At 41.1% G+C, this 144,179-nt stretch overlaps 4 protein-coding genes across 10 annotated transcripts in view; 2 read left to right on the top strand and 2 right to left on the bottom strand.

Annotated features, from left to right (window-relative positions):
• ADCK1 (aarF domain containing kinase 1) overlaps nt 1–57,628 on the bottom strand; it is a 136,557-nt gene extending 78,929 nt beyond the window's left edge. For 2 of the 5 annotated variants that reach the window (XR_004320871.1, XM_032482447.1), the window contains exons 1-4: nt 57,515–57,628; nt 51,322–51,466; nt 47,322–47,405; nt 19,367–19,570 (exon numbers count right to left, since the gene is read on the bottom strand). Coding sequence is in view for 4 of the 5 variants with exons in the window: in XM_032482447.1 (XP_032338338.1) it covers nt 19,367–19,570; nt 47,322–47,405; nt 51,322–51,456 (423 nt within the window). In the remaining variant the exon portion in view is untranslated. Of the gene's footprint in view, nt 1–19,366; nt 19,571–47,321; nt 47,406–51,321; nt 51,467–56,959; nt 57,350–57,514 lie in introns of those variants that run through there. The other 3 variants (XM_014559164.2, XM_006184433.3, XM_032482448.1) reach the window with 3 other exon arrangements.
• A 25,251-nt stretch (nt 57,629–82,879) lies between these two features.
• Nucleotides 82,880–113,818, top strand: SNW1 (SNW domain containing 1). The gene is made up of 14 exons (XM_006184434.3): nt 82,880–82,946; nt 87,283–87,436; nt 91,028–91,189; nt 99,381–99,476; nt 99,572–99,678; nt 100,608–100,712; nt 102,564–102,633; nt 103,377–103,442; nt 104,940–105,056; nt 105,963–106,104; nt 108,612–108,708; nt 111,329–111,446; nt 112,885–113,048; nt 113,129–113,818. The coding sequence occupies exons 1-14, from the start codon at nt 82,933–82,935 to the stop codon at nt 113,325–113,327; spliced, it is 1,611 nt and encodes a 536-aa protein (XP_006184496.1). The 5' UTR covers nt 82,880–82,932; the 3' UTR covers nt 113,328–113,818.
• SLIRP (SRA stem-loop interacting RNA binding protein) lies at nt 113,819–120,210 on the bottom strand. Its single transcript, XM_006184436.3, has 4 exons — nt 120,067–120,210; nt 117,200–117,258; nt 114,381–114,488; nt 113,819–113,931 (listed from the first exon to the last, which is right to left on the bottom strand). Exons 1-4 carry the CDS (start codon nt 120,161–120,163, stop codon nt 113,860–113,862), a joined length of 336 nt encoding a protein of 111 aa, XP_006184498.1. The 5' UTR covers nt 120,164–120,210; the 3' UTR covers nt 113,819–113,859.
• A 28-nt stretch (nt 120,211–120,238) lies between these two features.
• ALKBH1 (alkB homolog 1, histone H2A dioxygenase) lies at nt 120,239–142,546 on the top strand. Of its 3 annotated transcripts, none has more exons than XM_014559153.2 (7): nt 120,312–120,453; nt 120,546–120,691; nt 122,694–122,802; nt 124,559–124,721; nt 134,955–135,045; nt 137,888–138,081; nt 139,063–142,546. In XM_014559153.2, exons 2-7 carry the CDS (start codon nt 120,596–120,598, stop codon nt 139,487–139,489), a joined length of 1,080 nt encoding a protein of 359 aa, XP_014414639.1. In that variant the 5' UTR covers nt 120,312–120,453; nt 120,546–120,595; the 3' UTR covers nt 139,490–142,546. The 3 variants fall into 3 exon arrangements, with proteins under 3 accessions (XP_006184642.1, XP_014414639.1, XP_032338340.1); XM_032482449.1 differs by having other exon boundaries at nt 120,546–120,715; XM_006184580.3 differs by lacking the exon at nt 120,546–120,691 and having other exon boundaries at nt 120,239–120,453.
• Nucleotides 142,547–144,179: the final 1,633 nt, after the last annotated feature.

Below are 144,179 nucleotides of genomic sequence, written 5' to 3'. Positions count from 1 at the left end.
TATTGACTACAGGTCCATCACATGACAGAAACCATGCTAGGAACATGGGCCAACAAAACAGACAGTCCCTAGCCATGAGGAGACCTTGGTCCCTCAGAATGTCCTAACAGAAGAAGGCAACAGCCTCTGAAAAACACACTTGCATTTCAGCAGGACCTACTGGGGAGGGTGCCCCCTGCCCAGTGCCACAGGTAATAAGAGGGGGCCTCCAATTTTGTCATGTAGACCCTTCGGGGGTCAGGGCAGAGGGCAAGGCATCCAAGTGTCTCTTCCTCTCCCGACTCAGTACCTGCCCTGCCTCAAAGTGGGAGCACCCCACCTCCAGCCTCCCACTCAGAGCAATTTATTATAATAAAAATAATGACGGCAACAGCTCAAGGATGCACAGATCCTGTCTTCCATGAAATCTGTGTTCTTTCTGGGGTTCTAAGACCTCAAACTGCCGGTTCTACAGAGCCATTAGCTGTTGCTACTGCCAAGCTGGGAAGAAAGAACGAAGGGCCAGCAGCATAACAGGAGTCCCTTCTTGACAAGGGTCATCCCCAGAAATTACAAAACGGCACTCCTGTCTAAATTCCTGCAAAGTGGCTGGCACTGTGCTCAACTCTCACCAATTTGCTAAAGAGCCTCCAGGTACAGGATAATCAACCACCTAGCTCTGCCAAAGTCATCACAGGTCACACCAATCTTCTTTTCTCCCACAGGATGGTGACGAGTTGCTGACAGAGAAGCAAGAAGCCAGAAGCAGCCACTCCCTAGGACAGCCATGGGCATGCTCCTTGGGAATGCCCACCTGCTGGCCAGGACAGCCAGACCTGAGAGGCAGCAAGGCATAGTGATTCTGATTTAAGCTCTGAGTCACACTGCCCAGACTCAAACTCTGGCTCCAAGGTGCATCAGCTTGGGCAGTGACATAACCCCTCTGTATCTCAGTTTCCTCAACAGTAAAATGGGAATTTTTGTACCTATCTCATGGAGTTGTTGTATGAAACAACACACATAAAGGGTCTAGAATAGAGTCTAGAAAACCCCCAATTTGTGATTGCAGCAGGAGTGGTGGGTACCCCATCCGATGCCTCCACGAAGGGGACAGGGTGGTATAATGAAAAGAGCACTGCACAAGGAGTCAGCAATTCTAGGCTCTCAGTTCTGTTCTGTCGGTGAGTAAAAGACACCATCTTCTTTTGCCCAAAGACACGTAACTGGTCCATCCATTTGCATTCCTTCCTCTGCCAAGCCATCTTCCACATACAGCTAAGGTGAGTTTTCCAAACATAAGCTGATCGTGTCACTTCTCTCTGCTTAAACAACTTCACCAGCTCTCCAGGGCCAAACCCATAGCATGACCCACAGGGTCTGACCCTGCCTACCTCACCTGCTCCACCTTCTCTCTCTGCCCCTAGCTCCCTCTGCCCTGAACAGATGGCTTCTTTTGACCACCAGCATACTCCCTCCCTGCCCACTGCAGGGCCTTTGCACATGCCATCCCTTCTTCCCAGAAGGCTCCCTTCCTACTCCTCATCAAAAGAACTCCTAGTCATCCTTCAACTCACAGCTCAGCTGTCACATCCTCAGGGAGGCCTCCCTGTGTGCATTCTCAGAGTTCATTGCCCTCCTCAAGAGCAATTACACAGCTGCACCTTTGCCTCGATTTATATTTGCTTCATCTCCCTCTTTCCTTGTAGACAATAAACTTCTGTTTTTGCTCAGCATTGCATCCAAGGCACCTGGCACATAATTGGTGCTCAGTAAGTATTCCCTAATAAATGAATGGAGGTGAGGTTTGATTTTCCCCATCCTCTTCCAGCTGATTCAGGGCAGCTAAAACACCTTCCAAAAGTGGCTACAGTTCCTTCAAGGTGGCTGGGCACTTGGAGAGCCGTGGGTGGAGGGACTCTATGGAAATGTTGTGATAATAATGATTAATAAAAAGCAGATAAACACCCAGTGTGGCTGGCCTGCCTGGGAAGCCATCCATTAGATCTGTCACTCATTAGAGGTGGGGGAGGGTGGAGGCCAATCAGATCTCCTCAGTTTAAGCAAACCTTCTGTAAATTGTAGGCTGCAGGCGCTGACATTTGATAAATTATTCTTCATAATCCACTGTTGGCTGTCATAAATCTAATCTTTCAATGTTCCCCATCTTAATAACTTGTCCAGCCACACAGGGTGACAGGTCTATGTCTCTGCCTGTGAGAGATATCTCTGGGGTTGAAGAAACCAGAGATCCTAGGCAGTGCAGTGTGAAGTTGAGGACCCCCACAGCCAGGTCCCTGCCCAGGCCCTGGGATGGTCAGAATATAGAGGTGATGAACCATCTGTGATGCTGCAGAGTGCCTGGGGGTGGGGGCCAAGTGCTCACACCCCATCACAGGGCCCAGAGACAGATGGTGCCAGGAGCTCAGACCAAAGAATCAGACAGACTGAGCTCTCCACCCTACACTGAAAGCCTGCCCGTATGAGGACTCACCACCTCTTCCTTGAACTTGAGCTCGGGTTGGAATAAGGAATGTCAGGTATCTTTGTTCTGCAGGGACTGAATCCTCAACCATGGGTTTGCATAATATTTGTTGCTCTTATGCAACTCTCAACCCTCTCTTCAAGGTTAGGTAGAGGAGATATAATTGCCCCCATTGTACAGAGGAGAACATATTCCTTAAAGGTCATTTGTTTATTCATTCAACAAATGCTTACTGAGTGACAACTATATGCAGGGCACTATGCTAGTCACTGGGGACTCAATGGGGAGCGAGTCCAAACTGGGTACAGCCACCACCCTCTGGGTCACTACTGGAATGTGAAGTCCAGTGGGGAGATAGGAATTAATCAAGAAATCACAAAGAAAGGTAAATGTCCAGCCCTGACAGTGCATGAAGAGAGGCAGTTGGTACTATAAGAGCCTGTATTCAGAGGGCTACACCTGGGCAGGGAGAACTTCTTGGAGGAGGTGACAAAGAACTGAGCTTTGAAGGATGAGGAGCCAGTTAACTAGTTAACTAGCTGGAGAAAGGAAGGAGGAGCCTTCTAGGCAGAGGGGACAGCCTGTGTGAACCATAAATAAGGAACAAGTTATGGTGGCAAGAGAGAGCCAGAGAGAAGATGACCAGTAACTCCCAACCTGGAATCCAGGTCCACTCGGGCCCCCAGGGCTCCCCCTGGTAGGGATCGGGGATCCACATCCACAGCTCATGCTCACGGCAGAGAAAGCCTAGCCACAGTGACTCACATTCATAATTCTAAGACTAGATGGGCTCGCCCTCACAAAACCCCAAAGGCCTTTTCCCAAAGCCTTCAGATGTTCCTACACCCAAAAACATGGGACGGGAGAAACTAAAGCATTAGCATTCGTTGCTTATGGTGGTACCATTTGCTGTCAGGACAGACTTCCTTAGCCCCTGGGAGGTGGCAAAATGCCCAAATGAGCCCAAGCCTCAGAGCCCCAAACAAAAGGGTTCGGGTACCAATGCCTTTTCAATCTTTCTACAACACCAGAGGATGTTTCATCCAATAAGTTTCCCAGACTTAATCTGCATATGACAGCAGCAGTGCCCAGGGATTTCAAAGGGAGGTAAACCCAGACTTTCTGGATCTACAGGGAAGACAAAGCCCACATTTGGGGAAAACCACGCACACTCCTGGCTGAACCCAGAGAGCAGAGCATTGGTTAAGAACACCAGCTTTTGGGTCAGCAGCCCTATCTGCCGACGGCTAACCAAGTGGCCTTGGGCTAACTGCTAAACTTCACTAACATTCTGCAAACTGGGAGTGATAATAACAGTGCCCACTTGGTAGGGGAGTCCTAAACATTAAAGGACATATGCATCCAGAGCAAGGGGTAAGCAAACTGTCGCCAATTGGCCAGATCCTGTGCATTGCCTGCTTTTGTATGGCCCACAAGCGAAGAATGCTTTTTTCACATTATTAAGTGTTAGAGAAAAATCAAAAGAATAATATTTCATGATGTGAAAATTACATGAAATTTAATTTCTGTGTCCATGAACACAGCCCAGCCGGCACCTGAATTTTAGGACTTCTGACTCACAAGACAGTATGATAATAAAGGTGTATTGTTTTAAGCCATTAAATTTGTGGTAATTTGTTACAGCAGCAGTAGGAACCTAAAACAAGCCCTTTACAGAAAAAGTTTACTTACCCCAGAAATAGAGCTTTAGTGTAACACTCTCAGTACATCAGTTTTAATTCTTTTGCTGCATTTCCCAGCACAGAGGTAGGGCTGGAAAGCTGGAGAATGAGACAAGGGGCTGCACTGGCGGTGTGGGGAACAGAGGTCAAGTGCGAATGCTAACCCTGAGATGTGGAACTAGGAAGACATAACACAGCTTCCCGTTCTGCTGGGCCAGGTGGACCATCCTCTCCCCACCCCTTCCTCTGCCTCCCAGCTGCCTCCTACATGTTACTCTTTCCAAGCCCCCTGGTCAAACCCTGATACCTGCTCAGCTAAAAAAAACATCTTCCCCTCTTCCCAAGGAGCCCAGTTTCCTCTTAAACCTCATATAGAACTACCAGTCAACAGCTCACACCCCAAAAACGGGAAGGGCAGTGGGGGCCCATGACAGGCCCCTCACCACAATTTGCAGGAGCTCTTCTAGTTGTTGAAGTAACAGCCTCTCTCTCCTTCTATAAAACCCGTTACACACACACACAGAGCCCTGGAGCTCTCATCAGAGTGGGGTGCTGATATCTGGAAACCAGGAACCCAGCGCTGGATCCCAGCCTCTCAATGCTGAGCCCCAAATTACTCAGTCCCACGTGGACTGTCCGGTCTTCTCACCACCAACTCTAAACAAACTATATAGAGACTACACAAACCTCAGGCCTGTAGAAAAACCCTTCCTCAAATTGTTAGCAGGGTGACTTGTTAACACACTCCCCGCACCATCCCCCTCAGTGCTGTGGTCAGAACCCTAGGAGTCAATTGTGGTCCCTCCCTCTCCTGGACCCTCCCCATTTGATTCATCCTTGAGTCCTGTTAATTCAGCCTCCACCCCTTGTCCACGTCACCATCACCTCTTGCCTGGACAACCACCAGAGCCTTGTAACGGGTCTCCCAGTTCCTCCCCAACCCCCTGCTAGCCTGCAGGCTGTATTGTGCTGTTCTCTGCAGGTACTCGGTCAGTGCTGACCTCGGATCTCCTGAACGTGCTGAGCATCTCTGCAGCCTCACCTTTCAGAGCTTCTCTGCCCAGCCACTGCCACCCCTTTCCTGCCCCCAGACAGACCCATGCTCTTTCCCACCCTGAAGCCTCTGCCTTCTCTGTTCTCTGTCCTGTCCTCCCTTCCCCTAACGACCCTCTGATCTCAGCTTAATCCTCACTCCCTCAGAAAGGCCACCCAGGCCCCCACACTCAGGGCACTACTCTTTCATGTCACTGATCATGAGTGTCATTAGGTTTTTCTGATCGCTTGTGTAGCATCTGCCGTCCTCACAACTGGATCATAAGCACCATGTCGGCAGCTTGCTCATGCACATAACCCCTGGCGCCCGCACAACAGAGCTCAGTAAACATCTGCTGCGCCAATAAATGAACAAGTAAATGATTGATTGGTGAGGCCCCTGAAGGGAGGGAGGTGCGGAGGGGCCACACACAAGAGCCCCAGCCAGTGGGGCAGCCAAGCTGTCCAGGCCCAGCACCTGCCCCCACCGGGGTCCAGACTCAGGCTCAGATGCCTCCCTGAGGTCCTCAGCCCCGCCTCTGCCGTCAGCTCAGGTCACTCCACCTGCCCAGAGGCCCTCTCCAGGCCTTTCTGCTCACACTCCTTTCACAGCCCTGCCGTCCCAGTCAGGCTTCTCCTCCTTCAGAAAGTGTCCTAAATCACCCCTCTCTCCAACCCTATTTGTGGATTCCAAGGATTCCTGAAAGCTGTAGCCCAAACCTGAGAGAACTTTCTCTTACCTTGTCTCCACCTCTTATCAAGTTACATCTGTAGCTCGTTTGGTACCTAAAATACAAGCTCCTTGGAGATATCAGAGTTGTGTGGTGTCAACACCTCAAGGACAGCAGCCCCCTCAGTACTTTCCTCTGATTCTGCCCTACTCATCCAGCTGCGGAAAGTGTTCTGCCCTTCAAGTGAGGGGTTCTAATCCCACCTCTGCCACCAACCAGCGGTGTGACCTTAGGGAAGCTGCTTCACCTTTTTTGGGTCTTAATTCCTCACTTGTAAAAGGACGTGTCAGGGTACTTGAGCCTTACCTTCCATCCTACTCTCCCCTAACTGTGCCCCAGCCCATACATAACCAGCCACCCTCTACACATGCACACACACACACACACACACACACACACACACACACGGAGTCCCCTCCCAAGAGGCCTAGGTAAGACCCCTGAGGGTTCTCCTTAAAGCAGGGCCTCCTACAGCAGAAATCACCATGGGAGCCTGGCCTGGGACCTGGGCTTGTTCCTGAAGCTCCATGAATAAAGAAACAGGCACAGCTGGCCTATTCATAATCAGCATAAAAAATTGATTAGCCCTTTCCAGATTAAACATTATTGTTTCAACGATGAACATAAATCAAGCAGACGTGGAGGGCTTACCCCCTCCGCTGCCAAAGAGCAGCACCAGGTAGACGGTGAGCAGAGGCAGCAAAGGAGAGGAGGGCCCCTCCCTGGAGAAGTGCCAGAGGAGCAGCCCAACCCCTGGCACCAGCACCCCGCCTGCATGCACAAAGGGGTGGCACCTTGTCCACGGGTGAGCTGGAGGAGGAGAGCTGGCAACCTCACCGCAGGCTCCTTAGAGCACCTCCTCAGCCATCATCTGATTGGCTCTCGAGGCAACATAGGCCCAGGCCAGCCCGGGACTGAAGGCAAGGGGACGGACTGGGGTGATGTCAGAGGGAAGAGCATTGGCCTCGGAGGCAGACTGGGTCTCACAGGCCCAGCAGCTTGGCCTGGAACCCGCCCCCCACCTCCATGAAGCAGCCTGTATAACTGAAGCATGTGTGTCTCTGGAGTCAGACAACAAACACTAAGGTTCATTTCCCAGTTAAGCCACTGTCCTGCTGTGTGATCCTGAGTGAGTTACTTAGTGTCTCTGAATCTCAGTTTCCACATCTGGAAAAAGTAGGGAAAGGGATACCTACCTCCTGAGCTGTTGTGAGGACTAAATGAGACCTTGTGTTTGAAAACATCTGACATCTGCTAGGGAAGGAGAATACACTTAATAAACACTCAGCTCCTTGATCTGCCAGGGTTCCCCATCTGCCTGTCCTGCCTCCCACTCAGGAATGCTGGGAGAAGCCATCAACTACTAGGACATGAAACCTTGTGAAAAGCACAGGGCTCCTTACAGAGGACAAAGCAACGCAGGTCTCAGGAGCTCAGGTTCTGCAGTCAGCCCTGGCTTTTGCTCCTACCTCCACTGGTACTCTCTGTGTGACCTCAGGCATGTGACTCAACCTCTCTGGCCTTGCTTTGCTCCTCTGTAAAATGGGAATAGTAGTAGTACTTCCTCTCATAGACTAGCTGTGAGGATGATAGGAGATGTCACCTGCAAAGCTGCCCCACTCATTCCCTCTGATCTTTCCTCTTGCTCTCACCTGACGTGCACACACATGCACACACACACACACACATGCACACACTATTAGCTGATTTGACATTACTGACTTAACATTATTTCTAGGACTTGGGGGGCCTAGGGCCACTCCCAGAAGCCTGCACATCAAGGCCCAACACCTACGCCCACACTAATGCCCTCCAGGAACCAAACAGCCCCTCTTCAGGGCTAGCAGCTGGGCAGCAGGAGCGGTGGGGCCTTAGGCAACAGAGTTCAAAGCCTGGCTCTGCTTCTTTTAACTATGTGCCTGCAGCTGTTACTTAACCTCTCAGGGCCTCTGTTCCCTTACTCGAAAAACTGGAATGGTAAAATCTATCAACCCTGCAGAATTACCGTAAGGGTTAGAAACTGCATCTGTAAAACACCCCAATGTGTGCTACACAGCAAGCACCAAATAAACAGAAACTGTAACATTATCACCTGCTGAAATGAATACCTAGAGCATCTGTGGCTCTGTTGGCCTTACCCATCTGTATGCCTTTTTCTGCCTCGCTGCTTCCCACCCCACGCCAGCTCTAACCTTGTGGTTGAAATGAGGAGGGTGACATCTTACAGATCCCACCTCCTCTGACCACAGTGATTGGTCTGTACGGAATAGATATCTGTATTTTCTTCTTAGGGCCACCATAACAAATTACCACTAACTGGGTGTCTTTAAAACAACAGAAATGTACTGCCTCACAGTTCTGGGGACTAGAAGCCTGAAATCAAGGTGCTGGCAGGCCAGCATTCCCTCTGAAGAGTCCAGGGGAGAATACTTCCTTGCATCTTCATAATTTCCAGTGGCTGCCAGCAATCTTCGGGCTTCCTCGGTTTGTAGCCACATACCTCAAATCTCTGCTCCTATTGTCACCTGGCCTACTTATAAGGACACCAGCCACTGGATTTTGGGCCCACCCCAATTCAGTATAAAGTCACTTTAAGTTGCCTAATTACGTCTGCAAAAACCTAAGTTTACAGTCTCAGGTTCCAGATAGACATGAATTGGCGGTGGAGGGGGGAGCGAAGGGGGACACTTCATTTTATAAGATGAAACTAGAGCCTAGCAAGAAGTCCCTCCTGGGGCCAAAGCTGGGAAGAGGTGAGGCTGAACGCTGCAGGTTGCAGGTGGTCATGGAGGGAGCCAACCGTGAGTGCAGCTGCCCGGCATAAAGTTGAGAGACGTAAGAGTCCTGGAAGAGCTCCCCAAAGGCCCAGCTCCATCCCAACCCTTCCTAAACTGTGGTTACAGGAGAGAAGACATCTGCCCTCTTGCCTCTGCTCGTTCAAGTTGGGGTTCTTATCCTCACAACCACAAAAGACCCAAAGTACCCATCTGCTGTGGGTTGAATTGTGTCCTCCAAATATACGTGAATTTATTTGGAAACAGGGTCCTTGCAGATGTAACTAGTTAAGATGAGGTCATGATGACATAGGGTGGGCCCCAAACCAACAAGACTGCAACACAGAGAGAAAGCCAGTTGAGGGTGAAGGCAGGGATCGGGGTGATGACTCTACCAGCCAAGGACCCCAAGACCGCCTGCAAGCCACCAGAAGGGAGGGGAGAGGCGGGTAACACATTCTCCCCCAGACCTCTCAGATGAACCAACCCTGCCAACACCCGAATCTTGGACTTCCAGCCACCAGAAGATAGATTTCTGTTGTGTAAGTCACCCAATTCATGGTACTTTACTACACCAGCCCTAGAAGACTAATACAACCCCAGTACAGTTCCCTGCCACCCAGCCTCGCTCGTCTGCTCTTGGTACAAAATGAGCTGTGCTCAGCACCCGGCACAACGCTGTCCAGCCTCGTGTGCCCTCCGTGCATCTGACTCATCCTCCCAGGGCCCACCTCCTTCAAGAACCCCCTTCTGAACTTCCCCTGAACTTTTTCTACATCAGCCCTATAGCTGAGCGCTTAATTGTTCTCTAATTACTCCCTCTGGGTTTTGTTCTGTCTGCCTGGGTCTGCAGGGGGGCAGGGGGTGGGACGTGGCTTTGACATTTTCTGTACCCTCCACGGCCCTGGCAAGGAGGTAAGAACCTATCAGCTGCTCAACAAACCTGTATTTTCTGAACGAGCAAAGCAGCAAGTGGTCGCCCCCGATGAGTTGAGGCCCTTTCCTTCTTTGTGACACTGCAGCTGAGCAGAGGGCTTGGGCAGGGTCCTGCAGGTTAGATCCCAAAGAAGGGGAGCAGCTCCAGCGTGGCCTGGGGGCTTAAGAGGAGTTGGTGATAAACCGTCAGGAACCACAGGCAAGGGGGAGGGCGGACAGAAGGATACAAAGAACAGTATCCTATCCCCTCGAGCGAAGAACTTAGGAAAACACAGCTTCCTCCAAGTCCACAGGAAACTACAAGGTCCCAAGTAGGGTGGCAGCTACTTGAGGCCCTCTGGGTATCGTTGACAGCAAGATTGGCCTCATTCCCCGTGCCGGCCTTTCCTCACAGGCACTAAGCTTCCAGCCCTGAACGGAATAGTCCAGGAGGACGAGCGCTGGATCAGGAGTCAGGAGACCTCAGTTCTCATCCTGCTTCTGCTGCCAAGCAGCTGTGCCACTCTGGGCAAGTTCCTTTCCCTCTCTGAGCCTCAGTTTCCTCCCCTGCGAAACACAGGGGCTAGACAAGATGATTTCTAAACCCTTACCAACCATGAGTTAGTGATGCTTTTGGATAATTTGTGTCTAAAGGGCTTGCCCCCAGCCAATGAGGGCTGAACGAGAAGACCCAGGGTTTGTCAAACCCCGAGAAGATCGAGGCACCAGGTGAGGGGCTGTCTTACTGCTTCACTCTTCCCTCACAACCCTGTACATGACAACCCCAGCTAACAGCTCCTGGGATTCACTACACACCAGGCACCACACTTTAGATGGGCTTAATCGTTCAATTCTTGTTGCAGCCCTATTAATGTGAAGGTTCTGTTATCTTCCCTCTTTACAGATGAGGAGACTAAAGCTCAGAAAGAACTAATGATACAGTTACGATGTGGTAGTTTTTCGGATTCGCGCAAGGCCCTCTGAACCCAGAGCTTATTTTATGAACCTGTATGCCATGCTGTCTCAGAGATGAGCCTTTTGCTCCTTCTAGAAGCCAGCCCCTGTCCTAGCCTCAGCCTGTAGTTTAGATAGCCCCAAACACACACACCGCCCTCCACAATCTCATACAGGAATGTCCCAGGGAACAATGGGACCCAGACTGAGGCAGGGACAGAGCTGGCCACCCCGAGGACACCAGGCCACACAACCCCAGACCATGATGTCCTGCAGTGGGTGGACTGTCCCTATCTCAGTGCACATTACAATCCATTATTGAGCATCTGTGGGTGCCAGGCACTGAAAAAACCCCAAGATGAGTGGGAAGCGGCCTCCATTCCAAGAACATAGACCGACCTTTGAGATGATGAGATGACCAGGCTGGAGTGAGAGGACCGCCCTGTTCAAGGGGACAGAGGCATCGGAAGCAGTTCTGCAACTCAACCCAACCACATTGACTAACAGCTACTATGTATAGAGTCCACACTCGGCCCCACGGGGAATTCAAGATGTGGACGCAACCAACCTTAACACAACACAGAGCTACAACGGGGGGAACACAAAAGAGCCACTAATCCTGACTGGGGGATGGGTGAGGAGGCCCAAGGGAACCACTTCACCAGATGCTGTACCTCAGTTTCCCACCTGTAAAATAACTAACAATAGTAACCATCTCAGAGGGTTTGAGTGAGGAGTTGATTAACGTGAAACCTTTAAAGCAGTGCCTGACACCTGGCAGGCATTCAGAGAGAGAGAGTGTGTGTGCTGTTGCTAGATCTGGAGCTTAAAGGATGAGAAAGAGCCCAGGAGTGAAGAAAGAAACCGAGAGGACAGGTCTGGGGTCAAGTGCAGGTTGCTTAGTGACCCCTGTGCGGCCAGGGTGCAGCCCTGTGAAGCGCGAGGAAGGCGACAGGGCTGGAAAGAAAGTTGGGGGTGGGGGGCGGCTGAGTAGGTCTCTGGGGACCTCTATTCCAAGGCACGAGAGGGATGTGGCCCAAGATGTGTCAGGTTCACCCAGAATAATCAGACAGAAGGTACCCCAGAGACTGGACAGGAGCCCCTCCAGCGCCCACCCAGGAGGAGGCCTCGCAGGCCTGGGGAAGGGTGCAGGGCCTGGGGAGGAGGAGCCAGCACGGCTGCCTCGGTCTCTCCTGGTGACTAATGGTGCGCCATCCGTCCGGCTGACATTAATGCTTCCTGCCATCCATCTCCCACTCGTTAAATTACCATTTTATGGCCAAAATCTCTCTGTCTCATAATTGATAAAAATCTCCTTTTGATGTTTGGAATTATTGGGGGGAAAATGTTTTTCTATTCTTCATTATGTTTTTAATATAAATGTACTTTTTATTGAGAGCTGCTGGGAAGGCTGGATGAGCCCAAGTCGGAGGGAGGGTAATCTCTCCCCAGCCCCTCCCCGGTCCTCCTCGCACTCCAGCTCCTTCTGTTCCATTCCCAGAACACTCACACAGTAGCCCTGGGGGAGGCGGGGGGGCTGTCTGGGGAGACAAAGAAGCCAGACGCCAGAATGAACAAAGGTTGAGCTGAAGACCAAGAGAAGCAAATCTACAGACAGGTGAAGCCCTCCAGGTGGTTCTCAGCTCAGGGTCAGTAGAGCAGCTGAGGGGTGGGGTGGTCATGAAGGGAGAGCAGACCTTGGCTGGCCCTGCCAGTGTGTGTGGGAACAGGGCAGGTGTCCCAGAGGGCAGGGACCCCCCAGGAGCCGGCACAGTGCCCGGCACAGAGGAAAGCTCAGCAGATATATGTGAGTAAATAAGAGAAGGACAGGGAGAGGTTGCATGGCCATTAAAAGAAGGCACCAAGAAACATGAGAGCATGGAGGCATGTGTCATCAGGAGAGCAACGTTTCTGCCCCCTATCAGGAAGGGCTCTCTGCCCTCTGCCCTAATCCAACCCAGGGTGTATTCGTCCCTACACTCACCCCAGATCTGGCTCCTCCGGGACAAGGGAAGCTGCGTCTGGCTACCATTCTGCAAGTGAGGAGGGCTGGGTGGGTCCTGGACACAGCACAGCCAACAACTTGTGCCCCTGGGCCCCCGGGGCTCCACCTCCACCCACTCATCCGCAGAATCAGACCAAAAGCACACAGTAGGTGTCGCCTATGGGCCTCAGGAAACTGCCAGCGGCCCCCAAGGTAGAGGTCTGTTGGGGACAGTCAGTGGGGTAAGTGCTCCAGAAGCCCAGACGACAGGCTTGAAGGTAGCCTGTGGGGGATCTCTAACAGTGGGCAGGAAGGGGCTGGCCTAGACAGAACACACACTGGGCACTGATCAGGGAAGGGAAGAGATGGGAGGATGCTTCTACCGTACACCATATCAGAAAATCTGGTTCAAGACCCAACTCCACCCTTCAAAATCTTTCAGAACCATAGTTCCTCACACATAAAAGCATTCAGCTCAGCACAGAAATAACAGCTAATGTTTGTGGGCCATTTGCTCTGTGCCAGGCATGTTCCACATGCTCCTCATTCATGAATTCACCTAATTCTCACAGCAGGCCCGTGAGGCAGGCACTTTTATTACTCTTATTTTACAGATGAGGAAACTGAGGCACAGAGATGCTACGTAACACACCCAAGGTCACAAAGCCAACAAACCAACATGCAGTCTGGCTCCCGCCCACTTCAAAGGCTCAATAAGCTTGAACACCAGGTGAAAGCAGAACCCAGGGTACAAACGTGCAGGCCTGGCCGAGGGCCATGTGGGGAACCATGAGGGGTAATTTCATGTGTCAACCTGGCAGGGTCACAGTGCCCAGCTATCTGGTCAAACATCATTCTGATGTTTCTGTAAGGGTGTCTGGGGGTGAGATTTATATTTAAATCAGTGGAATTTGAGCAAAGTAGGTTGCCCTCCATAATGTAAGTAGGCCTCATCCAATCAGTTGAAAACCTGATTAGAACAAGACTGGCCTCCCCAAGCAAGAGGAATACTGCCAGCACGTGGCCTTCAGACTTGAACTAAAACATCAGCTCTTCTTGGGTCTCCAGCCCAAAGAGCCACCCTGGAGATTTTGGACTTGCCAACCTTCAAAATTGCATAAGCCAATTCCTTAAAATCAATCAATCAACCAATCACTAATTTATTTATTCTGTACACATATACCCTATTGGTTCTGTTTCTCTGGCAGACCCTCACTAATAGAAGAATGAAATCCAGCCCTGGTAGAGCTGCTGCCGCCTGGAGAAAAGGGTGCCCAGCTCGGATACCTTTTCCTAGTCCTCACAAAGTTCTCCACAGGCCAGCAGAGGTCCCATGTGCAGGCGTGCAGAAATGATGAGGGTCACCAAGAGTTGGCCATTTACTCTCCATGCCCACCACCCCCCAGCCCAGCCCCAAGGCCTCCACAAAAGCTTCTGCTCGAGTCTCTGCACTGTTCCCACCTGGTGCTTCCACCTCCAGGAACCCCTCCCACAGACCAGGTGAGCTCTCCTGCCTCACCTCCCTGCCTTCTGCTTTCACTCCTGCTGGTCCTCACGTCAACAGTGTCTTCTCTCTGCCACCCCCACCAAGCTTGACAAATGAATGATGTTCTTGGGAGAAGAGCTTCTTTATCTGTTTTTTGAACTTTTGCCTACACCTTAAACGTCACCCTCCACTTGTACCTAGAAGTTCAAAGGAAATACCGAGCGGTGCATTCTCCCCCCAAACCATGGCGGTTCTCATCTGCACTCTCAGAACCATGCCAGTCAGATGGTCTGTCAAGAATACTGAGCACTTGTCCCTGGGGGTGGGTGGAGTAACAGAACAAGATCAAGTCTAGATCCCCACCCCGTGGGCACTCAGGGGTTTCAGAGTACACAAGCCAAACCCCAATACCCCAACACCAGTACAAGCATTGCCCCTAACTAAGGAATTTCTATGCTCCACACCAGCCCCTGACCTCATTTTCTTTGGTTTTTCATAGAATTTCAGAGTTGGAAAGAACATTATCTGATACAACTATGTTCTAGGACAACAACAAAACTGGATCATTCACTGAAATATCTTGTAGAGAGATTGGCCTTGTCCGTACCTGTTGGGGAGGGGAATGGGGGATGGATACATGTGCATCTATGACCACAAATAACTGTACCACTGCAGCCGACAATTCTATCATCTCTGCCTAAGTCCCACTGTAATTCCTATCCCCTAGCTCTCCCCCACCTCAAACCTCCGGCCTCCACCTTCCCCATCTATAAAAGATGACCTCACTTCCCATGTTACTAAGAAAATCCAGCCCCACTCTATCCTTCTTTGCTCAGGCCCCTCTCCAAGTTCTCCTCTCCCCCAGGCTCATGTTACGAAAAAAACATTCAAAGGCCCTTCGTAACATAACCTCAGCCCCAGCTTTGCAGCCTCAGCTCCACTACTCACCAGCTTGGACCTCATATACTAGCCAACAAGACAATTCACCATGCACTCTCCAAGCTTTATGCTTTATTTGGCCCATCTCGTTCATCAGTAATCCCCACCTCCAACCTCCACCTGCACCTCCACCCATTTGTGAGAGCCTGGGTCATATGCCACCTGCTTAAGAAAGTGTCCATCCACCCAAATGTAATCTCTCTTTCTCTCCCTCTCAAACCCCGAAGGCACTCACATGGCCAGGTATTACAGTGATGAGTCTACCTCCTAATGACCCCAGACAACAGGGACCAAAATGAGGTCTTACTCATTTTGGCTGCAGCCACAGGCTTCCAGCTCTGTGCCTTTTTCACTAAATACCAGCTGCTTAGATGACAGAGAGAGAAGAAATGGGAAAATGAAGGAAAAGTGTTGAACCACAGAACTGCATGCTGTTAGAAGCTGCACGGGGCCTCAGAGGGCTCCTACCCCAAACAAGGAAGCTGTAAGGATGGGTTGGTGGTCAGCTTGAAGAACCCTGCCAGGTCCTCTAGTACAGAGCCGAGAGCTCCTGGGGCCCAAGTGGTCAACAGCCTCATGGCTTAGGCCTGGGTATGCCCCATTCAGGGTGAAGAGGTGTCAGCCTAGCCTTCCTCCACAGCACAGACCATGCCCAGGAGTAGAAAGAGCCTGAGTCTCATCCAGCTATCCCGGCTCCCCTAGGCAAGGAAGGGCCATGTCTTCAACACTTCCCTGACTCTCAAGCTCAGGCACCACCTGCTGGTCGAGATCAGCACTGCACCCGGACCCAGAGCCCCAAGGGCAGTCAGTGGACCGAGGCTGAGACTATCCCCAACCTACCCGAGACCAAAGTCTCTTTGGGGGCTACAGAAATGACCCCACCTCTTAGAGTTCTGACTTCTGACTGCTTCCCAGAATCTGTTCTTCAATACTTAAGCCTAACATTTAAAATAAAAGGAACAAGTAAGTTTCTCTCTACTAGAAGACTCTACTAAGGCACAGATACAGACACATAGAAAAGTGACTTCCCAAGGACTTATGCCAAACAGAAGCTCTATTACACAAGGGACAAAGCCCGAGCCAGAAGAAAAGAAGATCTGAGTCTCATCCTGTCCCTCACATGTCCCTCCCTTAGTTCCATGGTCCCCCCACCAGCAGCACACTCCACGGCCAATCCCTAGGCCAGGATGGTGCCCCTTGACTTGCCCTCACCTCTACACTGATGGCACTGGCTGCTGTCCAGGAATCTGGACTGACCCAGAACCACATGCAAATCTTGGGGTCCAGAAGAGCTGTAACCTCTCCCTCATCCCCCATGCTGGGGACACCCCTCAGAGCCAGCCCCATCTGCCTGGGACAGGGATAGGTCTGAGGACACTAGTGACCCTCCAAGGCCTGTGCTGATGGGAGGGGTCCCCAAGAGGCACAGATGGAACCAATCAGTTTAAGCTGGAACACACCGGCCTCAAGCACCTATCTGGCTGCCCTACCCCCAACCCCACCTCTCTTCAGTCTGAGATTTCAGGGCAGCAATGCAGTCTTTGTGCTCCAGGTGACCTCAGAGCCTACCCAAGGACTCAGACCTGGAAAAAAGTCGTGATGTGTCACAGGCTGGGCTTCCTTTAACCACATTCCTGAAACCAGGGGTGAAATGGAGGGTCCCAGGGCAGGCATAGAGCCCCAGATTCATGGGGCCGGCTCAAGTATCTTCCTGGGGATGGGGCTGCTCCCCGAGAAGTGTCATGGGAGGGACTGGAGGAGGAGGGAGGTGCACAGTGAGTGACTTTCCCCGCCCTCACACCCCCACACCCACCTACCCTGCTTCCCACGTCCCCTTTCCCCTCCCTCCACCCACAGGCAGAGAAAGTGTGTCACCAGGAACAAACACCATCTTCCCAGGAGGGAGGAGGGGGAAGGGATGAGGAAAGACTTGATTGTGTGCCTGTGGGGCCCACGGGGTAAGAAACCAGAGTTTTCTGAGCTTCCCAGCTGTGAGGGACACCCCCTCTGAGCCGTGACCTTGCCATTAGCCTCCTCTTCTCGGAGGGCTTGAAACAAGCTGTGCGGCAGGAGCCACAGGCCACCAGGCTCAGGACTACTTGGCCGGGGTCCTAGAGAAGATGCCCCGAAGGTGCAGGCAGCATCTTCCAGCCCGACATCCTTTGGCCAGCTAGGTGAGCCCACCATGAATGCTGACACCCCGAGCATCCCATCTCGCTCTGCCCTGGCTTGGAGGAAGTCAATGACCTGCTCCTGGCTCACCATCCAGCTCTCTACAGACATGTCGGTCTCCAGGGGTTAATCTGCTGCCTTCCCTCTCTTGCCTCCACCCCCACGGAGCTGCCACATGCCAGCAACGATGCACTTCACACTGTTATTACAGTGATTTATTTAGTTTTAATTTGGGGGTGCATCTCGTGCTGTAGGAAGCAGGAGGCCAATAGTCTTGGCAAGAAGTAAAGCCCCACACGGGCTGTGCCAGGCCAACCCCATCCCCTCTGCCTGCGGCTCCTCCATCCTAACCCTGCTCTTCCCAGCCTATGGGCTGCTCCTGACTCCGGCCCTAAATCAGGTTTACTCTTCACTCAATCTCCCCTGGTCCCTGGGAGGGGATGTTCCTCAGGAGGAGGGGAGTCCACAGAGGTTTCTGTGCTCACCTCCAGTGTGATCCAAGCCCCCTAGAGAGTCAGTTAATGAGGCCAGCTCAGGCCAGGCTCTCACTGAGGAGTGGGACATCTTTGGCTGGATGCTGGGCAAATGATACCAGCTCTACAGTAAAGGATTGACAGCCAGGGCCACCTCCATGCAGATCAGCAAAAATGGAATAACTGGTCTTTATGAAGCTCTGCCCCTACTCTCCGTCCAGCTCTTGGCAGCCTAAGGAATGTCACTCATCAGCCATTGATTCATTAAACAAACATTGCTGCCCACTATACACTGTGTCCTGTTCTGGAGCTATAGCCAGAAGTAAAAGGACCATCCTGGCCTTCATCCCCAAAGACCTTACAGCTTACAGTGAAACCAGTTAGACACAACTAAGCAAGCCACAAGAGTGCAAGCTGAGGGAGCGGAGGTGGGCAGAGGGTCAGAGAAGACTTCACGGGAGAGCTGGGATGTGGCCGAGGCACCCAGCATGTAGCGTAGTGCCCGGCATTTGGTAGTTGGATAGATAGATGGACAAATGGCCTAGAAACACAAGGAATCACTTGACAGGGGGAGAATGGGGTAGAGAGATTCCAGGCAGACAGAGACTGTGGCAAGTTGAAAGCAGACCGGGTGGACATTGAAAGTCCTGCTAAAGATTCTATTTGGAGAAATTGGGAGGCATCAACGGTAATAAAATAATCTTAGGAAAGGCATCAGCTGATCTAGGCTCAACTTTGAGACTTTTTTGCTCAGAAAAATTCTAGAAGTTCCAAAGGATTCTCTAAGAGGAGAATTTCAAATTCAGTAACAGGTGAAGGGAGGAAAGCAGTTTTTTTAGTAGCGCTCTCTGAGGTACCATGAAACTATAGCACATAATTTGGAAGATCAGCAACCTGCAGACAGCTGCTCCCACCCCACCCCATCCCCACAAGCAAGATGAGCAGAATAGGCCAGCAAGGATCCACGCCACGTGCCCAGTCTGAGCTCCACACATCCTGCAGGTCACTGGAATGAGTCCAAAGGAGTGCAAACAGGGCTGTGTACAGATGGGCCTTTAGCCCCTTTCTCTGGTTGCTCCAGGGGGTGAAATGAAGATCAGAAACATGAGGCAGGTTTTAGCACTTAGGAGGAAGAACTTATTACAATTGGAGATGACTGGCAATATATACAACAGACCACTTTGGGCAGCAGGTAAAACAGTAAGCTTCCTATCACTGGAGGTCATCAAGCAGAGGCCCAGAGAGGTTCTAGGAAAGCCACTGCATTGAAGATTTAGGACAGCTCATTGCTGGCATCACAGAGCAGGGCACTGGAACCACTTACTAACAGTACCCTTGGATGCTTTACCTGACTCTAAGCTTCCACATCTCATCCGCAAAATGGGGTTAATAACAGTGCCTACCCCATAGGTTTGCCATGAGTACTATGTGAGATAAGGTGTGGAAAAGAGCACAGCTGTCAGCATGAAGTAAACCCTCAATAACTGATAGATGTTATTAAGTTGAACCATATGAATCATATTAGCTCACAGGTCATAAATAGTCAAATACCAATTATTTCATATGGTCCCACTAATGTTTTTTACTGAAGGCCAGTCAGGTTCCTTCTAAGCTCTCTGATTTCACACCAAAAGTTTCTGTGGAGCGTGGTTCCTCCCACTGGTGGATCCCAGGGCCTGAGGTCAAACAGCAAGAATTCTGCAGGAGGCCTCTTCAGAAGCATACTGCCCCGGGGCCCATCCCTCCCTAGCAGAGGTGGGTACCTCCTTGCCCAGGTCCTCACGGATGACCTGGCGGACCTCCTGCATGCTGCTCTGTGGGGCCTGGCTGTGCAGCACCTTCAGTGTGCTGGTGTACTCCTCCGGCAGCAGGTAGTCCAGAGCCCCCAGGTGCTGGCCCACCTTGATGAACGTGCCCCGGTTGGCACAGCAGAGCTCACAGAGGCGCCTGGCAGAGCGGAGGTGCACCTGCAGGGAGAGAGGCAGGGCCAGAGAGATGTGAGTGCGTGCTGTCCGCTGGATGTCATTCTCCTTTCCTGCCCCCTCTGCTTGGAAACTCTGATTCACCGCCCAGTGTACACACACACACACACACACTCTCTTATTCCCCTTCAGTTTCCTAGTACCCAGAGCAGTCAATTCCAACCTCAAACCACAACCAGCCTTCTCAGATGGCCCAATGCTTCTGATCTCTGTTTTTCCTTCAAAACTTACCTGGTCCAAGTCCCACTCCCTCAGAAACAAGCGTTTGTTCAAGGCTTTCAATCAATTCTAACCCACTGACAATTCATTCAAGGATACATTGAGTTCACGTATTTGCCACCCACCCCTCAGCCATACTGAAGCTACTATCTGTTTGGAGATGAACAATTTATAAAACATAACATGGTCATATTCGTTATTTGTTCGAATCCTTACAGCAGCCCAGGGAGGCAAGTGTTGGTATCTTTAAGGATAAGAAACTCAGAATTTTTGCTTATAAAGAAACAGCTAAAAAAAATAGCTAATAAATGTCAAGGACGGTCTAGAAAACACTCTAAACTTAGGGCTCTTTAACTCAGCAAATTTTAGCATGGGTATCCTATTAACTGAAGGAAATCTTTTCTGGGGGGGCATCAGACACATGGAGTTGGCAGTTGGGCAGGCTGTCCAGGACAGGCCAGCCTTAACTTGCAGTCTGATGCCCACCTACCCTTACAGAGTGGGAGGTGGCCCCCATGGCCCCCAGGCTGGTCATCCCCAGTCACCACCCCAGCTCAACTGAAGGTCTTAGAATTTTGAGGGTCCTGCCTTGCTGGAGCTACAGTTCCTGAGGCAGGATGGGGCCATGGGCACACACAGAAGACAAGGCAGCCCAGTGCCCTGTGGGAACCTGGTACCCTCTTCCACCCGCAAAATCAACCAACAGAGTGAACATCTATGTTGGACTTATACTCTCTTAAGTGCTTTGAAGGATGCTGACGTAATTAAGTGCATGTTGGAGGCAATAAACCACATGAAGAGTTAAATAACAGTTGGCAACAAAGATGGAAGAAACTTTCAAAGATCCTACATAATTAGTTCCTGATTGAACCATATAGAAAACCATTACTTTAGAAATTAAGACGAGAATGCTGCAGCCCCAAACATCCTGGTCCCAGCAGCCAAGGAGCCCATCTACCCTTCTGGCCATAGCAGAGCGATACCCCAGACTCCAGGCACTCACAGGCTGTCCTGAGGCCCTCAAGGTCTCTGCTGGGCACTTCTGCCTCCCACCCCACCCAACTCCTGGACACACATGCACACATGACTGCATCCCCTTGGACAGAGTGCTCCAGCCTTGTTGTGGGTACCTGGTCCAAGCTGGGCCAAGGAGAGTTTTTCCCCCTGAAAGGAGGGCACAAGGAGAAGTGGTTGTTATTTTTAACCTTGCCCACTATCTCTGTAAAATAGCTCTTTAATATGTGTCTTTAAAGATGAAGAAATCATCACAGAGAGGTTCTGTGATATACCCAAGGTCCTAGAGTTAGTAAACAGTAAAAGGTAGATGTGTTCAACCATGTGCCAGGGAGCTGGCTTTTACTGAATTTCTCTACGTAAAAGCATTGTGGGATTGCAAGGAAGTATTACCGCAATCCTCACGGGCAAGGAGCTTACAGTGTAGACTGAGAGGTGGATACACACCCATGAAACTAGAATCACCAATGGCAGGCAGTCAAGGTAGCCGCCCAGTCACTCCCAGGTATGATAGGTGCTGGTGAGGTCAGCAGGCTGGGCACCAGGGTGGCCGTGGATGTCAAACCAAGTGTATACAGTTTAGAAGGCCAACACAAGCTGCAATTGGTCTTGATTAAAACAAGAAGGGGTCATAAAACCTAACGACTAATAGCAATGGCTTTAGAATCAAAAAGACCTGGGTTCAAATCCTACTTTGCTACTATCTTGTCATGGAACCTTGGGCAAGTTAATTAATGGTGGAGCCTCAGTTTCCTCATCAGTAAAGGGAGGAGAAACGTGATAACTGTCACTGTGGTGATCAAAAGAAGCAATGCATAAAAAAGAACTTAGCACAGGGCTCAGCACATAGTTCGTGCTCAATAAATGAAAGGAAAAAGACAGAGGGAGGGAAAATCAGTTTTCCTAGAAAACAAAAAACAAACAAACAAAAACACTCCGGGCCCATCCACTCCTTGTATTTTGTTCAGTCCAACAAGTCTGGACCACAATCTAATACACAGAAACAATAGCTAATTTCATGCTCTGTCATCTAAATTACAAAGCATCTGTGTATAAGCAACCAGCTATCGAGCATTATTCTAAATACACCGACTTACGGTTCTCCTCCCCAAAGACTTCCCTACTTCTGCTATGTGATGAGGAAAACAATTTTTGAGAAAAAAATAACTTTGTTTTTCTGAGTTGCTGCCTAGGCATTTTACAGTATGACAACCCTACTCACCCACAGGGTCTGGATATTTGGAGAAGGATCTGAGTCTAGGATTCCGCCATAAGTTCCCACTTTACTTTTCCCGGGGTACCCTTTAAAGTAACCAGTTAGAAAAGTTTGTGACTCGAAAAGTTTGTGACTTCTGCCCCAATCACCTTATAAGTTCAGTTGACCTTTGAACATCATGGAGGTTAACCCCCACGCAGTCAAAAATCCAAGTGTAATTTATAGTCAGCCCTCAGCAGCCAGGATTGGGCATTCACGGAGTCAATCAACCACAGGTCATGTAGTTCTGTAGTATTTAGTTAAAAAAAGAAAACCAGCATTTAAGTGGACCCACACAGTTCAAACTCATGTTGTTCAAGGGCCAACTGCAATAGGTGCTTGATACCCCCTAATTCCTGCTTGCTGGGGACCTGGGATGGAGGACTGCCCTTCCCCTGGCTCACTGAGCTCTCTCACTTCTGGGATCTGTACTTCTTCTGTGTGGGTGTATTTAAACCGGACTTTCCATCAAAAGACCCAGTGGGTTTCACTTCCCCAAAGTGAGAGTTTGGATGCTGAGGGAACTACCTGCTGACCCCATGTAGGTGGCTTATGCCCCTTATTCAGCAGGTAATAATCTACATATTCATAATTCAATATACCAGCACTGGCTTCTCAACACATGCTACTACCCTAACATGGACCACTCATTTGCTCCCCGGACCCGAGTCCTATCCTTACCCAACACCTGGTTTCACTAGCTGGTTGGGTGTGTGACATCACTGCAGCATGTCCTTACTGCAGAGCGTCCCCACTCCCCCTTCTATTCCTGCCAAAATATGGCAGGAACAGCTGGCACAGGCTCTCTGCCCCTCCTCCAACTTCATTTTCACTCCCAGCTCAATAACTTGACTTATGATTATCTCATTACCAATAACCCTGTTGTAATGAGTTTTAATCTGCCTCATATTAATTAAAAGCATTGTCATTAGCCAGCTTGGTTTGGGCTTTGGGAAGGGGACAGTGAATAGATAATAAGATCAACTTAGTGCTGATGAATTATTGATTGGGAGGGATGGAGCAAAGGCCCAAGGAGGGCTATCCTTTACTTATGCCTAAATCCCCAACAGTAGAGGCCTTGGCCCCCAAATTTGGCAGAAAGGTACCAAAGCCAGACTAAATCAGTGGTGCTCCCATCAGAACTGAGCAGTATCTCCAGTGGGGTTCAGGGGTGTGAGTGTGAGACAAAGACGAATGAGATAAACGCACATACGTACCCTACACAGGAAGAAAGAGGCAGTGAAAGAGAAGATCAAGACAGACCCCAAAACAGACAAGCCCTTGACGAATTCTTCCAGTCAAAAACTCAGGACCCAAATGACATGCACTGACATGTAGACAGTGTTATGTCTGGGCTGTGAGATTACAAGAGTATTCTTTATAGGTTTTCCTGTATTTTTCAAATTTCTTGAAACAAACATGTATTATATCAGTAACAAAGGAGAATTTTTAAAAATAATCCCCTCTTCAACATCTTCTAGAAACAGAAAACTCCAGCTGACAAGACTCTGTCATGCAGACTGGACCAGGCTGGTGCAGAATCCAGCAGCATCTCTTTCCCAGTTTTGCAGGGTACTATGATCTATGTGTAACACCATTTTCATCATGAAAATGGAATTGTAACTCCTCCTTCCTCCCTGAGAAATCAGGCCAGGATGGCCTCCAAGGGTTCTTTTCTGGATGTCACTCTGCTTTAAGTTGTCATTTAAGCAACAAAGTGAAATTAACATATCACGTCTTGGGGGGGAAAAACAAGTTGCAGTTTATGAAAGTTTTGAAGGAGCTTGACCACAAATGTAATTCCACCCCTTAGGAGTGTCCTCTGTCTCTCTTTGGACCACATGTTGGGTCAACCCTGGTTAAGAACACAGGGTCAGCATCACACGGCCACAGCCTATATCCTACTTTACCACTCAGGAGCTGGTGACCTTGGGCAAGTTATATAACTTCTGTTTACTTCTGTCTGCTCATCTATAAAAGAAAGATAATAATAGTACCTACCTCACAGGGCTGCTGTGAAGATTAAATGAGGTGAGACACTTCAGTTAGCCAGAGCCAGCATTTCTAGACTTGTTGTAAGGGTACCTAGAATTTGTCTTAAGGTATGGTAAGACACACAGACATGGAAATAAAGAAAGACTGTCATAAAGAAAGAAGTTTTTGCTAATAATTCCTTAAAAGCAGGAGAGTTGGCATGCCACGCAGGGCCACTCAGGGAAACACCAGGGCTGGTCAGGAGACAGAGGGAACAAGGGGAAACGTGGGCAGAGTTTTTATTGTGGATTCCATGGCAAAGAATGGGCAAGGCTTAGGAATGGCTAGTTTTAATTATTTCACTTGGCTTTGGGGCATAGGGGCTGTCCCTGGTTGATGGTACCTGGACCTGGGGAGACTAGGACAAGAGGATAGTGGCCTAGAGTGTAAGAGTCTAGTAACAGTGGTTGGCAGGTATAGACTCTGGGTTGATTGGTTTCCCTATGAAACACATGCTCACAGGTGAGTTGTTTGCTGTCTCTTAGAATTAGTTAAACTTGAGAGCACCCCCTCCCCAGTGTCAGCAAGGCCCTAAGATGTCAAAGCATCAGAAAATAAAAAACATGATCAATACAATACTCTGGCTATACTCCCGTGAGGAATTTCACCCAGTATCATGGTGGTAAATACTACCTACAGAGGGGAATACAGGCAGTGCCCAGAAGACTTTCTGCATTGAGGAAATAGAGCTGAGAGTCCAGGAAAACAAAAGCAGCTAGAGTTCACAGGACAGAGTACTAGAGAGGAGAGAGAGGTACAAAGAAAGAGCCCTGAAGATCTGCAGAGGGTCCATCTTACATATTCAACTTAGTACTAGTCAGTGCATGCACATGAGAGAACTACCTGAGTCCAGAGAAGTAACAACTCAGAAAGACTAAGGTTAGCTGTACCCAGCATTCACAGAGGGTCTATTTCCACCAGCCAGACCAGAAAATCTCATACTTCTTGAGGCATCTGTTATAATATCCAGAAGGGGCTTGACTCACTAATGGGGAATATCCCAAACTAAACACTGCTCCATTCCCATCTAACAGTATTAAAAGAAAGACTTGGAAAAAAAACCCAAACTGTTTCCAAGTAACTTAACTGTGTCCCAGAACAAAGCTCAAGAAACCAAAGAGGAAATCAAAAAATACTTAGAGACAAATGAAAATGAAAACACGATGACCCAACACCTATGGGACCCAGCAAAACAGTTCTAAGAGGGAAGTTTATAGCGATACAAGCTTACCTCAGGAAACAAACAAACTCTCAAATAAACAACCTAACTTACACCTAAACCAACTAGAGAAAGAAAAACAAACAAAACCAAAGTCATTGGAAGGAAAGAAATCATAAAGACCAGATTAGAAGTAAATGAAATAGAGACTAAAAAAGAAAAGAAAAGAAAACATCAATGAAACTTGGAAAAGATAAACAAAATTGATAAACCTTTATCCAGACTCATCAAGAAAAAAAAAAGGAGAGGGCCCGAATCAGTAAAATCAGAAATGAAAAAGGAGAAGTTTACAACCAATACCACAGAGATACAAAGGATCAAAAGAAACTACTTCATGCAACCATACACCAATAAAATGGGCAATCTAGAAGAAATGGACAAATTCTTACAAAGGTACAGTCTCCCAAGACTGAACTAGGAAGAAATAGAAAATATGAACAGACCAATCACTACTACTGAAATTGAATCAGTAATTTAAAAACTCTCGGCAAATGAAACTCCAGGACTGGATGGCTTCAGAGGTGAATTCTACCAAACATTTAGAGAAGAGTTAACAACTATCCTTCTGAAACTATTTTTTTTTTAAAAACTGCAGAGGAAGAAATACTTCTGAACTTATTGTATGAGGCCAGCATCAACCTGATACCAAAGCCAAACAAAGATACCACAAAAAAAGAACATTACAGGCCAATGTTACTGATGATCACAGATGCAAAAATCCTCAACAAAATAGTAGCAAACTGACTCCAACAATACATTAAAAGGATCATATGCTATGATTAAGTGGGATTTATTCCAGGAATGCAAGGATTTTTTAATATCCACAGATCAATTAATGTGATTAACAAATTGAAGAATAAAAACCATATGATCATCTCAATAAATACAGAAAAAGCTTTTGATAAAATTCAACATCCATTTATGCTAAAACCTCTCCAGAAAGTGGACACAGAGGGAACATACCTCAACATAATAAAGGCCATATTGACAAACCCACAGCTAACGCTGTACTCAGTGGTGAAAAGCTAAAAGCATTTTCTCTAAGATCAGAGCAAGACAATGCCCATTCTCACCACTTTTATTCAACATAGTTTTGGAAGTCCTAGCCACAGCAATCAGAGAAGAAAAAGAAATAAAAGGAATCCAAATTGGAAAAGAAGTAAAACTGTCACTGCTTGCAGATGACATGACACTATACATACAAAACCATAAAGACACTACCAGAAAACTACTAGAGCTCATCAATGAATTTAGTAAAGCTGCAGGATACAAAATTAATATAGAGATATCTGTGCATTTCTAAACACTAACAATGAACTATCAGAAAGAGAAATTAAGGAAACAATCCCATTTACCACTGCACCAAAAAAATAAAATACCTAGGGATAAACCCACCTAAGGAGGCAAAAGACCTGTACTCTGAAAACTGTAAGACACTGAAGAAAGAAATAGAAGATGACACAAACAGATGGAAAGATATATTATGTTCTTGGACTGAAAGAATCAATATTGTTAAAATGACCATACTATCCAAGGCAATTGACAGATTCAAAGCAATTCCTATCAAATCACCAAAGGCATTTTTCACAGAACTAGAACAAAAATTTTTAAGATTTTTATGGAAACACAAAATACCCTGAATAGCCAAAACAATCTTGAGAAGAAAAGAACAAACTGGAGGAATCACGTGCTCTGACTTCAGACTATACTACAAATATACAGTAATTAAAACAATATGGTACTGGCACAAAAACAGACACAGATCAAATGGAACAGGATTGAAAGCCCAGAAATAAACCCATGCACTTATGGTCAATTAATCTATGACAAAGGAGGCAAGAATATGCAATGGAGAAAAGACAGTCTCTTCAATAAGTGGTGCTGGGAAAACTACTCAGCTACATGTAAAAGAATGAAATTAGAATGTTCTCTAATACCATATACAGAAATAAACTCAAAATAGATTAAAGACCTAAATGCAAGACCAGATACTCTAAAACTCCTAGAGGAAAACATAGGCAGAACACTCTGACATAAATCACAGCAATATTTTTTTGTATCCATCTCCTACAGTAATGGAAATAAAAACAAAAATAAACAAATGGGGCCTAATTAAACTTGAAAGCTTTTGCACAGCCAAGGAAACCGTCAACAAAATAAAAAGACAACCTATAGACTGGGAGAAAATGTTTGCAAATGATGCTACCAATAATGGATTAATTTCCAAAATATATAAACAGCTCATACAGCTTAATCTTAAAAAAAAAAAAAAAAAACCAATCAAAGAATGAGAAGAAGACCTAAATAGACATTTCTCCAAAGAAGACATACAGATGGCCAACAGGCACATGAAAAGATGCTCAGTATCACCAATTATTAGAAAGATGCAAATCAAAACTACAATGAGGCATCCCCTCACACCAATCAGAATAAATGTCATCAAAAATTCTATAAATAATAAATGCTAGAGAGGATATACAGGAAAAGGAACCCTCCTACACTATTGGTGGGAATGTAAATTGGTGTAGCCACTACAGAGAACAGTATGGAGTTTCCTTAAAACTAAAAACAGAGTTACCATATGATCCTGCAATCCCTCTCCCAGACATATATCCACAGAAGACTCTAATTCGAAAAGATACATGCACCCCAATGTTCATAGCAGCACGATTTACAATAGCCAAGACATGGAAGCAAACTAAATATCCATCAACAGATGAACTGATAAAGAAGATGTGGAGTATGTGTGTGTATATATGCATATGTGTGTGTATAAAATAGAATATTACTCAGCCATAAAGAAGACTGAAATAATGCCATTTGTAGCAACATAGATGGACCTAGAGATGATCATAGTAAGTGAAGTAAATCAGACAATATCATGAAATCACCCATATGTGGAATCTTAAAAAATGATACAAATGAACTTACTTGAAAAACAGAAATAGACTCACAGACATAGAAAACAAATTTATGGTTACCAAATTGGGGGAGGAATAAATTAGGAGTTTGGGATTAATATATACACACTATTATATATAAAATAAACAACAAGAACCTACTGTATAGCACAGGGAACTATATTCAATATCTTATAATAACTTACATGGAAAAAGACTCTGAAAAAGAATAGATACACATCTAGGTTTAACTGAATCACTTTGCTGTACTCTCAAAAATAACACAATATTGTAATTTAACTCTACTTTAACAAAAAAAATGGTTAAAAATGGAAAAACATGTATCATGCCAACACCAATTAAAATAAAGCTGGAATGGCTATGTTTGTAATAGGCAAGGAAACTCTGACCCAAGGTGGTGTCACAGTTAAATTCTAGCAAACATTTAAGGAAGAAATATTGCCAATTCCACATAAACTCTTCCAGAAAACTGAAGACAGAATACCTCCCAACTCACTCTATGAGACCAGCATAATTCCAATATCAAACCCAGACAGAATACAAGGGGGGAAGAAGCTATCAACCAATATTCATAGTGAACATAGATGCAAGAATTCTATTTTAAAAAGTGTTATCTAAATAATAAAAATGTTTAAGTGTTAGCTAATTAGATCCAACAATTTATAAATAGGCTCTGTTCTTTTCATTAGAACCTACCAGGTGGTGCACAATTTTTATTTCTCCCCCTACAGACAATGTTAATTTTGATCACATCATTAAGATGGTTATCCACCTAAATTCCTCACTTAAAGTTACTTTTCTCTTTATAATTAAGCATTTTGTGGGGAAGTACTCCAAATTTTATAAATAACCAGCTCTTTATCAAACTTTCAATTAATTCATTTGTTTATTTATATCAGTTTGAACTCATGGATTTCTAATTTTTCAATGAATCATAATCCATTACTATTATTGTTTGTTTTAACAGCCTCATTGAGGTATTTTGACACAATAAACTACATATATTTCAAATGTACAACCTGATACTTTTTGACATATGTATATACCTATGAATGCATTACCATAATCAAGCTAGTAAACATATCCATTACTCCCCTCCAAAAGCTGTGATGTCCCTTTGTAATTCCAGCCCCATCTCTCCGCATACTTCCCATCTGCAGACAACCACTGGTCTAGTTCCTATCAGGATAGACTAGAAATTTCTAGAGTTTTATATAAATGGAATCATACAGCCCATATTCCCATATTCTTGTTTTGTCTAGTTTTTTCCACTCAGTTTTTCTGAGATATATCATATTGTTGCATGTAGCAATAGTTTATTCTTTTTTTCTTACTGAACAGTATTCCATTGCATAAATATACTATAATTTGTTTCTTTATTCATCCGCCAATGTACATGCGGGTTGTTTCCAGTTTTGGAGTACAAATAAAGCTCCTATAAACACTCATGTACAAATCTTTGTGTGAACATTGCTTTCATTTCTCATGGGTAAATACTTAGGAATGTAATGGTCAAATTATATATTAGGTATATGTTTAACTTTTTAAGAAAGTAAACTGTTTTCTAAAGTGGCTGTACCACATTACATTTCCACCAAGAGCGTTATGAGAGTTCCTCTACATCCTCCCAATGCTTGGTGTAAGTCTTTTTCATTTAGTCATTCTAATAGATGTGTAACAGTATTTCATTATGGTTTAAATTTGTGTTTCCCTAAGACGAATGATGTTGAAAATCCTTTCATGTGCTTATTTTTCATCTCTGTATCTTCTTAGATGAAATGTCAATCTTTTGTCCATTTTTAGTGGCTTGTTTGTTTTCTTATTCAGTTATAGGAATTTGTTATATATTCCATATACAAGCACTTTATCAGATATATGATTTGCAAATATCTTCTCCCAGTCTGTGGCTTGTCTTTCCTTTCTCTTAACAACATTTTTAAAGTCTTTTTTACTATAATGAAGTAAAATTTACCACGTTTTTCTTTATGGATCATGCTTTTGGTGTTGTATCTATGAAATCTTTGCCTAACTCAAATTAAAACTATTTTTTCCTATGTTTTCTTCTAGAAGTGTTCTAGTTTCAGGTTTTATATTTGGGTGTGTGATCTATTTGGAATCCATTTTTATATATGGTATGAAGTATGGATCAAAGTTCAATTTTGAGTAAAAATATCTGTTTCAACACTGTCTGTTGAAAAGACAAATCTTTCTATGAATTGCCTTCATACCACTGTGAAAAGTTCATTGTTCATATTACATGTGAGTCTATTTCTGGGCCCTCTAATCTGTTCCATAAATCAGTTTGTCTATCTTTACACCAGTACCACACTATCTTGATTACTATAATTTTATAGTAAGACTTGAAATCAGATAGTATTAGTCCTCAACTTTGTTCTCGTTTTTTTCAATGTTATTTTCTAGAGTTGACTTCAAAACCCTCTGTATTCTTATATAAATTTTAGAAACAGCTGATCAATTTCTACAAAAAAAAAGCCTGCTGGGATTTTGATTGGGATTGTTACGAATCTATAGATTTATTTGGGGAGAATAGACATCTTAACAATATTGAGTCTTCAAACCCATGAACATGATTTATCTCTCCATTTATTTGGTCTTCTTTAATTTCTCTCAGCAATGTTTTGATTCATGCATATCACTCTGGAAATTCGTCCTGAATAAATAATCTAGGACATAGGGGAAAACCCTGTGTACAGAGATGTTTAGTACAGTGCTAAGTGTAATAGGAAAACATATATGTAGATGTATCCTAAAAGTAGAAAAAGGGTTAAGAGTAAATTATGGAACAGTCACACAGTGCAGTATTAAGTAGCCATTTTAATTGAAAACTATGAAGATTATGTAACAACATGGAAAATGCTAAGGATAAGATGTTAAATGAGAAAACCAGTTCATTATATTCATAGAACACTATAGATATAACAGGAAAGGATTAGATGACAGCATATCAAAATCATAATGAGTTTGAATTGGTGAAATTATAGGTAATTTTTTCCTGAATCTCTAAATTTTTTATAATATAATTACTGCTTCAATAAATGAAGTTTTTCTATTTTTTAACTGAGATATAATTCACACACCATAAAATTCACCATTTTGAAGTATACAATTCAACAGTTTTTACGATATTCACTAAGTTGTGTAACTATCACCGGAACAGAGAAATTGTTTTATTTCTAAAAATCAATTATAATATTTTAATTACACTTTACATAAACATCCACTTTGAGTCTTTGAAATAAAAGATTCCTCTCTTCATTCAATTTATCAATACTCATTAACAGATGATAAAGGTTGTGAATGCCCAGTACGTATGAGTTTCCTGTCATCTTATGTTTCACTAACACTTAAGCTCAGTTAAAAATTTCATATTAAAATGAAGATCAAACTTAAGATGCCAAATGACTTGTCAGCACAATTCAAGCACAAATAGGTCCATGATTTATAATTTTCACATATTCTTCTCCATAATCATTAGCTTCTATTTGAATTATTGATTCACTATACTAGCATATGATATAAGTTCTCAGGAAACAAAATACTGTTCATCACATGCTCTGTAATAATGATCCTCCATAGCAAATACATAATCCTTCACAGTGCATTAAAACTGTCACACACATTATGTCACCGGACCCAGGTAAGAGCCCTTTGGGTGGGTACTATCATTCTCCCCATTGCACAGATGTGGAAATTGAGGCTCAAGCAAGTTAGGGGCCTTGCTGGGGTTACTCAGCCAGTAAGCAGTAGATCCAGGGTTTGAGTTATTGTATTCTGGCTCCAAAGCTCATCACTTTTCTTTTTTAGAGTCTGCTGCCCCTCCAAACACACTGTTAAACATTCTTCATGAATTAAAAGGGAAAAATCCAGGTGACCAGGACCTGTTATGGGACCCCAGTTTTGCCCTTCCCACATGCTCACAACCTCCTGACTCTCGCCCTCAGCTTAGCCCCAGCTATTTCCCAGGGCCAGGCCACATGGCTGTCACAGCACCTGGCTGAGTCTGGGCTCCCGGGAGCTGTTCCAGCAAGCCGGCTAACACGGAGATTAGGAACGAATTCATGAACATACAGGGGCCTGGAAAGCACCAGTCACACACACAAACTGCGATCGGGGAGCTATTCAGAGAAGGAAGCAAGGGAGGCCCAGGAGGCAATAAGGTGTCACTGTAGACATTGGACAAGACCACAGGACTGAGCAGCCCAGGGAGGCAGATCAGGAAGGGGCAGGACACTGACCACAGTGGAAAAGGAGAACAGTCTTCAGTGATAACCTTCCAAAAGTCCCCACCAAACTCCTACCAGGTCCATCATGATGCAATCCAGGTGCACTCTGATTTCATCTCTTACCCTCCCCACTCGCTCGCTATCCCCCCACCACCAAGTCCTGCACCATCAGTCCTCCACCATCCCCCGCCTGCCTTCCGCCTTTGCACAGCAGTTCCACAACCTCACCACCCCTCTCCCCTCACCTGTCAAAACCCTCTTCAGCCTGGACCCAGGCCTCACTCCCCCCACTTCTTCCTAGCCCCAGCCTGGTCCATTCTCCTCACCTCCACTGCCCCCTCTCACAGATGATGCAACTACCACCCACCATCCCAGAACTAACGGCAGAGCCAGACTTCCATCTCCAGTGTGCCTCTTGATCCTCCTTTTTTTTCAACCTCCCTTGGAAAAAACTGGGCTCCTGCCCATGCTGTAGCTCTGGACTATGACCATCTGCTCTGCTCTGCGCCCAGACAGCAAAAAGCAGGGAAGCCACCCCACACATGACCAGGTTGCAAACAAACTAGGCTATGACGCAAGGTGAGAGGCCCAGAGCGACAGAGCTTCCAAATGTTAGGGACAATGGCATGACCATCCTCCAATGAGGATGGCATCCTTCCCACAATCCCCACTCCCCCATTTCTCTGCAGGGGACAGAGAGGCAGGCAGACCCCAAGGAGGCCTCTACTTGAGGATCCAGAGAAGAGGTGTTTCCCCCACAATCAGTTAGGACTGGAATCATAGATGATTCACTCAACAGAAGCCACACACCCATCACAGCACCCAGAGAGCCCTCCCCACCACTGCCACTCCCTTCCCCTATGCACTCCCAGAGGAGCCACCAGGCACTGCTTCTATGAGGAAATGAGCACGCTAGAGCAGACCATTCATCCTGCAGGAGTCAGCTCAAAGTCCCACCACCCCAGGCCAGACATCCAGAACTACACGGACTCCTTCTGGTTCTCAAGGCCTCCCACTCAAGGTCACCCAAAGAGACCACTGACAAGGGCCTACATGGCCAGACTAAGACATGAAGAGGACCCCAGCACAGTTTTTTAAGCCCACGGGAGAGGTGGGTGTGAGGGGAGGGAGCAGGTACCAGCTGGGCATTGATGTCCAGTCTGCAAACTAGGCTGGGGGTGGGGGAGCACACACCAGCTCAGGGGAGCAGGGATGGTCTGGGGAGATGCTATAGCAGTATTCTGGCCAAGGAGAGAACAGGCAAAATGGTCACGGAGGCCCCATTTGGCAGCTAGTCCTTGGGGAACCCCACCAGGCCTCCAGGGCTTTGTCAATGCCCCAGAAAACAAACTTCTGTGGAGTGTGAAGTATGACGCCCCAAACCGTGGGCATTTACAGACCTAGCACCATCTCACACTTGGTCATTAGTACTGTGGGTCTTTTCAACACCAAATTACAAATTCTAGGAGCACATCAAACAGAAAATCCCAGAGTATTCAATAGGGAAGGAAGAGAAGCAGGTATCTGAAGGGTAACTCTGTGGGATACTGCAGAGAGGGTGACTGTGGGAAGATTTCTTGTCTGTATCCAACGATAATCTAGAAGGCCAATGCAATAAAATGTACCATTTTAAATAACACATATTAAGTACTTAATATGTTTAGGCCCTAATCCAAATACTTTATATGCATATTATCTCATTTAATTCCATAACCACTCTATAAGGTAGGCACAATTATCATCCCCTATTTCAAAGATGAGGAAGCAATGGTCCAGAAAGGTTAAACAACTTGGCTCAGGACACACAGTTAATAATGACCTGAACCCAGGCAGTCTGAAACCAAGACTGCCTGCTCTTTAACCACAGTGAAATGCTTCTTAAAATATCTAGATACTTCAAAAGAAAAGGTTTTTGAACCAGGATTCAAGGGGCCTGGATTCTGGGCCAATTCTACCCCTAATTTATTGCCCCTACTTATATAATCTTAACAAATCATCCCAGCTTTGGGGACCTCAACTGGCCCATCTGTACAATGAGAGATTGCAAAGAACCAGGATTACATGTGTGGCATACATGCCTCCCTCTCTATTACCATGGCACCCATCACACATGACTAATCAACTACAGCACCCACTCACAGAGCCCCGGTGAACACTCACTTATTCTCCACCTTGCACTCAGACAACCACCACGTATCAACCGGAGTTGACAAATGAAATGCATTTGCTTTCCCAGAGTTAGGTTGTTTCTAAGGTGTCTTCTAACTTTAAATCTACAAACTGTGTTACTGGGGTTCTAAAAACAAAATTTTAATTTTAGCCCCATTCCAACTAGATCTTGTTACACTTTGATCTTTCTTCTGCAAAATGGACATTATGTTATGTGCAGTCAGCTCTACTTTATCCCTGATCCACAATGAATGGCACTCCAAGCCAATACTTAATCTGAGTTACACGAACTGGATAACTGTCTCTATAAGGGAGCCCAATAAAAGGGAGATCTAAGGCCAAAGCCACTGACATAACAGGATGAAGGGGTACAGGTTCCTTTGTACTAAGCACTGTGTTTCCAGAAAGTTCCACTTAAAATATAAATACTCCCTAGAGATGATAACACAGAAAATTATTATCAGTCAGTGACACCTTGGCAGGAGTTTCTATCTGTTTTTCCAGCTTCAGCAACTAACTGAGAACAGAGTTCTATGGAATGGGATAGGTTCCAAACATAGGTTCTCTTTCAGAGAAGGCTATCCTAAAAAGAAAGTTGCAGGAGGGGGCATTTGGGGAAGGCAGACACTAGTGGCTAAGAAAACTTAACGAATAAAACATGTTACACAGCTGCCAAAGATACTTGCATTTTAATAGGAAGCAGTTTTGTTCCAAAGGAATTAATCTCTAAGGGTGGAATTACAAGCATCAGCAATGATTTAGGGAGGTATTAAGCATAGAAAGTTGTTCCAGCATCCCTGAAATCCCAACAAGTGAGCTGATGTGAGTGTGCAAACCCTCAGCAAACAGCAAATATGCTGCAAATTTAAGGGATTAATAATATTATTGCTGACAACTTGTGACTCTGCCTGCCAGTGAGCAAGCCTGCCACTACAGAGACAAACCCAGATGCCCACGGGAGCCCAGGACGTGCACTCTTTGTTCTGGAAAGCATCCATTTGGGAACCTAGTTGCCAGAAAAACTGAAGAGAACCCTTCCCTCCATCTGCCCCTTAATCACACACACAGAGAAGATCATAATTAATTTGTTCTCAACAGTTGCTCTGTGGCTAGAAGAGTGAGGGCATTTCTGGAATGGCAATTACAGGCAAAAAAAAAAAAAAAACCAGTTAAGCCACAAGCAGAATAACATCCAGCCAGCCTGCTTCCTTTCCCTTCCTCTTTATCCCTTTTCAGGTCATGGGCCTGGGTGTGAGACAGGAGTGGGAAGGAACAAAGAACAAAATCCTGAAAGATACAGGGAAGGAAGACTCACTCTAACCTCAGAAAGAGGAAATGGGTGCAAAGCTCAGGTGTGACATGAAGATCAACAGGCAAGGTATTTGGGGAACAACTGAACACACACAGGAATTCGATGAAGTGAAGGAATTCTTGTTAATTTCGTTCACTGTGACAATGACATGAATATTTAGAAAAATGTCAGTTGTTAGAGATGCACACTGAAATTACAGATGACATGCCAGGATTTCTATAATTTAAAATTCTTCAGCAAAAATAAATAAATACCTGAAAGAATTATGGCAACATATTTTAGATCTAGGAGCCAGGTATAGAGTTCACCATATTACTCTCTCTGCTTTAAATTACACTTGAAATTTTTCATATAGATATATTTTATTAAGATATAAGGCATATTCCTGCCAGCTGTTCCTAATCCTTCATCGTATTCTAAACCCAAGCCTCTCCTGCATCATTTTGTACCACACACCCCGCCATCGACTCCATCATGCCAGCCTCCTTTCAGGTCTTTGAACAAGCCATGCTCGTTCCTATCTCAAGACTTTACGGCTTGCAGCCTCCTCTTCCCAGGGCCAGCTTCATGGGCATGCGACCAGTGCAGTCACACTGCACCCCACACTCAGAAGGGCTCCACACTTGCGGTTTAATGTGGAAGACACAATAATGTGCCCCCAACAAAGATGTCCATGACCTAATCCCTGGAACCTGTGAAAACGTTACCTTACATGGCAGAGGGGAATTAAGGCTGCAGAAGAAATTGAGGTTGCTGATCAGCTGACCTTAAGACTATCTCAGATTATCCAGGTGGGTCCAGTGTAATCACAAGGGTTCTTTCAAGTGGAAGAGGGGGGCATAAGTAGAAAATCAGAGAGGTGGCAGCGTGAAAACCGGGCCAGACGTTGCTGCCTTTGAAGGTGGAGAAAGGGTGCTTTGAGACAAGGAGTGCAGGTGGCCAATAAAAGCTGGAAAAGACAAGGAAATGAATTCTCCCCTAGAGCCTCCAAAAGGAACACAGCCCTACTGACACGTTTATGTTAGTCTAGTGAGAACCATTTCTGACTTTTGACTCCAGAACTGTAAAAGAGTAAATTTATATTGTTTTAAGCCATTATGTTTATAGTAGTTTGTTATAGCAGCATTAGGAAACTGATACAGAGTAGCTGTCTTGAAATGCTGAACTTTATCTTTGAATTTGTGTTTTGCAAGTGAAGCCAAATGGGACATTGGAGCATCCATGGGGATTTCAGCTCATGCACAGTCCCACCTTCCCACTGGGTTCTCGGCTGCCCACTCCTCACCCCAACCCCAGTGCCCTGGCTCCATCAGCCTCCTTACCTCCGCCCCACAATCACAACTGCTCTCTACCCAGTGTGGCAACCAGGTCACGCTGGTGGGGGAGGCCTGCATTCTTCCATTGCCCTTCATCCCTGCTGGGGTCTGCAGGACAGGCATAGGAAGAACTGAGGTCATACACATGTCATGAAGATCCCTCCCTGTCCTAGACCAGCATCACCACGACAAGGTCAGCTCAGCAGGACTTCTCGCTCATGCCCCATCCACAGCCTGAAGCTGTCATCTCTTGGGAGCTTCCCATCCACTGTGGGTCGGGGCAGTGGGGCCATGGGAAGCAGAGATTGACTCCCCACCCAGCCAGAGCCCTGCATGGTCACTTTGCTCTGGGCTGTACATTAAATAGGCCACCTATTTAATGCCTCTAACAATATTCTCCCAGCTCTTCCCTTGATGGCTCTTGCATCACTTTTCAGTTTCAACTGAAAACCCTGTGTCAGAGAGCTTTTCCTCAGCCCAGCATCAGTCACTCTTTAACCCATGACCACGTTTTATCTCTTTTAGGGCATTCTTGTTAGCAAGAGCTGACATTATCTCGTTTACTTATCTCACTGAGTCATTACAAAGTATTCACTGAACCTGCAGTGTACCAAGCACTGCTCTAAGCACTGAGGGAACAGCAGAAAGAAAGACAGATCAAGTCCCTGCCCTCCTCAAATGGACATTCTTGTGAGTTCCATCAATTCTTAAAGATCTCTATCCCCTCAAGAATAGACCATTGTGTACCCAGCGCCTCACACAGTGCCTGGCACAAAGTAGATGCTCAATAAGTACTTGCTGCACAGTTGACTGTATGAATGGTGTGTGGCCCAGGTTCTCTGTGCTGTGACCAGGCACAGCACAGAGACATCCCTCTTCATCCTGTAGAGTGTGGGGCAGGAAGATCTCACCCCAAAGCAAGAAATGGGAGGGGAGGAGACACCTGCAGACAGACTGGGGGTGGGAGAGGGGGCAGTGCCCAAGCTCTCGAACCACATTGCCTTAAATCAGCCGCACATATGTCTGCCATTATCTGTCAACAGTGTATTTGTATATTTAAGTGAAGTTATTCTGCTAATTGGACATATGTCTCATGGTTCTACAAGGAAAAATCTATTAAAAAGTCTTGCTGTAACAGGCGAGAGCTTTGAGGGTACTTTTATAAGGAAGAGGAAGGGAGCTGAGAGGATTTTAATTTGGTAGAAAATCGCTGCTTGGGGCCAAGACAGTGAGAAGCAGGAAATCAAGAGCAGGCTATTAGATTATTAGCACTGTTAACAAGCGCCTGCACCGCCCTGACAGCCACAGAGTGCCTTCCATCAACTTTACTAGTTACATGATGGCCTTCCATCTAGCCCTGCTATCACGGCAATTCCCATTTTGGAGACGTGGCCACTGAGGCAAGAAAAATGCATCTCATCCAAGCCAGTATGAGTATGGCCTCATAGCCCTTGCAGCCTCACCTCCCGAGCACATCAAGGTGCAAGAATTTCAGAGTCTGAGGTGAACAGCCCAAAGGGTTTCAGGAGAAATGGCAGAGGGTTGAGGGGATGGGAGAGAGGTGGAGGAAAACACCGGTTTGTCAAACTCCCTGATACAACAAGGTAATCTGCGCCTTGACTGCTGGCCTAGAAGAAGCCTGGAAGCTCATCCAGGCCAGGAGAGAGAGTGGGGAAGCCAAGTGGTTACAGGCACAAGCTTAGGAGACCCACTATCTGGGATTCAATCCAAGACCCTGCAATGGGCTGAACGGTGGCACCCCAAAAGATATGCCCATGTCCTAACCCCCAGAACCTGTGATTGTGACCTTAATTGGAAAAAGGGGTCTCTGTAGATATAATTAAGAATCTTGAGATGAAATCATCCTGGACTGCCCAGGGAGGCCCTAAATTTAATGACAAGGGTCCTCAGAAGGAAAGAGACGAGAAGATGGAGGCAGAGACTAGAGTGAGGCAGCCACAAGGGACACCTGGAGGCACCAGAAGCCAGAAGCAGCAAGGAAGGATTCCTCCCTAGAGCCTCCAAAAGGAGCATGGCCCTGTTGGCACCTTATTTTCAACTTCTAGCCTCAAGAACTATCAGAGAACAAATTTCTGTTGTCATAGGCCATCTCATTTGTGGTCATTTGTCATGGCAATCACAGAAAACTAATATAGAAGTTTACTAGCTATGGGCTCTTGAACAAGTCACTTAATCTGTCTGTGCTTCAGTTTGTCCATCTGTAAAATAGGGATGGTAACAATAGTATCTACCTTGGGGTTGTTGTGAAGTTAAAGGAAATAATACAGAGAGAGCTCTGAGCACAATGCCTGGCCCATGGTTTTCTGTCAATGTAAACACTTGTTCTAAGCATCAGAAACCCACCTGAGGAAGCCTACTTTAAAAAATGGTTTTCCAGGCCTCACCCCACAATCATTAGAAACAAATTCTAGAGTATAGGGTCTAAGAATCTATACTTTCAAGGCTCCCAGGGAACTCTGGTCATCTGACAGGTTAGGAACCATCTGTGAGCTGTCACAATCCCACCTCCACAACAGACAGGCAGAATCTCTTATATTTCTGGAAAGCTGCCCTTCCAGATATAGATTTCACGACTGTCCTTGGTAACCCAGTACAGTACCAAACCACCTTAGCAGTAAGGAAGTCCTAGCTCTTAACTACGTCAAATCTACCATCATGTAGCTCCACCCCATTTCCTTGCACCACTCTCAGCAGAGGTAGAAACAGCTTGGTCATGGTGGACACCCTCAGTCCAGAGCAGGAAAGGAAACTGCAGGGAGGTTTTCAGTGGAAAAAGCAATCAGCAATGAGAAGCCCAGCCATGGTTAGTCTGGGATGGGGTCTGAGATGGGCAAAGACAGGCTGAAGCTGGGCTTTCTCCAGCTCCTGCCCCATGGGGTCATGAAGGGCAGGCTAAGCCATCAACACAGCACTATCTCTGGGCAGCAGGGCGCTCTGCCCTCCTCCAGCCACCCCACAGAACCAGGCAGCAGGGGCAGTTGGAGAGCAGCTCTGCAGCAGCAGGAAGCCAGCCCTGAGTGTCAAGGCAGCCCATGTAGGCAAGAGAGCTGCAGACACTGCAAATGAGGAATTGGCTAATGGTGATAATCGTGCTGAACAGGATGGAGAGACGCCCAGCATAGGCAATGGCCTCCCATCACTGGAAACCCAGGGGCATATTTTGTTTCATTTCAGCTGTGGCCTTTGGAAAGGGATCACTGCTTCTGAGCAGCAGGAGCAAATACCATCCCATCAGGCAGCTTCAAGCCCAAAGCAGCCCCAGGAGATAAACAGGGTGAGCTAGGAGACGAGAAGAGCTGGAAAAGAGTGGCCAAACCCAGCAGGGGAAAGACCGAAGCAATGGTAGATGCATGCCAGAGTTTGGTCCAGCGTCTGCTACAGATGGTGCAGCCTGTGTTTCTCCAAGTGTGACCCAGTACCAGTGATAGTGTGCTAAAAAGTGGTACAAGAGGCAATTTTGGGTGGTATTCAGAACACGTCTTATTTGCATATGCATTAGACTCCAAAAAAGAGAAAGCTAGTCTATCAAAACTGCAATTTCACAGATATGTTTGCTTAGAACAAAACCAAGTAAAGGAAAAAGAGTCAACAAAATGAAAAATATCATATCGATACATAAATAGTTGGGTATTAAGAAGTGCATGGGAATGATAACCAATAAATTCAAGATAGTGTTTGCTTCTGGTTATGCATGAGGGAGGCTGAAATCAGGGGAAAATTACCCTGGAAGCTATAATTATATGAGTAAGGTATTATTTCTGAAATTGGGCAGTGAGCGTAAGGGTGACCACTAAATTATTTCTTATACCTTTTCTTAGGTCTTATTTATTTCACATGTTTTTAAAAATACAGGAGGTATGCAGACATGGCAAAATGGGTACCATTATTGGCCACGGTCCATAGGTCACTGACAAGTCTAGAGCAATTAAGAACACAACTTGGCATTTGCGTGGTCTGCCGAGGAACTATAAAGAAGCCACAACATAGTGGGCCCAATCTCCAGGCGGATGCTTGACGCACGCCGCATTTTCCCTCAGGGTCCCCAGTGATGGGAGGAGACCCCACCAAGTCTCTCCCCAGCCCACACTAAGGCCCAACAGCCTACTGCTATGAACTCCCTGAATCAGAAAGGCTCTGGGGTCAGGGTCACTGCATAAAGTTGTGCAGGTTTGCAATGCAGCACTCAGAAAGTTTTAGGTCTGCAGAAAACTGAAAAGGAGGTACAGGATTCAGTAGCAGACTCTGGTTTCTCTACTCCACAGGCCTGGTCCTTAGATGACCCAACCAGAGCAAATTAAATGCAGCTCATGCTCCTGCAGAAATTATCACAAACACTGAGAAAGCCAGTCGCCAAGACAGCAAAGATCCAATTTCCCTCCTCCTCTGCGAAGAATACTCTCAGACAAATATTCCATGATGACAAAAGAAAGCAACAAAAGGGGAATCTGAGGGACAGAGTGCATGAAAACTCCCTGAAAAGTGTCCAAGCCAGGTTGACAGACACTGCACATGCAAAGGAACAGGGGCATGATTAGAAAAGGCTACTTCAGAGGAGGCCTTCCCGGCAGGTCCCCCTACCCCACAGGCTGGGTTGGCAGCCCCTCCAATGCAGGGCTCCTGCCCCCATTCCTCTGTGCTGGAAGTTAGCTGCTATCAGGGGCCAGAGCTGGAATGAAAACAAATCGATCTTCTGCAACTGGAGATTTCATGCCTGGTCCCCCAACTAGATTGTGAGCAACTGGAGGGCAGAGGTCGAGTTTTATTTCCCTTTATATCCTCTGAGCTGGAACCTCACGCAGAACCTGGCACAGAGCAGGCTAAGTTAATGTTGGTTACAGTAATGGGTGGATGGAAGAATGGTGAAGACACACCCTGGCTTGGGCATGTATTCCTAAAGAGCCAGACGCTGCTCCAGTTCCCCTTGCAGAGCAACAAGATTTTTTAAATGCTTATTGACTTATCATATCCTCACTAAGCTGGGAGTATGGTTATCCTTGATACTGCAGTTGTTCAACAGCTTAAGAGTTGAAACCCTTCCCCAAAGCAAAGAGCTAGCATCTACCAGTTCCTTTGGAGGGTCTACCCTCTCCTCCATTGGGAAATGCAAATGCCAAATATTTATTGAATTAACTCTTTTGTTGATAGATCAAATAAGTAAAGAAATCCCAGGGAGAAGGCTCTATTGCCCCTTTCTCTCCTCCTGTTTCCCAGATCCACCCCAGGCAGCACCACGGCCTCAGGGCTCATACCAGGAGGTGTGGACCAGGGGGAGAAGCTGCACAGGCATCTTTGGTTCCACTTTCTATCCAACTTGCTACATTCCCCCAGATTGCAAGTGGATAAAAAGGGAGACAACCAAGTATAAAGTGCAAAGAACACAAGACTGGGCAAGATCTGTATCTGGATGTCCAAGACCAAGTCCAGGATCTGCCACAAACCTGTGGGGAGAGGCCTGAAGAAATCACATCCTGCCTCTGGGCTTCCACTTCCACAGCTCTACATTAGAGGCCCGAGCCAAGTGATGCCAAAGATGTCTTTCTCAAGTTCAATGGAATGATTATAAATAAGAGTCACCACCCCACCTTATTCTAAGGGAGAAAGTTATAATGAACTCTGTGATATTAGATTGAAATTGGAGATATCAGTATGAATTAATTATTTTTAATAGATTTATATACGCATGAGGAAGTATACATAAATATATTTTCTAGCTCTGTCTCCTGGAAGAGCCTAGAAACAATTGCACCCAATAGCAATATGCACATCGAGGATCTACATCTTGGTTTCTAAATACCATTCTCCAATAAAAGGAACCAGGGTTCCTTGGAGAAGTGGCTGATTCCAAGGCTGAGGCAACGAAAACAAAAGATGAGCCTGGGGCATCTTGTGGTACCAGAAAGTTAAGACAGTGCTCAAAAACTGATGGAGCACATCAAAAGGACACAGCAGACAACCTGAAGGTGCTCCCAATGGCTAAAGTCAGAACAATTTGAGCAATAAAAATAAGTAATGATTGTTCTGGATTCTAACCCATAGAATGAAATAAATATTCATGAGTTCATACTGATTAAAAATAAACAAATGAGGGAGAAGGGAATTCTATAGGCTTTTTCTTAAAGAATAATTTCAATTAATACTTGTAAAAATAAAAAAAATAGAAAATCATTCAGTTGTTCATTAAAATGACAAGGAGCCATCAAGGGAAAATCTGTTCTTGTGGATCTCCTCTCTGGCTGGATTCCATTATCCATAGTATTTAATTAAATAAAGCTTCTCATCTCTGTTCTTACAAACTCAGCTGGGACGAAGGCCCACTTTACAGATAGGGATGTAGAGGTGCTGGGTGTCAGAACAGGAGCCTGAGGCCCTGGCTCTAGGTCCAAAGTGGCTCAAGTTCTACCGACCACCAATATCCTATCTCCTCACCCTCTGTGGGCCTTGGAATTTCTGAATTTCAGTTCTTCCCTTGAGTTACTGGTCCCCATATGACCTATCAAAACCCTAATTATGCTTCAAGATCCAGTATACTTCGCCGAGAGTGTATCAGGACACATTTGGTTGCAAATAATGGAAAAGTGAACTCAAATCATCTAAAGCAAAAAAAGAATTTCCTGACATACATAACTGAAAAGTCCAGTGGGAGTCTAGCTTCAGGTTCAGCTAGATCTAGGGACTCAAATGACACATCTCTCCATCCACAGATGGGCTTTCCCCTCATGCTGGCAAGATGGCTGACAGCAGCTCTAAGCCAACATCCTATACTCTCAGCTAACCCAGCAGAAAAGACAGTGTCCCAAGGGGGACACCCCAAAAGTCCTGAAGCTGACTGATGTTCACCGAACAGCATTGGCTCAAGTGCCCATAAGTCTCTGGATCAATCTCTAGGACAGAGGAAGGGACTCCACTCATAGCCAAAGTCACATGCCCACCCTTGGAGCTGAGGCGGGGGTGAGCCCCACTCAATCCTCATGGTGTGTACATGACATAGGGGTAGCTCCCCAAAGAAAAGTTTGGATGCTGCTCCCCAGAATGAGAACAGCTCTTGAGCTGCAAAATTAATATACGTCCACTATACCCCAAACCCTTAGCCAAAATCAACTCAGTCTTGCCTCCTCCAGCCTATTGTCTGGATGTCTGTACCAACAGTGACTTCTTTCTGCTCTATGCACAGGCCAGTTCACACCCATCACCTCTGTTTATGAGCATCCTGAGCACAAGTAGTCTGGTTCTCCAAAGCAACTGGGTCCCACTCCATGCCCTCACTGCCTAGCAAAGTGCCACTGTGCCCCTAGAAAACACTACTTCATGCTGGCTCCCACCCTCTCCTGATGCAGAGCTGAGTCACTGCGATCCCAGCCAGCTGAGCACCAACCTTGAAAGTGCTTCTCGAAGTCACTGCCTGCCGAGCTCATCTCCTGGCTCTGGCATACTCTGGGACCTAGAGACACTGGCTTGACAGGTGAGATAATTATGTTTTACCCTTCACTCACTTCTCTATCAGTCTCGCAGAACAGAACAGATAAGTGTTCCAATGGAAGAAAACACTCCTGCAGTATTTACTTGTGCCCTTTAGTACCAGCTGGCTCCCCTTTCCTAGGCATAACTCCCAGGAACCAGCCTACACCTTGTTATCTGGTGCCAGCCACCATGTGCTGCCCTCCTGTCAATGCCAGGCTGCATTTCCTTAGTGCATCTCCAAAGCTGTCAACTTCTCCAGAACCTGCAGCACCACAGCTTTCCAGATGACTGACAAGTGAAGGGCACTTGTCTTCACAACACCCATCCCCCTGCCTGCTCTGCAGATTCCCCAAGGCAGAGGGCTTACCCTCTGCCCTGGCCCAGACCTCTCTGCAGAATGTTGCTCTGGTGGGTTCCAAGGTTTATAGCACTGGTTAGATGGAGAAAAAGGGGGTAGGGAAAAGTAGGGAGCATTAAGTCTCTGAGACAAGGACTTTGAAATCTTCCGATACAAATTAACATTTCATTCATTCATTCATTCAACAAACCTTTATTTAGGACATACTGTGTCCTGGGTACTGCTGTAGGTGCTGCAGACATTGAGATACACAACACAGACCATCTCTGTCCTCATGGAACATACCTTCTAGTAGACATCTGACCTATTTCTGATAACTATGTTAAATTTACATTCACAATACACTGTCTCAGATACTATCCATATAATCCTCAGTAAGTGGTATAACCACTATAGTTCACAGAGAAGGAAAATGGCACTCCAAAAGGTCAAATGAACCTCCCAGAGCTGAGGCATAACCTCAGGTCCTCTGACTACAAACCTTACCCTCTTTGTGGGGCCTCTCCCAAGGCAAGAAGCTAGCAGGGTACAACCTGGCATTGAAACAGACATTAAATTCAACTCAGTCCCCGGCATCATTGCTGGAGGGAGAAGATAGAGAAAAGAAAGGCCCAATCCTTATCTAAAGGAATCTACAGTCTAAAGAGAGAGAAAGACATGTAATCAACTATCACCTGTGGCAGGAATAAAGAAGATAAAGTGATTAAATTCAAATAGGTAATTTCTCTGGAAGGATATATAGGAAATAATGATCACCTCCAGACAGGAAAATTGGGTACCTAAGAAACAGGGAAAGGAGGATCATCTTGTATGTTCAAATATTATATAGTTTGAATTATGTATCATTGAATTTATTTTCCATTAAATGACATTTTGAGGATGCAATCGGCCGAATCCTGAACGTGGGAAATTCCACAGGATAAATGATCTGGTTTCTTCAACAAGCAAATAGCTCAAGGGGGAAAAAAAAAAAAAGAGGGAGGGGAAATATTACAGATTTGAAAGGATTTAAGAGACATCAACCAAACGTAATACACACACTTTGTTTGGATCCAGATTTGAATCATTTAAAAAGAAATTTGAGGGAAAACAAGGGAGATTTGAATATGGACTAGCTGTCAGAGGTTATCAAGGAGCTAATGTCAACTTTGTTAGGTGTGATCATGGAATGGTATTCTTTTTAACATCCTTATCCATTAGAGATACATACTGAGGTATTTACAAATGAAATAATATGAAACCTGAGATTCACTTTTAAATGTTTCTGCAAAAAAAGAAACAAATCAATAAATAAAGAAGTAAATGAAGGAATGAATAAAGGAGAGAGTAGATAAAACAAGATTAGCAAAATGTTGATAATTTCTGAAGCTGGACGACAGTTCCACAGGGGTTCACACTGCTCTCTCTGCCCTTGTGGATGGTTGAAATTTCCATAATGAAAAGTTTAAACAAAAATTTAAAAATTAGTTATTCCATCCACCTAGGATGACTGAGGAAAGTGTCACAGAGGAGAGGTGTTTGAGCTGAGTCCTGAAGGATGACTAGGAATTTTCTAAGGGACAAAGGGCATTCCAGGCTGTGCAAAGACACACAGACCTATCACAAACCTCTCTCTAGAAGAACCAAAGGTATCTACACTTGACCCCAAATTCAGCTTCCATCCCACACAAGTGCCCCCTTGCTTGATCCTTCAACTCTCTGGGACATGGAGACAAAGATTCAAACTCAACGACCCTGTTCCAAGTGAGAATGGAGTGTGCGGGGTTGACAGCTCCACTCAGAGGCCTAAGACAGGCGCTAGTGTTGCCTTCAGAGGACAGGAAAGCAATTACCCTCTTTCAGCTGGGTTTTGCCTGACAAGGCAGTTTGGAAGTCAGCCGGGTGATCTTAGGGACAGAGCCTTCATCCCTCCTGAGTCATCCCAGACACCTGAGCTCTCAGAAACCCACAACAGCCTTCCGAACAGCCCCTTATAGACTTACAACCTCAGTACCAGGGGATCCAGCTTGACGACACCTGGTAGCCCAACCTATGGGCACTAAAACACCCCCCTCCTTCTTCCCAAGCCCCCAGCCTCAATCCCCACACTGTCCCCAGCCCACCTCCAGCTGCACACGGGATGCTCGCTGGCTCTGCAGGCACTTCAGGATTTCTCCAGGCCTGGCCTGGCTCAGATGGGTCCCACGGGTCCCTTACCTTGGATCGAAGCTGCAGGTATTCCTCTGAGCCATAGGGGACACTCCTCAGGGAGGTAAGGTAGTCGTAACTGATGACAGCTGTCTGTGAACCAAGGAAGAAAAAGCCTTAGCACCAGACATCAAATATTCCTCCTCTGCCCAAGGCTTACAGCTGCAGGCCCCTGATGCAGGCGGTATGTCTAGAGAAGTAGTCCCACCTTTAAGACACTCTATCCCCAGATCTTGGTCTGGCTGGCTTCTTCCTGTCATTCAAGGCTCTGCACAAATGCCACCTTTGCTGAAACCCTCAATCTGCAGTTACCCCCAACCACCAGGAACTCTCATTACTTATCACAATAAACCACCGTCCAAAATTACCTTGCTCACTGTTTCCTTGAATATGGACTGTCTCCACTTCACTAGAAATTAAGCTCTATAAGCTCAGGGGCATAACCTCTGTACCTTTTACAGTGCCAGACACACAGGTAAAGTACATAAATACTCAGTAAATACTAGTTGCATGAATGCTAATGGATAAACTTATCTCACCCCTCTATCACAAATAAACAACATTTCATATTTACATTTGCTCTAATAGCATAAATTTTAATTCTGGGTCCCTTAGCCAAAACTCCAAGGAGGTTCCCTTATATTTAGTGAATCAGAAAATTACAGGCAGCCAGGTATCTCAGGCACAGAGGAGCCTTGAGGGTTACTGAGCCCAAACATTCTCTTTTAGAATTGAGCCACTGAGGCCCCTAGGAGTTCAGGGGCTAATGAGGCTGGGGTTTTTTACATATTTACACATGTTTTTTATCAGTAAATTTAAGTGTTTTCCTATATACATAGTCTAAAACATAAGTGATTTGTATGTTCCCAATTGAGGTGAATAAACTACCAATTTTCAAAAATTTTAGCCATGATGAGACAAACTAATACATTTCTAGTGGTACAATCTTTTTCAAAAGCATGCTGACCATATGTTTAAAAAGATACAACCATATTCATTCTCATTGACTAAATAATTTCAGTTTTGAGAATATTTCCCTGGGAAATGATCAAAAACCAACCAAACAAAAACTGTACCACAACCAGTGTTCATTCTTCACAAAACAAAAAAAGTGGAAATAATTTAAATGTTCTGTTGCAGCAAAGTATGTTACAGCTCAGTATTACAGCTCAGTTGTGGCAACAACCTGGATCCTGATAAGAGACTAAGCAGCACTCTGAGGGTTGAAGAATTCAGGTTTATTATGCAGGCAAGCCCAGAAGAGTTAACACTCCAAGCTCTGGACCCCATCTGTAAGTTTACATAGGCTTTTATAGGCTGCCAGTCTAGACTTTGCAACATCATATGCAAATAAGGTATAACAAAGTTGACCAATCAGGAATGAGCTTTTTAGAAACGGACCAATCAGGAGTGAGCTTTATGCAAATGAGGTGTTACAAATGGACCAATCAGGAGTGAGCTCAGAGAACCAATAGAATCTTAGGGGTAAGTTCTGCTTTCCTAGAAGCAAGCCATTTTATAGAGGCAAAAAGCAAGATACTACCACCCAGCCAGGGAACCAGATGGCACTGGTAGGAAAGTAGCAGCCCTACCTGGGGGTCCTGCCAGTCTTTTCATGGGGCTTCCCACCTCAGTTCCACAATATATAACTGGTTTAGTAAATTAGAGTGTATAAAGTTGAGGAATGTTACATAACAAGGCTGATATTGAGAGGAGTCTGTTCCTTTGTCTAAATCCTTAAAGCTTTATTTCATTCCACACATACTTGTCGAATGCCAACCACCAGCAAGACCTGGTCTGAGTGGTGCACAAGGCTAATCGAGACCAGAGCCCTGCATTATGCTCAATGAAATGAGTCAGACAAAAACTGAATGATATCACTCATAAGTGAAATCCAAAAAGTACAACAAACTAGTGAGTATAACAAAACAGAGGCAGACTCACAGATACAGAGAACAAAACTAGTGGGTACCAATGGGGAGAGGGAAGCAGGCAGCAATATAGGGGTAGTGGATTAAAAGGTACAAACTACTAGACATAAAATAAGCTATAAGGATATATTGTACAACATGAGGAATATAGCCAGTATTTTATAATAACTATGAATAGGATATAACCTTTAAAAATTGTTAGTCACTACATTGTATACCTGTAACTTAAATAATATTGTACAACAACCACACTTCAATTAAAAAAAAAAAAACTTTTTTAAAACAAACAAAAAATCTAAATGCCCTCCCCACACACACACACCCCCAAAAAGACCAGAGCCCTGGCCTTTAAAGAATGCACAACCTAGTGGATAGTTTATAAAACACTGATTTATACCTTCCTCCCTCCTCTCCAACTATTCAAATCCCTAAGGTTCCATCCAAACCTGCTTCCCCTAGGGCACTCATCCTGATTCCCAGCCCATAGTGCTCACTCCTGTGTCCAAGGTCCTACAGAAGCGGTCACTTGAGTCAATACATGGCTTTAGGTTGTTTTTGGACCCGTTCATGTGGATACTCCTCAACCAGAAGCTCCTTCAAAGCTGCGTCTGGGTGGGACAGTTCACTTCTACCCCTAAAGCATATAAGACAACGCTGGGCCCAAAAAAAACCACTCAGCAAACACTTGGGAATCGTTTCATATTCCATGGTCTGTCTATCTTGAGTTTACAACTCAGTTTACCCCAAGTGGTGTTACCAAATCCAAACTCATTCTGCTCACCGCACGACAGGCCAATAAATTGGGAGACGAGGTGATGGGGCAAGGAATAGCGACTTTATTCGGAAAGCCAGCAGACTGAGAAGATGGCAGGCTAATGTCTTGGAGAACCATCTTACTCAAGTCAGAATTCCGGCTCCTTTTATACTAAAGAGGGGAGGGGGTGTGGTTGGTTGTTGCAAACTTCTTGGTATAGGAATTCTTTGTTCTTATAGATGTCTGCAGTGGGTCAGGTCATGGTGCCCCTATAAAACCTCTAAGAAAATAAGTGTTATTTTCTATTCTGCAACTTGTTATCTCTATATAAGTGCAAAAGTGTTAATATCCTTAAAGGTCAGAGCCTTGAGAATAGGCTGTCCTGTGTATTTCAGGCTAAAGACAACATTATTTTACAAAAGGTGTAGAGCTAGCAAGACTAAGCCTGGAAAACAGGGCACAAGGTTAAAACCAAAGAAACAGATCTAATATGGAGTCAGATTTGTTCTTTTCTGTTACAGAGGCAGGCACCACATCTGAATCAGGCTGGGGAAAAGACTTGACAGCACTGAGGATTCAGGAAATGCTTAGACAACAGCCCAAACAGACTGTGCAACAGAGTATGTCTACACCAAGAGGAGGAAAGGGTGGCTCATCCTGCATCAGACAAAGGAGGAAAGAAAAGCATGAAGCCTGTGGCAATCTACCTACCAAAGGAACAATGATACAGGCATGTCTGGGAGAGCCGCTTGTAACAGAGTTAAAAAGGATATGATCCCACCAGAACGATGTTCCTGACGCCCTGGAGAAAACCTCGAACAGTCAAATATTCAACTCAGATTCTCTTAGTTTGGGGATTGGAGGGGATCCCCAAAGTTCTTTGAGGCCTAGATACTCAGTATGAGCCCTGCACACAAACCACTCCCTCCAGCTCACTGGAGGCAGACCAAGTTTTCTGGTAAAATTTATTCAAAACTGCAAAGTCCTCTTTTCATGCACATTTGCTGAGAAGACCACCCACCCCGAGTCTATCACCAAAATACAATATAGAAGTTTCTGTAAAGATAAAGGTTTCAGAACAGAGACACCATGCAATCCCACTGTATCCTACTTCAGGATGGCAGAGGTTGTGTGTATAGGGATGTGGGTACATGAGGGTGCACATCCATGCCTGTGCAACTGTGTAGTGGGAGCTTCACACATGTAAGGGCACAGACATGTGACTCCACAGACATGTGACTGGCATGTCCATCTGCTGCACGTAAGAACACCTGCAAGTTAACACTGCAGTTCCTCTGTCCCTCCCTAAAGGAAGAGAACCTACCGTGGCAACTGCTCTGCCCACCCTGACAGCGCCAAAGTCACTGGGGTCCAAGTACTTGTTGCCATAGAGATAGAAGCCAGAGGCAGCAAGAGCCATGCTCGTCCACGAAGCAAGCTTGAGAGCCCTTCTGGCCATGTTCCCGACCCTGCAGAAGGAAGACAGAGAAAGGGGAGCAGTCAAGCATTTCACAGGGAGTCAAATTCAAATCCAGGCTCTGCTACTTAATCGAATGTATGACCTTGGGTCATTTTCTTAATCTCACTGCACCTGAGTTTCCTCATTTGTAAAACAGGATGATACCTACCTCAAAAGTTGTTGGGATAAAATGAGATCATGTATATAAAATGCTTAGCAAAATACTCAGCTAAGTTAGCTCTCAAAGTCATTCTTCCTTCCACAGCACCAGGCACTGTTCTAGGTACTGGGAAGACAGTGAACAAAACAAAGTTCTTACCCACGTGGCGCTTATGCTCTAGAGGGGATGGCAGATCGTAAGTAAAAAGACAGATACTAGAATAGAGGCATTATTAAGTGCTGAGAAGAAAATCAAAGTGGGTAAGAGGAAGGATGATGAATATGAGATAAAGGATGCTGTTTTAGATAAAACAAGCCAGAGCGTGTTAACCACCGTTACCTGAAACTATTGTTAAACCACTACGCACGCACAGGCATCATGAGCCCTGTATGTCCAGGTCAGAAGTGGCCACAACCAAAACGCAGCTGGTCAGAAGCAGCCAGGTAAGCTCTCCACGTCTGACTGATTTTGAAAATATTTATTTTGGTTAGAATAGACAACCCCTTGTCTAGACTATAAGTTCCGTGAGAGCAAACACCATGACTATTATTAGTTTGTCCACGCACAGTCCCACAGAGTGCTTTATGGTTAGGGGGTCAAGGTTCACCTGCTGCTTTGCCCTGTTTAACCAAACTCCCACTCCCACTCAGTGGGACCAAGTGGGCTGCCTGATACCTTTCCCCATCATACTTGCACCAGCTCAGTCTGCCAGGTGGCTGCACAGTCTTTGGGCCACTGCACCCAATGGCTGCTTCCCCTTCAGTTCCTGGGAACTCTGTATCAGACTAAAACCTTGACCACGGCTGTGGCTGCCAGTAGAGAAGTCTCACCCAGGAGAAGTGCCACCACCAAGCCACCTGGAGGTACAAGCCCTGCACAGACACAGCAGGAAAATTTAGGTCATCACCCTGTTTGCTTCTGCTCTGGACTCAGTCTGTGACCATGCCCTCCCTGCTCTGTGCCTGCTTCCCCTTCATATGGAAACAATTGCTCCAAACAGCTGTGTCTTCATTTTCTTTAAACTCTATTTTGACTCACACCTCATAATACGGCCACATATTTTTTAAAGTATCCACAGGGACATCTTTTTCCATTCTTTTACTTTCAACTTACATTTTATACTATTTCTCTAAATAGCATATACTTGATTTTCTTCTGTTTGCTTTTAATATAAACACTTATGTATGGATTTAATTTTACCATCTTCTTCTGTGCTTTCTATTTTCCTACCTGTTCTGTTTCTTTTTCTCTCCTTTCTTGACTTTTCTGGACTCATTTCTTTTTATAATCCTATTGTTTTTCACTCTGCAGTTTTCTTTTCCTAGCCAGCATTTCTAAAGTGTGATCAGAGGAACACTTGCAAAGGATATCAACCTGGGTGTCATTTCAAAAATGCAGATTTCTGAAGTCCGCTCCTTGGCCCACTGAATCATTAAAGCTGTGGGTAGGACTCAGGAATCAGCATTTTAATAGAAAACATAATGGGTTATTTTTATGCAAACTTGAGTTATCACACTTACCTCCCCACTACCTATCAAAAAGTCCAAATTCTCTTAGCAAGACATTCAAGGCCCACCCCATTCCCATCCAAACCCACCTTTCCAGCTTCATCTTCCAAAATATCCCCCACCACACTCAATCCCCATTATTCCTCTATTCAAGCCTTCTGTAAACCAATCAGAATTCCTTGTTCCTTCCTCTCTGGTCTTATTCCGCATTGCTTTTACCTCTAATAATCTGGTCCTATATCTGCCTCTTCCACTAGATGCAAAGGCCAGAATTCACTAATAAATAAACAAGCGAATAAAATAAGTCTGCTAATTTTAAAAAATGGCTGAATGAATGAGTGAGAGAGTGAATTTTTCCCCAGTCTACCTTTAACAAGGAAACTTAAGTCCACGTATGCATTCTTCTGTTCTCAACTCTCCAATGGCTGTCACCTCACTCAAAGAGCCAAGGCCTTGGCATAGCCTATGAGGCCCTTCATGATCTGACTCCCCAGTTCCCTCCAGAGTCTCAGGCTTTCTCACTTTCCCCCTTGCTCGCTCCACCCCAATGACACTGGCCTCCTTGCTCTTTCTTAAACACGCCAGGCACATTCCAGCCTCGGTGCTTTTGCACTGGCTGTTCTCTCTGCCTAGCACAGGGGTCAGCAAACTTTTTCTGTAAAAGGCCATAAAGTCACATTTTTGGCTTTCCAGGCTATAAAGTCTCTTACAACTACTCAACACCGCACTGCAGTGCAAGGTAAAAGGAAGCCATAGATAATATGGAAAGTAATGGGCATGGCCAGACGTGGCCTGCAGGCTGTAGTTTGCCAAACCCTGGCATAGCCCATAGTAATAGGTACTCCAAAAGTATTCACTGAACAAATGACTCAATAAGTGGAGAAACTATATCCCATGAGACCTGTACAGAGCCAGCAACAACAAAGTTCCTCAGTGAGAATCACGTACTCAGGGCTGACAATTCGACAGCCTTCCTCCTCCAGTCACCCCAGCACCACCTCCCAGCCTTGCCTCCCCAAACCCCACCCTCCTTTTGCACCATCCTCTAGGCCTGTGTCTCTAGGCAATGAGGCCACCCCTCACCTTGAGACCACCTCTGTGTAGGGGAGCAGCAGAGAAGCAGGTATGACTCCCAAGACCCAGTTTTCATGCAAATGTCCTCAGTAATAAAAGAGGTGGAAATTGAAAACCATAAAATAGATGATATAGGAGCCAAACTGTGTCTAAATAGACTGGAGCTGGAGTTTTCCATAGGGTGTCAGTGAGTCTTTAACATGTAAATGAGTTGCTTCCCTCCGGGTATTTTAAAAGACCCTGTCAGCCGTGAAATATGTCTGTCGATGAAAAACACCTTTCATTATTAAACATTTTGCTAATGAATCACCTGCCCTATTCTGTTTACTTGTCTTTTTGACTTTCATCTGAGTTGCTTCTCATAACAGCACACTCTTTTTGTGTGTGTGTGTGTGTGAAAGGGACCTTAGGCCACTGGACCCTAAAACTAACCATTAGAAAATAATATTGCAATAACTGACCTTTACATAGCCCTTTGCACTCATTATCTCACTAGATATTCCACACAACCTAGTGAGGTGAGATAAATATTACTACCAGACCCAGGTATAAATGAGGAAAACCAAGGAGCAGAGAGGGTGAGTGATTTGCTCCAGGTGGCTCAGCTAGTAAATGGCAGGATAGACCTTGGGCCCTTTCTCTTCACCACATGTGATCTCCCTGACAGGGACTCACAGACCTGGATCACCAACATTCTACCCTCCATACTCAAGTAACCACATCAGTCACTGTGGGCAGAGGCTATAACTTCTGACCCTCTACCACCCGCAGACAGTGCCAGGCACGGGGAAGACGCTGCTTTGCACCCTGGAAATCAACAGCACGTCACAAGACCAACCAAAACGCACCTCACTAGACAAAACCAATTGCAGGCTATGAGATGTTTAGGAGAGCTGTGTTATTGTCAAATCAAAGATGAGAATGGAATCCATCTCACTGGACCACAAGAATCATACCAGCAAGTCATGAGACGAGGCAAGAGGAGAGTCTGAGAAGTTCTACAAATGAAAAGTTGATGGTCAGATGAAATTCCATCCCCTGTACAGAACTAAATAGGAACCAAACACTTCCTGGTCACAGGACTAGGCCTTTTCAGCTGCCATCCATCTGCTGCCTCCTCCCCATGCCACGTTCCAGGACAAGAGCCTAGAATCTCCTCGCCCTATTTGGTGCACAGGTAAGAATGGCCAAAGAGGAAAAAATTCAGGGCTCTAATCCTATTAATCCCATAAAGTGACCACAGCTCCTCCTCCCATTTCCTAGAGAGACTGTTGGGCAAATGAGCAGTATTTCTTTTGGTGTGCTCCCAAGACTGAAAAAGAACAATAATATCCTTGGAGAGAGTGATCAGGTTTTCAGGGAAACCTGGTTAGTGATGTGGATAAAAAGCAGCCAAGGTAGATGATATCATCATGTCTCAAACCAATGCCAAGGGACCATCTAGTTGGCCTGAGCAGGTTTAGTCTGCCCTGCCCTGCAGATAGGAATGCAGTCCAAATGGAATCACTCCCTTTCCTAAATGTTTGATCCTAGAGGGTGATTCAATCAATATTGATTAAATGGAAGGACCCCTGACTGACGCCGAGGTCCCAGAGTAGACAGGGGAAATAAATCTCATCCAGGTGAGGAATAGAAATTCTCCATTCACTTCATCCAGAGATAGGGAGACTCAGGGAAAAGAGTGGAAAGCCAAGCACAAAGAGCGAGTAGCAGGTAAGAAGAGAAAAACGAGTGAGCTTCTAATGGGAGAGGTACAGGGCCAAGTGCTCTACATCTCATGTAACTCACACAACTACATTCTGCAGTGCATACTAGTAGAGCCTCATTCTACAGATGAGGAAGCTGAGTTTTAGAATTCGTAAGATATTTGGCCAGGAAGCTAGTAAGCGGTGCAGCCAGAACTTGAATACAGGTGTGTCTGCTCCAGCCAAGAGAGCATAAGGTGGACGAGACAGGGCTTACACAGCCCTGAGGTGAGTTGCTGGAGTGCCTCAGACATGAATAACTAAACCCAAATGGTTTATTCAGTAAGCTGGGGAGTTGAGGGGAAGAGGTGTGGATGCCTAAAGCAAGCACCATTCTTACAGGTCCCTTGTGTGACATGAAAATAAGTATATATGTGGGAAAAAAAGGTAAACACTCTCAGCAGAGGTCAAATTTTACATCCCTGAGGGCTGCTGAGATATAGCCAAACAAATAAAGACACAGTAAAATAGACTATGATATAACCCAGAAAAACTGACACGAGTGTAGGCTACATGAAAATCTGTATATAATGTGGGGGAAGTAACAGTGAAAAAAGTAATATGCACATGTTTACTATCACTACCAAAGTTAGACTGGCAAGCCAGGGCAGAAAGGCCCATGACCAGAAGTGAAGATTTGGTGCTTTAAGTTCACAGGATTTTTTCCTACAAAACAGTAATACTCAAAAGTATATCTTCAGAGCAGCAGTAGCCGCATGTCCTAGAAACATGTTAGAAATGCGAATGCTTGCTCCCCACCCCGGACCTACTGAATCAGAAGCTCTGAGGATGGGGTCAGCATCTTGTGTTGTAACAAGCCCTCCAGGTAATTCTGACGCACGATACAGTTTGAGAACTACTGCAATAAGAAAATGCTTCAAGAAAATGTACAAAGGGACAGATAAAGTCTAATGCACTTTCAGCTCGGCAAATAATTTCGTGAGCACCCAACAAGTGCGTAATCAATAAATAGTTGTTGAACTGAATGACTTCCTAGAAAGTAAATGCCACTTAACCTGAGGAGAGAGCTGTACTTGGCGTCTTCTAAAGGCTGCTCTCCGCACACCGCCTGTCATCAGCACACGTTTATTGTGCGATCTGGAAGCTCGGGGTCCTGCAAGTGCTACAGATGACGTGCGCTCTGGGGCGCGTGCCGGTGCAGGCGGAGGACAGGGATATCCGCGCGCCCCCTACTCGTGCCCAGACCTCGCCGCGACGCCTGCGCCTCAGAGCCCACAGACCACCTGGAGGGAGGACTTCTGGGTGAGCTACCTGCTCCGCCCTCCTCAAGGTAGGAAAACTACACCAAGACTGCGCCACGCTTCCGCCCACTGGTCAGCCAGGCTGGAGAGTCGCTGCAGAGGGGGCGGGGCACTGCCAGTCACCCGAGTCACGTGGCCGCGCGCCGGGCCCTGGGTGACAAGGTCACCCGCCCAGAGTTCACTCCGGGCTGGCGGCCGGAGCGGAGGCGGACGGCCGACGCGCCCACGCTGGCTCCTCCGCGCTCGCGTGCCCTGCGGCCCTGGCTGGTCCCGCTCCGCACCGGCCTCTGAGGGGCTGCCCCTACTCACCCTGAGGGAAACAGAGCCGCGGCGCCTGGTTTCCGGCCGCAGCCCGGTGGCGGGGTTTCACAGGGTACTTTGCTCGACGCTCCCACTGATTGCGCTTAGTTAAGCCGAGGCGCCGCGAGGCCTGCCGGGACTTGTAGTTCTTCATGGTTCCCTAAGCCGTGGGGACAAGGGTCAAAGAACCACCGCAGTCCCTCTGGACCGCTCCAAACGGGGAGGCAGAGGGGTCACAGACACTTTACCTGTCTTTGACTGGTCTGGGGACATGGAGTCTTCTTGAAAACTTACTTTCAAGAGGCTTTCCAAATTGCTCATAGATTTACGTTCAGTGGAGGATGGAGTTAATGGATTTGTGTATTTTAAATAATGTATTAGAACAGGCAAGGAAGAATTTAAGTGATAGTTGCTGAATGATAAGAAAGTACTAACCAATCTTAGCCATCTTTGTCCCTCGTTCATTCATGCATTGACTTCTATTTATTGAATAAGATGTACTTTGTTTAAAATACATACTTTGGAGACAATCATCAGAACTTCATCTCCTGAGCGACTTCGTCGGGGGATTGAGACAGGGCGGAAGATTCATCTACCAATCAATGCAATTCCAATAAAGTTTCGAACAGGATTTTTTTCTAGGCCTTCACAAGCTAGTCTAAAATTTATATGGAAAAACAAAGAGCAAAGCATAGCCGAAACATTCTTGAAGAAAAGTAATATGTTTCAAGGACTTGCCCTTCCATATAGCAACATTTATTATAAAACAGTAAAAATTAAGACCATAGGATAGGCAGCAGGGAAAAATCGAACAGCCTAGAGAGCCTAGAAACAGATCCAGGCATATGTGGAATCTTGATGTATGACAGAGCTGGCATTAAAAGTCAATAGGGAAAGATAGATTATTCAGTATATGAGCTGAAACAACTAGCTATCTGTTGGATCCCTAAATCACCCTCCACACAAAAACTAGTTCCAAGTAGGTAAAAGAATTTAAAGGGAAAAATGAAATAAGAATTTTTGAAAGAATATTGTGTAATAACATTTAATGAAAAAGAAAATGAAAACATGTATGTATGTACATGACTGGAACATACTGTACACCAGAAATTGACACATTGTAACCGACTATACATCAAATTTTTTTTAAAGAACTTTTGAAAAGAAAATAAAGGAAAACATCCTACGACCTCAGGGTAGGGTTTATTAAATGACATAAGCACGGTATAGAAAACTTTGATAAATTTGGATTACATTAAAGTTAATAAGTTTTCTCATAGAAATGCATAAAGAGAAAAGTCAAGCCATTAACTGGGACAACTGTAGTAAAAGCTAATAGTAGTATAGAGTCGCATAATGCAGCCCCCACCAGCTTGAGTTTGCAATGTATAGGTGTTAAAAAAATGAATAATTTTCACGTGGTGTGAGAAGTGTTAGAGATATGGACAAAGTGGTATAGGAACACAAAAAAGAGAGTATTAATTTTTCCCAGGACATTTTGAATGCTTTGTAAACTAAGATCTGACTTACAGGCTGAGAATCAAAAGTTGAATAGGGGTTCCTTGGGAGAAGGATGTTGGAGAGCAGCCCAGGGAAAGTCATATAAAAAAGCATAAAGATGTGGAATACAGTAAAAGACATAAAGATATTTAAGTTAAAAATGGAAAATTTAAAACCACAGAGAGAGAAAATATATTAAAAACTTAATATGTATGGTTACTCTAATTGAAACTTAACTTTATGAAATTGTTAGTAGCAGGCTAGCAACTAACCCTGAGGAATGGAAATGGGAAAGGGGGGCTATAGCGCTTTCAGTTTATACTCTACACTTTTGTAATACTTAAATTTTTTTTACAATGGATGTGTGTATAACTTTTATAATAAAAATCCAAAGGAAACAGGACAGGAGACAGCAGCAGATAGGATAAGTAAAATAATAACTGTGGGAAGCTCCAAGCAGTAGGCAAGTGAGGCACTTTTAAATAAGCCAGTGCCTGAGACCTCTCCCCCAAAATTCTGATTTTAGGGTCTAGTGTGTAGTCTGGGCCTCCAAAATTCTTAGAAAGTTTCCCTGGTGGTTTTAATGGACATCTTAGTGGAAAGGCTCTGTTGAGAAGGCAGTTCATGTAGTGAAAGGTGGGTAGATGGAGAGCAGTGGTTCTAGCCCTGTAGAATTACCTAGAAAGCTTTAACAATCCTCCTGGGCCACACCTTGAACCTTTTAAATCCATTTTCTGGGGATGAAACCCGAATGAAAGTTATAAAGCGCCCCAGAGGATTTTCATGCATAGCCAAGGTTAAACACCACTGATTTAGAGTCACAGAATCTTGTTTGCACTGTGTGACTTAAAGCAAGTTTTCTAATTTGCAGAGCTTTCGCTTTCTTTTTGGTAAAATGATAAAATGGTGATTCCCTTCTTGATAAAAGATATTAACTATCATCTGTCCTACCTACCTCAGAGATTGTTGTGCAGATCAAGTGAGATGATGTGTGTGCTTTGGAAACTGAATGTTGCTGTGCAGATGTGTCGAAATGTTGCAGAAAAAATGTGTTAGAGCTCAGTGTTATAGCTCAATGTTACAGCTCGGTTGTGACAGCAACCTGGATCTGGGCGAGAGACCAAGCAGCACTCAGAGAGTTGGAGAACTCAGGTTTATTACAGCAGCGGGCCCAGAGGAGTTAGTGCTCCAAGCTCTGGACCCCATCTGTAGGTTTACACAGGCTTTTATAGGCTGCCAGTTTACACTTTGTTACATTATATGAAAATAAGGTATAACAGAAGTTGACTAATTAGGAGCAAGCTTTGTAGAAATCACTAATCAGGAGGGAAAGAAATAACCAATTAGGAGTGCGGGAAATGGACCAATTAGGAATGAGAGAAATAACTAATCAGGAGTGAGCTTCATGCAAATGAAGTACTACAAATGGACCAATCAGAAGTTAGGGAAATGGACCAATCAGGAGTGAAGGAAATAACCAATCAGGAGTGCGCTCAGGGAACCAATAGAATTTTAGGGGTAAGTAAGCTGTTTCAGAGGCAAAAAAGTGAGATAGAGCCTCTGGGCCAGGGAACCCGATGGTGCTGGCAGGAGAGTAGTGGCCCTGCCTGGGGGGTCCTGCCAGTCTTTTTATGGGGCTTCCCACCTCACTATCACACTTAAAAGAAAACCCAAACTCTTTACCAACCTTCCCTTTGTCTCCAGCCTGTGTCTTACCCTTCTCCGCCCTGGCTCACACCACTCCAGCCACACCAGCTTCCTTTCTGTTCCTCAACCTGCCAAGCTCGCTACTGCCTTGAGGCCTGTACCCTTGCTGTTCCCCCCATAACTTCCCAGCCACCTGTTCCCTCTTCCAATGTCACCCCTCCAGAGAGGCCATCTCTGATCACCCTTATCTAACCACCACCACCCCTCCATGTTCTCTGAGACATACTCTATCTCCTTATACTGTTTTATTTATTATAGTACTCATTATTTGAAATAATCAATACTTAAAATTATATCATTCATTTGTTTAAGACAGCTTTTCTCTGTCTCCTTTACTAGAATGTAAGCTCCATGAGAGCAGGGATTTAGATCCACAGTGCCTAGAACAGTGTCTGGCACACAGTAGGTACTAGGTGCAGGGGATATGGTGGAACAAAACAGGCAAGGTTCTTGCCCTCGCAGAGTGTCATTTGGCTGAGATGGGGGAGAAGGAGATAAGACAACAGACAAGCAAGGAAATAACAGGATAGTTGAATAATGTAATAAACCCTGTGAAGGAAGGAAGCAGGGGAGTGTGGTAAACAGTAACTGGACAGAGGCCAGAGATTGCATCTTTGGATACAGTAGTCACTCAAGGCCTCTTTGAGGAAGCTGCAACCCAGTTGATGAGGAAGTCAGCCATGGAGAAGATGAGAAAGCATGTTCCAAGTAGAGGGAATAGCAAGTGCAAAGGTCCAGGGGTAGGAAAGAGCTTGGCATGTTTGAGGAACAGAAGGGAACACAGTGTGACTGAGCAGAGAGAACAATGTGGGAGGAGGTAGGAGAGGCAAGCAGGGGCTCGGCCACACAGGGCTTTGGAGGACTCATCAGTTTGGATTTCAGTCCAAGGGCACATACTAGGAAACCATTGAAGAGTTTTAAATTGAGATGAAGTATGACTAGAGAAACTAAATAGAAAATGCACTGAGCAACCAAAGCCATTAAGGGAAGCAACTAACTTATTCCAGAACCTGCCAGAGACCCAGCTGTATTGCTACAGCAAGGCCTGGGGTTGATAAATTGAATATTTAGAACACTGTCCAAGAGAGGTTTTCATTCAGGATGCTCAGTGGCTTGTCCCAGAGGTGGACCATCTGGGAGAAAGCATCACATAGCCAAACAGAGGGAAAGGAAGAAAAACAGAAGTGCAAGGTTCTTCCTTAAGGCAGCAAGACAAGAGCGCTGCAGAGGAAGTGATAAGGGAACTGTGTTCTGTGCAGATGGGGGAAAGGCTTAGGGCCCGTGGTGAAGGAAACAGGAACGCTGCATGGGCTCCCAGCAGCATCCCAAGGGAGAGCAGTGCCCCACAGGGGTCCAGCCACATCCACAGAAGCAGCAGCAGAAGGAAGCACGGGCTGGAGGACCGAAGCTTGTGTTAGCACCTGCCCAGGACAGAATGTTCCAGCAGGATAAAGGCATTCCCCTCAGACCCAGGGCCAGAAGGCAGGATCCAGCTGCCCCAGAGGGCAGTTTAGGATTTGCCAGAGAATCAGAGACCAATCCATATGCTATATATGTTTGTGTACTCAGGAGTAAGGGCAGAAGTCAGGGGTGAGTGAGGGAGAGCAAGACCAGCTGACACTTCTCAGTATCAATAACCATGACATAAAACCTGCTGGGCCTGCCCCATGAGGTGGTCAGACTGGCCTGGACTTGATGGAAGGCTAAAGGGATTTTTTTTAATACCTGGGAGGAAGTAAATCAAGGTGTGTAATCTGGAATTAATTTCCATCCCAGATCTGGAGTGATATGGAGAATGGGGATTTCTTATCTGCCTCTGACTGGCTGAGGACTCCCACAAAAGGCACATCACCCAGGCCCTACAGGATTTTTTTTTTTTCAGCTTTACTGAAATCCAACTGACATACCCTTCGGTTTTCTTATCTGTCAAAGGAGAGAGGAAGAATCCCTAGTGAAAAACAGCTAATATATATATCTTGGTAAGGGTAAAAACCATATAAATTCTTAACCAGAATTCCAAATAAATTTATTGGAATACATATCCCATACATTTATATATTCAAATAAATATTATATATACATACATGCTATCATTTATCCACAGCACTTATCATTGCCAGATGCTAGTCTAAGTGCTTTAAGTATGTACATTTTCTCATATAACCCTCATGATACATAAGATAGATATCATTATTAATCTCATTTCATAGTTGAGCAAACTAAGGCACAGAGTTAAGTAACTTGTCCAAGATCACACTGAAGGGCAGTGCCAGGATTCCACCCCATGAGTCTGACTCCAGAGTCCACACTCTGGAATGGCCAGCCCACTCTGATCACAGATGTATTTAGAGAGGGAATCATTTGAGGTAGAAGTCTGGGGCAAAGGAAACTACACCCTGAGGTCTTTGAACAGTTTTAACAGGAAATAGGCAAGCTGGCTCAGCAAGAATCCTTTACTACCAACCATTAATTGACCAGAGCTCTCAGGTTAGGAGGCAGGATGGACTGGGAGTTAGGGAGCTGGGTTCCAGTCCTACCTGTGCTACTGACTGGCTACTGACTGTGGACCTGTCATTTTCCCTCCCTGGAATTCAGGATCCTCTTTTGTAAAGTAAAGGGACTTTATGGGCAGAACTCTAAGGGCTCTTCCAATGTTTGAATTCTGTGATTCTTTGAGTCTGTAAGCAATGTCCTACTCCTAGAGACTGACATGGAGGGCCTGTTTCAGTGAGCCCTGTGCTGAATAGCTTCTGTATTCTCCCCGAGGTCCTTTCTCCACCCTTCTTTGCCTGCCCTGTGCCCACGAGGCTGACCAGCACAGGCTGTGAGCCTAGGGCTCCCCTGCCCTCTGTCTTCTTGCTGAGTTTGGCCAGTGGTAAGAGTGATAGGATGGGGGGTTGCCAAAGGAGAGAGAGGCGTGAAAGTCCGTGCACACATCTTCCAGTGTGTGCTTCTGCCCTTCCTGTCTGCCTTCTGACAGGAGCTGTGTCTTTTCCTGCCACAACTCCTGTCGGGCACTCTGCCCTAGCCCCAGCTCCCACTGGGCTGCAGGAACACCACTCCCACAGCACACCCCTTTAGACTTAGTGGTGGTGATGGCTTCCTGCTATAGTAGTGCCCAGCTGCTTCCCCACTGCTTCTTGGTTTCCTTAACTGCCCACGCCTCCTCTAAGCAGTCCATTTGTTCAGTGTTCTGGATTTAAACCCTTGAATGTACATCTGTTTCCCGTAGGACTGTGACTGCTGCAGCCCTCAGGGAGTGGGTGAGGTGGCTCTCCTCCTTGTCATTGCCACCATCTCTCCACGCATCATAAACCAGCATAGGACTCCCAGACCTCCTTTCAGAGTCCTGCAGGCATCCTCCTCACCAGAGGACCCAGAAATAGGCACTTTTCAGGGTGAAGGGGCAGGATTCCCCAATTCTCCTGTGGTGGTGGGAGCATCAGTACCAACATTCTGTTAGCCAAAGTCTATAAAATTCTCAGACTGTTTTAAGAGAGGCGACACGGAGTCAGACACACCTGGATTTGAATCCTGGCTCAGCTACTTACTGGCTGTGAGAACTTCCTGTGCCTTAGATTCCTCATCTGTAAACTGAGGAAGATAATATCTGCCCCGCAGCCTTGCTGATTGAATAAGACAACCTATGCAAGGGCTTTGTACAATGCCTGGCACATTCTAAATAGATGCTCAGTAACTGTGAATTCCCTTACTCTCTATTAGGCAACTGAGAGGAAGAGAGGGGAAGCCATGAGAGCTGTGAGATGGGTTAGAGTAGCTTCTCTCCAGAAGTACCATACCACCTCCTTCAGTTCTCCAGTGGAACAGCCAGGGGCTGATGTGGCAGTGGACCAAGGCAGGAAAAAAGAGAAAAGAACAACTCATTAGATACCAGGCTTTTGTTAAAAAAAAAAAAAGAAAAAAAAGAAAAAAGAAAACAGAAAAAAAAACCCCAACAATGTTCAAACCCAACTGCAGCAAGCAATTAAGGAACAATAGCTAAATACTTTCTATAATTAGAGACAGAAACCATGGCAAGTGATCAGAGTGCCTTTGTCTGCACTGACCCTCTTCGCCCAAAGAATATCTTGGCTCACATGAGATGGAGACTGGGGATCTTTGTGTCTTTTTTAGTTTTCCTGAGAAATTTAATCTCCCACCACCCTTCTGTTGCCAAGAAGGGAGGGCAGCGGAGGCAGCGAGGACCCTCTCATCAGAAAGAAAGGCAATTGCAAATGTGACTCATGTCTAGGACTATTTCAAGCCTGAAAGAGGAGAAGGTCTCACAGTTTTGCCTGAGAGTTATTGACACCCTGGCCCTACCCTGCTCGTGGGGCAGGTGGCTGGGTTGGCACTTCTGTAGGAAGAGGAGGCAGATGGTTTTGACATCCACCTATCCTGCCCTTTTTGCTAAAATCTGCAAGGGAGCAAATCCTTATTTTTTAACAATGGATATTTCAGACAAAAGTAAAGGAGGAATATTTCCACAAACATTTGTGCTAGAGAATCGCTCTCTTGGTCTCAACAGAAGGAGCAAGAATCTTCCTGACCCTGGTGAGTCTCTTTGCCTGCCCAGGCACTGCTCTTCTCCAGGCCCCTGGTTCTAACCCAAGTCATCCGCTTTCCTTCATTCTCCTCACCCCCTCACCACTCACTCAGCCTAGTGACACTTCCTTCCATAACCCTTCCCTTCTTTCTCTTCCTTGCCACTCCTATCCCCGCAAGCACTGTCAAGCTCCCCACACAGCCCACGTCTAGATTTTTCCACAGACTTCCATTCGGTCCCCCTTCCTCCAGACTCCTCCCCCTCAAAGACTTTCCAGAATGCACCATCTAACGCACTGCATTCACCATGCCATTTTCTACACCCAGACTTTCAAAACGATGTGCCCCTGCTGGCACAGTAGATAATCTTTAGGTGGTGTGGTGCACATGGTTAGTGTCCTGGCCAGGTCCCCTTGACCAGGCCAGTATGCCAGTCACTTAGCTGCTCTGAGTGTTGGTCTCTAACAGCTCACAGCTGCCTCATTCTGCTGAAAATTGATGGGCTGAAGGGAGCTGCCTTGCCAGGAAATGGCTGGAAGGTCACCCCCCCCACACATTCCTACATCATGTCTTCAAGATCTTGTTTCTTGAACACTAGAGTGCTACAGACTGTTTCTTTGGGAGAAAACCAGGTCAGCCTGGGAAAATCTAGGACACCTGCAATTCAGTTCTGTGAGGCTGTGGAGACCTAGTCGTCTCCTACTTCCTGCCTGGAAGAAACAATTATTGGGGGGTCTACCACGATCCAGGTACTGAGCCACTGTTAAGCGCCAGACCTCATTTTGAGGATACTGATGCAAATAAGACGATGTCCCTCCACCGCTGAGAAGTCAATAATTTGGTGTTAGACACAGATTTTTTTTTTAATTTTACAATCAGTTTAAAAAGTGCTATATAGACAAATGTGTAAAGTCATACTGTGGGGAGCAGGGAGCCCCTCTGTTCCTGCTACAATGGAGCGTAATGAAGTTCAGGATTCAGCAGCTGGGTTCCCATGTGGACTCTCCCTTACTTGCTGAGAGACCCCAGGCAAGTCACTGATGGTGTCTGCTGGCAAAAAAAAAGGAGCAATTGAAATGTCCTTTAGAAGTCTGGAGAGATATACAGCAACTTCATGGAAATTATCTCTGAATTATAGAATTGCAGGTGGTTTTTATTTTCTTCTGTTTGCTTTTCTATTTTTAAAACTTTCCACAGAGAATAAAATCCTTTTGAAATCAGAAAAAGAGAAACACTAAATTGTTTAAATGTGGTTTAATTCTCAGAAGTAAATTCCAGGGTGCAATCTTTTAAGGTATAACCCCTCCTCCCCACTCTTTATCTATCTGTCTATCTATCTATCTATCTACCTACCTACCTACCTACCTATCTGGCAGTGTTCCTCAGAGGGTATATTTTATGACTTATTTCAGATCTGGGGATGGAAATGTGTAAGATGATCCTGGAATATCTTGTCATACCAGAAAGCATGGAAGTTATCAGACACTACTGGGATTGGGTCAAAAGAATTCAGAAGTCAACATAGCCTCTCACTTGCTAAAGATGGGACAATTTGATTATCAGTTGACTAAAAACATCAATGAATTAAAACATATCAAATATGTTTAACTCCATAAAGTTTATGATACTCCAGAAAAAAATTGTCACCTCCGGAGAATGCTAGGAAACCACCTAATTATTTTTAAAACTGATCATTAAAGAGAAAGAATCGACATTCATTCTCTTTCTTTTGTAATCTGTTCCAAAGGGTAATCAAATAGCTGATGAAGGGAAAACTCTCTTTTAGAGCAGTATTCCAGCTAATACATGGAAAAGGAATAATAGAACGTCACCAATTTGCAATGACTAATGATTTATGAGTGTAGCAATGATCATAAACGGCTGCTAACATCACAAGAAAGACTACTAGACTTTGGATCTTCCTAACAAGTAAACACTGCTATCTGTGAAGTCCCTTTATCCCTCCCCCTACTCTATCACAAAAATAAAGCAAACAAAACCGAGTCTGATCAGGCCTTTAGATCTAATGAACAATTTACAAGAAACAGATAAGGGAGGCACAACATCACGAAGATACAAAATAGAAGCTATGAAAAACTACAAGGCAAGTGACCTGATTTCTCTAACAAAATATTGCATGAAAAAAAATAAAAGTGATGGAAGGGGAATGTATAAGTAAAAGAGATACCAACCAATCACAATGGATAAAACTTATTTGGATCTCAATTCAAGTAAGCAAAATATGTGTGTGTGTGTGTGTGTGTGTGTGTGTGTGTGTGTGTATAAGTCAAAATCAAGGACATATAAACATGTAAAACAATTTTAAGATAATCAAGGAAATTTGGACACTGGATGTTTGATGATATTAAGGAATTATTTTTTAAATTAAGGCATGATAATGGTACTATGGTTGTGGTTTTTAAACAGGAATCCTTATCTTTTAGAGAAACATGATGAAATTTTACAAATGAAGTACGATGTTTGAGATTTGCTTTAAAGGAATCTGCAGGAGGAAGTGGTAAAGGGTAGGATGGGCAAGATTGGCCCTGTGTTGAAAATTGTTACAGCCAGTAGTAAATTTTCCTGTTCTTGCTATTTTTGAATATCTTTGAAACTTTCATTAACAAAATATTATGGAAGTTCATGGCTGAAACTTGAAAATTTCAGAGAAGTAAAAGAAGAAAACTTAAATTATCTATAATCCCACCCTGCAGAGATAATCACTAGCATCATTTTACAGTATATCATTCTTGACTTTTAAATAATACATACAATAGAAATCCTGCTGTGAATATTGTTTCGCAATCTGCTTCTTTCACTTAAGATAGTATATTTTTGTCATTAAAAATTCGAAAACATTATTCTTAGTTGCAGTAGTACTTTAGTTCCCAGCATTTGTTTAATCAAAACTCTATTTTTGCTGCTAAAAATTTTGCTTCTGTAAACGTACTTGAAAATTTTTATTTGGGGGCACTACTTATTTTTCAAAAGTAGAATTAGTATTTAAAAGACTAAAAAACATTTTCAGGTATTTAATACATACTGTCAAACTACTCTCCAGAAAGTTTATTCATTTATGTTCCTACCAGTAGTGAGGTAGAATTCCCCTTTTTCCCAAACCTTACTCTTCTAGAAGCGTTTAATTGTTCTTATTTAAGAAATAATTCTAAGTTGAAAAAGCAATTGATAAGTGTTTTGGAGCCAGACAGGTCTACCTTTGAATCCTATTAGCTGTGTGACATTGAGAGAGTTGCTGAACATCTCTGGTCCTGGGAAAAGAGTAACACTGGGAGGTCATAGCCATTGAATAAGTTCATAAATGTAATGATATATTATCTGTTAATTTCCAAGCACCGTGCCTGGCTTGGCAGATGTTAGCGATAACTATCATCATTATCATCATCATTATTGTTGTTGTTACATATTACTGCAGTGCCAACTGATGCCTGCGGCCCGCAAACTTTCAGCCCTTAGGCACCTGCCTGCGCCTCTTCAGAAGATAAACTCCTGGCGGATGTTTGCCTTAGCAAAATTAACAGCCCTGGGAAATGACTAGCCTCACTGTAGGTCAGGATGACTTGTCTCAGCCCATGTCTCCTCCTTATCGGAATCATAAATTCCACTACCTTGCTCATGTCATCCCATGTCTCCATCTTACTGGAGTCATAAATCCACTATCCTCCCGTATACCAAAGCCCGTTACCTCACTTATAGCTGATCAAAAATCTGTTCCCCGTCCCTTTATGTTCATAGCCCTTACTCAATAACAGACCCTGCACTTCAGCGCCGGTGGACACACAGTCACCTCCTGTTTGTGTGGCCTGCTGTTGCCTGTAGCAGTGTACCTACTAAACTTTTCCTTTGTTCTTAAACTTCTCTTGGTTTCTGGTTAATTCTTTTTACCAACTTGCGTCAATGGCCCCTCACCAGGTGTCCCCCAACAATTACCTTCCTGTAGAATAAAATTTGTCTTTTTGTAACAGCTGTTTTCCTTTTCACAAAGAGGACTTTTTACTTGTGTCTACATTCAAGTCTGCATTTAAGATAGCTGTGGATAAGTTAGGAAGCCTTTAGTTGCATCCAAAAAAACCCACAAGTTAAGCTGATAAAGCCACAGCACCCAGAGATAAGAAGGATTCAGAAGACATGGCTGATTGTTCTCAGCACTTCCTTTGGCTCTGCTCTTCTCTGACTGCTGTTTTCAACCCCATACTGATGTTCCTAGTATAAGGCAGCTGTCAAATAAAAGAGACACAGCTAAATCTACACGCTTCTTTGTTCACTTCCAGCTGGAAAAAGAAAGTGCCCCTGCCCACTATCCTCCAGTTAGATCTTGAGATGTATACTGATTGAGAAAACTGTTTTTATTTTATTTATTTTTTAGTTTTTAGGGGGTTTGGGGGTTTTGGTTTTTGAAGGGGTTGTTTGTTTGTTTGTTTGTTTGTTTTTGGTGGAACTTAATCTGCTGACTCTCAAGGTAAAGGGCCAAGATGAAATGCACTAGTAAATAAGGAGAGCAAGGTGAGAGGACTTGCTGGAACAAGAATAGAATAAAGAGTCCCCAAGATGACCTACACATGTGGATACTTGCTACCTGGCAGGGGTGGCCTGCAGAGCAGTGAGGAAAGAACAGACTTTTAAATAAATGATGCTGATAAAATTGAGTATCCATGTAGAAAAAAATTGAAATTGCACTCGTATCTCACCTTCACACACAATAGTCAATTCCAGATGGAATTGACCTAAGCGTAGAAGGGGAAACTATAAGACTTTTACAAGATAACACAGGAAAGCATGTTCAAGACCTTGAGACAGGGAAGAATTTCTTAAACAAGACACGAAAAGCACTACCATAATAGAAAAGATTCATAAATTTTCTTACTTGAGAATTAAAATTTTCTATTCATCAAAAAATACCATTGTTGAAGCAAAAGGACAGGTAGAGCAATAGAAAATACTTGCAATAAACAAAGCACTAGTTTCCAAGCCACATGAAGAATTCTCACAAATCGACAAGAAAAAGATTTATCAACCAGGAAGAAATGGTCAAGAAACTTGAACAGGAACTTCACAAAAGAGGAAATCAAAGACGTTCCCCTCATCAGTAATCATGGAAATGCAAATTAAAATTGATGCTGTCGTTACATACCAGATGTAAAATTTTACATGATGAGTATATCAAGTGTTGGAGGTGGGAGTATAAACTGAATCACCCACTCTGGAAAACGGTTAGGCAATATCTGGAAATAGGAAGGTCCACATACCCTGTGACTAAACGTGTACCCTAGGGAAACTGATGTGCAAATATTCACAGCTGCATTATTCATTAGTAACTCAAAATTGGAAACAGCTCAAATGTTCATCGCAGAGCAGAGAAAGTCTTGCACAAGTTTGTCATTACCCTCTCTAATAAAAATGAATTAATCAATTAATAATAGCTAATCTTTTTTTTATGAGGTATGGTTGAATAATAGCTAGTCTTCCTAGGCATTTATCATGTGCTAATACTATTCTAGGGTTTTAATATATAAATAATCATTATAAATACTAACACAGAATTTACTATGTGCCAGGTACTGTTCTAAACAGGGTTCATATATTTAGTCATTTTATCTTCACACTTAATCTATGAAGAAGTTTGCAATTATTACCCTCATTTTTCAAACGAGGGAAATTGAGTTAAGAAGTTAACTAACTTGCTCAAGATCACACAACTAGTTAGTGATCAAGTTGGGAGTCTGCCTTCATGAAGCGTAACTAGAAAAGGGTCTAAAGCAGAACTTTAAGAAAAAAACCAGCGGAGTAAAGAGAGGCTTGGGAGTTTAAAAAAAACAAAAACAAAAACAAAAAAACAGGGCAAAAGTCCCTTGTGACTTCCAGTTATCTCACAGGGAATCTGAAGAAACTTGAAGCAGAGATTTTTTTTTCTTTAGTATCAGCTTTACTGAGATAAAATTCCACATACCATAAAATTCACCCTCTCAAAGTGTACAATTCATTGGTTTTTATTATATTCACAGAGTTGTATGACCATCACCACTATCTAATCTTAGGAACTTTTTTTCAGCACTCCAAAAAGAAAACTGTACCCAATAGCAGTCACTGTTCCTTCCCAGTCTCTCCTTCCTGTCCTCCCCACATCCACCTCCACCACCACCCCACCCTAGCCCCCAGCAGCCACTGATCTACATTCTGCATGCTTAGGCCTGTTCTGGGCATCTCATATGCATGGAATCATAAATATCTGGTCTTTTGTGACTGGTTTCTTTCACTTAGCATCATGTTTTCAAGGTTCCTATATATTGTATCACATATGGATATTTTGTCCCTCTTACTGCAGAAAAGTATTCTATTGTAAGAATGTGTCACATTTTGTTTACCCCTTCATCAGTTGATGGACATTTGGGTTATTCCCACACTTTGGTTATTATGAATAGTGCTGCTATGAACATTGTGTACAAGTTTCTAAATGAATGTATGTTTTCATTTCTCTCTTGGGTATACACCTAGGAGTAGAATTTCTGGGTCATATGGTAACTCTATGTTTAACACTTTGAGGAACTGCCAGACTATTTTCCAAAGTGACTGCACCAGTTGGGGGGGTATATAGCTCAAGTTCTAGAGTGCATGTTTAGCATGTATGAGGTCCTGGATTCAATCCCCAGTACCTCCCCCATAAATAAATAAACCCCATTACCTCCCCGCAAATAAACTTTTTTAAAACTTAAAATTAAAAAATTAAAAAATACAAAGTGACTGCACCATTTCACATTCCCACCAACAATATGTGAGAGTTCCAATTTCTCTACAACCTCTCTGGTACTTGTTACTGTCTGCCTTTTGGATTATAGCCATCCTAGTGGGTGTGGAGTGGTATCTTATTGTGGTTTGCAGCAAATTTCTTGACTGTAGGTTGAACTTGAATGGTTTCTTCCATCCTCAGCTTTCACCTAGCCTCTGCCAAGTCTCTCAGACCCCTAGTAAGAATAGGTTCCTAGTGCCCTGAAAAAAAAAAAAAAAGTTCTCAGAGTTTACCAGCTATGAAGAACATTATTTTACCTATGAGCTGAGCCTCACCCTCACCCTCACCCTGACCATTCAGACAGGCTTCCATTTTCATGTTAAGAGGAACTAGATACCTTCTTTCTCTACTTTTCCAGATTCTTTCCAGAAACATTCTCGCCTTACCTCTGGAAGCTTTCTTTGTTGCCCTGGGAGGAAGTTTCTTTGCTTTTGTCAGGAACAGACACTTAGGGATGGTTATTTTGTAGAGGGGTATAAATTCCACCTGCCACACAGACTTTGACTTCTGTTATTTAAACACTAAAATATTCTCAGCCCCTCATCCGAAGAAATTGCTGTGTGTTATTGTTGGTGTATAACTGGGTGATGGGTGTAAAGACTCATTCTGTTAGAAGACTGTGTTGCTGGACTTTTGTCAGGTGGTCCCCAAGGGTACCAGTATGTCCTGTGAGTTGAAGTTCTGGGGATATGAGTTCAGCTGGTATATGGAGCCAGGGGCTCAGCCGTCAGCTGGGTTCAATTTCTTTTCTCTGTCAGTGATGAGAGAGCCAGAGACACCATTTGCCCCGGGAAGGGGTCTCTGTAGAAAAGTGAAAGGCAGGTCAATAGATCAAAGAAGAGACAGAGGCTGTTGCTGCTTCCTCTGAGCCCTGTCCCATGCTGTTCCATTTGCTTAAACAGCTCCCCCACGCCACCCACCACGCAAACCTCTTTACACTGTCCTTCTGGCACATGATCTTGGCCAGGTGACCTTACGGGAAGCATCCTCTGAACCTCCAGCCCTGGCTAGGTACCTCTCCTTGGTCCTTCCAAAGCATCTTGGGCTTACGTACAGCACTTTGATGCTGCAGGTGATGAGGTTACCTCTTTATACACAGGGGCTTTAAACTCAAATGCCTACAGAGGCCAGGAAGATAACAAAAATAAACAAAGCAGGCCAGACATTATAATAATCCTGGCTTTTAAACAAAAACTTCATCCATTTTTCTTAAATCACACAGTTCCCTTGATCCACCTTTTGTTTTCTTTTGAGAGCATCATAAGTACATGAAGCATGTCACTTCTTTTGTTAATGAAAAATAGTGCAATTTCAACAGTGAATGGCCACTGACCCCCTTAGATGTAATAGACAGTGGTGGGGACTGTGGCCCACACTCCCACATTGGCAAACTGCGTTCTAGATGATTGCTGCCATATGAGCACGTAGGCCCAGTGTCTCCAGTTCTACTGGCTTTCAAAAGCTGGAAATCTAGATTTTTATTAAAAATCTCCCAATTTTTAAATGTCTGCAATGAAGTCAAAAGTATTAAAGCATGTGTGGACAAACAGAACACTTCTGAAGGCCAGATTCAGCCCACAAGCCCCAGATCCACCAGTCCCCTGGTCTTTAGGACTCAGGCTGTGCAGTATTTAACTCTGAGTCTCTGAGAATTAGCACAGGATCTGGTACAGAGAAAGTACTTGCTAAATTGTTGATATATTTTTTGAAGAAAATACCTGATATTCATTTAGTACTCACTGTGCCAAGTACTTTATTATCTCGTGTCATCCTCACTGCCCTATGAGGTAGGTAGACCTGCTGAAGGTTACAGAACTAAAAAGTGAGGCAGAACGCAAACTCAGATCTGTCTGACTCCAGATTTTTTAGAAAGATACACTTCCACTTGGGAACCAGTATGGAATAGTGGTTAAGACCATATTCTTTGAGTTTAAGTCACTTTCCAGATTTGTCACTTTCATTTGTCATCTTGAGCAACTTATATAACATCTTTAAGCCTCCATTTTCTAATCTGTAAAACGGGGACAGTGAGAGTTAACTACTCCTGGGGCTGTTTCAAGGGTTAAATGAGATAAATAGGTGCAGAGAGGCTCATCAACAAATAATAACTATTTTTATTGCCCCAGTATTTTCCCTGTTAGCGTTACTAAATCATAGACATCCACACCCACACTCAGCTCCTTAGTACACAAACAGGCATATTTTGTTGGAATATCTTGTTACACGAAAAGAGAAAAGACAAGGAAATAATGTTAGGAGTCACTTCAGATATCAGATGGCTGCCTTCTGAGCCAGCAGCACACTTGATAGGAATGAAAAACGATCAAAATAAATGACAGTGCTCAGGGCAAGGGGCAAATTGTTCCCCTGCCAGGCTGTTCAATAGAAAAAGGAATAGTTATCTTGGGTCTAAAGCTTCATCCCCGCTGGAGCCTTGTGTTTCAAATCCCTTTAAGGTTAGAGCCAACTTTCAAAAAGAATAATTAAATCTGGAAAGAAATGGGGTCAGAAGGTCTCACAGTGCTTTCAAACAGAAAGTCTCAGAGCTGGAGGAGGGAAGCAGCTGCTAGCAAAGCTGCTTCCCTGCACATCAACCCAAAGAACTGCTCAGTCCCAGGAAGAAGATACAGGAGCACGTCTCACCACATACAGGTTGACCCTAACTTTAAGTCATCTACAGTCAAAAATTGATTCTACTCATAAATTAACACATTTCAGAACATTTTTGACTTGCTTAATAAAAATTAGTTTTATTTAGTAATCATAAAAATAGAGAATTCATTCATGGAAACAAAGAAATGAAATACCCAAGAATCAATATTCTGAGAGATGTGTGTGTACAATCTATATAAAGAAAACTTCAAAATGTTATTGGAAGAGATGAAAGGCGATTTTAATAATAATAAGTCAAAACCTAAACAGTGTTCCTGAGACATAAAATTGTGAAGATATCAGTTCTCTAAGGCAATTTTTGGTCAACCCAGCAACAATCAATATTCCTGCAGGCTTTTTAAAAAGAACTCAACAAAATAATTCTCAATTTCATCTGGATAAAAAAATGGAGGGATACTATATCATACTTTTTATTCACTTATTTATTCCTCTTATTAGTTTTGCATTTTGACTTTGCTTTTACAGCTTTATTGAGATATATTTCACATTCCATAAAACTCACCTTTTCAGAGTGCACAGATCAGAGGTTTTTAGTATATTCATAGAGTTGTGTCAACACCAGCACTATATAATTTTTCAATACTCAAAAAAAAAAAAAAAGGCCCTGTACCCTTTAGCAGTCACTCGCCTTTCCCACCCCACCATCCCCACACAACCCAGCCACAGGGAAATATTATTCTACTTTTTGTCTCTATGCATTTGTCCATTCTGGAAATTTTATATAAATAGAATTATACAATATCTGGCCTTTTGTAACTGGTTTCTTTCACTTAGCGTAATGTTTTCAGTTTCTGTAGTAAAGGATTTAACCTTGCCCAAACGGAGGTCTGGCCTTTGTCCTCCGCTTTGGGAGGTAATGTCTAAGCCCTTGAAATGTCATGCCTAATAGGAGTGGCTTTGTTTTCCTGGTAGCCTTGAGTCACCGGATAGTCTAATAATATTAATTTAGAGGGGAAGCTGGCCACATCAAATAGTCTTAGAGTTGGGGCTGGCCAGAAAGACCAACAATGTGATTTAGCGTGGGGGCTTTAGATCACACAATATCAGTAACTGTCTGAAGGGGCTGGAAACTGACATCAGCCACACAGGCAATCAATCATTCCTACGGGATAAAAGCCCTGTAAAAACTCTGGACACCAAGGCTCAGGTGAGCTTCCCTGTTTGGCAATACTCCCTGCATGTTGTCACTCGGTGATGCCAGGAGAGAAATGCTGTTGGGCTACATAGGGAGAGGACAGCTGGATGTTCCATGCTTGGAACCCTCCTGGACTCTACCCTGCACCTTCCTCTGGCTGATTTTAATCTAGATCCTTCTCCTATAATGAACCATAGCCATGAGTATAACACCTTTCATTAAGGTCTCTGTGTCCTTCTAATGAATTATCAAAACTGAGAGTGGCTTTAGGAACCCCCAGATTTGCAGTTGGTGTTAGAAGTGAAAGTAGTCTCTGCTCCCTCTAACTTTGCAAGTTGGCTAAACTCACTCAATGTTCATTCATGCTTTAGCATGTATCAGTACTATATTCCTTTTTATTGCCAAATAATATTCCATTATATGGGTATGTCACATTTTGTTTATCCTTTCATCAATTTATGGACATTGGGGTTGTTTCTATTTTTTGGTTATTATAACTAATACTACTATGAACATTTGTGCACAAATTTTTGTATAGATATGTTTTCAATTCTCTTAGGTATATACCTAGGAGTAGAATTGCCCAGTCATATAGTAACTCTATATTTAACTGTTTGAGGAAATTCCAAATTGTTTTCCAAGGTGGCTGCACCATTTTACAATACCATCAACAATGTACGAGGGCTCCAATTTCTCCATTATCCTCATCAATACCTGTTATTGTCTGTCTTTTTCATTTCAGTCATCCTAGTGAGAATGAATTGGTATCTCATTGTAGTTTTGATTGACATTTCCCTGATTCCTAATGATGTTGAGCAAATTTTCATGTGATTCCTAAGATGTTGAGCAAATTTTCATGTGATTTCATGTGATTCACATATCTTCTTTGAAGAAATGTCTATTCAGACCCTTTGCCCATTCCCTTAATTGGATTATTTGTGTTTTTGTTGTTGGCCTGTGGGAGTTCTTTATATATTCTGGCTACAAGTTCCTTATCTGATATATGATTTGCAAATATTTCCTCCCATTCTGTAAGTCGTCTTTCACTTTCCTAACAGTGTCCTTTGAAGCACAAAAGTTTTTAATTTTCATGAAGTCCAATTTATCTATTTTTTCTTTTGTTGTTCTTGCTTTTGGTGTCATATCTAAGAATCCTTTACCAAATCCAAGATCATGATGCTTCACCCCATTTGTCCCTCTAAAAGAGCATAATTTTCACCCTTACGTTTAGATCTTTAATCTATTTTTAGTTAATTTTTATATTTGGTGTAGCGTAAGGATCCAAATTCATTCTTTTATATGTAGACGCTCAGGTTCCCAGCACCATTTGTTGAAAAAATTATTCTTTCACCATTGGATGATCTTGGCACCTGTCTTATTCCATTCGAGCTGCTACAACAAAATACTGTAAACTAGGTAACTTATAAACAACAGAAATTTATTTCTCATAGCTCTGGAGCCCAGGAAGTTCAAGTTCAAGGCACTGGCAGATTTGGCGGCCAGTGAGGGTCTGCTTTTTGGTTCATAGATGGTGCCTTTTTGTTATGCCCTCATATGGTGGAAGGGGCAAGAGAGCTCTCTAATATCTCTTTTATAAGAGCACCAATCCCATTCATAAAGGTTTCACCCTCATGACATAATCATCTCCCAAAGGCCCCTACCTCTAAATACCATCACACTGGAGATTCAGTTTCAACATATGAATTTGGTGGAGACAAATTCATAACATAGCAGCATCCCTGCAAAAATCCATTGACTACAGACATCTGCTTATTTCTGGGTTCTCACTTTTATTCCACTGATCTGTATGTCTATCCTTCTGCTAGTACTACACTGTCCTGACAACTGTGGATTTGTAGTAGGTTTTGAAATTGGGAAATGTGAGTTCTCTGACTTTGCTGTTCTTACCTAAATTTTTGTTATGAAAATTTGCATGCATATATAGAAAAGTTGAACAAGTTTAATAAACACCTATACAGCACTCCCATCTAGATGCAAAATATAACATTTTTATATTTGCTTTCTCTGTCTCCCCCTCCCCCCTCACTGCATATACACACACACATTGTTTGTTGTTGTTGAGCGGAACTGTTTGAAAGTAAGCTGCACACATTTTATTCCCAAACCCTTTGACATGCATCTCCTTGGAATAAGGACATTCTCCTCATAACTACATTGTCATTAATACTCCTAACAAAATTAGCAAAAATTCTATAATGTAGCCTACTATCAGTCCATATTCAAATTTGTCCAAATGTCCTAAGACTATCTTTTATAGTTTTCCTCAGTGACCATAATCCAACCAATTAAGGTTTTACTCATTGCATTTGATATGTCTCTTCAGGCTCTTTTCATCTATTCTATTACTTTTTTCCTTTTATGACATTGACATTTTGAAGGTTTTAGGCCAATTATCCTGTAGAATGTCTCACATTCTGGATTTTTCTGATTGTTTCCTCATACTGTTTAACTAGGTCCTCTATCTCCTGAATTTCTTGTGAACTAGAAGTTAGGTCTGGCTTGACCAGGTGTAATTTGGGAACATCCTGTCAGAAGCACCTAATATTAGATTGTCCCTCTATCCAGATTTCTCCACTATAAAGATACATTTTTTTCTTTCACAGTTACTAAGTAATCTATGAGTCTAGCTTTTTAAACTATACTTCAGTACAAACCAACACTTTGATTTAAAAAAAATTTTTTAAAGCTTGTGAAGGCATATGAAAGGCTTCTAATAAGGAAGAACAGTGACAGAGGGCACTGCTACTTTTCGCCAAGGAATGAATGTAAGTAAATAAAGCAGCAATAACTAAAGCATAATGGCATCAGAGCGTAAAATACTAGCATTGCAATCAATAAAAAACATGAATGATATAGGAGAATAAAATGTTGGTTGGAAGGTACCCTAGAAATAAAATTGAGTTTAATTACCTCACTTTACAAATGCAAAACCTGAAGCTCAAGAAGCTTAATAAATGCTATTAAGGCCAATTAAATTAAGTCCAGAAAAAATAATCATTGTTTTTTGAGTGCTTACTCTATCCTGGACATTGTTCTAAGCACTTTACATGATTAACTCATTTAATTATCCCAACAGCTTTATGAGAATGGGTTAGATTTACTTCCCCCCCCCCTTTTTTTTTTTATTTTGGTCAGCAAGAAACAGAGAGAAATTAAGTGACTTGCCCAGGAGGCACAGCTGATGAATTAGGGAGCTGGGATGGGAACCTAGGAAAGCTGACTCCAGAATCTGCATGTTTATGTGCCCCACCCTACCACCTCCCAAGTTGTGTCACTTGTGACTACGGAGCCACAGCTAGTGAGGAATCACATTAGGCACTAGGTTCTCTGAGGATGAATTCCTCCCTTTATCTAGAATACCAAGAGTAGAGTGAGTTGATTGTGCCTCCTAACCTGGAGCATCACCAGTTCTGGCCTGCACTGGGTTGTCTGTTATGAGCTGGCAGTTGCTAATCACCTGTGATAATGAGAGACGGATGCTGCATGGGAGATCCAGCACAGCTGAACACCCCCCACCCCAAGCTGAATAACGTACTTGGCCTTGGGGTATATTATATTACTTTTACAGTAGATTTGCCTTCTTAATTATGTTTTGCTAAGATTGCTATTAAAGTCAGTTGCTATTCTGTATACACCCCACGGACAGTGAGGGACCACAAATGGTAGAAATGCTTGACAGGGATATGCCTCTGTGAAAAATGAGAGTGGATTGTAAAAGCTCTGCTCCACTCCTTTCTTTCAATCCCACATCCCCAGATCTTACTGATTTCTCATGTTAATTATTTTAACCTTGTCCTCAGTGGCCTCCTTTGTCTCTCATCACCATAGAAACCCATTCCACCTTAAGAATTGTCTTTCTTGCCGGTTTCTTTGACCCAGGCCCTCTATTTAAGTCCTCTTTGGTTCCAAGTCACCTGCTGAATTAAATCTAAGCTCCTTGATCTTGGCTTCTGGGACCTTCTCTAATTCGCTCCTGTTTTATCCTCTTTTTAGAAATAATACATTCCTGGAGCAGAAGTTAAAGCACATCACTGTCAATCAAAATATTAACTGTAATAACTAATACATTTACATAGTACTTTATTTTCTTTTAATTTTCTTTTTTATGTTTATTTATTTAATGGAGGTATTGGGGATTCAACCCAGGACCTCATGCATGCTAGGCAGACACTCTACCACTGAGCTATACCCTCCCCCCCCAACATAGTACTTTACATCTGAGTAAACATATTCACCTCCATTACCTAAGTTACATCTCATAATCACTCTATGATACATACAGAAAGCAGGTAACATGATTAGCATTTTAAGTTTGATAAAATCTGGAGCCAAAGAAGTTAAGTGTCTTTACTGTGATAACACAGCTTACTGGCTAAGGTAATTATATATTCAGACTCCCAGATCATGTTGGGTACACTATGCAATATGATCAAGAATCCTGCATTTACCAAAATACTTTTTTTCTTTTGGCTTCTATCCTGTGTCAGACAGAATTCTAAGATCTCTCCCACGATTTCCTCCCACTCCACTCCCAAAGTATGTGTGCATGCCCTGCAATAGCCTTGGAGCTATGAATATGATGAGATATCAGTTCCCTGATTGTGTTATGTTACATGGCACTGTTGACTTTAAAATAAGATTATCTGGGTGGGCCTGACTTAATCTATGAACCCTTTAAAAGAAGAGAGTTTTCTCTGGTTGATAGCAGAGGAGAAAGTCAGAGAGATGTGCTCCAGCTGTCCTGGAAGAAAGCAAACAACCATGGTGTGAACTAAGCACAGGGATCATGTGAGAAGGACCTGAGAGTGGCCTGCAGGAGGTGAGGGTGGCTCTCTCCAATAGCATGCAACAAAAGAGGGACCTCAGTCCTACAAGTGCAACAAGAAGAATGAATTTGAAATGGATTTTTCTCCAGAGCCTCAGCCTGATAAAAATTCAGCCTGGCCAACACCGTGATTTCAGCTTTCTGATACCCTGGGAAGAGAACCCATTCATGCTGTGCTAGCCTTCTGACCTATGGAAATGTGAGCTCATAAATGGGTGTTGTTTCAAGCCACTGTGATAATTTGTTATATAGCAGTAGAAAATAATACATCTTCTAGTCCCTTACTCTTCTTAAAAATACATTTTATGAAACCACTTCTATGGCTCTAGGAACCCAAGATATGCTCTGAATCACAGCAAGTGTAGAGTAAATGTTGCTATTGCTGAATGAGGCTAAGGAGACCCTTCTAACAGTATGGTAGCAAGAACTCGACTGGTCATTTTTTAAAGTTTATTCTTTTTAATTGTCACACAGTAAAACTGACTTTTTTGGTGTACAGTTCTATGAATTTTAGTACATGTATAGTTGCATGTAATCACCATCACAAACAGGATACAGAACAATTCCATAACCCCAAAAATTTCCTTGTAGGGGTCACATCTTTCCCCTACATCTAACCCCTGGCAACCAGGGATCTGTTCTCTGTCACAGTTTTATCTTTTCAAAAATGTCATAAATGAAATCACATGGTATGTAATCTTTTGAGATTGGTTTCATTCACTCATCATGATGCCTTTGAGATTCATCTAAGTTGTTGCATGGGAAGGGAAGGTATAGCTCAAGTGGTAGAGTGTATGCACGCAGTTCTGAGTTCAATCCCCAGTACTGCCTCTAAAAATAAATTAAATAAATAAATTACCCCCCTCCAAAAAAAAAAAAAAGTTGTTGCATGTATCAATAATTCCTGGAATGGCATATTTTAAAACTCCTTTATCGAGAAATTTAAAACCTAGAGAAGAGTACCAAGAATCAAAGGATGTTGATACTAGAAGGGATCTTTGATATTATCTGGGCCCATTCTGTCTTTTTACAGATGAGGAATCTGAAATCCAGTGAGGGTTGAGGACATGCCCAAAATTATACAGGCACAGGTGAATGGTGAGAGAGATTCAATCTTTCTTGCAGTCACATAAACCATCAAAACCTAGAAAGTGTGATAACTGTTAAGATTAGGGGAAGAACAAGTATCATGGGAGCACAGAAAATAAACATTGTATAAATTCCTTTTCATTGTAAATGGTAATCAACTCACTTTAGTTTAATGCAACAAAGTAATCTATTGATCCTGGTTTGGGGGGGTTCTTCTACTGCTCAAACTACTGTGTTTAATTTGGGAAAATTCAAAGAACTGTATATTTAGGGTGCATATACCTTTCTGTATGTGTGCTGTACTGTTTGTTTCTATATAATGGAAAATGTCAAACATATACAAAAGTAGACAGAATAGTATAATGAACATCCATTTCCCCAATATCCAGCCTCAACAGTGATCAAAACTCATAGCTATTCTCATTTCATCTACAGTATATACCACCCACCCCCATCTCCCCAGTATTTTGAAACAGATTTCATTTATCCAATCACTTCATCAACGACTATGTTTAATCCATAATCTACGTGAAAGACAATCTAGCTAAAACACATACACACGTAATACATATAAGGAGTGTTCTAATGTAATTTACAAAGGATCACACAATACCTCCCCTGGCGAGTGTTTTGGGGGTGGAGTGTGGGAGAAGGGGACAGCGTGTAGAAAGTTTTGAGTATGAATGTTTTCAAAGCGTCCAACAACTCTCCATTCGCCAGCCTCACGATTTCCAAAGCCTTTTATTTAACTCTTCAACCCTTTTATTTAACGTTGCCGCCCCGGAAGGCTTTTGTATTTGGGACGCCCTCAAGGGGAATGAGACTGAGAGAAGAATAAAATAAATGGACTTAAAGGCATCTCAACTTCGATAGTATTTTGCCTAGGGAACACCCTATCATATCATAGTGTAAAAGTGATGCCACTTGCTTTTTCTTAACTGAAGCGCTTATCCTGAAAACGCTGGTTTAGAATAGAACCGAATTGTAGTCTTCTTCAAAGAACTACAAATCCCAGAAGGCCCTTCGGCTAGGGCGCCTGCGCATCGCATGCTCCTGCCTTTCCCCCAACTCTTCTAGGGGAAAGACCCGCCCCGCGGTGCTGTCGCTCGCGCTGGAAGAAGCGGAAGAAGATGGCGCTCACCAGGTGGGTTGTTGATTCGGGTCCTCGATACGGAAGGGTTTGGGAGTACCCACCTTTTTCGTTTCTCTGCCCACACTCTCCGGGCGATAACCTGGCCCGGGCCACAGAGCGACTTAGTCCAAAGCCACGGCTTGGCCCTCCTGCCGGCCGCCGGGGCGACTAGGCCTCACCAAAGCTGGGGTCTTTCCTGAGCGGCTTCCTGGGTTGAGTTCGCTCCCTCACTAGCCCCGAAAGCTGCTTGTGGCGAATGGTTCTCAGGCCTCAGATGCCGAGGAGTCGCACATGTTTTTCGCTTAAGCATCTTGAGGGTGTGGAGAGCGTTCTCTCGGGTCCGCGGCTCGGGTGGGCGCGATGGAGGTGTAGAAGGCAGTGGCTTATTTGTCTGGGCGGAGTGAAGCAGGCGGGAGGCGACTGCCTGTCTTACCGCCGTTTGTCTACCGAAGTCTCTCTCTCGTCTCTGTCCGAAACAAGGATTTTGGGGGAAAACGGGGCCCGGCATTGAACGGAGATTTTAAATCAGCCTTAGTAGTAGCCGCTGTCTACTAATTCGCGCCGCTGCTCCGCACTTTAACTTTGGACCTTAGAATTTCTTCTGTAGATAGAACCAATTAAGATTTTTTGCTGTTCCTGGTTGCCTTGGCAACCGCAAGTAAAGTGATCCCCGCCTTTCAGAAAAAGATGCTTAAGGGGGAGATTCCAAGGAGTTACGTAATTCTTACTAGTCCTCGACCTTGCTGCCCCACCTAAGTAGAAAAACTTCCGTAGGAACGAACGAACGGACGGACGGAACGGGAAAAGTTGAGTGTCAAAGAAGGTTGTAAAGAAAGTAAATCATGTTAAGACATCCGCTTTCGCTTTTAAAACACACTCCTGCATTTTCCTGACTGATGACAGTTATGAATTCTAAAAATATTTGAATTAGAAAATTCTTTTGAGAATTATTTTTGGGTGCCTTATTCTATCCTAGAACTTATGTGTATACAGAAGGAAATCTGACAGTCTTTGGCTGCGGGTAGGATGGGGTACATGGCATACGGATACGAAGCAATAACAATGCTTATTGTGTAGATATAAATATACATCTGTATATGTGTGTGTGTAACTGAATAACTTTGCTGAAACTAACACAACATTGTAAATCCACTATGCTTCAATTTTTAGAAAATGTTTTAAAAGACTTTATTGTGTAGTACTAACCTTAAGTGCAAAAAGAATTAGAATGGGAGAGCTGAATGGACTGGAGAGTTTTCTTTGGTAAATGTTGCAGGCAGCAAACATTTGTTTGAATGCCCTGCAAGTGGGAGGCAGTGTGAAAAAGACCAGTAGAGTTATGAGAAAAGTTTTGTGGGAAAGGTGGAGTTTTAAAAGGACACAAAGGAAGAATACCAGAGACACTGTGGGTATTGTGTGGGTATTTTAATGGCAGATCGCTGTCTTTAAATAGCTTGTCTTGGGGACTACATAGCTTTCTGATTTTGCTGAATTTTAGTTGGTTTGATTTTTAGAGATGGTCTCAAGTTCCCAGGTGAAATGTTATTATCTCTAGGGTCTACCAGGGATTCTTAACCGCAGGGACTTGACATACTGATGTGTTATAGTCTTGGTGTCACAAATGATTGTTACTAACTAAAGATTTAAAGTCATACTGATTTAACTTTTAAACTCAAGCGTATTTAAGGTTATATATCTTATATCGCTTTCATTTAAAAAGCTTAGTAAAGGGGGGAGGATGGACTAAGTTGTCCCCATGGTGACACTGTTGACATTTTAGACTGGATAATTCATTCTTGTATGGGGTTGTCCTGTGCATATTAAGATGTTTAGCAGCATCTTTGGCCTCTACCCACTAGATGCCAGGGGCACCCCTACCCCCTCCAACCTGTTACTTACCAAATTCTAACAACCAAAATGTCTTCAGACATTGTCAAATATCTACACTGTAGATATTTTGCCCCCAGTTGAGAAACACTGAGGTAGACTTCCTGCTGGAATATGCAGCGACTAAGTACCCACCCCCACCGTTGAAGTGTACCTCATTATGGGAATGTCATCCTTTACAAGGAACAACACAGTTAAGACCCTCTGGAAGGCTAAAGTGTGTTCTGACTATAATCCAGGCCAGGTTACCTGTTCACTGAATGTCCAAACTCTGCTTTGGTAGACTGCCTGCCTTTTGATCATTATAGTGCTAGTTCTTCCAACAGGAGGTAAAGAAAAGAAAGGAGAAATGAAACATAAGTAAATATTTTGGCTTCTTTGTTGCTGTCTTTGTATCCCTCCTATGTATTGGGTATACATGGTTTACTGAAAATAGCTGTGGTAGAAGCCCAAAATGTTTGACTCCATTTATCCATCCATTCATTCAGTTAAAAAATACGCATTTGTTGAAAGTCTGCCATGTGCCAGGCTAGTGTTGGTTTTACAGCATGGAATCAGTCAGGCAAACTCCTTATCCTCACAGAGCTTACTTTCTAGGAGAGACAGGCTGTAGGAGTAAACAAATCAATAATGCAATTTCAGGTAGTAAGTACTGGAAATAAAATACAGATAAAGGGATAGAGAGTGACTCAAATGTGAGGTGGAATGCTGTTTTGGACAAGATGGTCAGGTAACAGCTGTAGGGAGGTGTAAGGGACAAGGTGTAGCAAGGTTGAGCAGGGACATGAATGCCAAGAAGTAAGCACTAAAAAATCTGGGGAAGAGTTTTCTAAGTAAGTAAATAGACTGTTTTATGACAGAGGGAAAGCAAATGTAAAGATCATGAGATGGCTTGTTTAAGGAAAGGCAGCAAGGTTGTAGTGACATAAAGATGGTGAGTGCAAAGGGTAGAGTGAATTTATACCTCTTGCCAAAATTTAAGTAGGCCCTACTGTGAGCTAGATAGACCATGCTTGGAGAGTTAGGGATGAAAGAAGCAGAAGGGGTGATTCCTGCCCTCAAGTTGCCCACAGTGTAGTGAGAGAAAGAAAGGTAAATGAATAGATGCTTACAGTACAGTAAGGTAGACATTATAATAGTCATACACAAAGGGTCTTGTGAGAGCATGGGTAGGGGGTAGCTGACCCAAACTGGGGGAATTATGGAACAACTCCAAGTAATCAAATATTTATGGAACATGCATTGAATGGTATCTAGACACTGTACCAAATGGTTCGTGAATGTTCTCATTGAATACTTATAAAAGTACTATGAGGTAGGTAATCTTTTGGTCTATCACTACAGATGAGAAAACTGAAGTTCAGAGAAGTAACTAATCCAGGTTAGCGAGTGGCATATGTAGGATCTAAACTCTGAGCTCTTAGCCATCACATTCCCTGATCTGTCATACTGGTTTAGGTCCCTCTGACATATGCTGTCATAGCACTCTGTACTTTTTCTTATCACTTATTATAGTTTGTAATTATGGATCTGTGTGATTTTTTGGTTGTCTCTCTCCCCTGTAAGACTGTCACCTGTCTTTCTCAGTTTATAGTCTCATTGCCTACCTAGCACAGTGCCTGCACACAAGCAATCAATAAATATTTTTGAGTAAATAAGCTCTACTGCTTATTCAAATATGCTTACTAAGCAAGAATCACAAAGGAATCTTAACTTTTCCATTAAACATATTATTCATCTACTGGAATCCTTTTGTGGTACTTTGGGATATCTCTATAATAACATTTATTATACTTGAAAGTTGTTAAGAATGATTTAGTAGAAGACTGTGTTGATTAAAGAATACCAAATTGCATCTTTAGAATTTCTGCTTTGAATCTTTGACCTCTGAAGTTTCAAATTGCATTGTAAACTAGATAACCTTGAGAAAATGCACTTAGTCAGCTTGTGTTTTCTGTTTTATCCACCTCTTTGTTACATTGAGTGCTGATTCTTGGGGGTTTTTTTCCGTATTGGCGCTAAAATAGTTAAAAATAAGAAACATGCGAGTAAAGTAATTAAAAATAGAGTATAAAAGTAGTAAAGACACTAAGAAAACCATATGTTGGAGAGCTGTCCCCTGGGTAATGGAGAATGTTTACTTACTTTTTACAAGAAAAGAAATGCGGAAGCATAAAAACTCAACAGGTTATCTATTTTTGAACTATCTGTCAATTTTTTATTCTGGGCACCAATTGCCTGCATCCCAGTCAGATGTTTTTACTGTATGTCTCTGGGTACTTTCATTTCTTTCCAGGTATAATAAAATGACTGATATTTAATATTGCCATAAATCGTTGAAAAGTTTGCTCTTCTGCTCAAAGAAAAAAGTATTATATAAGAAAATAATATCTGATGGTGAAATTGTAATAATCAGATGTAAGAGTTTTAAAATTCTGACTTTTATTATCTTTGCTTATAGCTTTTTACCTGCACCTACTCAGCTGTCTCAGGACCAGCTTGAGGCTGAAGAAAAGGCAAGATCCCAGAGATCACGACAGACTTCACTGGTGTCCTCCAGAAGAGAACCTCCCCCATACGGGTACCGGAAAGGCTGGATACCTCGGTTATTAGAGGTAAATAATTGTGCTGAAATTTATTATAGCACCCTTATAAAATTTAAACCCTAGAGCCTCCGCATGTGAATGTCAATGTAATAGAAATTCTGGTTGTGAGCTCTCAAGATATGAACTTTGCTCAGAAGGTTAAGCTCTTTCTTCTTGCTTATTCTCACTGCTTTGTGATCACTGGAGAATTGTACCAATTTATGTCTTATGTCAAACCGTTAAACATGTACAGAAGAAACTAACACACCCTTTATAAATCTGAGAATTATAGTAAATGGAAAATAATGGGAAAGTAAGAGGTAAAAAAATGAAAGAATGATTTCATCTTTGGGTGCCTTTCCCTCCCTCTTCCCTACATGCACAATGCCACATCACCCTGAAGAAACAACTTTCCTCCAGGGAAAACTCCAGCAGCATTTCCTTTTTTGATTTCTTTCCTGTTAGGTGTAGTGGACAGAAAACTGACAAGGAATTTTTAAAAATTAATTAATTAAAATAACTTTCGTATTATAGCTGTGCTACTTACTATTTGTGTGACTGAGCAGATCCTAACCTCTCTTCATCTGTTTTCTTATCTTCAATTTGAGAATATTAACATATGCCTAATATGCAGATTAGATGAACTTTTGGGAAGGTTTAAGAGACAGAATTTGATGGTTGATTTGGAGGCAGTGAGGGAGAAGGAGGAATCTGGAATGATCTTTTTATATCTCTAGTTTGTTCCCAAAGAACAAACTTTTTTGGCAGCACCTATCCTCCTAATTACTCAGGATCTTGTACATCAGTTCAGTGCATATTCCTTTCCTTATTGCCAGGGCAGACTGCCCATGCTCTATCACCTTTTTTATCTAGGGAGAAAAGCAAACATTTGAGACTTTACTGTTTTGCCTCCCCAAGGCCTCTTGCTGTTTCATCAGAGCTTTTTCTTCATCTCCATTCGTCCTGACCCTGCAAAATTTCCTCTCCACTTCCCAAGGGATATACATGCTCTATTAAAAATCTCTGTGCCTATTCATTTTTGTGCCTAGTTATTTTTATTTTATTACTTTGTTATGTTCTATCTTTATTTGGTTGTGATTTTACTTTATAACGTGAAAGGCCATGTCCTTAGCTTTTTTTCATATAGCTCCAAGTGGTGATCATAGTGACCTAAGTATTCATTGGATTGAAACATGTTGCTTAGCACCTACAAGAAGGCAGCTGTATTCTCAGCCTCCCATGTTTGTCATTGCCCGTACCTACTAAACTCTTTGTAGAGCCTAGAAAACCAAACACGCAACTAGATAGATAGATCTCGTCTTCTAACATATTCCCTGGTAGTTTCTTTGTTCATATGTTTTTTGCTCAGCTATCCTCTGATCCTTATTAATTCAATGTGTGAAGGCCAGTCTTACTACAGTTATGAAGGGATTTTTGTTGGTGGTGGTTTTATTTTCACTGACAATGTAATTTATGAGAAAGAGAGCAAAATAAAAGACTATCAGGAATGGGGAAGGGTATAGCTCAGTGGTAAAGCACATACTTAGCATGAATGAGGTCCTGGGTTCAATCCCCAGTACCTCTGTTAAGAAAATAAATAAATAAACCTAACTACCTCCCCCCAGAAAAAATAATAAAAAATAAGTAAATTTATTAAAAATAAAGATCATCAAGGAGGCATCTTATCTGGGGCAAAAAGGTAGTACTTGGCATTATCTAATAGAAGATTAGATCCTCTTTTAGGGAAATACAAATATTCTATGTTTGGCCTCTCTATAGATTGCAGAGAGGGAATGGCACATATCATTTTATGTACAAGAGAAATGTCATCCTTGCATTTTATCATGAGGACATTCAGGTACCATGAGCTTTTAAAATCTTACCTGGCTATTAAAGATTTCATATATCCTGGTAGAGCAGAACAGCTTATTTGAAAATCAAACCAAAATGGCCAGCTAATAGAAATACTGTGAATGCTTCTTGAGCAGAGTGAATGTTCTGTGGAAGAAAGCATTTTGTTCTGGTTTTCAAAGTAACAGCTATGATTTTCTGGCAAGCTTAATGACCACATAATGCCACATCTACAGTCCTGAAGTGCTTATTATAGTTGAAGAACTCTAGCAAATCTGAGCACATGTCAGATTGATGGCTTGGGTATAGGTAGCACCCTTCTTAGAATGCTTTAACTATTTTCTGCCTAATTTATAAGAAAATGTCTCCTTCAGCTTTATTGTTTGTTATTTTAAAATGTCAAACCTTTCTTTAGCAAGCAAGAATTTGTACCTAGAAAATCATATATCCAGGATCTAATGGAATATTTCTTGAAGGAGGAGATCATATAACAGTGGCTATTTTCATAAATTTTTTCATCAAACCCCCTCTAAATGATTGATATTAATATGTTTTTCCTATCATCTCTTAGTAAAATGATTTACCTTTTTTTGAGCTTAAAGAAAGATATTTCAGTTTAGTAGAAAATGCGAAGATTTTTGGAATCAAAAGATCTGGGTTCAAGTCCTGCATATGCAATTCACGAGACCTTAGAAAAATCACTTTTAACTTTACTAAACTTGAATTTTTTCCATATGAGAATATGAGATGTTGAAGAATTAACAGTAATTAAATGAGATGATGTAAGTGTGGATTGTATTTTGTGAATTATAGTGAGTTACTAAGTGAATATATATATTACATTTAACAAAATTATTTAAATTATATTTAATATTCATATGTTAAGTTGATGATATATCTTATTTGGTAATACTGTACTTCACTGACAGACTTTACTTAGCTTGTTCTGCTTTAGAAGTCTTAATTCTCTCTTCTAAATAATTGTATATAATCATCATTAGAAATGTGGTAAACTCATTTCTGGGTCCTTTCTATTTATTTGCTTTTCATGGAGCACTAATACATAGTATCATGTTATTAAAGTCTGGAGAAGAAATATAATTCTTTACATTTCTGTTCTAACTACAGCTTATTGTGTTCTTCATTAAGAAAATTACGTATGCAGAAATGAAAAATCTTTTCTGTATGCTTAACATTTTGCTTAATTTCTTTCTGCCGTGTACATAAAATCCAGATCCTTGCCATGGTCTAAAAGCCGTTTCATAACCTGGTGTTTGCCTACTCATGCAGGCTTACTACCTATGTGTCTGCTCCTCTGCTGTCAGTAAGCTACAGCCCTATTGTACAGTTCATTTCCTAGAACATGACATGCCAAGCTCACTCTTGCTGCAGGGCCTTCACACTTGCTGTTTGATCTGTCTAGAAAGTGCTTCCCTCAGATCCTCCCATGACTGATTTCTCATTATTCAGGCTTTAGCTCACATTACCTCTTCACAAAGGCTATCCCAGCCACACTATCAAAAGCAGCCCCTCTTCCCAGCCCATTTATTGCTTTCAAGGCATTTATTACAAACCAAAAATTATACTTTTTATATCTTTGCCCACTAAAACGTACACTCCACAAGATTAGGGACCTCTGTTCTGTTTACTGCCATATCTCTAGAATCTAGCATAATAATGAGGACTCAATAATTATTTATTAGATGCGTGTATATATCTTGAATCTTAAATTACTACTAAGTTTTCTTTTGATTTCTTTTTAATATATAGGATTTTGGAGATGGAGGTGCTTTTCCAGAGATCCATGTGGCCCAGTATCCCCTGGATATGGGACGAAAGAAAAAAATGTCAAATGCACTGGCCATTCAGGTTGATGCTGAAGGAAAAATTAAGTATGATGCAATTGCTCGACAGGGACAGTCAAAAGACAAGGTAACTCTCTCACTGATTTTTTTTTCCCCATTTATAAATACTTCGTGAGTTTTTTTTTTTTTAATTGTGTGAAAATGATAAATCTCTGGCCATTTAGTTTTTGTTAAAAATAATAGTGAAATATACTTAGGCTAACACAAGATATCACTTCATAAAAATATGAACAATATATTATGACATCATAACAGCAATGACTTTTTCCTTTGAAATTCCCCAAATTGATGATAGCTTATATATACTTAGGGTGTTTATGTATTTGTTTTACATTTTAAAAACAATGCTTTTTTTCTTCCAGTTTTATTGAGATATAATTGACATACACACTGTATATTAAAAACAATTGTTTAATAGTACTAACGTTTTAAAATGCTAGCACATTTTAAAAAATCTACTATACTAGCACCCTAAAAAAATCAAAATTTAGTTTTGTCTGTAGCCTCTTTTATTTCTCTTTCATGTACTTATAAAGTACTTATATAGATACTTAATTATTTTAATAAATCATTTGACTATAATAAACCGCACAAACATCTTTCTCCCTTAAGTGCAAAACTGGCACTTACTAGTTTTAGGATGGCCCTGCTTACAAAGTAATCCAAAGAACAAAAATGAAGTTTATGTAAAATAATCTCATCACAGAGCAGCTATACTCAGAGCCAAAAAACTGTTTTTAAGACCTAGTTTTTTTCTTATAAATATATACTACAAATAGAGGTAAAAGATCTCTTTAAAATCAAAGATACTGGGGAAACTACTTGAGAATCTTCAATTCCTGACCTTTGCTGCTTCTCTCTCTCCCACGCACTTTCATTTTACCCTCTAACACAGCACTAATGATAACCCATTCTTTGCTCCTACATCATGGCTGCTGAGTTTTGGGGGGGGGAAGCAATTACACAGTCATGCAGATTTACATTTCAGGTTTCAACTGGGCACCCCTGGTGTTCCTCCAAGCTTTAACTCCTACTCTTCTCCATCCCCTCTCAGCTTAATAGGTGACTCCCCATCTATTTGCATATAAAGACTATTGGAAGAAATTTGTCATCTTTCTCTATCCTGCACTTGTCTTTTTGTCTTGACTATTCCTTTTGTCTCTGTAACAAATCTCTTCTATCTAAACCTAATCTTGCCAAGTATATTCTAGTGTATCCTGGGTCTCACTCTTGCCTTTTCCTTTGTAACCTTACCTTTTTATTCTTCTTCTTCTCAAGAATGTCTATCATCTCCCCTCTTTTACTGGCTCCTTCCTGTTAGCATTTGAATATACTTGCTTTACTCATCTTTGGAAAGAAAAGTTTTTCCTTGACTACTTTCAAGGCTCCCTCTAGCTACTACTGAATTTCCACCTAATTTTCTTCACTTTGGTTCAGGTTTCTTGCAGTTTTCTGCTCCCTCTACTTCTTCACCTTCCTTTCACTGTTCATTTCACTGTAATACGGCCTCTCCTCAACCAGTCTGCTGAGATAGCTCTCTTGTGAAGGTCTCTAAGACTTCTTTCTCACTGTACATTTTCTTTGACTATTTTATTCCTTTGACTAAAATTGCCAGTCATATGCTGACTCTCCTGAGCTTCAGGCCCTTTTATCTTATTGTCTAAAGGGCAGATCTATCTAGATTTCCCCAAAGTAGTACTCCATCAAATCCAAACCTAAATGCATAATTTTTCACTTAATCTACCTTCTCTATTCTCTAACTCAGTGATTGGCATTGATATCTTCCTAACTGACTGTGCTGAAAAGCCTGGGAGTCCTTCTTTTTCCCCTTATTTTATTGATTTTTTTTTTAAAAATTAAAATTGCACTAATAATTCTTATGGTAAAAGATACCAACTGTATATAAATAAGTATATACAGTTCTGCCTTCTTCTCCCACTTTATTTCCCAGAGGTAATTATTGTTACTGCAATGATAAATATCTTTCCAGACCTTTGCTATGGATTTAGATATTTATGTATATGTATCCCCACTTTATATACACACATACAAACATATCCTTTTATTTTAACATGAATGAGATTTTAATTCTTATAACTCCCATAGACTTGCTTTTGAGGAACTTCTTGCAGCTCCCTTATTATGACACGTTTCTTTCTTTCTTTCTTTGGGAACAGAAGTGCCCTCCTGTCCTGGGAAAAGCCCTCTCGCTATTCTCTTTCTGACTAAATTCTATTGCTTTCAATTCACGACTCACTCTTCACTATTCCAGGATACTCTCCCTCATCTTCCCTGGCTAGATCAGGTGTCTCTCTTCCCTGTTCCCTATGTTTACTGTATCATAGCTGTCATCACCTTTTGTTGTAATTATCCATTCACTAATAACATTCTATATTATTTGACTGTAAGCTCCTTGAGTGCAGAAATTACATCTTTATATTTTCCTCTTTAGGCACTTAACTTAGTGCCTGACAGCTTGACACACAGGCATCCAGATGTGTTTGTTGGAGGAATGATAGCAATTTTTATTGAATAACAGAAAACCACTTCTCCTGAAGCCAGTAAGGAAGCAGAGTCCACTCCTACAAAAGGAAAAATGGGTCCCTATACATGCAGGGCATATACTGGGAATTTACCCTGTGCCACGGAGGCCTTCACTTGCCTTTGTTTGGTGCATCTCTTTCTTTGGAATAATAGCTATTCTTTATTGGTATGTGCTACCTCTTCTCTCTCATTTATTAGGAAAAAGAAATATTTTAGGACAATAATTTAACTTTGGCAGGTTGTGTAATTTTGAATGTAATACAATTTTAGCCATTTTGCATGTATATTGGTGATTATTTTGTATTGAAAGTAGAGTAAAAATGTTAAAACTGAACTATTTGTTTTTAGATTTCAGAATTATGGCCAGATAAGGTCTTCAAAGTATTTTTCCTTATACAGTAAAATCCTTACATGTTTGTCTATAATGCAGCCATTAGAAATGAACCCAAGACTGTGGTTTATAGAGATACCACTGTCAGGTTCATAGTAACCCTAACTCTAATGGGGGAGTCTGTACATGTGTATGGGCAGGGGGTATATAGGAAATATCTCTACCTTCCTTTTAATTTTACTGTGAACCTAAACTGCTTTTAAAAAATAGTAATAAATAAGCACAATGAAGATAAAAAGAAAAAAGAGTAGAGCACTCAACGAAGTGAGAAGAAAGTTACTGAATAGAGTGACTACCTGTAGTATTCTAACATTTTTTATGATGGATGTATTTCCTTGCTGAACTTTATACCTTGGAATATACATTTGAATTCCTTACATAAATTTAATAAATATGTACTTTAATTTTTTAAAAAGTAAATGGATTAATGTATGAAGTTTTTGAATACTAAGTACCCACTATGCATTGGCACTTGGAGGAGCAAGACACTTCTTGATTGTGTGGGGCTGTCTTGAGCGTTGTATTAAGTTTAACATAATGGGCACTATCTATTAAATGCCAGTAGTGCCTCCCCCCATACCCTTGCCATTGTTTTAACTACAGACACCTCACATGTTTTTAAAGGTCGTGGGAGAGGAGTTGGAGTGTTAGCATTTCCCTGTGTTAAAACCACTGATTTTCCTGTTGTAGAAGTGGAAATTGGCTACTTAATGTACAAAATGAGATTTTAAAAATTCATTATCATTCAGGATGCTCACATGTAGGGTCCTTGACATAAGATGAAAATAATGTATCGGATTATTGAATTTGTACTATAGTGCAGTGATTTCTGATTTGTATCAGAGGGATCTGGTATTCTTCAGAAACTAGGGACTTCTCACTGAAATATTAATAGTTAGAGAACAAGAATGGAAAATGCTACCGGTAGGTATAAGAGGTGAACAAGGCAAGGTTCCAAGGGATAATATTCTAGGGCAAGTCTAAGTTCATTGATTTCTCTAAATGTAAATACTGTGAACAAGACTTAATAGTAATACAAAATTGGTAAATCTCAATAGAAATAGATGCTTTTTTTTTCAATTGTGACTTCAGTGATAAATCTTGAAATAAAAATCCTAGTGTTTACATTTTTTCCTTCTGAAATAGTTACATGGGAAATATTACATACATAATATTACCTAAATGAATGCCTTCAACCCCTCCCCCACCAAAAAGAAAACTGAACAACTTAACCCCAAGATAAATTGTATGTTATTACCTTGCTCATATAATTTTACAGACTATCTAAGCCTAAAGATAGTATGTTCTTTCTGCCTCTGAAATGGTAGCTATGTTGACAGGCTTATCCTTTTAGTCAGTCTAGTCCTTTGCCAGTTTTTAGTAATAAAAAATTCTGTTTCACAGATGAGTTAATTGCTTTATCTTGTTCACAAAGCTCATTTGTACTCCTGATACCTTCGAGAGTATATTGTATTTTTCAGATAACCCTCCCCAGCCTCTTTGCCTCCTGAGATATACTGAGTTTCTTCAGCACAGTTGGTTCTCAGGCAATAAAAATTTGGAGTTTTATAGTTAATTACCATGGAGGAATCTTGCTCTTCAGATGTCCTTCACTCAGCTTTGTGAGATGCTAGAATCTTATTGATGCTCATTTAAAGGATTATTAACTTTGGAATACCCAAATAAGAAGCAGCAAATGGCTCTTGTATGCTAAATTAGTATGGAGACTGTATGTTGATCATGTATGACTACCAGGGAGCCATTTCCTTAGAATCTCTTCCTGTAATGACTGCTGTATAAAAGTGGTTAACTCTTTATAGTCTTGGTATTATTTTCTAGAGATTGTTAACACAATTTTTAATTCTTGTAGTATAGATTTTTCCATCCTGAAAAGAAATAAGACTTTTGAAATCAGTTATTAGCTATGTGATCTTAACACACTGAGCCTTGCTTTTCTCACTAGTGTGAGCTTTAGAGTCCCTTTCAAAATGAACACTCTTTTTGAGAGGATGGTGACACTAGTAGCTCCCATATCAATAGACATGTTTCGTGATAAATTATCTACACTTTTTATGTGACCCCTTTTCTCATTCTCAAGAAAAACAAGCTAGAGATTTCTGTCTATACATGATACGGTTTTTTTTTCCAGGAAATCAACAGCTTATATAAAATGTTCTGCAGGACCTAAAATACACTTACTTCTAGCGTAGAATAGAACATATCTAAAAGTTATATGTTTGTTCATTTGTATAACAAATATTGACTGAGTGCCTCCTGTAGACCAGGAGTTATTATAAGCACTGGAGATACTTTAATGACTAAAAGATTCCTCATCAGTAATACAATTATTGTGCACACCTCATAGGGTTGATACAAAAGTTAATACATATAAAGTAATATAAAGCAAATGAACAGTGACACAAAATAAGTGCTTGATAAATGTTAGCTGTTACAATTATTATTGGTATTACTTTAATGGGGAAGACAAACATTTAAAATAGATAAATAATTTCATATTGTGAGAAGTGCTTTGAAGAGAATAAACAGAGTTCTGTGACACTGCATGACTGAGTGGAAAGGGGTTGTTCCTTTAGCGGGGTAGTCAGAGGAAGCCTCACCCTTGCATACATGACCTTTTAACCAAGACTCAGGTTGAGAACCCAATTGAAGAACTGAGAGCAACACTAAAAATGTCCAGAATTGGGGGGAAGCAGTTGTGTTCAAAAACTAAGAGCCTATGTGACGGAAGCACAATGAATGAGGGAGCGAGAGATCCAGGGGGAAATTGATGCTGTAGACAAAAGCAGGTCAAGTCGTATGGTCCATAAATTGTTTCCTGCTTTGTTGTTTGGAGTGAGAAATTAAGAATCGGATGCATTAAAATGAGCAGAAGACCTAAACAAGCAATTCTCCAAGGAAGACATACTACAAATGATCAGTAGACACATGAAAAAATGCTCAATATCACTAATTATCAGAGAAATGCAAATCAAAACTACAATGAGGTATCACCTCACACCAGTCAGAATGGCCATCATTCAAAAGTCCACAAATGACAAATGCTGGAGAGGCTGTGGAGAAAAGGGAACCCTCCTACACTGCTGGTGGGAATGCAGTTTCGTGCAGCCACTGTGGAAAACAGTATGGAGATTCCTCAAAAGACTAGGAATAGACTTACCGTATGACCCAGGAATCCCGCTCCTGGGCTTATATCCAGAAGGAACCCTACTTCAGGATGATACCTGCACCCCAATGTTCATAGCAGCATTATTTACAATAGCTAAGACATGGAAACAGCCTAAATGTCCATCAACAGATGACTGGATAAAGACGATGTGGTATATTTATACAATGGAATGCTACTCAGCCATAAAAACCGACAACGCCATTTGCAGCAACGTGGATGCTCCTGGAGAATGTCATTCTAAGTGAAGTAAGCCAGAAAGAGAAAGAAAAATACCATGTGAGATCGCTCATATGTGGAATCAAAAAACAAACAAACAAACAAACAAAGCATAAATACAGAACACAAATAGACTCATAGACATAGAATACAGACTTGTGGTTGCCAAAGAAGTGGGGAGTGGGAAGAGATAGACTGGGATTTCAAAATTGTAGAATAGATAAACAAGATTATACTGTATGGCACAGGGAAATATATACAAGATCTTATGGTAGCTCACAGAGAAAGGAATGTGACAATGAATATATATATGTTCATGTATAATTGAAAAATTGTGCTCTACGCTGGAATTTGACACAACATTGTGAAATGATTATAAATCAATAAAAAATGTTAAAAAAAATAAAATAGCCAAGAAATGGAAACAACCTCAATGTCCATCAGCAGATGACTAGATAAAGAAGATCTGGTGTATTTATACAATGAAATATTACTCAGCCATAAAAATGAATGAAATAATGCCATTTGCAGCAACGTGGATGGACCTAGAGATGATCATTTTGAGTGAATTAAGTCAGATAGAGAAAGACAAATATTATATGATATCACTCATATATGGAATCTAAAAAAAGTGATACAAGTTCTATTTACAGACCAAAAACAGACTCACAGACATAGAAAACAAACTATCGCTACCAAAGGGAAAAGGACAGGGAGGGATAAATTAAGGGTTGGGGATTAACAGACACATATTACTATATATAAAATAGATAAACAACAAGGACCTACTGTATAGCATAAGGAACTATATTCAATTTCTTATATTAACATGTAATGGAAAAGAATCTGAAAAGAAATACTTATGTGTATATATGTATAACTGAATCACTTTACTGTACACAGGAAACCAACATTGTGAATCAACTACATTTCAATAAAGAAAATTTTTTTTAAGAATTAAAAAAAAAAAGATGCATTGCCTTTCAGCTATTTTAAGGAATATCATGATAGAATGCAATTATTGATACAAGACTTTGACTTACAGTAATAAACATTTTCTTCTGCAGAAAATTTTTTAAGATCTCAAGTGCCCAGGAATTTGGTTTTCTTTCATATTTATAAGTTAATTCTTTCTCTAAATGTGTGTCAAAGAATTCCTGACTCAAGCAGCAAAATCTAGAATGCTGCTTATTTGTTAAATTTCCAATACGTCTATTTTTCTGTAAAATCTGCCTTGTAAGTTTTATGGAAGAATTTAAGAAGTATAGATGGACATAAAAGTCAGTAATCTTCTATTTGGCAGGGGCCTACCAATGAGATAACAGTCCTAAATTTGGATGTGTAGAATAAGGTGTGCATATAGAATTTTTCTTTTTTAATAAAAGAAAGTGTTCAAGACTTTTTGACCATGGCATATGTTCATTTTCTTAGTTTATGAATAGAGTTGCTGCCAGAAAAGACAAACATTTTAAGTAGGGTGAGGTCAATGAAATTTTTTAAGCCCACTGAATTTGGAAATTATTCAGTAACCTGACTTAAATTCCAATGAGCTTGTAATCCAAGATAATGGTGCTATAGGCAATTTATATCATCATTAATTTCAAGTCCTAGTGAGCCTCAAAAATAGGGATCACTGATGCATAAGATTTTGTTGGCACAATTTATTTGGCTACCGACTTGATTAGAAGATCTCAAATAATTTAAATGCATGAGGTCAGAGGAAAATTATTAACTTTTATAGCCAGGGCAGCAATTTGTGTATATATTTTAAGCTTCCTTGATTTTAAAATCTAAAAGACAAAATCTGTGTCCTAAATTTGTAAGTGTGCCGGGAGAACGTTGACTTCTGAAATGATTTAATGAGGTTGCTTCTTTTCATTTTCTGCTTTTCTTAAGCCTGCTTTTGTTTGAACATTTTAGGTCATTTATAGCAAGTACACTGACCTGGTTCCCAAGGAAGTCATGAATGCAGATGACCCAGACCTGCAAAGACCTGATGAAGAAGCCATTAAAGAGGTAACTAGGAATTGATATATATATAATTATTTTCAGTGACGTTTTTACATCTTTGTTAACTTCCAAACCACTCAATGTGATGTTTTTTATTTCAGATAACAGAAAAGACAAGGGTCGCCTTAGAAAAATCTGTGTCACAGAAGGTTGCTGCAGCCATGCCCGTCCGAGCAGCTGATAAACTGGCTCCTGCTCAGTATATCCGGTATAAATCATGCCTGGAAGCTTTAGTTCCATATCGGAATTGATTGGAGTTGGGGGTCCCTGTATTCTTTCACTATGCTTAGTCACAGTTGTATATCAATTTTTTGGATAATGACTTGAAGCCTACTGACTCTGTGCAGACAATTGAAAACAGTATTTTTTAGGATATTGACTTACAAGATATTTGCTATTATGCTGTTTTAAAAACATTTTTTTGTTTATAGAAATTAATGATTACATTGAGTATATGATCCAAACCACAATTATTTAGAGTTCCATTTTAATATAATACATAATATTTATATAATATGAATATGTTGATAATATTATGTGACACAATACTATTATAATTCTATAATAGTATACTATAAATAATATATTAATATCATTTATATACTAATAGCCATCCTTACAATACTTCTAAATTTTGATGGATTTCACTTAACTAAATCTTTATGTGGAAAGATGATTCATATATAGATATTAGGGGAAAATTCAGAGCTGGTAGGGCTGCTACCATTATTCTTTCTGTTTTATAACCTATGATTAGTCAAAAACTGCTAACTGTAAGTTGCCTGCTAAGAATATTATGGGGCATTTATTCCCTCAAATGCAGACTTACAAAATAGGTACTACTTTCTAGATCTCTTATCTGTGAAATGGAACACTGTCATCCATGGTTCAAAATGAACTGGGATGGATTATTTGCAAACTAATACGACTCTAGTTTACACTTTGTTTGTAACTCATAGTTGCTAGTCGTTCTCTTATCTCCATTGCTATCTGCTCTGCCTAAATGTTGTTGCAATTTTCCATTAGTACTTTGTGAAAAAAATTGACAATGTAGTCCAGCCTAGGATTGTAATAGAAGAAAAATGCCTATTGAAAGCTTGAACTCGTTACACCTTTAATTTCATCTCCATTATTCAGATACACACCATCTCAACAAGGAGTGGCTTTCAACTCTGGAGCTAAACAGAGAGTTATTCGGATGGTAGAAATGCAGAAAGATCCAATGGAGCCTCCAAGATTCAAGTAAGTAGGTGGCTTCATGAAAATGAATCACCATTCTTAAAAAAGATGAAAGAAGGAAAATGTCCATAAACACGCAAATGGATAAACAAATGTGGGACATCTGTACATGGAATACTATTGAGCAGTAAAAAGGAATAAACTTTAGTACATGCAGTAACGTGGGTTAATCTCAGAATAATTATGCTGAGTGAAAGAAGCCAGACAAAAACAAGTACATACTGTATCATTCCTTTTGTATAAAATTCTAGAAAATGCAAACTAATCTATAATGACACAGGAAGTAAATCAGTGGTTGCTTGTGGGGAAGTAGGGAGGACAGAGTGGCAATGAGAGGAAGAAGAGAGATAGGCAGATGGACATGCAGAAACTTTTGGAGGTGATGGGTATATTCATGTCTTGATCGTGATGATGGTTTCACAGGTATTTACTTGTGGCAAAAGTTAATCTGGGGAGTATATGGCTCAGTGGTAGAGCACATACTTAGCATGCACAGGGGCCTGGGTTCAAACCAGTAACTTCATTAAAACAAATGAGTAAATCTGATTACTTCCCCTCCAAAAACAAAAAGGAAGAAAGAAAGAAAGGAAGGAAAGAAAGGAAAGGAAGAATAGAAAAGAGAAAGAAGCAGCCACAATAATTTTAGAAATTAATTAAAAAGTTTATCAGATTGTGTACCTTAAATATGAATAGTTAATTGCAAGTTAGTTTTACCTAAATAAAGCTGTTTTTTAAGAAGGAAAAAATAATATTAACTCTGAAATGATAATGATACTGTGGAGGTGAAGTAGGTAGTGATGATGATGACAGAGTTGGCTGTGTTTTAACAGTTGTTGAAGCTGAGTCGTTGTGAAGAGAAAAACAACTTCTGAGGAAAACTTTTTTTTCCTGAGTTGCTGCCTCGTCATTTTACAGTATGATAACCTTACTTACACCTAGAGTCTGGACATTTTAGGACTTGAGTTTAGGATGCCCACCATAAGTTTACACTTTGCCTTTCCCAGGGCATCTTTTAAAATATAATCAGCCCTTTGTATTCACAGGTTCTGCATCTGCAGGTTCAACCAACTGTGGATTGAAAATATTCAAGAAAAAAAAATTCCAGAAAGTCTCCAAAAGCAAAACTTAATTTGCCAACCCCCCTACAATTATTTATATAGCATTTACATTGTATTAGGGATTACAAAAAATCTAGAAATGATTTAAAATATACAGGAGGATGTGTGTAGGTTATATGCAAATACTATGCCATTTTATGTAAGGGACTTGAGTACCCACAAATTTTGGTATCCTTGGGTGTCCTGAAACCAGGCCTCCTTGGAAGCCAAGGGATGACTATAACCACTTAAAGTTAAGCCCTGAAGTAAGTTAGTGTCCTCTGGCCCAGCCACCTTATAAGTAATAGGTGCTTGCTCCCCTGCTCTCTCTCCTGCTCATTTGTGGCCTAGGACTAGGACAAAGAATTGTCTTTGCTCCAGTTCTTTCCCCCCTCTTCACCCCCCCACTTCTGGGATCTGTAAGTAATAATAAATTTTGTGACTCTGCTGCCTTGTTTGGGTGTGTTAAAACTGCGCTTCAATCAAAATGACCAAGTAGGCTTCACTACCCCAAAGTAGTAGCTTGGATGCTGAGGGAGCTACCTGCTGACCCCACGAGGGTGGCTTGTTACACTCATTCAGCAGGTCATAATCTACATATTTGTAATTCAGTACACCAGCTCCAGCTTCTCAACACATTGCTGTATAATAGATGGACATTCATTATACACTCTCTGATTTTGTATCTGTTTGAAGCTTTGCATAATAAAAAATGAAGAGGGGAGATAGATAGTTTGTGCTTTGGTTTATCCTTCAGGATTAATAAGAAAATTCCACGCGGACCACCTTCTCCTCCTGCACCTGTCATGCATTCTCCTAGCCGAAAGGTAATCTTTGCTCTAGACTAAAATCTTTTTTTGTACTCATGATTACTAATTCTATAAATAACTTCCCGTAGAATAAAGTCTAGGTGCCTGTACAGTTACATTTCACCACACTTATTGTTTCTTTAGTTTGTTTTTCAAGATCAAATAGGGACCCACTCGACTATAACGTGTAGTTCCAGAATGCCTATGAGAATGTATGTAAAATGTTAGCTATTAGTTTTATTATTATTAACCCCTGCTTTTAATGGGATGAAAAGTCTGCTATTTGACAAGAAGGATGTTATCATAGCCATAAGAGGTAAGCATCTGGGATCATTAGCTCTGTCTGTGATTGATTGTCCAAGTGGCTTTTTTTAGATTTATTTTATTACCCAACTAATAGAACAGTTTTCATTTGTCCAAGTGGCTTTTTTTAGATTTATTTTATTACCCAACTAATAGAACAGTTTTCATTTGAAAGAAGTCACATCACTTTAAATATGTAAAAATACTAACCAGCATTTATTACTGTCAAAAATAATTTATAGATTATTTTCCATTTTTACATTAAAATTATTGCTAGGTTTCATGATGTGGGAACATAGCATATACAGTGCCACCAAACAAATGGAATCAAGGCCCTTGGCTAAATCCATCTGTATGTCAGTGTTTATTGAGCTGTATTTGAAAAGAAAAATTGCATTCAGGTTTTTAGCTAGACTATAAATTTATAAAAATGTCTCTTCTCAATTTTCTTAACTCAGATGACTGTGAAGGAACAACAAGAGTGGAAGATTCCTCCTTGTATTTCAAACTGGAAAAATGCAAAGGTAATTAACTTGTCATAAAATCAGTCTTTTAGTATTACAGCCTCCTGAAAAACACCCAGGAAGGACCTTCAGCCTGAGTAACTTTAGTTGAGACCTCAGCATTTCATTTAGCTTAAGATTTTTAAGAAGAAACAGCCAACTTATGTGACTTTTCTCTCTCTCTTTTTTAATGTAATAGGAATGTTACTGTGCCAGGCTTATGAATACTAAGTAGATTCTTCTAGTAAATTGTAGTTATCAGAAGCACATAGAGAAGGAATGGGTAGAATAAAGTAGCATATCAGTGAAAGATAGGATTGTTTAGAAAACTCAAATGTATATCTAAAATTCTTCCTAAAAGAAATTAGACCAATTTAAATAATTATATGATAAAATAGCGTGTATGTGTGGATATATTCAGTGCTTTAATTTTTAAACTCTTTGTTTATAGCAATGCATGTGTAAACTATTTAAATCCAGTGTATTTCTACTAATCACTAAAGCTTCCAGGAGTCATGAAGAATCTCTAAGATAATGCAGGATAAATTTCCTGTTCACTATTTCCTCTTTTCTCCCAAATCATATTTCATGACTCTGTTTTGCTCGGTGAAGAAGGCCACTTTATCCCATGGCTTAAATAAGAATTACTCCTTAAAGGAAGTTATATACTCATCCTGAAACATAAAGATTGTTGGGTTGTCTGATCTGGATTGATTAATATGTATGTAACTATGAGATCTCTTGAGCTGACTCTATTGCAATTCCTTGTATTAAGAATAAAGACTGTGGAGTCGAGGTCAGTATTGGAGTCTAGTCAGAAATCTGGAAAAATGAAGCTAAGCCTGAAAGTCACATGAATGTTCAAGCATGTTCCTTCAGTTGTTGAAATAGGATGCAAAATTTCAGAACACAGAATCTTAGTTGTCTAGCATATTTTATTCTTTTTCCTTTTATTGAAACGAACAGGATTTGAAGAATCTAAGTCATTTAAGTAGTACAGTAGATTAAGCTACCTGTAGACACTGATTTTAGTGCTTTCTTTTACCTTTGTATAACTGTTACATTTACTTGATGCACATCTATTTAGCTATTTGATAGTGATTTCCTTTTATTATAATCCACAATTTTAACATGGGAATCTATTTTCCCAGAGCTTAGACTCTGAAATCATACTGCCCAAGTTTAAATCCTAGCTCATCTGTTTATTAACTGTTTGACTTTGGGGACATTACCTAAGCTCTCTTCCTCAGTATCTTTATGTGTGAAATGGACATCATAATGTTACAAGCCTTATAGAATTGTTGTGAAGGTTAATTGAGGCCCTGGATATAAAGTGCTTAAATAATCCTCCACACAAAGAACTGTTAGCTGTTGCTATTGTTGCTTAATTGTGAAGAAAGAGATAAGGAAAAAGAACTTGAACTAAATGTTTGTCAAAATGGACATATTTAAATGTAATTTTAAAGAATCTGTTGTAGCTCTTTTGTGACCAGTGCTTTCTGCCTGCTTTCATGCTAGGGTTATACAATTCCATTGGATAAACGTCTGGCTGCTGATGGAAGAGGACTGCAGACAGTTCACATTAATGAAAATTTTGCAAAACTGGCTGAAGCTCTCTACATTGCTGATCGGAAGGTTGATCTGTTATAATTAAATTGTTTAATGCTCTTGATAATTTGTAAATCCATTCTCAGTTACCTAAGAGACTGTTATTTTAGCTACATTGCCAAGTACCTAGAGACTCTCTCACCTGTGAAATGTGTTCGAGAGAGGTGCTACTTGCAGCTTTGTACCCTGTCTCAGCCTTTGTAGACTCATATAGATAACCCACTACTGGGGCTTCACCATCTCATAGCATTTCCAGAATAATGGTTCACTAGGCTGATCCCATTTTGTGAAGACTGCCAGCTGCTCTTTTTAGGTTTCATACTTTTTCTGTATCTTAAATGTAGATGTCTCCTAAAAGGTCCGTTGCAGGGAAGGGCAAATAAACATTCTGACGAAATGAACGCTACAGAAAATGTCGTTCATAGTATTGGCTGTCCATTAATATTATGGTATTAATGTGTCTTTGAAGTGTGTATAGAACATAGAAGAGTATATCTTCTGTATCACAGTGAGCACCCTTATAAAAATTTTCTCTTGCACATCTAGACCAAGGCTTTATCTTGAGTTGATCTCTGATTTTGAAAATATGACCAGTTCTTACTATGTTATTGATATTGAAATTTGCTTTTTTGGAATCTTGTTTAATTTTTTAGATTGTTTCTGCGAAAGCATTAGTGAAATACTGACTTACAAGATTGATTGGGATCACTATAGTTTCAACTACTAAAACATTTCTCAGAGTGAAAAAGCTAAGTTTGCAGTATCTTAGGCAAGTTACTTTTAGTGGAGAAGAATCTTTGTTTTAATCAGCAGTAACAAATTTGAATTCTTTATAACTGTTCTTTAAAGCCAGAATTTAGTCAGGGAATTAGATGATAGCTATAATTCTTTATCCCTGGTAGTGTCTTATTTAACATCTGACTTTACTAACAGGCTCGTGAAGCTGTGGAAATGCGTGCTCAAGTAGAGAGAAAGATGGCTCAAAAAGAAAAGGAGAAACATGAAGAGAAACTTAGAGAAATGGCCCAGAAAGCCAGGGAGAGAAGAGCTGGGATCAAAACTCATGTGGAAAAAGGTATAACATACTCATTACCAAATTGAATTTACTTTATGAACAATATATGTCTCATTTTAGAAAATCTCTATTTTTTTACTGCATACAGAAGTAGACATAAAGAAAATGTAGATATTTCAGAAATAATGTAGAAATGAAAAAGTAATTTCTGCCCTGTTAAGCTGAGGCAGTAGAAAATAAAGAATGTACATTTAAATGTGGGCTTTTAATATGGGAGCATACCCTTGGAAGTTTTTAAACTTCTGAACAATATACTTTTAAAAATCACATAGTCCTCAAATGATATGCTTAATTTTCTCCTGTTTTAATTTTCTTGAAACTTAGAACTAGAAACAAGATCTCCAACTGAATAATTCAGCTCCCCCACATGGTTAACTAATCCAGTTTTTCTATCTTTTAGGCCTTTAATTATTAAATCTGCCAATATTTTCTGTCTAGCTTTTTATTTACTGGTCTACACTGGTATATTAATTCAGAGTGAAAAGGCTAATTCTAATTCAAGAAAATTATGAGGATGATTTTTCTTTCATTAGTAAATCCTAGACTGATATAATTATTCATTCAGTTAATATTGAGCACCTATTATGTGCAGGATTCTCTTCTAGACACAAAGGTTTTTGCTGACAGGTTCGGGTATAGCAGCAAACATTTCAGTGAATATAGAGAGACAAAAAAAGTTAATCATACAGTATATTAAAAGGTAATAATCACTATGGAGAAAAATAAAACAGAAGAGGTATAAAAGTGCCATAAGGTCAAAATAGGCCTCACTTCTGAGATGATAACATTAGCACAAACACTTGAAGGAAGTAAGGAAGTGAGCCATATGGATATCTGGGGGAATAGCAACCTAGATAGAAGGAACAGCAAGTGCAAAGGCCTGAGGAGGCTGTTTACCGGGCAGGAGGCCATTATGGCTGGATTAGAGTGAGAAAGCTAAGTAGCAGGATAAGAGGGTCAGACAAATTAGGGCAAAGTGGCCAGATCTCTGTGTGTGCCTTTTAGTCATTGTCAGAACATGGCTTTTACGTCAAGTATCAAGGGAAGCAATTTGAAGAGTTTTGAGCAGAGCGACTTAATCTTGCATATATCGGAAGGCTATGGAATGGTCATTTGGAGAAGCAGGGAAGCCATTTGGAAGGCTCTTGCAATAGTACAGGTGAGAGATGATAATAGGTAGTAAAACCATGGTCAGATACTAGATGTATTTTGGAAGTAGAGCTGACAAAATTTGCTTATGGGTTAGGTAGAAGGATGAGAGAAAAGGAGTCAAGGATGACTCCAGAACTTTGACCTAAGCAATTGAGAAGGGTTGAGCTGTCATTTATTAATATAGGGAAGACTGCAGGAGGAAGAGATTTGGGAGCTTAGTTGTGGACATGTTAAGTTTAAAATGGAGGTATCAAGCAGGCAATGGTTTATAGGAGTCTCAAGTTCAACTATAGGGAAGTAACCAGGGTTATAAGTAGTAATAAATCATACATAAATGACTTAATGAGGCAAGATGTAAAAACCAACCTGTTGTACACCTAGGCAGTGAAGGTCATTCGATGTAAAACCTCCCTATATGTAAGTTCTCTGAATTGATTTAAAAAAAAAAAAACTGAAAGAATGGTTCTTGAGAAATTAATTTAAATTTTTAACTCTCTTGCCAGATATTAATAAAAGACATTTATTGAGTGCTTATTATGGTAGGCACCACTCTGAGCACTTTGCATATACAACCTTATGAAATCCCTACAGCAGCTCTGTGCATTGGTTCTAATTGTCACTGTTTTACAGAGGAGGAGACAAAGGCTCAGAGGGGTTGAGTAATCTGCATAATTTCACATTGCTAATCTGTCCTAGAGACAGGATTTGAATCCAGAGAGGCTGGCTCCAAAGCTCATGCTCTATACGTATCCCTTTAGACTGGAGAGGGTAGAGAAAATGAAGATAGACAAAAACACAATTGATAGAAATCAAGATGCAGGCAGCCCCTGTGGACCACAAGCAAAAGGTTCTTTATTCAAAGTCAGTCTTTGAAAATATAAGGATAAACTTTGTATAATTCTTTTTTCCTGAAATTTTATTATGAAAATTTTAAAACACATAGAAAAATTTAAAGAATTATGTAGCGAACATCCATATCTCCACCATCTAGACTCTATGTTAACATTTTTTAAAAACAATTAGCATTGCTAAATTTGCTTTATCATATATCTACCCAGCTTTTTCTCCATCTATCAATCCACCTTACTACTTAGATGCATTTCAAAGTAAATTAAAAGGTATCAGTACACTTTGCACCTAAACACTTCAGCTGCATGCATGATTCTGGAATTCATATTCAAAAGTTAAATCAGTACTGGATTTAAATTAATTGCAAGTAAGGTTAAAAGGGCTTAATGTGACTAAAAGAAATTCGTGGATTTTTCTGACTACAGTTAAAGAATATTCTCTTGTTCAAAATATTAATGGATAATATATATTGATGAAGTAAGTAATGTTTAACTCTGTCTACACAGAGGATGGAGAGGCACGTGAGAGGGATGAAATCCGGCATGACAGGCGAAAAGAGAGACAGCATGACCGGAATCTTTCCAGAGCAGCTCCCGATAAGAGGTAGGTGCTAGTTGAGATAAATGCGAATTATGAAGAGTGGCCTTTGTGAACCTTTTAGAGAGGAGGTTTAGTCCACTAAGACCAGTTTTGCTTCTCTCCCTTTCCTCTTTAGTTTGAAAACTTAATAAATCAGCACTTAACAGTTTCACTTAAAATTCAGAAAGTGCTATCATATAAAATTGGGAAAATTGACAGAGCACTCTTAGTAAGTACAGACATGTATAGAACAAAGGACATACATGTATGGGGACTTGGAACAGAGTAGGGATTGATAAAGTTTGTGGTTCAACAAAGGGCAAGGACTGAAATGCTGAAAGGTTGAAGACATGCTATAACACAGAGGTGGAATTCTGAGTTGGGTAAAATGCAAGTATAAAACTCTTTCCAAATGCACAGTTCTCTGTGCTCTCATCAACCTACGAGCTGATACAATCTATTTTTTCAAGTCATATCTTAAACAGATTGCTTCTGGTGATGGTCTTTGTTGTTTAATGGCATATTTCATCTCTCAATAAGTGAAGTCATAGAGAAGCAGAAAATCTGAATTTAGAGTTGTGTTTAAACATATAGTATAAAAGAGAGAGGAATGAAGTATGAAAGTGCACAGTTAATGACACTCTTGGTCTGAAATTCCTAAGCTGTAAAAATCAAAATGGCTCTGTAGATAAATGGAGCCCTTAAAACCAATAAAGTGACTATGAGAATTGATAATATCGAAAAGCTGTAAACTTGTGATTGGATGAAGATTAGATTGTCTATAGAAATCATTTTAAGACCTGAGCTTTTTAGGGAAATAAATGATAACAGTTACCATGGTATCATTGCGATGTAGATTGCATACATACTGAAACAGCAGAGGAATTAAATTAATCTGAATGTCAAAAATTATACTGAGTAATCCAGTCATTGACATGTTTTCCTCAAAATTCTAATAGGATAAAATTACTAAATGTAGTTAGGGTAAAGAACTGATTCTAGCTTATCAAAAATGATTCATGTGATACATCTAATTTGCATCCAGTCCTCCCAGTCCTTTATAATAATAGCAGATATAGACCATAGCAGATTCATATTTCAGCATTCATTATAAGGTGATTGCTTGTATTAAGGACTTTCATATCAAGAATGATTCTTTAAAAAACAAAACAAAAGAATGACTCTTTTGAGAAAGGATGCTCTCTTTAATAAATGGTATTGGAAAAGTGGACAGCCACATGCAAAAGAATGAAACTAGACTACTCTTTTACACTGCATAAAAATTAATGCAAAATGGATTAAGAATTTGAATTTAAGACCTTAAACCATAAAATTCCTAGAAGAAAACATAGGCAGTAAGCTCTTTGACAGTGGTCTTAGCAGTGTTTTTTAATTTGACTCCAAAGGCAAAGGAAACAAGAAAAAATAGACAAATGGGACTGTATCAAACGAAAAACTTACGCAGTGAAGAAAACCATCATCAAAATAAAAAGGCAACCTACTGAATGGGAGACAATATTTGTAATTATATATCCAACAAGGGGTTAATATCCAAAGTATATAAAGAACTCATACAACTCAGCAGCAACAGCAACAGAAAAACCCAATTAAATGGGCGGGGGATCTGAATAGACCTTTCTCTGAAGAAGACATGCCAATGATGAACAGGCACATGAAAAGATATTAGCATCACTAATTATTAGGGAAATCAAGTCAAAACCACGAAATAGCACCTCACACCTGTTAGAGTGGGTATTATCAGAAAAACAGGAAATAGCAAGCATTGAAGAGGTAGAGAAAAGGGAACCCTCAAACACTGTTGGTGGGAATGTAAATTAGTGCTGTTAATATGGAAAACAGTATGGAGATTCCTCAAAAAATTAAGAATAGAACTACCATATGATCCAGCTATTCCACTTCTAGGTATTTATCTGAAGGGTACGAAAACACTAATTCAAAAAAATATATGCGTACCTATCTTCATTGCAGCATTATTTACAATAACCAAGATATGGATGGAAGCAACCTAAGTGCCCATCAACAGATAAATGGATAAAGAAGATGGGGTGGGGGATGTGTACCCAGTGGAATACAGCTCAGCTGTAAAGATGAAATCTTGCAATTTGTGACAACATGGATGAACCTTGAGGGTATTATGCTAAGTGAAGTAAGTCAGACAGAGAAAGAGAAATACAGTATGATTTCACTCATGTGGAATCTAGAAAAACAGAATGAACAAACTGAAAACAAACTCATAGGTAGAGAAAACAGATTGGTGGTTACCAGAGGGGAAGTGGGGTGAGGGATTGGTGAAAATGGGTGAAGGAGGTCAATTGTACGGTGTTAGACAGTAACTAGACTTTTGGTGGTGATCACTGTGTGTATACAGATGTTGAATTATAATGTCATACCTACTCCTGTCTATCAGGAAGGCCTAATTGTAAAACCGTGTCTCTTATAATCACGTATCTGAAATGCTGTAAGAGCTGTCATCCCAACTATGGCATTATCAGGGAATATATATGTTCACAAGATGTGAACAGGACATATTTGTTTCCTCTTCTTCTGAGATTTGTTGTATTTAAGTTGAAATTCAGCTTATCTGTGAAGAGTTTTCAGTTTGTGACATGGTATTTCAAAACAGGTCAAAACTGCAGAGAAATGAAAATCGAGATATCAGTGAAGTCATTGCTCTTGGTGTGCCCAATCCTCGGACTTCCAATGAAGTTCAGTATGACCAAAGGCTCTTCAACCAATCCAAGGTACAAAAAGCCTAGAAATAAATTTTAAGTGTTGATATGATATACCAATCCTCAGGGAAAAGAAAATTAACATCATAGTTTAGATCAGCCTAAGGTATGCTGGCATGATGACAGGAAAAAAATTGCAAGTTTCATGTTGTAACTTAAGAGACAAGATGAAAAAGTTGATTTTGACCTCTTAGAGTTGACTAAGATTTGAGACACTATTAGAAAATGAAAGAAATTCGGTGATAAAACTTGATTCTGGTATATCAGTCTTATTTCTAAAATAGAGCAAATGTCCTACAAAAGTGTCTCGGGTTATTTTTTGTTGATATTTGAAAATAAATTTTTTTTAATGCTAAAAAAACACAGACTTGGGATCTTTAAAAAAAATATAGCTGTAAAGCCAGATTAAAGTATTAGTCAGGAAATCTGATTTCTAGTACCAGGTGTCACTAGCTAGGACACATTAGGCCTGAGGAAGTACCTTTGTGTTTTAATTCACCCAACATTGATTATTTACTGTATATAACTCAGTGAGATCAAAGATAGATGTGCCTTTGCCCTCAAGGAACCCTCAAGTCCACTGGAAAAGAGATACATGTATATAAATAAAAACAAGGCAGACTGTGGTAAGAATACAGAACTGTAAAGTTCTACTGGGATAGAGAGAAGTTAGTTATCTAAGACTTGGAGATTTTAGGAAGATTTGAAGGTAGCATTTGAGTAAGCTTTTCTGGTTAGTAAGTTATTGGGTGCTTTTTATATTCCTGGCATTGTTCTAAGTCTTTTACTTATGTTATCTCACTTAATTCTTAGATACTATTAGTACCTCTGTCTATATATGAAGAAGTTGAAACACATAGAGGTTTAGCTCGTATCTGGTAGAACTAAGATTCTTAGGCATGAAAGTTCCACAGAAGTAAATATTTATGGCAGTTGCCTCTCACAAGCTTAAATCATTTAAAGATTGTGGTGAAAAATTTTCTTAAAAGACACATCCCTGTATTAATGAGCTGTCCAAATATACGAAACCAGCTTTTTGTTGACTTAATATTTTCATTGAGAACCCTATCATATCATGCTGTAATAGTGATGTTCTCAGGCAGTTAAGGGGTTTAACGTTACTATAGTGTCAGATAAACACTTCACAGTTCTTCTATCTTCTTGTTACTGTGTCTATACAAATTGAAATACCTGCTTATACTAGCATCTGCCAGTTTTGATGACAACTTTGCGAAAGTAGTTAATGAGTACCATATTTAATCTAAGGAGCCAAAGGTGAACAAGAGATAAGGGACTTTGTGACCGTTTTTTAGTGACCTTTTTAGTTTGCAGTTCAGATTGTTGAAAATGTGAGCTGTGAGTGAGCAAGGGTTTCCTCTTCATATGAAAGTAATCAAATTCAACTTTCATTAAATACATACATTTTTAACATCCTCTGTTTTTTCCACAGGGTATGGACAGTGGTTTTGCAGGTGGAGAAGATGAAATTTACAATGTTTATGATCAAGCCTGGAGAGGTGGTAAAGATATGGCCCAGAATATTTACAGGCCCAGTAAAAATCTGGACAAGGACATGTATGGTGACGACCTAGAAGCCAGAATAAAGACTAACAGGTACCCAGGCAGACAGCTTAGTCTCAACATCTGCACCAGTGAAAACAAAGTAGTTCATAGTCGTTTCTTTTTTTCCCTAGATTTGTTCCCGATAAGGAGTTTTCTGGTTCAGACCGTAGACAAAGAGGCCGAGAAGGACCAGTTCAGTTTGAGGAAGATCCTTTTGGTTTGGACAAATTTTTGGAAGAAGCCAAACAGCATGGTGGCTCTAAAAGACCCTCAGATAGCAGCCGCCCCAAGGAACATGAGCATGAAGGCAAGAAGAGGAGGAAGGAGTAGATACTTGCTCTCCAAAGTGAATGAACTATTATTCATAACCCTAACGATGCAAGTCGTTATGGGGGAACACTTTGTAAATGGCCAGGATAAAAACCAAATCTGGGTGTCAGAGCCCAGCACTACTTTTTATTACAGGAGAAAAGGGGGGGGGGTGGAAAAATTCTACTTTGAATTACTTAGTTTTTTTAAAGAGTGGGTTGTGTTTGTGCTTCTCCCACCTTTTGGCATTTATAGAACATACTGCCCCACACATGAAATTAAGGCCACTTCCTTTTGTGTGACATAAGTACTTTGGGGTTAATATTTTGTCTATGAATGACTGCTCACAAATCAAGTTACCCCAACCACAGTGAGTAGAAGGATGCTCACATATTGGAACTGTCCTGCCAAATGATGTTTGCCTCTATTGTGCTCTGTTTTAATTTGGAGTGGGGAAAGTAAGCTCTTGCTTGGTGCAACCATTTGTTTCAAATAAAAACATTTAGACAAAATTTTCAGTTTTGTTTACTTTATTTAATAGGCAGTGATAGTCTCAAAAATCTTTCTCTTCATCAGATGTTTGATCCCCTTGCAAAGCCTTGGGTCTCTGAGCTTGAACATGGAGCTGAAAAAAATCAAATAAGCACTGTAAGGAAAGGCAATGTCTGCAAAAATATTAAAACTGAAAACTGATGCTTTAAAGCTGCCATTTTATTAGGGAGTCAGCACTAGTTAGTAAAGAGGATGTTATTTGCTCCTTGTACTTAAGACTCCCTGAACTTCAATAAAAAACTAAATCAGTTTAGCCCAGGGTCACACAGTAAGTGGAAAAGCCAGGATTTCAACCCCGGTCTCCCTGCTGTTCCCACTGTTCCATGTTACATACACCTTGCTGACCGTTAAAGGCTCCTGTACTTTTCTCTCCAGACCTTTTAGAACTGGGAACTTTACCACCACCACCATTCTTTAATAAACATTAAGTTACAAATCTCCCAAAGTCCCTGTCATTTTACACTTCTGACCTATCTAATTGATATACAGAAATCTCATGATATGATGTAGAAAAATATTTACCTTAACTCCATCAATAACATGATTTTCCTGTTGTAGTGCATTCCGAAGTTCTTCTGAAGAAGAAAAATGAACCCAACCCATACCTCTGTGAAAGCCAGTCTCTCTGTCCTAATAATTCAAAATTTAGGAAGAGATTAATAATCATGAACTTGAGAAAGTTTCCAGGAGTTTCAAATCAAACCACCAACTTTTTCATCTGCCAAAATGGAGTAAAAGACATTTTAATAAATACCAAAAACTTTGCTTTAATACATATTTACTTTCCTATTTACCCAAGGCTTAATCTCTGTGTTAATCTTAACACTCTCTGGCTTTTCTATTGCCACTAGGGAAGTAAAATGTGGGTAATGAGCTGTGTCATTCTAGATACAAACCACATTAACAGCAATAGTCAAGGGAGATTTTGATCGCATAAAGAAGTACTCTTCCTGTTTTCTAACTTCCTCATTCTAGAAACTAGAAAATTAAGCCTCAAAACTAGGTACATTTCTGGTAATTTCTGAGACCAATAACCCTCATCACCATTTCCACCATTATCATCACATGCTCCTAAAGAAAAATACAAAAAAAAATTACCCTTGTTTACCTAGTTCCACACTTCTGGTTAAGTTAAACAATTTTGCTACTTCCCTTTGTGCGAAAGACAAGTGCTTATCACTCAACCTATACATTTATACATCAGAGATACTAATGTTCTTAGACACACCTTTCCCACCCCCCAGCCCTTCTATATATGACAGATACTAAGGTGTCTATTCACTCAATGTACATCATCAGTCTTGTTACAAAGTTATGGTGTGCTCTGCCCCCCGCCCCCAACTCTGAAAAAAATTCTTAGAAATTGCCCCCATGCCTGGAAGGTAAGTTTGTAAGTATTAACCTAGAACACAGTAAATTTCTGGTTATGTCTCAGTGATTCATTCCTTACCTCGGATAGATAAGACAATTTTTAAAGCACTCTACCTACAGGTGTCCATTTCCATTTGTCAAGGCATTAAAAATTTTGTTAAAATTTAGATACTATGTATCTAAAATTGGAACCTGGATTTCTAACTTGAGTACAATGAACTTGTTAACTAGAAACTAATTTTTTTGTTATATATAATTTTCCCAAGAATCAAAGCCTTCTCTTGTTTAAAATCTGTTAACTCCAGGTCCTAAATTACTCTGTTTATACTTTCAGGAGGGAAATGACAACCAAGAAAAATCTGTTACTTTTTAGAGAAACTTTTTAAAAATACTCTTCAAAAAACACAAATTTTACACACACACTTTGTAAAACTAGTTTTTAAGCTTATAGATTTTCATGTCTGTAATATACATGCCTCCTTTAATCAACTGTAAAATCCCACTATATCAATGAATTAATATCTATTTAACCCATCCCACTGATGAACACTTAGGTTCTTTCCAATTAGGATATTATTAAACAATGCTGTTTTGAACATTCTTGACTTCACATTTCTGTAGAATAAATTCCTAGAAATGAAGCTGCTAAATCAAAGCAAAAGCAGGTTCTTAATTTTGATAGATTTTGCCAAATTACCCTTCAGTGAAGGTACCAGTTAAACTTCCCAACAATTTCAGTACTAGATTCCCTACATCTTCACCAGCACACAAGATGCATAATCTGTTAGATCTTTGGAAGGCAAATAACATTAAATCAAGAGTTAAGAACTTAAGTTACTTTAAGTTGATATTTTACCACAGCCTTTTTGATGCCATGAGGGAAAATGGAGCAATTTTAATGAAGCACATGTAAACTCTATGTGTACTCACATCATACCCCCAAATAAACAATAATTCTAGAAAGTCCACAGAAAAATAAAGCCCAGGATAAAGTAGAACCTGATTTCTAAACCCTCATGAGGAAGCAAAGAATATGTAACAAATAAAAACACAACACACAAAGCACTCAACTTAATGAGGATAAAGGTTAAAATAGATATTCTCCATCAGTTTCATGATAAAATTATCCTCTACTCTCTCAAGTCCTTGTTATAATACTGAAATAGGCAAAATTCCAAGATGGCCCAAGATCTCCATGTGTCCCGCCACGTTACCCCCTATATAATCCCCTTCCCTTGAATGTGGGTGGGACCTATGACACTTCTAACCAAAAGGATATAGCAAAAGCAATGAGATATTGCTCCCTTGATCAGGTTATGTGGCAAAGATGATGGGGTATCACTCCAATAATTACATTATAAAACTGTCTTAGCAGACAAGAAAGAAACTCCCTTGCTGACTTTGAAGCTGCCATGTTTTAGAAAGTGCCTACGGAGAAGGAGAGTAATAAGGACTGCAGGCAGTCCCTAGGAGCTGAGAGCAGTCTCCAGCTGAAAGCCAGCAAGAAAGCAGGTACCTCAGTGCTACAGCTGAAAGACAAATTCTACCAAGAACCTAAGGGAGCATGGAAATGGGTCTTTGCCAGTTGAGCCTCTGGTGAGATGGCAACTCCAGCTGACACCTGGACTGCAGCTACATGAAACCCTGAACAGAGGACCCAGCAAACCTGTGCCTGGACTCCTGATCTGCAGAAACTGAGATAATATATGTGTGTTGCTTTGAGACATTAAATTTGTGATAATTTTTAAAAACCAACACAAATACCTCAAATATCTAGGATAAGCTTTTTTTTATTTTGGGGGTTTTTGTTTTTTTTTTTCCCCTTAACTTTTTAAGCCGTATCACTCATAACTTAATCAACAAAGATTGACCACTGTCACTCCATGAGAAATTCATACAAATTGATATGCTCTGACAAGAAAATCAAGAGGATAACATTATTACTTTTTTTTTTTTAAGTTAATACTCACAAAAGGTACAGAGCACTTTCTTATATGACCAAATTGTGCAAAGTGTTCTCTCAGCTCATCTGTATAGGAAGAGAAAACATATTAAGACTTGTTAATGTATTTTGTATCCTCCACCCTTGATTGTAGATAGAAACCAAAAGGGGTCCTAGAATGCCCAAACTTCTTGTGAACAGGAGCTACTCTGCATTTCCTTGAAGCTTTAAGATTTAAGAAATAGATACGGTATTGATTATAAAGCTGTAATGTACTAGATTTGGGGAGGTGATGGGGTGAAGACATGGACAAACATATTACTGAGTTGACTGTTGACTTCATCCCCAGCAAATATTGAGTATCTTCACCATACCAGGTGCTGTGCTAAATGCATGGATTATAATCCCTGTGAGCGATCTTCTGATCACACAGAAGACAGACAATTACAACACTGCTTGTTAGCTATATTACAGATTTCCAAATAAAATCCCAATTTACTTGCCTTTCATAATTTAAAGTTTACATTAGGTTAAATAGTTGTTACTCATAATAAAATTTGTTAAGTTGACCTACCTACCCTTCCTGCCTTACTATTGCTGGCCCATAGTTACTTTCTAGTACAGCAAATGAAATTCTGTGTATCTGTCCTGTGAATTCCTATCTTTGTCTGCAGTTCTTTCCTATTAAAATGTCAGTAATCCAATCTTCTTCTGCCAAAACTGTAACTATCCTTCAAGACCCAGGCCAAATATATCACAGATTATTATTTTATTGGGCTCTTACTGCAAAACAAGACAAAGTACTAACCCTGTGAGGCCTCAAGGAGGAAAAGTGGATAACCTTAAAGATCAAAAACCACATGATCTCTTTCTTTTCTGAACTACAGTGCTTGTACTTCCACTGATTTACATTTCAGAGTACCTGCTTCATCACCCTAGTCCATCCAAACCTCACTGGTTCAACAACTGCCTAGATTTGCTGATGTCCATCTCCTCACCCCCATCACTACACCATAAGCTTGCCAAGTGTTGAGTCCACTATGTCCATGGTGATTGATACACAATAGAGCAGTATTTGCTGAATGAATAAATAAATGTCTAGTAATCCTTCAACAAGCCACAGGAGCTAAATTTCTGAAGTGTTCTAATAGTTGATCAAACTAGATGGCAAGATCAGGATCTCACAGAAGATATTAATGGAGGATAAACAGAATAGTTTTAAAGCAGGTATTTAAAGTTCTAGAAAACATTCACTTCCAAAACAAACTGGCCTGGAAGGTAACCCTTTCCCCAAATTACCTACAACTGTTACAGAAAAACAGCTGCAAGCACCAAGAACAATGCCTACCACATAACAGACACTCCTTAAATGTGTGCTGAATGAATGATTAAATGAACTGAGAGACTGTAGTCACAATTTTATGTTATGTAGACTCTTTAATGGTTCTGAACAGCCCATTATGGTCTGGAAACTTGCATCTGCAAGATGCTAAGGAAACCCCTCAGCCTTTCCACAGAGGTTCTCAGGACCTAAGCAATTTTACTAGGTGTGGTCTTCACCTACCACGTAAGAAGACGACGGGGCACAAACAAATCTATTTCCCATTCTACTACCCACACCTGTCCCATTCCTTTTTTAAAAGCACATGATCTGAGACAAGAATGGCTGCAACAGTGACCACGGATTTTTAAATTTTGGTAAGCAAATGTAAAAACCTCAACTCAAAACTGTAGCTGACAAAAATCAATGTTGGTGCAAGTTTTCAGTACTAATTACTCCCATTCCTTTATCGCCAGCCTAGGCCTCTCCAGTGAGCTTCAATTTTAGTAATCATCAAAACAACTATCACTTACTGAGTACTTACTCTGTACTGACCCTAAGACTAAACAGTTTACATATAAACTCATTTAATCCAATCACAATCTTAAGAGGAAGGTATTATTGATTCCATTTTATGAATGATGAAACTGAGGCACAGTGGTGAGCCCTTTTCTCCAATTACCTTCCGTTAGTCAGGTTACACAACTAGTAAATGGAGGAGCTGTCATTCTAACCCAAAGAGTATGGCTGTATGGCTGTGGGAGTGCATTTCTAAATCCATACACAACGTCCTCTGTCCAACTAACAGACGGAGACCTCACAGATTTCTCAAACTAAACACATTTAAACTTTACTCCTCATCTTTCTTTTTTTTTTTTTTTCCGGTGGGGGGAGGTAATTATGTTTATTTTTAGAGGAGGTACTGGGGATTGAACCCAGGACCTTGTGTATGCTAAGCATGCACTCTACCACTGAGCTATACCCTCCCCCTCCTCATCTTCTTTCGACCTGCTTCTATATTCTGATCACGAAATTCACCAATGCTAAAAACCTGGAAGTCATTCCTCCCTTTCCCTCCTTTCGTACTTTTCCCCCATTCAAGCCATCATGAAAATTTGTCAATTTTGTTTGGTTAACATAACTGGATCTGACCGCTCCTACCCGCCCCAACACTACCACCACCAATACCCTGAAGTTCAGTTCCTCGCCTTTGAACTAAATTACTGTCAGCCTTTTTCATTCGTCCTCCTGTCTCCAGTCTTGCCACTTCGAATCCATCCGCCACACTGAAGTGAAAATAACCCCTTCTAAATTGTGTATCTTAAAGTTTCCAAGTAAACTTTAACTTTTAAACCCCGAAAGGCTGGACACCGTGATTACGTGGCCCAAAAGCTCAAGGGGCATCCCTGAACGGCTAACTGCAAACAAAATTTCCTTCTACCCACAGGCTTGCTCAGGAGCAAACTCAGCCTCCTAATCCAGCTACCACGTTGATTTAAGCGCTCCGCAGAAAGCAAAGCTTTTCAGGATTGCTTGGGCCCCAAAATTCCTCCCCTACTACATCTCCAACTCACTCGGGCCCGCGGTCCACGGAATTTTTCTGACAAACGCAACGGGCCGGCCAATATTCGTACGCAAAGCCATAGCGCCCCTCACACCCGAAGCCGCCATCTTTAGATTTAAGGAACTCCGCGACCTGAGGTTGCGACTCCGGAAGCGCTTGCCTGATCCGGAGCACGGAAAACAGCTTCCGGGTCAGAGGAGGCCGGGCAAGCGAGATGGGGAAGATGGCGGCAGCCATGGGCTCTGTGGCGACGCTGGCGGCGGAACCTGGGGAGGACGCCTTTCGGAAGCTTTTCCGCTTCTACCGGCAGAGCCGCCCCGGGACCGCAGACCTGGGAGGGGTCATCGATTTCTCGGCGGCCCATGCAGCCCGCGGCACGGGTCCTGGTGCCCACAAGGTACGGAGAGAGGAACGGCGCGCGCCTCCCCGTCACCTCCCCTCGCTTCTTGGAGAGGTTTCAATGTTCTCCTCACCTCTTTTCGTTTCCAGACTGTTATTGAGCGATCCCCGCCTTCCGCGGGCGCGGAGTTGAACTGCCCATGAAGCGTCACAGTTTGGCGAGGAAGAGTTCTGCTGCCCGTTTCTTCACGCAGCTATTCTTGTCGCGGCTTCGGCCAAAAAATGCCTGGAAATTGGTGTTTATATTCTTTCTGTTAACTGTACATTTGCGTTTCTACTTTGATTTGTGTGAAAATCCGTAAACCGCGTTCGTAGACGCTAGGGTAGTGCCCTGCAGTTTGAAGAAACCAACAACCCGAGTAATCACAGATCTGAGAGATTGATGTTGTTAGTTAAGCCATTGTCCATAAAAGGCCTTTAATTCTCTGGGCCATTTAGAAAGAGGGCATTGAAAGATTCTGAGATAATACCTTAATGTTGAAAGTAAAGGGCAAATTAATCCAAATAGCGAACATTATTTCTGTATTATTCCTCTTGGAAATTAAGGAAAGGAACATAGGGGGAGGAGCAGGAGACACAAGGAGAGTCACAACTGTAATGTATGTTTTCTTTACAATTGCTTTAACACCGAGGATACCAGATCTCTAATTTGCCCTTGGTGTTGTCCACAGATGTCTGGATGAGACATTCTTTCCAAGCTTAGTAATAGCTGTCAGTAAAATTGGAATGCTATAATAACCTTATATTTGTCTAAAACTCAGCTTCTTAGAAACTTCATTTGTTAGGAGGGATTGTCTTAGAGTTGTCAAAATAACACAGAAAGTCCAAGAACGATATACTTGACTTACGGGAGAACCCCTCAAACCTTCGTTCAACTCCTTTTGCCCATATTTTACCATAATACTTAGATAATTTTAGAATGTAAGCCACCTGAGAAGGGGATATTGTGTTTAGCACAGTACCTAAAACAGTAAGTACTCAGTAAATATACTACCTGTTGAGTATATAATACTTGGTTAGTACTTAGTTCCCCAGCTCAAAACAAATTGAAAGTAGCAAATTAGAGAAGAAGAAAGTTGCTATTAACAAGACATCCAATGAGAGAAGTGGGGGAAGTGATGGCTAATAGTCTAGCAAGGGAGCAAGCAGAAAACATTAAAAGATTGAGAGGTTTGGTTCAGTTTAGAATAATAGATTAGGTCCGCAAACTTCTTCCACATTTGAGGGTTTTACTGGATTACAGTGCAGTGTTAAGTATGACATATTTAAGAAATGATTACGAAGTTTTTGAAATAAAAATGTTTTATCCTCTAGGTACCTGGAAGAGTTAGATGGTCAGGACTCTCAGAGAGTTCCAGACAGCCATTTTATTACAGAGCCTGCATATACACCAGCCACTTGGTAGTTTGTCTGGAAATCTCCACTCTTGACAAAGTTAATAGAATAATAGATCGTATGTCTTTGGGAGAGAACATTTGATGTATTCTAAGTCAAGCCAGGCTCTAAGTTTATTATTCATGTAAGAATAAAGTTTTTTTTTTCTAAATGTCCTTACATATTGTGACTACACACTGGATCTCTTAACCAATTTAATGAGCCAGAGATGGCTCTTAAATGCAAAGAAAACTTCATAAACCCCTTAAAAGCTTAATTTCTAAGTAATTAACAAAGGCAAAGAGTTGGGAGTTTCAGTTTGAAGTTTCATCTAAAAGAGAGCAAATGTACTTTTAGCAAACAGGATTCCCAGTGTTTTACTGAAACATTTTTTTCTGTCTGTTTAAAGCACTCACCCTCCCAGCCTGGTGTCCCTCATAGCTCTGTTTAAACACTGACTGTGTATAAGTTCCCCAGAAGCATTATTATTAGCACTAACCAAAGTTAATAGCATTGTGACTCAGGGTATTCCATATACTAAACACGTTTCATGATTCAAAGAAATAGCAAAGTTGTGGTATCATAGGAAAATGTAGTCTTAAAGACCAAAATCAGCCTGCTTTTCATCACTACTGCAATTTTATATATCTCTGTAGTGTTTAGCAGTACATAGGTGAGGAAACTGAGGTTCTCAAAAGTTAAATGACTTATCTAACTCTTACATCAATTAAGTGGTAGAACTAAATTTAAGAACCCAGGCTTATGACTCCTAACTGCCCCATATCAGAAATGCCTTTAGAGGTTTGAAATTCTGAGTTAACGTTTAAAATAGTTTTACCCTCTAACCCATTTCTGTCCTGCCAGGTGGTCAGATCTCAGCTAAATGTGTCCTCAGTCAGTGACCACGATGCATACAGAGCAGGACTTCAGCCAGTCAGCAAGTGGCGAGCCTACGGACTCCAAGGATATCCTGGTGAGTGCAGTTGACCGCAGAAGGCAAAATCTCTCAATCATTTGTCTAATTTCAGAGAAGAAGTTATAAGCAAGTAAATAGACAAAGGAGAAAACTAAACACATGGAAATGTTCCACTCCCAAACCCCTCCTGAATTCTGCCTCATCTAAGATTTCCATTTATTTAGCATTCCTAAAGGATAGAACTGGAGTCAGTACTGTCTGCCTTATAGTGCAGAAAGTGACAAACCAGGTACAAATCAAAACTTAGGACGTTAACTCTGGGCTCCCTGCCACAGCTCTGAACATCTCCTCCAGGAGAACCACTTTGAACTGACGTGGTAATTCATAATGTTCACTCCAGTCACAGAATCCCTGGATTCTCAAATGGCATAACAACTTAGAAATTGTTGCTGTCATCAAGGCTGAATTTTTTTAAAAGGAATTACAGTTAATGAGATTAAAAGTCCTAATAGACTAAATTGTCTAGAATTTTGAATTTTGGTGATACTGGGTAGCTCACTCTACAGAAGAGTGGGTAATGTTATTAACCTTTTTTCTAGGATCATGGGGCCATTGTAGATTATTATGAACTATTTAGAAAATACAGAAATGCCTTATTTGGCCAAACAATCTTATATCTACATCCTGTTTCTTTCTAGAGGGCTTAAAGTTAACATTGCACTTGTGATTTAAAATATGGATCAAAAGCAAGAGAGACTCCTTTTAAAAACTCAATTTTTGTTGTGCCAAGGGCCAGGTCTGTGTTGCAGCTCTTAGCACATTATGACCACTAAAGTATATATTGATAACATGGGAAGGGGTAACAGCTTTAACACTTATGAAAGGCCTTGTGCACTTTAGTTCTGTATTATAGACAGACTTCAGGTTTTATGTCTGAAGTCAAGAGAAACAGTTGAGTGGTGACTTTTATATGTGAAAGCATGGCTCTTCACGTGTTTGGGTAAATGAGGAGCATACGTCACCAGTAGTGTTTTATGCACTTTTTGTTCTCGAAGGCTGCCCTTTACTTTTCTGGCCTAGCTCCTGTTTTCAAGGCCATGTTTCTATTGCTGTGCCTTCTTCCCTTAACGGATTGTTCAGACTACAGATTTATCACCCAGTTTGGTTTTCTGTTGTCCAAATTGGAGTAAAGGCATTTTACGCATTTTATTGTGCTTTGCAGATACTGTGTTTTTTTGTTTTGTTTTGTTTTATGTTTTTAACAAACTGAAGGTTTGTGGCAGCCCTGCATTAAGCAAGCCTTTTGGTGCCATTTTTCTAACAGCATTTGCTCATTTCATGTCTTTGCATCACATTTTTGTTAATTCTCAAAGTATTTTAAATCCTCCAGCAGCAAAAAGATTACAACTCACTAAAGGCTGAGTTATCACAAAAGAGCTACAACCTCTATAAATAATACCTGGTGAAAATTTGAGGGGTGTCTTGGCAATTTCAGTTCTAAAGTTTGCTCTGGAGCGATATAATTGATAGTTGTAGAATATTTGTTCTCTTGAGAATAACCTAAAAAGCCAGAGATAATTTCATAGTGATAGATGTCTGATGTTCATCATCAGAACAGTGTTTTATTAACTTGAAGGAACTCCTCTAAAATTGGAGCATTGGAATGAGAACATATGCTTATGTGTGGAAGCCACTGGAAGCATGAGGAGTAAATAATAAAGTAAGGGTATAAGTATGTCAACAAAAATAAATGATCTGAATAACTGATGGAGGATTCCTCCTCTCCTTTTTTTCTCATCCATCTTTTGTATAGGGTTTATTTTTATCCCAAACCCCTTCCTCCCAGGTTACCAGTGGCACTGGGTGAAGCAGTGCCTTAAGTTATATTCCCGGAAACCTAATGTATGTAACCTGGACAAACACTTGGTTACAGGAGAGACCCAGGATTTGTGGGAACAGAGCAAAGAGTTTCTAAGGTAAGTCTTATCAATCATAAAACAGTGTTAGTATTCAGGTCAGGTCATCACAGATCTTTATAGGAACTACTGTGTAACAGTTCGGTGAAAGCACCTGACCTGTTTATTTTTCCCAGTTTCCACTCAAATACAGCACAATTGTATTCCTTCCCCCAGGAACATTTGGACAGCAGACACTTTGACAGTTATATTAAATTGAGATCCGTTTTAAAGATTTGCTTATCATAGCTTAGATATCAAGGTCATCCTTATTAATCATGAGATGATCCATTTTTATTCAGCTTCAGCCCCTTTTTTTTTTTAATTTACAATTTTCTTTTTATTGATTTATAATCATTTTACAATGTTGTGTCAAATTCCAGTGTTCCAGCCCTTTTTTTTTTTTTTTACTTAAAGGGAGTTCCTTTGAAGACTTACGGTATCCTGGAGATAGTAACACTGAAAGCTCTTTACTTCTGCTCTCCTAGATGCAGTCAGTGTTACTAGCTGTTTTATGGTAGGTCAGTTGTTCTTCATGAAAACTAATCTTTGTACCTTAAAATTGTTTCAACACGTGTTCATTCTACGAATATTTTTTTGAGGATCAGCTGTGTGCTAGGCATGATGCTAAGCATTAGAGATACAAAGATAAACAGGACACTGTTCCTGCACTCAGGGGTGCATAGTCTCTGGCAAGAAGTCAGTATGAGCAGGAATAGTTAAAATAGAGCTCAGAAAGTATTACAATAGGTATTTAGGAAGATGCTGTGGGGGCCAGAGGAAGAAATAATTCTTCCAGGCAGTAAGAAGACATCAAAGAAGAAAAAATGATTTTTTAACTAGGTCCATTATCCTCTTTTTTTCTCTGTCCATTTGAACTGAGTCTTCAAAAATGATTAGAATTTTGCCAATCAGGAAAGCAGGAAGGCTGTTTTGAGTAGAGAAAGCAGCCTGAGCAAAGGCAGAGTACATTCTTCTGTGAGATAGGAGCATAGAACGTGTACATTCATGTATTTATTCAGCAAATACCTGTTGAGTCTGCTGTGTCAGATACTGTGCTTGAGTGTTAGAAATTCAAGACAGAAAAGACAGTTCCTCTCTTCAAGGAATTTGTAGGTTGGTTGAGGACAGACACATGTAAATATATAATGAAATACAATTTGGCAGCTACAGGGAGAGTTTAAAAGATTATGAGTATGGCCACGTAAGTGGCTAGATTAAAGATAGATAATGGACGATGTTCCTTGGAAGTCATGAATAGATTTAGCAAGAGATGAAACAGGAAAGGTAGGTTAGGGCCAAATTGTAAAAAGTTAGTAATGTAGAGCGCTAGTTCTAGAGTCAGATTGCCTGGGTTCAAATCCCGGCTCGGCCACTTACTAGCTTTGTTAACTTAAGTAAATTTCTGAACCTTTCTATGCCTCATTGAAGTCTTTTCCTCATTCAATGGTATGAGGAGTAAACAAGATAATATGTGAGAAATCTTTAGAACAGCCTGGTAAAACCATTGTACCAGCTTTTTGTGTTCTCTTTAGACCTAAGTGGCTCTAATGGTGCCCTTTTCAGAAACTATGTCATGTTAATTCTAACGGGGAATAGAAAATTTTCTTAAGTTGAAAGGGGACAGGAAAACAAAAATAAATTGCATTAGTTTTCCTTTAAAGACTTCTTGCTGTAGGTTACAGTATAAGCGAGAGCAGTGAGGAAAATCCTGTTCTTAAGTATGTCTTCTGTAGAATTGAGAGCAAAATAAAGGAAGATCAGGGCTGAGTGAAATTAGTCAGAGAGTTTAGAGTTTGTTAACCAACCAGCGTGTTTTCATGTAATTGACTTTTTTGTTTCTGACAAATAAATGACTGTAGAAATCCCAGTTGTCATCTTCTAAGATAGCTTAGATGAATCTCTTTAATAAATCATCCTATAAACAATGATAAGATACTTTTTTTGGACTAATAAATTAGCAAAAATAAAAAATAAGATGGTCATACTTTCTGCTGTCAAAGGTTGGGCGAAATTGATATGCTCAGACATTGCTGGCAGCATTGAAAATTGATTAGAGCCCTAATTCTCCTTCTGTCATTATTGAATGTGTGTTCAGTTTCCTCATCTGGCAAACAAAAGGATTGGACTGGATAAACCATTCAAGGTGGCTGAATCTTGGTCAGAGTCACCTAGACAGTATGTACCAGCCCTCTCACTTTGCCAGAGCATATCAGCAAGGGAGAGGAGCTGTGTTTCAAAAAGATTTCCCTAGAAATTGATTATCTACCATAACATCCACATTGAGAACCACTGAACTAGAGGAACTCTAAGGATCCTTTCAGTTTTAACTTTCTAGGTTTCTGTGGTTGGTGAAGAAGAAACTTTTGTAAGAAATGAAAAAATGTTTGGAACATAGAAGCAAAAATAGGTCTGTTCACAAAATTAGGACATCTCAATCCTATGTTTTGTTCAAAGTTTATTGTCAGTGAATAGTGTAGCTAAAGATTTCTTGCACAAGAGTGCACTAGTTAGGTAGAAGCATCTTCATTGCAGCATTGTTTGTAATGGGAGGAAAAATGAGAAACAACCTAAGTGTCTGTCCACAGGAGATCAGATAAATCAAGCATGACATACCCCAGCTGTAGAATGCAGCCATTAGAAACTCCTAACTCCAGCTCTCCAGCAAATATATAGTAAGGTCTACAGTCTTAGTAAATAAAATGATTTCTCAGTATCTCCATCATAACCACATTAGTCTAAGCCACCATCACTTACTGCAGTAGCCTCCTTACCAGTTTCCCTGTGTGTTCTTGTGCCTCTTCAGTCTGTTTTCCACATAAAGTACAGAAATTATGTCACGTCTCTCCTGCAGTACTGCAATTCAATTCTAATGCAAACCATCCAGTCAGTACAGACATCACAAGCTAAGGGTGTGGTCCTTAACCAAACTATCCTCACTTCAGACACCACTCACAAGTTTGGGAGATCCCCAAGCTATGCACATTTCTGACTAAATGCTTACAAATTCAAGAGAGTTCCCATAACCATCTCAGGTTCATTAACTCACTAGAATAACTCATAAAACTCAAGAAAGCATTATACTTAACGATGATAATTTTATTATAAAAGATGCAAATCAGGACCATCCAATGAAAAGAGGGAGGATCCTGAATACAGAGCTTCCATGTCCTCTTCCTGTGGAATCAGGCCAAGTAGCCCTCCCAGGAGGCTCCCCTGAGGCCTACTGTTCACAGTTTTTATTGGGTTTTCACTACTGAGGCATGATTGATTGACTTACTGACCACATGACTGAACTCTAGCCCTCCACTATCCCAGTAGGTCCTGCTCATATCACTTCAAGCCTCAACCCTCTAATCACTTGGTCTTTCTAGCTCAACAAACCTACATCCTTAGCATCTTCTTAAGGCCCACAGTGAATGATGGATACTCCCATCCCTCCAAGAAATTCCAAGGGCTTTAAAGCTTTCTCTAAAGAACCAGGGACAGAGGCCAGTCAAATTCTTTGTTTACAGCCCCATCACACTTAGAATAAAATAAAGTCTTTACCAAAGCTGCAGGACCTAGGTGATCTGGCTCTCTAACCTCATCTCCTACCATTTCTTTCATTTATTCTCCAGCAGTACTGGCCTCCATTCTATTCTTTGAACACATCAGGCTGCTCTTTTTACGTGCTGTTCCTTCTACCTGGAAAGCTCTTCCCTTAGATAACCGATCAGTGCATTACTTCCTTTTGGCCTTCATTCTACTATCATTTTATGATTCCCTTATTCAATTAAAAATAGTCTTCTGTTTCCCCTCCTTCTTTATCCCTTTGCCCTCTGTTTTTATTCTCCAGTGCATGGTAGTTACTAAATAATTATTTGTAGGAGTAATTGATTAATGGATACTTTCCTGTACTTTTTGAATGTTGTGAATGTATTATCTATTCAAAAATAATTTTTTAAAGAATAAGACAAGAGGAAATTACATTTAAGTAAAGCAACTTTATTTATTCCATAAATTAGCTTACAAAATGCTTTGTATCCATTGTTGTATGTGGGAAGTCTTTTTTCCATTGATATTCTCAGTGTGGAAGCAGAATTAATCCCTTCCCCTTTCTGCTCCTTTAAGACTTTATGATGCTATTATAGCATTTATTGTAGCGAGTCCTGTCATCTGGCCCTTCTCCCTCCCACTGCCTGCCATGCTCCTTGCCCCTGCCTCCAAGACTTGAAATTTTTGTAGCCTTGATGCCAACCACAGTTCTTTGTATATATTAGAAGGTACTCAGTAAATACTAAATTTAAGTAAATTGACATCTTTTATTAGCCCAGTAAAAACATAATGCTAAATCAAGAGTGATCAATTAAAGATCATATAGTACTCTTCTGTCTCATTTTCATTAATTTATTAAAAAAGTACATTTGTGCTTTAAGAAATATTTGATACTAGCATATATATGAAGATTAAAACTCAGTTCCTTCCTTTGAGGAAGGGACTATTAAAGGAGGAATTCAGATACTTTTTTAAGGTATTTATAGCACCAAAGCCCTATGCTTGAATAGAAGTTGCAAGGTTCTATGTGGGCACAAAAGACAGAGAAACTGAGTCCAGGAAAAAGATTTCCCTGAAGAAGTATTTGAACTATATGTGAAAAAGTAAGAAAAGTCTGCTAGGCAGAGAGTGGAGTAAGAGATGAGAAAGCACTTTAGTATAGAAAATTGCATGGTCAAAACAGCCACGAAAGGTGGGAGGTAGGATACCTTGTAGGCAGTGCTTGGGGATGAAATGAAAAAGGTTAGTTAGAGCCAGATTATAAGAGGATATGCATGCCACACAGTGTCAGTGAAAAATAAGTCAATCTAAGAAAGAAATGGAAAATTTTATTCAAGCCAAATTGAGGATTATAACCTGGGACAGCATCTCAGAAAGCTCTGAGAACTGTTCTGCCTGTTAGAAGTGAAGACACAGTTGCACGTAAGTTTTTTGAGACAGAGGGCTGTACATTAAATGATGTGTTATTGACAGTTTACACAATCCAGATCTAAGCATCCCCTTACAAGATCAAGAAGGAATGTTACCATTTAAGGAGTTGTCTTGTTGGTACTAGAACAATGTTACTCTTTATGTGAGCAGGTCTTTCTGCCAATGAGGGAGGTTTGGTCAGTGCATAATGCAGATACACAAATGCACAGTGGGGTGGGGGGGGCAAAGGGCAGAAAAAAATTTTTATGCTTAATTTTTTTTGTCTTGCCATAAAATAGGAATTTTATTTCATAGTAGGAAATTGTGGACTTTATCCTATAGATGGGGGGAATTCATCAAGATTAGTAACAGATTTTTCACTTTAGAAAGATAATTTTTATGGCAGTGAGGAAAATGGATTGAAAATTTAGTCATTGCAAAAAAGCACAATTAAGAATTTAGCTTAATAATCCATGCAAAAGATGATAAGGCCTGAAAAATACATTGTCCACAGGGCTTGGTAATTAAGAGATTATGAAAAGTGAGGGAAAAGTAGTTAAGCATTATCCACAGAATTCTAAGTGGTATTAGGGTAATACTGAGGTTTTGGGGTGGGGGTTTTCCCAGTTTTATTGAAATATAAATGACATACAACATTGTGTTAGTCTAAGATGTACCGAATAATGATTTGACATGTGTATATTCCAAATGATTATAACAATAAATTTAATTAACATCAGTGACCTCACATCATTACAATTTTCTTCTTGTTATGAGAACTTTTAAGATCTACTCTCTTAGCAACTTTCAGATATACAGTACAATATTCACTGTAGTCACCATGCCATACATTACATCTCCAAAACTTACTTCTCTTATAATGGGAAGTTTTTATTTTTTGACCACCTTTACCCATTTCACGTACACACTCCAACCCTGCCTCTGGCAACCGCCAATATGTTCTATTTCAGGTTTTTAAAATTCCACATATAAATATAATCATACAATATTTGTCTTTCTCTATCTGAATTTATCCCACTTAGCATAGTGCCCTCAAGTTTCATCCGTGTTGTCACAAATGGCAGTATGTCCCCTTTTTATGGCTGAATAATTCTGCTGTATAGGTATCACATTTTCTTTATCCATTCATCTGTCATTGGATACTTAGATTGTTTCCATGTCGTGGCTATTGTAAATAATGCTGCAGTTATTTATTTATACAAAACAGTATGGAGGCTTCTCAAAAAATTAAAAATAAAACTACTGTTTGATACAGCAATTCCACCTCTGGGTATGTATCCAAAGGAAACCAAATCACTATCTCAAAAATATAGCTACACCTCCATGTTCATTGCAACAGTATATACTAGGATTTCTAATGAAGATAAAGATTGGAGGAAGAGGAGAATGAGCAGAGATGATCCTTAGTGTAATTTGAGGCTTATTGTTTTTGAAATCTCTGTGGAGTGTCCATGTGGAAATGTCTAGTATGCCTTTGGAAATATGGAACTAAGCTTAGCAGCAAAGTTAGACGTAGGAGTTACACATGAAGCCATAGTGAAGCAGTGAGAATGGATGTGGTTTGTTTGTTTATGGAAAACATACAGAAAAAAGAAGGCCATTGTCCCTAGGAAGCATCAGCTCTGGGTGAAAAAAAAAGTACTATTGGAAGCCAAGACAGGAAGATGTTTCCAAAATAAAAGAAGGACGAACCAGGTCATTAGGCCTAGGTTTTGACAGTTAAATGATATTACTGAATCTAAGAAATTAGGTTTTGGTAAAGTGGTATAAGCAAAAGTCAGACTGCAGTGATGAGAGAGAGTCAGGGCAGCAAATATTGAGTCCTTCTATGAAAGTTTAATTGTAAAAGGAAGGAGAGATACGGAGCAGAGGGAGACAGGATGTAGGTAGGGTACCTGAGTAAGAGATCAAGTTGGAAAGATGTTTTTTGTTGGTTTTTTCTTAAGTATGTGGAAATGTTGAACAGTTTTGCAGATCAAGAGGAAAAAATAAGTACAAAGGAAGACTTGAAGATATGAGAAGAAAGATGACCAATGGAGAAGGGCCTCAGAGGCTGTGTCAGGGGAATGGGAAATAGTATAGGTGGAGAATTAGCCTTAATGGAAAGAAGTAGGACCACTGCTGAAACCAGGCAGGAAGGACGGGCTAAGGATTTTGAAAAGTTTAGAGGTATAGGGGAGAAAAGTGGAAATCATTCACTGGACCTTTGATCAGGCCTCTGTATTCTCTTTATCCTGGAAGGGAGTAAGAGCAGGACTGAGGACTTGAGATAAATGGTGAAGGTTTAGGACCAAAGATGGAAGATTAGATAAGACTAAATATTTGCATGATAGTAAAAGGACATTAGCAGTTAAGGTGGAGTTGGATGGTTGCATTGATAGGGAGATTCAGATTGAGAAGGGAAACAAAACTGGAATCACTCAAATACTGAAAAAACAGAGTTCTAGGGACAGGATATAGAGCTAGATTTAATGGGAATGAGAGACTAGGGAGGGAAGGACAGAAAGTTGTGGTCATGGAGGGAAATATTGAGAGATGTGAAAGACACTATCCCCAAGTCTTTAAAAATGATTGAAAATGCAATACCTGCAATAGGATTTTGAAAGTTTTCTATCAAACAACCTTCAGACTTCTGAGTCCTCACTGAATGAGTTCTTTTGCTTTCACAGAGGTTCACTAATGTCCCTTGAGGCAAGAAAGAGAAGAAAATACCAAAGCTTAGTTACGACACTCAGACTACCCACTGCCCAGAGAGTGGACAGGCAGGTCAGGAGTTCACTTCTGTCCAGTTAGGGTTCAGTTGAAAGCAGTGCTATAGAATGTGATTGCTGAAAAAAAATGCCAGTACTTACTACCCGTGACAGAAAGTGAGCAAACTGCTGTGTGGGCACCTTGACCAGGGGAGAAGGTGGCCAGCCCACTCATCCATCATCCTGCTGGTGCCTGGGTGGGGGCAGCAGAGGCAAGGCGTACAGAGTGTTTCTGTTTGCAGTGAGAACCAATAAGTAGGGTCATACTTGGTTGGAAACATTCTTTTGAATAATTAGGTAGAGATTTAAAGTTAGGTTAGGTCTCAACATACTCCCTGCATTCCTTACAGTAGGTAAGACGGCTCCATTGTAATAGCCTTCTTGGCTTCCTTTTGGATAAGTCAGGTTTAAAAAAAAAAGAACAGCGCAACTGCCCCTTCATTAATCCCTCAGTATTTTCAGCTTTTTTTTTTCCCTTTGTTATGAGGACTGGGCTTAATGCTTTTTTGAAAGTATGACTCTTAGCTAGCTTCTTTTGCATACTTGGACCAATCTCTCTCTCTAAGGATAAAGCAAAGCCCAAAGCCTTTCTTATAGTGATCCAGTTAATGTAGAAAGATCTATAATTTTGATAACTTTATTAACACCATAACCCTGTATTAATTATGATAATGTATACCCTGTTCTTGAAGAACATTAGACCCAATCTTTTGATGAAAAGCAGCTTATTGGTGCTATATCAAATGTCTAAAATGTCATCAGACTTCCAGAGCTGCCTTGTTATCTTTATTTGTACAGATCAGTCTGGTTTTGATAGAATATAAATGGGTTCTTTCTCAAGAATAAAATGATCCTTTATTGAGCCAGAAAGAGATAGAAGGTGTTTTGTTTTTTAATTTTGGCTAGAATAGTGTTTCTTGAAGTGTGGTCTCTGGACCAGCAGCATCAGCATGATTTAAAGAAGCTCAGTGCCCAGGTTTTATGAGGGGCTGGCACATAGACAGTCTCTGCCTGACAGGTACCAAAATTTAGACTCCCAGAAGGAAGGCAGGTGTTCAGCATAAACTATATTGTTTATACGAACAGTTTAGGCACAGTGAGCTACAGTTCTGGTAATGGTGTGAACCTCCCCAAAATCCAAGTTCCAGATGTTTGCCAAGGGCTAGCCTCATAAGCAGTCCTTAAAAAGGCTAGCAGTTGGATCTGCTAGGCCTCTTTTCTGCACAGCTGTCCTAAATAAATCAGTGTTTGATCCGTTCCTTTTATTTAGTTACTGGTTTTGATGTATGTCTCTGTTGCAACTCTTTGAGGACAGGTGGCATCTACTCTGTAAACTCTTTGTCAGACATCAAGATGAGTGCCACTTACAGTGTGAGCCTGTAATAAATCCTTTGCTTCTGCTCCTGCTGTGTGCCTGTATTGCCTACTGCATCACTCCTTGTTTAAATGCTGGACATTCTTCAGTGCCACACTCAACTCCCCAGCTCTGCCATGGAGCCTTAACTGATGAGACAGCTGATTTTGAGCTCTCCTTTTTCATAATTCTGGTGGCCCTCACAGTCATGTGCTGCTCAGTTTAGTACTAGGTTTTATACTGCCTTGAGTTTTCCCCTCATTTCTTTCTTATACTTATCTGTCATCTCCTGTCAAAATATAAACTCCTTATAGCAGTCTGATCTTTTTTAAGCAGCAATGATTCTTAGACCCCAAAATTTTTTTTAATTGATTAATGATGTAATTAGAAAAATACCAAACTAAATAAAATGATTAGGCCTAGCATTCTTGTGTTTTTAAATGTTTAGAAGTAAATCAAACAAACAAACAAGCTGCTTCTTTAGAAAAAGACTCATTAATCCCATGGATTTGATTAGATAAGATATAACTGCAGAAAGGACGCCTCCATTTTAAAGAAACCTCCTGTGGTTTGAACCAGGGGTGTCAGAAATCAAATCAATTGTAGTGGCCCTTAGCTAGTAGTTGTTAGCTAGGCCTCAGTTGTCTAAATTGTTATATAGGGTTAAAGAAGGCATGTTAAACCAGTTATTTTTTATTGTATACTGTATTTTGCCAAACTTTTTTATGCCCAAACCACAATTCTGGGAAGCCACCATCATTATAGACATAGTGATAGCTGTAATTAATCATGTCCTGCTTTTAGCAAACCAAATTGAACGTGCTCTGCTAGCCAGATTTTCAATTACCGGTAGGGCTGTTTGTCCCATTTCCCATGGACAGGTAAGACATTTCAGTTGTCATCTTGTTTTAGTTTTGAGGTGCTGGAGACTTGCCATTTGAAAATTGATCCCATTCAGCAGAGGATATAAAACAAAGGACTAGAAATTAGAAATGCTAATATGTTTTTTAGTAATGCTGTTATATTCTTGGTCAACTCATTTATATGTTCAGCTTTCCCCTGTGGAGATCTTAGCAAACAGCTTATACCATAGAATATCAGATTTAGACCCCAGAGTCCATACAGTGGGCTATTACTGCCTTTTGAGGTGAACAGATTATCTTTTGTCTCCAATCTTTGCAGGTATAAAGAAGTGAATAAACGGAGACCCCGAAGTTTACTAGAGAAACTGCGCTGGGTGACCCTAGGCTACCATTATAACTGGGACAGTAAGGTATTCAAATTTTCTTGCTAATTCCATTGTTTTCCATTTTTATGCTTCTTGGGCCCACATAGTTTGATTTCTTCCTGACCAAGCTTAAAGTATCAGACTATCCATTTGTGGGAAAATTTCTTTCATTTATTCCCTCCTAAAGTCCTCTTGATCTGGTATCTAAAGAGGAATAAATAATTTATCAAGAGAAAATTACCTTTTCATGTGCCCTTAGGTTATATTATTTCATCAGAAGTCATTGGTGCTTTCTCTAGGGAGGTTTCAGGGATATAGATTTTTCTTTAAGGCACTCAAGAGCAGTTCTCAATATAATCTTTATTTCCATTATCATTTAGTGTTTGTTGACCATTTATTTTCTATATAATACATGCCTAAAGTGAAAGAAGCTCCATGTACTTCTGGTGTTCTCTTCCGTCAACTCACAAGAGAACTTTCAAGATCTAGATACACTTGACTCTGTGTAAGGTCTGAGCAGGGAAAAAATGCAAAACAATGTCCCACAGTTTGTAACAAAGTTCCTTGTTTTCTTGAGGTACAATTTCTTCTTTCCTGACCTCTGTGCTTCAGAAAATGCCTCCTTTATCACCAGCATGGCAGTGCCTCTTATCTCAGTGAGATGTTTGCCACCAAGTAGAAGGACTAATTCTGCGAGGAAACTGAATAAAACTAACTGGTATAGACCATGTTCCTACTAACCAGTTACTTTTTAAAAGCTCCATAGTTTCAGTCTAGCCAGCTCATTAATAAATACATTAACTACTCAAAGTAATGATAAATGTTGCTCAGAACTATTCATAATATAATTCTTTTTTTTTTTTCCAGTGATACAGATTTAATGGAAAGCTAGATACCTGTATTTGGGGAATGGCCATGTAGTTTTCTTTGGGTTAGACAGCCTGGGTTTGAATCCTACTTTGAATAAGGATAGTGCGTACCTCATTAAGGTGGTCATGAGGATTAAGTGATTAATGCCTTTATAGTGATGACAACAGGGCCTGGCTGTTCTAAGCAGTTAAATACATTAACATGATAAATGTTAGCTTCTTGTTTTTTATACTGATTTTATTGTTGATACTGTTATTCCCCAAGGACCTCAGAGTTAGCCTCATTTACTAAGACACACATGGAGTGAAAGTGATCAAAAACACTTAATGGGTAATCAGAGAAAAATGAAAAAGAATTAAATAAGAGACAGTTTGGACAGGCTTCAAAGCCCCAAAAGGTAACTCTTTCACCATAGCAGAGGCGATCTAGTGCTAGAATAGCAGCTCTGAGTGGTTGATCTTCTAAAGGACCAAAACTTAAAATGGTGGAGAACACCTTAAAGTTCTCTAACTACACCCTTAGTTTTGAGAAATTAAATAGAAGCTCTTCTTACATGCAGTTCAGGAAAAAGAGAAGAAAAAAATAAACAGATTCCAAAGAGGCTTGGCCATCCATCTGAGACCTTTCACAAAAATCTTTCTTAATGGGAAGTTAAAGCTCACTTCTAGTCAAAGTAAATACATTCTCTTCAGAAGTGTGGCTATTACTCTAGCTAGTGGTCACTAGTGGAGATGTGAGACAAAAGTGGATTTTCTAATCAGATTTGAAGTTGATTGAGCAATGGGAGGAGTGAGAGGGAACATCAGACCAAGGAAGGTATCAGGCTGCTGCTGGCTTAGGCCAGACTGGCCCTCAGACTCATCTGCATAGGAAACTGCTGCCTTGTCATTCTCAGAAATTGTACAGGTTTTGTAGAGTGTTCTGGCCTTTGATTTTTTTTTTTTTAAGAGAAAAAAGATATTTGTGATCCTTGGGTACTAAATATAGAGGCAGTTCAGGGAAGTAAGTGCTGAAAACTACTTCCATTTTAAGATCTTGCCTTGACCTAGCATAAGTCAGTTTAAGTTCAGATGTTTTGAGCACGTCATCCCATCAGACCTACCAGTGAAATCACACGAAACCATGTTGCAGGCTGAGGGGTCCAAAATCAAACTGGCTGTATTACTTGAATTGCCTTTTTTTTTTTTTTAAGTAAACTTTGTTTTTTAGTATAGTTTTAGATTTACAGAAAAATTAAAAAGATAATACAGAGTTCCAAATACCCTACACCCAGTTCTCCTTTTATTAACATCTTACATTAGTACAGTAACTTTTTCTCAATTAGTGAACCACTAGTGATACATTATTATAATAGTGAAATACATACTTCATTTAGATTTTCTGAGTTTGTAACCAATATACTTCTTCTGTTCTAGGATCCCATCCAGGATACATTACATTTAGCCAGCATGTTTCCTTAGGTACCTCTTGGCAGTGACAGTTTTGAGTTGCCTTTTTACCCTTAAGAGAACTGTCCTTTTAGGATTAGAGGATACCAGAGAGAGGTGCAATTGTTTCATATGTAGATTCCATGCAGGGTGGATTTGTCTGATTTATCACTGGATAGCACAGAGCCTGCCATGTAATAAGTGCTCAGTATTTTGAATGGCCCGTTATTGGGTTCCTGGATGCCTTAAAAATGAATGGCTATTAAGAGGTACAAACTACTATGTATAAAATAAATAAGCCACAAGGATATATTGTACAGCACAGGGAATATAGCCAATACTTTATAATAACTTTAAGTGGAATATAATCTATAAAAATTTTGAATCACTATGTTGTGTACCTGAAACTAATATAATACTGTAAATCAACTGTACCTCAATAAAAAAGGTCTTTCAAGGGATGGATAAGTCATGCTATTTAACATTATGTGTAAATTAGATTTTTAAAGTGGTAATTAATCTTATGCCACAGTTTCCTATTTTCCTGAGATCATTGTTTATTTTTCTTATTTTCTCTACTTTTATCAAAGAAATACTCAGCAGATCATTATACGCCTTTCCCTTCTGACCTGGCTTTCCTCTCAGAGCAAGTAGCCACTGCCTGTGGATTTCAGGGTTTCCGGGCTGAAGCAGGTATCCTGAATTACTACCGATTAGACTCCACACTGGGGATCCATGTGGACAGATCTGAACTGGATCACTCCAAACCCCTGTTATCATTCAGGTAAGTTAGGTCTAGGGATTTTGGATTACTTTTTATCACTTCATTCCTTTTCTAAAGCATTTTTAAGCTAAAGTACATAAATAAAAACATTAAATTTTAAAAAAATTGTTGGACTCCATAAGTTTTCATTTCTAGGCATCTTAACAATGTGTCATAAGTAAAATTAGCCTAGTCCTTTAAGAGTAATGACCAAATTACAGTTAATACTTATTATATTAACTTAATACAGTTAATACTTATTATAGCCTAGTTCTTTGAGAGTTATTAACTTAATAACCTATTAACTTAATAACATATTAACTTAATACAGTTAATACTTATTATAGCCTAGTCCTTTAAGAATAATGACCAAATTACAGTTAATGGTTAAGATGCATGGGGTCTGCCTTTTGTAATGAGGGGTATTGTTAGTGTCTGTGGAATAGATAAGTGAAAAAGGCCATAAGGCCAAGTGAGCAACCTTTTTGGAATAGAGAAGAGCAAAGCACAGAAGCCCGAATATTTTAACTCTCCTTGTCTCCCTAAATGTAAGCTTATATTTGTGCAAAGTGCTGTACCTGTATCTCACAAAGAAAGTGCCTAAACAGAGTCATTCATTAATTGCTTTATCTTTAAGTGAACAGGAATGATAAATATGTAGTAAAGGACCCAAATAATTTTATTAAAAAACTTGAAGATGTATCAGTACAACTTACAAAGTTCATGTTAAAACTAAATTTTTAATTTTGTTATTTACCTGCTTTAAATTTTATTTTGCAGCAGTCCCGTGGGCTGTGATAAGTTTAAGTAGTAGATCATGGGTTGGTCACTCATAGACACAAGCCAGAAAAGAAGGATCTTAGCAGAGTTTAAAAAGGAGAATTTGGGAACAATAATTATCAAGTTAGAAAACAATGCAGTTGGCAGTAACTTTCCCAACCATGGTTAGTAACAGAACTTACTATTGTGTATTGTTTTACCTGTTTTGTTTTGTTTTTATAGCTTCGGACAGTCTGCCATCTTTCTCCTGGGTGGCCTCAAAAGAGATGAAGCTCCCACCCCCATGTTTATGCACAGCGGTGACATTATGGTAATGTCAGGTTTCAGCCGCCTGTTGAACCATGCAGTCCCAAGGGTCCTTCCCAGTCCTGAAGGGGAAAGCCTGCCTTGCTGCCTTGAGACTCTACTCCCAGCTGACCTCCCTAGAGACTCAGTGGTGGAGCCCTGTTCTGTGGAGGACTGGCAGGTGTGTGCTAGCTACTTGAAAACTGCTCGTGTTAACATGACTGTTCGACAGGTGCTGGCTGTAGGTCAAGACTTCCCTTTGGAACCCACGGAAGAGAATAAAAGAGACGTCACCACAGGTTTCTGCCATCTTGACGATGAGACCAGCCAAGTAAAACGGGCTAGGTTAAACACTGACTGCTGAGACTTGGAGAGCCCATTCTTTCACTCAGGCAGGTCTTAACTGTAAATGACCATGCTGTTTTGTATTGCCATAAACTTTAGCACCAAGCCAAAAACAGAGACAAGGAAAAACTCATCATTGATCACACTGTTGCCTTGGAACCCATCCAGAAGAGAAAACTGATTAACCGCTTGTTCAGAGAAGTGTTTGTCATGGTCCAGTCCAGATTAGGTTTTGGTACTAAGGTATGCATGAAGTCCAAGGAGGTGTGACCTTCCACAACAGCCTTCTCAGCCTGTGCTGTTACCTCTGAGGGAGGTAGAAGTGTTTCCATGTCTATCGAGTCTTTAAATACCTCAGGTTTTATTGATGGGAAACATAATACCCCTCTCACCACCCATCTAGTGATTTGTGGTAAAATTGTGGTTCCATAAACCAACCAATAGTCTTACCTTCTTAATTCTTTCATTCAACATCAAATTCTTTGATCTTCTCTGACCTTCACAGAAGAGTCCTGTACACATTAAGACAGTGGAACTGGAAATCACATCCCCTGGAAAAGAGATTAATCACAGCTATCTCTCTTGCCTAAAAGGTAAATACGTATAAACCCAAGGAAGGAGGAACAGTAGTTTCTCCAGACGTCTTTTAGGTCTCTAAGCTTTTCCTGTTGGCTTTTAAACACAATTTTAATTGTTGGACTAAGAAAGTCCAAAGGGTATTCTGTAACTGTTTTCTCCATGAATAAACTTACTCAGTTTTAAATTAAAGATCTGTATCTCTTTTTGAGGGTAAGTGTATCTGTGATTGGTTTTTTTCCCCCCTGTTTCACTTGCTGTATTCATGCTTTTGAAGCCCTCTAGCTATTTCTGCTCTAAGTATTCTTTGTGGCTGTCTCACAGGAGAGAATATTCCTTCATATTCCAGTCACTGCTGTCTTTTTTGATTATAGACAGCTTGGAAAATGCACAAAGCACTGAGCTTTAATCTGTGTACCCCCAACAACTCAACTCACTGTACCCTGGGCTAAGTTACCTTACATTTCTCGGGGCCTCAGTTACCTCATTTGTAAAATGAAGATAATATTTACTACCATCTTCCTTAAGGGTATTGATATTTCAAATGATAATGGGAATTTCATGCTCCTTTCTAGAAACATGATATGCCAATAATTTATTACTATATAGACTCCTAGAAACATTCCAGCTTATTCGTTTATGTGGACAAGTGACCAGAAGCTTCTTTGATACCTGATGTTTGTGACATGTCTTGCCACATTTGCATCTCATTTGTCCTGCCTTTTATTTCTTATGAGCATTTTTGAAGGAATAAAAATAGACATATCCCTTATTTGTAACAAGGTTCTAAAATTAGTAGGTGATAGGATAATTTTCTATCATTAAAGTTACCACTGGAAAAATCCCTTAAGTTTTCCATAATGTCCTTTATATGAATACTGTTTACATTATTTGTGACCCACTGAAAACCCACATGTCATTTAGTAAATCCAGCAGTCACCTTGTCCTTCAGCATTAGAACAAATCGCTCTCCAGTCAGTTGATTATTAGGTGAAGGTGTTGGCTTGTGTTCAGGGGCAGTGTTCTACAAAAAAATACATACCCAAACTGTAAACTCACACTCCAGGAAATGAGATACATGTGCTATGAGAAGCATGTGGAAACTGAGGCCAGCCAAGAGAGAGCAGATTCCTCTCCTAACCCAGGCTTCCTTGGGGGATGTGCTCATGAGCTCACTTGTGGGGGCAAGGGGGGGTCTTAGCACAATTAAGCACTCTCATTTTTATGTGTATTTATTTCTGTGAGGCACATATAGTTGAAGATGTATATAATACAACTCTATTTTTGACAGAAAATTACACAACTCAGAAAAAAGGAAAAATTGGCAATTTTTCTACATTTAAATGAGGATGAGTCCCTCCCCCCCCCACCCAGTTTGTTTTAGTTGTCAACCAGATATTTGCTAAGTCAGGTCAGCAAACTATGACTCACCCCCTGTTTTTTTACTGCCCATGGACGAAGAATAGTTTCTACATTTCTAAATGGTTGGGGGGAAAAATCAAAAGAAGAGTAATATTTTGTGACACATGAAAATTATGTGAAATTCAAATTTCTACATCCACAAATAGTTTTATTGGAACACAGCCGCAATAAATCATTTACAGGTTATCTGTGGTTGCTTTCATGTTAAAATGACAGAGTTGAATAATTGCAACAGGGACCATGTAGCCTACAAAGCCTGAAAAAGATAGCATCTAGCCTTTACACAAAATGTTTGCTGACACCCAGAAAGGGAACTAGACCCCTAAAAAGGAACCTGAAACCAAGAGAAAGGCCCAAGGAGAAGTTGTCTTTGTTTCTTTATTATTTCATATCAAAAATGCCAGGGTAGATATTCAGTGTGACCAAGGATGTACGTGGTATGAAGGGTGGAGTCACAGATGTTAGACCTGGGGAAACTGGCACTCTACTACTGTGCTGGTGGGAACGTAAACTGCTGTAGCCTCTAAGGTTCAGTTTGGTGTCATACAACATGTAATTCTACATCCCAGTTTGGACAGGGCTGTCCTGAATGACGTTCCCTTTTCCTCTCTGAAGGGTTCTGATTTGATGATAAATAATATATATCATCCTAATTATGTTCTAAAATGTGTACCATTTGAACCTGTAAATTTCACTTCTAGTTAAGAAGTCTAAGGAAGTTATTGAAGCTGTCCACAAGATTTTTGTGTAAGAATATAATAAATTTTGAAATAAGTTCAATATCCAGCAATGAGAAGTTGGTTGATTAAATTCGTGTATTTGTTCAATAAATGGTTATTGAGCACGGTTCTATATGAGGCACTGTTCTTTGCACAAAAGGACCTGTCTTTGTGGTACTTATATCCTAGTGGGTGTGACATAACCAAACAGTGGAAAACTATAGCTATTAAAAGTCATGTTTTGGAAGAACAAGTAGAGATAGGAGGAAATACTTGTATTAATGAGAAAATCCAGTTGTGAAACCATGCATAGTAACCTAATTCTGTATAAAATGTTCACCTATTAAAAAAAAAAAAAATGGAAGGATATGTATACCAAAGTGTGAATGACAGTGGCATTATAGTTGATGTTTATTTATGCTTTTCTGTATTTCTGATTTTTTACATTGAAAATCTTTTAATAAATCATTTTTTAAAAAAGAATATGTTTGATATTTTAAATTATTATTATTTGAAGAAATACTCACTGACCTGGTAATTCTACCTCTACCTAAAATATATTAGAATGCAAATAGGAACATCAGTGTTTTCAATGAGAGGAACTTGTTTGATTCAATTATTTTATGTAATATATAACTACTATCAATCATGTTTTAGAGATATAGTTAATAATCAGAAGAAATGCTCAATATGTTAGCTGAGTAAAACAAGTTAAAAACAATATGCACAAGCATGTTACCAGAGGTTTTTTGTATGCACAGTGTGTATATGCACAGAAAAGACAGGGTTTAATATTCTATCTTCCGAATTTCTATAGCCATCATAAATTGCTCTTTTAGCAATAGTTTCTTTGGGGAGCAGGGGTGGGAGAGGTAATTAGGTTTGTTTATTTTTTTAATTTTTAACAGAAGTACTGGGGATTAAACCCAGGACCTTGTGCATGCTAGGCTTACACTCTACCGTTGAGCTGTACTGTCTCCCCTTGAATTGCTCTTTTGAAGAAGGCCTTTGTGATGCTTTTTTGAAAGGAGGCAGGTAAGGCACACCACTCAGCAGCAGCAGTTTTATAAAGTGTCCACTCACCTTCCTAACGGCCTTCGTCAGCTCGACTCCAGTCTGAGGCCCTTCCATCTGGGTAAGACAGATCCTCTCACTACTCTGCTTATTATTCCAGTAGAGCTTCTCGCCTATTTCCAGTACCCTACATCGGATTTTTCCTAGAAGGATCCCAGGCCCTCAGTGAGACAGAGATGTATTGCTAAACAGGACAGACTCAGCCAGGCTTGGCATGCCACGTTCTTCCCAATACCTTTTTCACTAAGATAAGCTAGTCTTACTTACTTTTCTGTTTTCCCTTAATTTAAAGGTTGGTTTATTAGTGTAGGGAAAAAAAATAAATAAAACCCTAATACCTAAATAGACCTGACTAAGGCAAATTAGAATGGTAATGAGGCGGAAAGGAGCCTGGGAATGATTATTGATCTCAGCACGACTGAGGGGCTGGAGGAGCTAGGCAGGAAAGACACCTCACCTGTTTTCTCCTGCTCTGAAGATTATAGTGGAAAAAGCAATGCAAATCTAGTTTCTTAGCCTGGATAGCAAATTTTTATTAACATTCCTTTTGATAACTATCCTATCCAAATTTGAGCCCTCGTGGAGATGAGTTTGTTGGCTCTCAGTTTCATTGGTAAAATGGGTTTCTGACTAAGATAGGATGGTATATAAGATGGAAAGCAAACTAGAATGGTTGTCAGGAAAGCTAAATTTTAATAAAGCTCCAACACTTGGCTGTGTGACCTTCAATAAGTCGTTCTACTGAGTCGCAGTTAATTTTCTTGAGCAAGCCAGTTTTCTCATCTGTAAGGAGGTCTGACCAAGTAATCCTGTGTTACCTACCAGATCTGCAATGCTGTTTTTCTAAAATGAGGAATTAATCTCAGAGTTTGGATAAACAGCAAGCACAGCTACCCCATAAGCAGGATTGTTGGTAAG

The sequence above is a fragment of the Camelus ferus genome, chromosome 6 (assembly GCF_009834535.1).
Source record: "Camelus ferus isolate YT-003-E chromosome 6, BCGSAC_Cfer_1.0, whole genome shotgun sequence".
NCBI classification, from domain to species: Eukaryota; Metazoa; Chordata; class Mammalia; order Artiodactyla; family Camelidae; genus Camelus; species Camelus ferus.
Note: the sequence above shows the minus strand (reverse complement) of the source record. Positions and strands in the feature narration are given on the sequence as shown.

Bases quoted from the DNA above. Each gene is read 5' to 3' on its own strand.
- SNW1 (XM_006184434.3), top strand. The intron at 103,443-104,939 runs GTAATTAACTTG...CTTTCATGCTAG, and splicing joins CAAACTGGAAAAATGCAAAG to GGTTATACAATTCCATTGGA. The intron at 108,709-111,328 runs GTAGGTGCTAGT...ATTTCAAAACAG, and splicing joins AGAGCAGCTCCCGATAAGAG to GTCAAAACTGCAGAGAAATG.
- SLIRP (XM_006184436.3), bottom strand. From the start codon at position 120,163: ATGGCGGCTTCGGGTGTGAGGGGCGCTATGGCTTTGCGTACGAATATT. The intron at 114,489-117,199 runs GTGAGTATTAAC...TTGAATTATTAG, and splicing joins GAAAGTGCTCTGTACCTTTT to GACAGAGAGACTGGCTTTCA. The intron at 113,932-114,380 runs GTAAATATTTTT...GATTTTTTTCAG, and splicing joins ATGTTATTGATGGAGTTAAG to CTCCATGTTCAAGCTCAGAG.
- ALKBH1 (XM_006184580.3), top strand. From the start codon at position 120,271: ATGGGGAAGATGGCGGCAGCCATGGGCTCTGTGGCGACGCTGGCGGCG. The intron at 124,722-134,954 runs GTAAGTCTTATC...CAATCTTTGCAG, and splicing joins CAGAGCAAAGAGTTTCTAAG to GTATAAAGAAGTGAATAAAC. The intron at 135,046-137,887 runs GTATTCAAATTT...CTTTTATCAAAG, and splicing joins ATTATAACTGGGACAGTAAG to AAATACTCAGCAGATCATTA.